Source organism: Suncus etruscus, chromosome 2, assembly GCF_024139225.1.
Source record: "Suncus etruscus isolate mSunEtr1 chromosome 2, mSunEtr1.pri.cur, whole genome shotgun sequence".
Classification (NCBI taxonomy): domain Eukaryota; kingdom Metazoa; phylum Chordata; class Mammalia; order Eulipotyphla; family Soricidae; genus Suncus; species Suncus etruscus.
This window is the reverse complement of record NC_064849.1, coordinates 15,277,590-15,399,223: the sequence shown is the minus strand read 5'-3', so window position 1 is coordinate 15,399,223 and position 121,634 is coordinate 15,277,590. Positions and strand designations below refer to the sequence as shown.

Sequence of the window (121,634 nt, the reverse complement as noted above, 5' to 3'; positions counted from 1 at the left end):
AAAGTATTTCAGTTTTGTGAGGTTAGTAACTAGCTCTTGCTAGTTACCCATTTCATGCCTCAATTCAGAAAACTTCTATACTTAGCTTACTGTTAGGAAGGAAATCAACCCAAATAACTTAAAAAGTCTTAATTGCTTTTCAACCAATTTTATGCACTTGCATTTTTGGCTCAGTTAAGCAGTTTATATTAACAAATATTTCCTATTATTAGGTATTTCCTAACTTTATCCTAACTTCTGCATGCAACATTTTTTGTTTGGTTCGGTTTTTAGTTCATACCCAGAGAGCCTGTGGGTAATGCCCAGTAGTGTTTCAGGATTATGTAGTGCTGGGGAATTGATTTGGAGTTCCTTCTGCAAAGTATGTCTTTTGAATCATTTTCCCACCCCTTAATTTTGTTTTATAGCTATTCTTCTTTTCCTCGATTGTCTTATTATTACAATAGAAGTATATAGAAAAGTTGAAAGACCTTAACTGCCAGTCTCTCTTTTCACTATCTAGAGTCTAACATTAACATTTTGTCATATTTGGTGGGGCATTTTGTTTTTGGTTTTGGTTTTTTTTGGGGGGGATCACACTTGGTGGCACTCAGGGGTGACTCCTGGCTCTGCGCTCAGAAATCACTGCTGGCAGGCTTGGGGGACCATATGGGATGCCGGGATTCTACACTGTCTGTCCTGGGTTGGCCTTGTGCAAGGCAAATGCCCTACCATTATCTCTCCGGACCCATTGGTGGGGCATTTCTATAAATTTTTCCTTCTATCCAGTCATATACTTATTATTTTTAAGCATCTTAGAGTAAATTGCATACATGAGCACATGTCTTCCTATATATTTCATTTTATTTTTAGTAATTTTTGTTTATTTATTTTAAAATAATATTTTATTGTTGCATATAAATGTTATTATAAAATAATATTTAAATAATAAATGTTTTAATATAAAATACTTATTTAAACACCATGATTACAAGCATGATTGTAGTTGGGTTTCAGTCATAAACAGAATACCGGGCCCGGAGAGATAGCACAGCGGCGTTTGCCTTGCAAGCAGCCGATCCAGGACCTACGGTGGTTGGTTCGAATCCCGGTGTCCCATATGGTCCCCTGTGCCTGCCAGGAGCTATTTCTGAGCAGACAGCCAGGAGTAATCCCTGCCCACCGCTGGGTGTGGCCCAAAAACCAAAAAAAATAACCAGAATACCACCCCCTTCACCTGTGCAACATTCCCACCACCAATGCCCCCCCACCCCTGCCTGTATTTGAGAAAGGCATTTTACTTATCTCATTCTTTAACATTTCATGCTAGTTGTTAGTGTAGTTATTTCCCTAACAGCATTCACCACTCTTTGTGGTGAGCTTCAAATTGTGAGCTGGTCCTTCCAGCCTTTCCAGCCCTTAACTCTATTGTCTCTGGGCCTTATTATAATAATGTCTTTAATTTTTCTTAAAGTCCATATGAGTGAGACTATTCTTTGTCTATCTCTTTCCCTCTGACTTATTTCACTCAGCATAATAGATTCCATGTACATCCACGTATAGGAAAATTTCATGACTTCATCACTCCTGATGGCTCCATAATATTCCATTCATCTGTTGAAGGGCATCTTGGTTGTTTCCAGAGTCTAGCTATTGTAAATAGCGCTGAAGTGAATATAGGTATGAGGAAGGAATTTTTGAATTGTATTTTTGTGTTTCAAGGGTATATTCCTAAAAGTGATATAGCTGAATCATATAGGAGTAATTTTTATTTAAAGAACTATGATTTCTTTACAAAGCTATTTATAGTTGATTTTTATTATTTTTATTTTTTTATTCTAGGCTACACACAGTTATATTCAAAAGTTACTTCTGGCTTTGCACTCAGGAATTATTTATGGACAGGCTTGGGGAAACATATAATGCTGGGGATTGAATCTGGGTCAACTATGTGCAAGGCAAGTGCCCTAGCAACTGTACTATTACTCCATCCCTAGTAGTTGAGTTTTAGGCATATAATATTCCATACCAATCCCACCAATAGAGTCAATTCCCATCACCAGTATTCCTGAACTCCATCATCCTCCATTCCCACCATTAACTCCTCAGTCCCTAGACCCTGCCTGCCACCTTGACAGGCTTGTTACAAAGTTCAGTAGTTATGCTCATGTTTTCAGTATTGTTAAGTATGTGCCTTGGATATACAAGTCTACCACCCTCCCATCACCAATATAACCAAAGACCCAGTCCCTGTCTCCCCATTACTTTCCTTTCTCATCATCTTCCTCCTTGATTTTTTTCTCTTTCTCTGATCCTTTTTCTCCCTAGATTTGGAGTCAAAGGTAGTCTAGGCATCCCCCATTACTATGTTACATTTTCTTATCCAGTCATTCTATATACCACAGATAAATGAGGTCATCTCATGTTTGGCTTTTTTCTTCTTTTTTCATTCAACATGATGTCTTCCAGTTCCAACCAGGTTGCAGCAAATTGCATGATTTTATTGTTCCTTGAAGCTGTCTAGTATTCCATCATATATATATATGCATCATATCTTCATAATCCATCTTTTGTCAGACATCTAGGTTGAATCCATATCTTATACTAGTGCAGCAATGAATAATGGTGTACATATGTCTTTTTAAATGAATGTTTGCAAGTCCCAGGGTTAGATACCCAAAAGTGAAATTGCTGAGTCATATGGCAGCTCAATTTTTTGTTTGTTTGTTTTGGGCCACACCCAGTGATGCTCTGAGGTTACTCCTGGCTAAGTGTTCAGAAATCGCTCCTGGCTTGGGGGACCATATGGGACACCCAGGGGATCGAACCGTGGTCTATCTTAGGCTAGCACCGGCAAGGCAGACACCTTACTGCTTGTGCAACCGCTCCAGTCCAAATGGCAGCTCAATTCTAAGTCTACTGAGGACTTTCCATTCCGTTTTCCACAAGGGTTAAACCAGACAACATTCTTACCAGCAGTGGATGAGAGTTCTTTTTCATCACACCCCTACCAGCACAGATTGTTCTCACTATTTTGATATGCACCATTCTCACTGGTGTGAGATATCTCGTTGTTTTGATTTGTAATTTTCTAATGATAGGTGATACTGAGGAATTTTTCATGAACCTATTGGTGATTTATTTATTTTCCTCTGAGAAGTGTCTGTGCATTTCCACTCCTGCCATTTTTGATAGGATTTTTAAATTTGGGGGGTTGTTGATCTTTGTGAGTACTTTATATATCCTGGATATTAAACCTTTATCTGAGTGTGATTCATTTAGCTGTGTTTTAGTTTTTGCCCATGTTTCTTTTACCATTTAGAAACTCTTTAATTTGATATAGACCCATTTGTTTATTTTTTATTTTGTTGACTTTGCCAGTGGTATCAAATCACTGAAGATGTCTTTAAAATCCAAATCTTGGCGTATTCTGCCTATATTTTTCTGTGTACTCTAGTGTCTGTTTGGATTTCTAGGTCTCTGATTCACTTTTTTTTTTTTTTTTTTTTGGTTTTTGAGTTACATCAGGTGATGCTCAAGGGTTAGTCCTGGCTATGTGCTCAGAAATTACTCCTGGCTTGGGGGACCATATAGGATGCCGGGGGATTAAACTGTGGTCAGTCCTAGGCTAGCATGAGCAAGGCAAATGCCCTACTGTTGTGCCACCACAGATATTGAGATATCTGTAATTGAGATATATGTCAAGCTTTAATTTATAACACATAGTTATCCAGTTTTCCCAGCACTATTAAAGATTTTTCTTTATTCCATTTCATGTTCTAAATTCCTTGATCAAAAATTAACTGTCCAGGACTGAAGAGATAGCACAGCAGTAGGGTGTTTGCCTTGCATGCAGCCAACCCAGGACAGATGGTGGTTTGAATCCCAGCATCTCATATGGTCCCCCAAGTCAGCCAGGAGCGATTTCTGAACACAAAGCCAGGAGTAACCCCTGAGTGCCGCCAGGTGTGATTTCCCCCCCCCCCCAAAAAAAAATTAACTGTCCATATATCTGGGGTTTTGTCCTTAGGTGTGTGATTCTGACATTGATAGAGACTCTTATCTTTATTCCAGTAAATGCACTTTTGATTACTATCGCTTTATAATTCAAATTAGGTAATGAGATACCTCTGCATTTCTTATTTTTCAGTATGGCTTTGTCTGGTTTCTTCTGATTCCATACAACTTTATTGTGACTTTTTTTAGGCCCTTGTAGAATGTCATCTGGGGATTGCAGTGAACCTATATAATAGCTTAGGTAGTATAGCCAATTTTAAAATGTTGATTTTTCCAATTTTTTAGTATATGTGCTGCCGAAGCGAGCACTAAAATGTTGATTTTTCAAACCCACGAACATTGAATATTCTTCCATTGCCTAAGGTCTTCTTCTATCTCTTTCTTTTCTTTTTTTTTTTTTTTTTTTGTGGTTTTTGGGTCACACCCGGCAGTGCTCAGGGGTTACTCCTGGCTCCATGCTCAGAAATTGCTCCTGGCAGGCACAGGGGACCATATGGGACGCTGGGATTCGAACCGATGACCTCGTGCATGAAAGGCAAACGCTTTACCTCCATGCTATCTCTCCAGCCCCATTCTATCTCTTTCTTAAGTGATTTAAAGTTAGCATGATATATATATTCTGTGTCTTTTGTTGAGTTGATTTTCAGATAATTGGTGGTTTGAATACTACCATAAATGGGATAGACTCCTTTGTAAAAAATCTGGAAACAACTCAAGTGCCCAAATACAGATGAGTGAATAAAGAAATTGTGGGACATCTACGCAATGGACAACTATTCTTCTATTAGGAAAAAATGTAATTTGTTTTACATGGATGGATATGGAGAGTATTATTGTTGAGTGAGTCAGAGGGAGAGGGACAGATTTATTGCACTCATCTGCAAGATATTAAAAAAAAAACATAGTATTGGGGCTGGGGCGGGGGCACAAGTGGTAAGGCATACACCTTGCCCACACTAGTCTAGGACGGACAGTGGTTCAATCCCCCAGTGTCCCATATGGTCCACCAAGCCAGGAGTGATTTCTGAGCGCATAGCTAGAAGTAACCACTGAGCGTCACTGGGTGTGGCCCCCAAAAATATCAGAAACAAAACAAAAAACATCCATAGTATGAAAATAATACACAAAGATGATAGAAGTCATGACTTGGAAGTGCTGTAAAGACAGTGAATTGTGTGGGGTTGAAGAGATAACATGAAGGTAAGGCATTTGCCTTCCATGCAGAAGGTTGGCAGTTCAAATCCTGGCATCCCTTATGGTTCCCTGAGCCTGCCAGGAGCAATTTCTGAGCCTAGAGCCAGGAGTAACTTCTGAGCACTGCCAGGTGTGACCCAAACCCCCTCCCCAAAAAAGAAGTTAAAGAAAAGACAGTGAATGGTTGAAAATGATCACTCTGGACAAGAACTGGGAATAGAAAGGAAGTAAAGATACATGCATAATACCCCTTTCGTATCAGTATTGCAAACCATTGCACCTAAAGGGAAAAGAATAAAATAGAGGGAGGGAAGAAAAGTATCTGTCATATAGGCAGGCTATTGGTGTTGGGGGAGGTGAGGAGAAGGGTAACGGAAAATTGTCAGCGGGAAATGAACACTAGTGACAGACATGTGTTTTAATACTGTATGACTGAAACTCAACTATCAACAACATTTAACTCTGTATCTCATGGTGATTTAATTTAAAATTTAATAAGAGAAGCCAGAGAGAGATAGCAGGGGAGATAAGGCATTTGCCTTGCATGCAGAAGGATGGTAGTTCGAATCCTGGTATCCCATATGGTCCCCTGTGCCTGCCAGGAGCGATTTCTGAGCATAGAGCCAGAAGTAACCCCTGAGCACTGCTGGGTGTGACCCAAAAACAAACAAAAATATTTTAATAATAATAGAAAAGAATAGCCAGTGTGTGATGTTGATATCATACATCACACATGAGAAAGAGGAGTAAGACATGGTACTTGTGATGACAGCTACAGGCCTAAGGACATGCCTGAGGATATGTTGGCTTTATCCTGAGCAGCATTCAGATGCCATGGTTGTTTCAAGGACCAGTCCACCCTCTTCCCACTGTGTGTGAGTTGGTGGGCTTTAACCATAACAAACCCAGTGCTTAACAACAAGCTTTTCTTTGCTCAGTTCTGGAGATTTGGCAGGGCAAGATCAAAGTGTTTCTAAGATAGGTCTCTGTCTTTTAGGATTAGTTCTTTGTGCAGAGAACCATGATACCAAAATGATCCATCATTTTTCAGCTTTCTCCCAATAATGTCAAATCCTCAGAACTGCAGCATAGAGCACAGATCTGTCTACTGTACCTCATGACCTGAGCACAGAAAGAAGTCCACGGAAACAGACACAAGTGTCTAGCCATAGGCGTTTTTTTTTTTTTTTAAATGCTGAAATTAAGCCTGTCTTATTCTGTTGGTCAGTACAACAGGGTTTGGATTCCTGACGCTGAAGAAGTTTGGAAGTCTGCTGAAATAGTAAAGAACTACAAAGTCGGTGACAGTATCCTGAGACTCCAGCTGGAAGATGGAACGGTGAGAGTTCTTGCTGGTCATAGCTACAATAATATACATATTTAGTGAGTGTTGGAGGATTTTTGTGGGGGAGCAGATGTTTTGTACAGGGCAGCCCCAAGGTAGGTATTTAAGGGATGGCCAGAATGGCCAGTTGTTCCAGGGATATACTAATGCACTTGCACCATTTCCACCTCTCATTTCCTTCAACCCCAGTCCATACCAAGACATAATGTGCCCTTCACCCACCAGGCTTCTATCTGTAATGAGGGTACAGATACCATTAGTATAACATGGTATACATGTAACATGGTATAACATGGTCAGTGCTGATATGGCAATGGAGAGGTGGCAAGCACAACTCAGTAGTTGCTCCTTTGACAGGCTGTTCTGATGAACAGTTCCTCTCTGCATCTCTATAGCTTTTCATTTCCAGTTTTAGGAATTCTGATTTTGATTTGCCATCTGTCATGAATTATTTTTACCCCCTTCTGGATTTTCCCCTTGGCTACAGACTGTCACTTACTTGTGGGCACACACAGGTGGTAAGGACAAGTGTGAGGACACATAGATAAGGTGTCCTCACATATTAAGAATTAACTATCTAAATGTAGAACCAGAGGATTCACAATCCAGATGTTATTTAAGGGCTATTCACATGCAGGAATTTCCAGAGCATGGAAATAATGTTCATGGAGACAGGACACAATATTTTCCACCAAACTGTCCTGCTTTAGAGACTCATTTAAGGAGAAGGGGGATGATTATAGCAGTTAGGAGAACATCCACTGGATTCAGATACTGCTTGGCTATTGGTGAAATCTATAACAGTGAGCCTCTTGGTTTCCTTGTATGTCTGGTGGCATTGGTGATAGATAACGTGACCTCAGAAGGTTGACGAAGCTCAAATGAGATGATCCACATGGGGATGAAAGCTCAAGAATAGCATTAAGAGAGCAGACATGCTGCTTCTACTTCCTCCCCTGCTGTTCCATCTGCATCTTCTGCACAGCTGGTCGAGTTCTCTGGGCACCATTGTAGTCCCAGTCAGGTGGCGCAGGTGGGGTCCCTGAAAGGGGATCCCTGGGCAGCAGCTGTAGCAGTGGTTTGCTGCTTTATAACTTCCACAAGATTTCACGTGGTACTAGTTTGGGCCCACAAGATTTCCTGTGATACTAGTTTTGGCTTGAATTACTGCCCAGGAGGGAGGGGAGAGACAGGGAAGGTGGAAAGCAGCCAGCTACTCCCTATTTTAACTCTCTGTCTAAAGCATGAAGGACAAAGCCTGCTTTGTGCATGAAAATGTTGCTTCTCTCTCATTCTCTCGCTCAGACATATACAATCTCTCTCTCTCTCTCTCTCTCTCTCTCTCTCTCTCTCTCTTTCTCTCTCTCTCTCTCTCTTTCACACACACACACAACAGTGGGATTAGCAAAGGAAGTAGATGACTAAACACAGAAAAACTCAGACAAGGAAAGTGAAGTTGTGTATAAGCACTCATTTCTTGATTTTTTTTTATTCTTACATTAAAAAATGTATATAGGTTTATAATCTGGCTGGGTGAGGTTCCTAGTATCCTAGTATTGGTGACAACACAGCAGGGCACTGCTCTAATGATTCACATCCAGCATCCTGGATTGTCCTGTCCGGAGCTACTTCCCCTGTGCAGTACTTGACCTCTCCGCCTAGCACCCACTCTAGTGTTGCTAGGAGACATCTCAACACAGGCTCAGGAACCAGCCAAAGCCAGCCAGACCCAATAACTGTGAAGCCTCTACAAACTTGCCTCTCCCTGACCCGTATTAGCATAGTCATGGTAATTAGCATAGCATGAGTTCTGGGTGCAGTCAGCACTATAGACTCTTGGGAAGAGGTGGCAGATACACTCTGTGACCTGGCCCAGACAAGCATCAAATAGAAGACAGAAGGGAGGGTAGAAGGGAAACAAGCATGCCAGGTGACCTGCCTCAAATCCTTTTATCATTCATAAAGTGACTTAAAGGGTGTGACTAGGTGGTAATAAGGTCCTCTGAAGTGTTTCCATTCAGAAGGCTCAGTTGTGTATGGTGTTGATAACCCAAGGCTTGCTGATGTTGTCTGCCTACTACTCAGCAGCTCTTCCAGAACCAGAGAAGTTCTGAAAAGTTTCTGAGCCCAGGATAGTTGATGTTGGAAAGAGGGGAACCAAAAGAGGGACTAAGCCTCCAGAACATTGGGAGCTACAGGCAGAAGACTATGCCCCCTCTAGGCCTCTCACAGAGACTGGTCCTTGAATGGTCCTGTATAGTCTTCATTAGACACTACCCACCACCAAGCACGTCAGCCTCAAGCAGAGCTTTGACAACATACATTGTTTTGCAGTGCTGGGATGAAATCTTGCAATTACATGAGACCGGCCCTCTCCCACTGAGCCACATCCCTGGTCCCAGGTCTTTGAGCTACGGAGGATCTCCGGTCTTGGTGTCTCATTAGTAGCAGAATTTTGTTTTTATATAATTTTTTTATTTAAAGAAAATATATCGCATAGTTGACATAGTTGATCATAATATATTTGTTTCCAGATAAGTGAAAGCAAAGTTATTGAAAAAATGGAAAGAAAAAAGAAAGAAAAATAAAGTACAGTAGCAAGCTCATTTGTGAAAATTATGTATCACCAATGAATACAGAAAATTCCTTGCTAGCTGTCCATTTTGTTAAATGGAGGCGTTCCTTTAGGGATGACAGCATCAAACAAATAAAGTTGTCCAGAAATTCAAAGTTATACTATTACAAATTTTAGGAGCATATGCTCAGCTGCAGGGCCTCCTGGAAGAAGGCCTGGTTTTAACATAGTGACTGCATTTGTGGGTATGGTTACAGTTGTCAGGCTTTCCCAGAAGAAAAAAGAGGGTACCCAAGAAAAGCCCTGGTGACAGCAGCCCAAAGACCAGTGTACCTGAAATGTGGTCAGATTGTTGTTCTCAAAGGGAATCATAGAGAATCAGTGATGAGGCAGGCCATTGGGGAAATAGTGATTGTGGGTGATGGAGGCAGCAAGCATGTCTTTGACAGGTTGGTGGCTTACCCACTTACTCCTTCCAAGATAGCCAGCATTTTGCTGCATGGGCCGGTGTAGCCATAATCCTTCATAGCTCGATTTACATCTTGTTCAAATAAAGAGTAAGTCTATGTAACTGGCTCTGTTTGAACATCAGAATCTTGTTTTGAAACAAACACCTCATGGTCTCAATCTTTACACCTGGCCTAAAGGAGTATTTGTTCCCCTGTACCAGGCCTTGGATCAGGAAACCTCTTTGGTTTCCCTGTCACCTCTCATTGAGGCACCTGAGTTTCTGACCTTCCCCAGCCCATCTTTACAAATGAGCACAACTCAAGAGCCAGCAAGTGGCTTGCCACTAGGCACAGCTAGAACCTTGGACCACTGGCATTCCTTTTTACTTGCCTAAGCATCAGCTACAAAGATTATTTTCTCATTGCTATGTACATTTTGTTTTCAGTTAGTCACCATCATGCCAATAAAGGGGTAGGTGTGAGGAAAAAAATCTAGGACAAAGAACAGTGGTTCAGCAAAAGTACCAAGGTGTTGTTATTTAGCCTACAACCAGTAATATTACTTATTCAATCTATCTCCCCACTTTTCCTTTTTATTCCTTGATGTAATCATGTGACTGAGTGTCTCATATGTGCTTAACCATGGTGTTTGCTGGGCATGAAGTATCTGTGGAGCCTACACAGGTTCTCCTAGGGATCTCTACCCACAGTGGTCCTTAGATAGTTTGTGGCGACCCTCCCTGGGCAGTGGAGTCACACCGCTGTGTGTACTGTTCAGACACTCCTGGTTTCCGTGTGGCTGAAAATGGCGTGTGTACTGGGGAATCAGAGATGGCAGAGCTGCTAGATTTCCAATAGCAAAGTGGCCAGGATTGATCCCAATCAAGTTCAGCGCATACTTTGGCACAGGAAATTAAGTTTACACTTCCAAAGCAGGAATGCCACATTGCTGAGCTATTCCCCAGATATTTTTCTTTCCAGAACTTCATTTCATCTCATCCACAGGAGCTGGAATATTCAGTTGATCCAAAAGCTCTGCCTCCTCTTCGGAATCCTGACATCCTTGTGGGCGAGAATGATCTCACAGCCCTTAGCTATCTCCATGAGCCTGCGGTGCTTCACAATCTCAGAGTCCGTTTTGCAGAATCCAAACTCATCTATACCTACAGTGGTAAGGATGGAAATTCTAGGAATGCCAAGATGACACTGGAACCTCATTTTCGCAGTCTGGGTTGTCCCAGTTAGGTGTTTCATTTTGCTTATATTAGAAATGTTGCCTTCCTGCAAAATGTGTTATTACACCCTAAGTGTTCGCCCACATTGTGTGAATGGTACAGATATTTGAGCCAGGATGTGGTTCATTAGTCAAGCATATGTGAGGCCACGAGTTTGATCCCTGGCACGTCCCACACACAGTCTAGTGTGATCTCAGCACTTCCTTTGGAATCCATGGTCCACCTCAACCAAGTGTGTGACCACCCCCACCAGATGTCATGAAAACAGCAATTAAAAAAGGAGAAAAATGGAAAGGGAAAAAAAATAAACACATATTCTTTAAAGAAACTTTTTGATCTTACAGAGTCTCAAAAAGAAATATCAGAAGAGGGAAAAGTATCAAGAGGAAACTGAGATTGGACTACAGAGAAAAACATACATAGATAGGGGCCAGAAAGATTGTACAGTGGGTAGAGCAGTTGCCTTGCACACAGCTCACCTAGTTCCATCCCCAGTACCCTATATAGCACCTGAGCACCACCAAGAATGTTCCCTGAGCACCAGCAGGTGTGGCTACCCCCAAATAACTATAGATAAAACTTGTGTTTGAATTGCTCATATTTTTCATATGTATTGCTAATTTTAAGCAATGATATTATCATTGTATTTACATAAGAATTGCAAGGTCTCAGACTGATAGATGGTACAATGGTTAGAGAATATACCTCGCATGTACTCCACCTAGGTTAGCTCTCCAGCACTATATGGTCCCACACACACTGCTGAATTTAGTCCTGGAGGTCCCTAGAATTGCTGGATTGGTCTGGGAAATCCCTCGCACTTCAGGTTCCAAGATCTTATGGATCTTACATTAAAATGCCTGCTTCGTGGCTGGGAATCACTAGTGGGGTCCCAGGACCCCCTGAGCAGTACGCATTAGCTCCCTCCAAATTTTTTTAATCTCTCAGATTAAAATATCTCCATCTGTCATCTCCTCTCATTTCAACCTTCAGTGTAGCCAGAAATGTAGGTGGGTGGGACAGGAACTGAGGCTCTGAGTGTCAAATGTCCTCCCCAAAGTCATACAAGGTTCACTTAGAAGTAGAACTCACAGAATCCTGGAGAAATGGGTCACTGTGTCTCACATCTCGCCTCAGGAATCATTTTGGTGGCCATGAATCCTTACAAACAGTTACCAATCTACGGAGACGCCATCATCCATGCCTATAGCGGGCAGAACATGGGAGACATGGACCCACACATATTTGCAGTGGCAGAAGAAGCCTACAAGCAGATGGCCAGGTAGTTTTCTATTACTATACCAATACTCCTATATTTTTGGGGTCCTCACAGTACATGATAGACCCATACCATAGTGATATTAAAACACTATCAGCAAGGTAAGTGATTCTTTTATGGCACATTCTCTGCCTTAAGGATTCTCTTGCTTCTCAGTTTGAGGTGTGGACTCTTGACTCCCCTCTGAAGAAAGCCATGTTCTCTCTTCAACATATAATACTTTATTTGTCTATTCACATATCACACACACTCTAACACACATCTTCTCACACACTCATGCACACTCTCTTACACACATTTTCTCATGCACACTTTTCATATCTATTTAAATAAAATTACTTATCAAAACAAAAAGTCTGTCAGGATTTGGGTAGATAGCTTGAAGGGCTGGAGTGCATTATATGATAGATCTTCAGGTTCAATCCCTATTATGGAAAAATTCTCAGGGCATTGCCAAGAAATAATAATTGTAATCATAGTAAAAAGCTTGTCAGGCTGGAGATAGTGGTATTTTGCCAAGAACTGTTGTACATAGCAACTGACTAGAAAATAACTGTCATAGTAATTGTCAACCGAGTTTCTTGGGGATTGTTCCTCTTAGACAGTTAATCTTTGATATCAAAGTAGCCAATGTTGTTTATGAACTGGTTGGAAAAATGTAGATTTATGCTTTATTGTGTGATGTTTATGTTCACCAATCCAATACTGCAGAATATAATGGTAGGGGAGTACAAGTTTTAATTTGAGAGCTGACACCACCTGTTTTTTTGCATAACCTTGTTGTATTCTTTTTTTTTTTAATTTTTATTGTGACCAAAGTGCATTACAAATCTTTCACTGCATCATTTATGGTACATAGTGACAATGAATGAGGGGCATTACCACCACCAATGCTGTCCTTCCTCCGCCCCTGTTCCCAGTATGTATCCCATAATCTCATATCTCCCTCCTCTACCCCACAGTATGCTAGTGCAACAGGTCTCCACTTTACAGCTTGTTGTAGATTGAGCATCTATTCCACCATCATTGGAGATAAAAAGGATAAGAAAAAGGGGAGAAAAAAATTTGGTGACAACTACCAAAAAAAAGAAAGAAGAGAGAGAGAAAAAAAGAAAAGAAAAATGGAAGAAAAAAGAATAAAAAGTAGACCCGGCAAATAAAAATAAAAATAAATCTCTAAATAATAACCACAAGAGTGAAAAAGAATGAGAAAAGTGGAAGAAGAAAAAAGAGAAGGAAAATAAAGTCAAAAACTAACAAATCAAAACAAAACAAGAAAATGTATGGGTGCTGGAGTGGTAGGGTTTGACATTCCCCCCATTTTTTTCTTTTTTTTTTTTTTTTGCATAGGCACAGTAAGCATTGGGGAAGTAAGGGAATTCTCGTGGCCTAAGAGATTCAGGGTTTCTCCATCCTTGAAGCATACCATCATGGGATCAACCCCTGGCTCCATATATACTCATTACCCCATGCCAAAGGCTTTTTTGTGATGCCAGGAAAGTTTCCTCTCAGTTGTGTGTGAGAAAATCAAGCTACTATAGCTAGCGATCTTGGTATTTGTGCAGGTTATAGGTCAGGGTCTAGAATAGAGTCTCTAGGTTCTAGAGGTTCCTATCCATCGTTGTTGTGGTATTCAATCTTCTGTAACACTTGCTCCCTGTTTTCGTTCAGTCCCTAAGCCGAAGTCTAGGATATTATGAATCCAAAGGTTCTGCTCAGTCTTTGTTGTCCAAGTTGGACCTCTGCAATAAGACATCTTGTTGCTGTTGTTGTTGTTGTTGTTGTTGTTTATGTGTCCTGGACTACAGCCTAGGGTAGGGTTTTCCTTATTAGTCCCAAGGTAGGCTCTGTTCAGTCACGGTTGTCAAAGTCAGTTTTCTGTTGTTGGTGCTCTTATTTTTCACAGTTCAAAGGATAATATCTCTTCTGATTCCCATTTAGTGTTAGGTGATGTGATAGGACAGCCTGGTCTTAAGTTTTCCTTTCCTCGTTGTCATATCAAAACTGGCACAAGTTGGTGCCAGAGTAGTGTTATAAATCTCCCAATGGAGCTTAGTTCCTGGTGGTGTTGCCCGGAGCTGTATTATTTCTACGTCGGGGATCTGGGGTTTCGGATTGGACTAACACTGTCCAATCTCCTGGGGACTGGTTGTATCCACATGACACATGTTCAGGATGGGAGGCACCCTTCTGCTATAAAACGTGAGTTCTTATCCCTAGAAGATAAGATCTTTTTTCTGTGTCTATGGTTTCCCCGCCTTTTTTTTTTTTTACTGTGCCCATACAAAAACGTATGGTGTAATACTGTGTTGCTGATGCTATTCTGGGTAAGGATGACAGGCTGCACACAGTCTCTGTCGTCTGGTTTTGTTCTGAGATTTTATCCCAGTCAAGGCTTTTTGTACCAAGCAGCACCAAAAATGGTAAGGATAGAGAAAAAATGTACATATTAAAATAGAACAAATAAATAAAACTGAGTTAAAAAGAAAAGGTATTCGAATAAAACAAGTGGTGGAGGAGGCTACTTGTATATTTAGGAATACACATCTTAAGATGCATTGTTGTACAGTTATTGAGTTTCCATAGGCAATATAAGACTCCCAATTAAGTCTTTTGATATATTCTTGTGGGGAATAAAAGCCAAGGTCCTTTTCGATTCATAGGCCTTGGAATTGAGTTTGAGAGATGCTTTGCTGCATTATGAGACCATATAGTGTCTTTGAGCTGGGAGTTTTGCTGAGGCCGATTCCTGTATCATGCACAATTTGGTGGGGATGAGAGGGGCCATCAAGCATGAGTCAGCAGGCATGCTGGTTGTAGTTCTTTGCCAAGGCATGAGAACAGGGACCCAGAGGGTGTCTTTCACTGAGGAGCTGGAAGGTGGTCTGTTGGGGTAGGAGGTCATCTTGGTGCCTACCGAGTTAGGAACTGAGGGTAAAGAGGGTTAAATTAGGGGAAGATAACAGATCAGGATTGAAAAATGAGGGGATAGAGGAAACACAGGGGTAGGGGAGAGGCAATACATGACAGGGGCTATATACTATACTATACTATATATATATATATATATATATATATATATATATATGAATTGTTTGTGATATCGGCTTGGAGTCAGTACGGAAAGTCATGTCCATTAAGACTGACTTTAAAGATCTATTTGAGTGTTATCATCCAAATCTTTGGTATTCCTTTTCCTTTCCTAGGAACCGTCTAGAAAAAAGAACATTTTTAGATAATGCTTAAAAAGTATATTTGCTGCGCGCAGGCGTATTAGTAAGAAAAGATACCGCTGCAGGGGGTCCAGTATGAATATGGAAGGAGTTTCCCTCCTCTCTCCTCCCCCCAGAGCCCAATTGCCAAACCTGGCCCTGAAGACCAGTTTGGCATGGGGGGGAATCTCAGTCTCCTGGACTAAGTGGTCAGCCCAGGAGGCCATTGGCCAGCTGTCTGCCCGATTCCCAGCCATACCCGTAGGAGACGAGCAGGAATCCTGGCATGTGGGATTGTCTGGGTCCAGCTGCAGCCTCCCTCTCCAGTATGAAAAAGCATGGGGGAGGAGTTTGCCTCCTCCCCATACCCCGAGAGCTCAGAGGCCAGACCTGGCCTTGAAAGCCAGCTTGACGTGGGGGGGCTCTCGGTCTCCAGGACTAAACTGGTCAGTCCTGAAGGCCTTTGGCCAGCTGTCTGTCCAGATTCCCAGCCATGCCAGTAGAAGAGGAGCAGTAATCCTGGCATGTGGGATCTTCTGGGTCCAGCTGCAGCCTTCCTCTCCAGTTTGAAAAACCTTGTTGTATTCTTATTTTTAGGGATCTTAAACTCCCCTGGAGTCACTATGCTCCTATATTCTTCCATGTCTTGGTACCTTCAGATTATTCTGGGCAGTAATCTGAAGTCCCAGGGTCATCTGCCCATGATCATCCACCAAGTCAAAGGCAAGGCTTAAAATTTAAAAATAAATATGTAATTTATCTGCCATTGATATTCTTGTTATATTTTAATCTCTTAATCTGTAAAGCTTGGGGAATTAAATCCTCATCTAGACGGGAATGTGGCACTGGCAAAAGGATGTTCTATTTATGACTGAAACTCAACTACAATCATCTCTGTACTCACGGTGTTTAAACAAAGACATTATTAAAAAAAAGTACAATGAAAAATTAAAAAAAAACAGATAGGTAAATTGTTTCACAGTGTACTGAGCATATTTCATAGTGATCTCCTGAGCCTAAATCCCCCTGTGTCATAGATCAAGATACCAAATTACCCTCATTCCAAAGCTAGAAAGCTGAAATATCTTATCAGAGCCTAATCTTGGACTAGCCAAGGATAAGACTTAGCTACAGAGCATTTGCCTTGCACTTGTAAGACCCTGAGTTTGATCCCCAGAGCCTTGAACTCAACCATAATTCAGGTTAACTCACAGTTCCTTTCAATGTCAGTGTTCTCATCTATCAGCTGGCTGCTCAGGGAACCTGGGTCCTCAGTTTTACTGCTTAGAATCAGGGATAAATCACTGTGTCTCAGAGAGGGGGGTAGAATGCACTTCTCAACCATTGAGTGTTGGATAGATGGTCCGTGTTCTGTATGGTGGGACCCTGAATAAAGCACTAGTAGACTGGTACCTTCCAGCTTCCTCCTCTCTGAATGTAGATCCCATCCTTCTCCCCAAGCTAGACCTTGGTCATCTTCTCCACATCACACCACATCCTACAGTGTAAGAGAAAGTGTTCAAAGGGTACATCTGCTCCTGACATTGGCCAGAATCTATTAAATGGCCCTGCTTGAGACCAGAATACTGGGATATAGAACAACATTGCTCTATAAATTTGGGCCTGAGTTCTCAAGAAGAAATTGAAAGAAAAATGTGAAACAGAGAATTACCAATTCGTCATCATTTAACTCAGACTGTGCAGTTAACTTGGGCTGTTTCTCCCTGTGACTTGCCCTGGTTCCCTACTGATCCCCAGAACATTCCCAAAACAAGAGCTCACTGGGAAGAACCTGACAGGTGAGGCAGCTCCTGGGGGCCAGCAGAGAGTGGTTTGGACTCTGGCAAGTCCCACAAGTGAGAGTCTATTTATTCCTGGCAGGACTGTCCATCTTACTGGATAGCAGGAGAGATCATAAGCAGGCCCTCGCTAGTCTTGCTGCTGCTGGCCCAAGTGTTGGGAATATCCCTGTGAGTCCTAGCCAAAGGCCACTGTGGGCTTTCTGTCCTGTCTGTTTTGAATCAGAAAATCTAATTCTCTGCCTGTGTTACCAGAAGGGCTACATGTTGTCTGCCCTGGGTCAAATCCTACACTATTACACAACACACACACATACACACACACACACACACACACACACACACACACACACACACACACACACACACTGAATGTACTCAGTTTTGGTTATTCAGGGTTTACTTCTGGTGGGGTTTATGGAACCATGTGTGACATTGGAAATCGAACCAGTCAAGTTCCTTACCCACTGTACTATCTTTCTGGCCCAAATCTTTCACTTTGCAGAGCCTGTTCTGTTCATCTATAAGATGAATTTTGGTGGGCCTGCAGTAAGGATAACTGTATTTACTGAGCAGCTGCCATCATAGGGTTCCATATGCTGAAGACATAGGCTGACATTACTGTGAAGTTCTCCCTTCATCTCATGACCTGAAGAGTTTAAGACCCTTCCTTAAAGATCTCTCCTTAACAACTGCTCTAGAGCACACTCCTAATATTAAATGACACTTCAGAGAGTGACTTCGACCTTTGTGAATTAAGCCACATTCAAATATGGATGACTGGTGGTACATGCTGGCATCAGCATGTTAAAAGATTTTCTGTTTGAAGAAAGGAGTTGGCCTGGGCTGAGACTGGGATCCTCTGAGGCCATTCTGAAGGCCAATCAGCAGCTAGGATTTGAGGAAAGTTTATAGCTAATAAGAATGGCTCACTGTGTCCTCAGTTAGGTTGTGTATGTAAAAATGTGGTTCATGGCACATATCTGTTCTCCCAGGGTATGTGGCTCTAAGCAGAGGATGCCTCTAAGTAAGCCCTGGGCACTACTTTTCCAGTGACCTGCTCTGGTAGATAGTCCCCAGGTGATATCACAATTCTTTGATGAAGGAATTAAGTCTGCCCTGTGTGTTCCCCACAGAGGAATCTTATGGGTTTTTGCCTGGCATCCTCTGGATTGTCCCCTTTATGGATATGATTTGTCCCCTTTTGATGTAATACATTATGTCAAGTATTTTTGTGCTGACTCCTCTAATTCCTCCTTTGATTTTTTGGCCCAAGATTAGTTTGGAAGACCCTCCACATAGGAACACAGAAGAACAAAACAATAATGTGTGTTCAGCATGACTATGACCATGCACAGACTGGAAATTCCCTGGCCTGTTTGAAACAGTCATATTTGAGTGATGAGACAAAGTACCCTTCTGACTGGCCCACAGTGCTCTCATAAATTGCCCTTTTACTAGAAAGAGATGAATGTCAGAAAACTCTTTTCCTCATTTTCCTTAGGAACAATAAAAACCAGTCAATTATTGTGAGTGGGGAATCAGGCGCTGGAAAGACAGTGTCTGCTCGCTACGCCATGAGGTACTTTGCCACCGTCAGCAAATCAAGTAGTAACACTCACGTGGAAGAGAAGGTTCTGGCATCGAACCCCATTACTGAGGTATGTACCTGGTTGGGGGAGTGTCAAGGGCAGGCCATAGGTTGTGACAATGGAGGGGAATATTTGTTAAGCATTGTGATTTGTAAGAAATATATATTTGGGGGCCTAAGCACTAGCACAGTGGTAGGGCATCTGCCTTGCACGCAGTTGATCCAGGACAGATCTCAGTTCGATCCTTAGCATCCCATAAGTCCCCTGAGCCAGGAATGATTTCTGAATGCATAGCTAGGAATAACCCCTGAGCATCACCAGATGTGGTCCAAAAAAAAAAAAACTAACATGTTGTAAATACATGTTGTCTAATACAGAATAACCTGGGCAGGAAGTACAGTTTTATGAACTCGACTGGGTTCTGCTACAGGGAGGGTGCTCCAAGGAGGAGAGAATTGGGACTCAGGAACAGAAGTCAGCCTGCTCAGTGTGGGAGTGATGGGAGAGGGAGTTTATTTTTTGGTGTAGTGGAAAGTTTGAAGTAGCAAGTGGTAATGAATAAGGATGGAAGTAAAGGTTGGATGAAAGATTGAACTTTCAGTTGAGCATCTAAAATATTTGAGCCACAGATGAGTTAAAGCACTTTCTATGATCTCTTTGAATCCTCCTAGGTCTATTTTTATCATAAAGAAATTACTTTAAAAAATAAAAGACATGCCCTGGAATTGCAGAGAGATAAAAGGCTCATGTAGTATCAGAACCAGTGTTTTAATGGATTTGGTTGGTTTTTTTGTTTGGGGGCTACACCTCATGCTGCTCAAAAACTACTCCCAGCCCTAGTGGGGACCCCATAGTACCAAAGATATCTCTAGCACTAGAATCTATGTTTGTTTTGGACATCCTTCATATTTTCCAGCAGTTTTGAATGGGATTGAGTGGCAGACTGAAGGTGTACTTCATTGCCGTGATTTCAGATTCTTTCTAATGCCCCTGCCTTCCCTTTGTGACTCTGACCTTTCCCCAGCTTAGAAGACTGCCATTCAAAAACTGCTCCTATGACGTTAATATTCCAAGCTCTCTAATGTTATGACTTACCAGATCCCTGTGTCCTGTAGGCTGTTGGAAATGCCAAGACCACCCGCAATGACAACAGTAGCCGGTTTGGAAAATACACAGAAATCAGTTTTGATGCAAGAAATCAAATCATAGGAGCCAACATGAGAACTTACCTGCTAGAGAAGTCCAGAGTTGTCTTTCAAGTAAGGATTAAGATATAAATGATATTTCTTTTTCTCCCTCAATTTTAAAGCATTCTTTTTTTTTTTTTTTTTTTTTTTTTTTTTTTGGTTTTTGGGCCACACCCGGCGGTGCTCAGGGGTGACTCCTGGCTGTCTGCTCAGAAATAGCTCCTGGCAGGCGCGGGGGACCATATGGGACACCGGGATTCGAACCAACCACCTTTGGTTCTGGATCGGCTGCTTGCAAGGCAAACGCCGCTGTGCTATCTCTCTGGGCCTAATTTTAAAGCATTCTTTACACATTAGATTACCCACAATGTGCATCTGAAATACAGTAGTTTATATCTTTCTAAAGGTTTTCCATCACTTACAATTTGGATGTGTTTTTCTGTTTGTTTTATTCTTTTTTTTTTTTTTTTTTTTTTTTTTGGTTTTTGGGCCACACCCGGTAACGCTCAGGGGTTACTCCTGGCTATGCGCTCAGAAGTTGCTCCTGGCTTGGGGGACCATGTGGGACACCGGGGGATCGAACCACGGTCTGTCCAAGGCTAGCGCAGGCAAGGCAGGCACCTTACCTCTAGCGCCACCGCCCGGCCCATGTTTTATTCTTTAACTTGGGTTCCATCCTAGTGGCTCTGTACTTGGATCCTGCAGAGTCAAATGTGTCTGTGCTCAGGAGGCCTATGCAGTGGCTGGGATCAGACTCAGGGCTTCTGATCTGATGGGCATGGCTTCCCTAAGAGCTTTCTCTCTGGCCTCTTTTATAATCTTGTTTTGTTTTTCCTTTTTGATAGGGGAGCCTTCTGCAGTGGTGCTATAGAGTCCTGGAACTACTCTTGACTGTTACTTGGCCTAGTTGGATAGGCCTGTTTATTCTCAGGGCCTTAGATACAGAAGGCTAGACAAGTGTTTTTGCCCACAAAACTGATCCCATGTGTCTTTTTCCTTAAAAAGAAAAGAATTGGTGGTGCAGAGCTCCAGGGCTCTGCACGAAATGTCTGGTGGGAGTCAGACCATGAATTTGGTATGTGGCATGACTTTTGACGATTCTAGTGACACCACATTTGCAATCCCACTGGTCTAATAAACCACGAAAGCTATGCAACCAAGTATATGTGAGCTCTGGTCATTAAAAAACAACAGTTGTCCGACAGGGAAGAGCCAAGAAAAGATTGGTCGAGCGTTATCAGTGAGGCTCTCTGAGAGAGAAGATTGGCTTTTAATTTGGAATACTTAGGATATTCTTAGTTTAAAAATCAAATTTAAAGCTGGAAATATAGTACAGTAGATAAAGCACTTGCTTTGCATACAGCCAATCTGGGTTCTATCCCTAGCATTTCAGTTGATTCCTGAGCACAGATCCAAGAGTAACACCTGAGAACCACTATGTATGTCACACACACACACACACACACACACACACACACGGGGAGGGAGGAAGAAATCAAGTATATCCTTCTAGGATATAAAAACTGAAGTTTATGGGACTGGAGAGATAGCATGGAGTAGAGCATTTGCCTTGCATGCAGACGGACAGTAGTTTGAATCCAGGCATCCCATATTGTCCCCCTGAGCCTGCCAGGAGTGATTTCTGAGCATAGAGTCAGAAGTAACCCCTGAGCGCTGCCAGGTGTGACTCCCCCCCCCCCAAAAAAAAAACAAAAAACAAACAAAACTGGAGAGATAGTTCATGGATTTCTCCTACAGCCTTTGTGTGTAGGAGGACTGAGTTGGGTCCTTGACACCACGTATTTCCCTGAGCACCCTGGACATAGCCCCCAGCACTATTTGGTGGCATCCTCAAAACAAAACAAAAAACCAAACAAAAGCCAAAAATAAGCAAAAATAAAAATACAACTAGAAAAAGTTGTTAGAATTTTCCTCTCAGAAAGGAAAAGGAACTGGAGCTGATGCATAACAAACTTGAGAATAATACTGTCTGGAAAAGTGAAATACTTTCTGTCAGTAAAATTGAGAAATTTGTCCTAGTCTGACCCAGAAGGAAAGTAACAGTAAAAGTCTTACAAGTTCATGGAGTTTGAACTACATTATTCTTATGTTATAGAATGTTTTCATGAAAAAATTTGCTTTGGGGTCTTTATTTGAAAGATGTCATTGGGCCTCCAGGTCTCCCTTCCTGAGAGAGGAAGGTCAATGTGGGAACAGAACACCAATTTTGTTTAATCATCGAAGTTATGGAAAACCTGGCATTTTCACTTTTAAAGGGTTGGTATAATTTAGGGATTTTTTTTTATTTTTACAGTCAGAAAATGAACGGAATTACCACATTTTCTATCAGCTTTGCGCATCTGCACAGCAACCGGAATTTAAACATCTTAAATTAGGTATGTGATGTAGGGCATGTGGACAAATCCTACTTCTATAGCAAAGATTTATGTTGTAGGTTAATTTATTCTTATGAAAATTCTTTCTTAAAGAAAATTATTCTCTCCAAAAGCCTTCCAGAACTTATTGCTGTATGTTCCCAAGCCTTTCTTTTAATCTCAAATTGTCACTTTTCTTACATGACATCACTCCTTATCTGCTGATATAGCACTGCTGTCATCATTTGAGCTTCCTTGATGACTCAAAGTCATCCTTACTTATAGTCATTAATGATTATATGCTAGGGTGGTTCACACATATCTCAGAGTTTTTCAGTACTAACCATATGCTCTCTGTGCACTCACATTTCTTTCCTATCTCTGGCTTTCAGACTGTTATGAGATAGAATTCTCAGAGTTGACTACTAGAATGTAGCAATTGTATGCCCACTGTTCTCTTGGAGAAGTAACTCACACTTGTGTAATCTAAATTTCATGTTTTCTCTGCCAAATAGAGTGTGAAAAGTCAACGAGTTCTACTTAGAGTCATTACCTTTATTTTCAAATATTAAATGTATAATGTGCCAGAAAGATAGGTAATGTACTTGCCTTGCACATTGCCTCACCAGATTTGATTCCCAGCATCCCCTGAGCCCACTGGGGACAATTCCTGAGCACAGACCCAGAGTAAACATGGAGAACCACTAAGTATGGTCCAAAGCAAAATAAATAAATGTATAATATAATAAATAAATAAAAGAAATAAATGTATAATATAAATAAAATGTATAGTGTAATAACTTATAAATATAAATGTATAAAATAAAATAAATAAATGTATAATATAATAATAAATAAATGTATAAAATATAAAAATAAATATATAATCAGGTTTATTAAATTAAGTATAGGTATAGTGTTCTAAGAATATGTGTATAAAATGCTTATAAAACTGTATGTTTTTATGTGTAAAATCCATGGTATATCAATAAATCTCAGTAATGCTGTATATATAGGATCATCGTCTGTGGAGTCAAGCAAGCTTACCTATTAGCTCTTTCTCAGTCATAAGCAGAGGGATCTTCAACAAGTTATTCAGCTTTTACGTCTATAATGTAAAATTTTTTTTTAAAACGAGTATGGTTTGTTTGTATTTGTGAGTATGTGTGTTTTTGGGGGATGTAGTCTTTTCAGGGATGGGGGCTGCTTGCCTTTAATGCTGCTTAAGAGCTATTTCTGCCTCTATGCTCAAACACAGAGTGACCCTTGGCAGAGCTCATCCTATATGATGCTGAGGATGTAACTGGACTTAGCTGTGTACAAGGCAGGTGCCTTAACCCCTTTATTATCCTCTGGACCTGGAAGAATATGTGTTAAGTGATTCATACAACACATTAAATGTAAATCTTCTTTCTTTTGGCAAAACATATTTCTCCATACTTCTGTGCCACAGACATAGCAATCATTTTTCATTTCAGGAAAAGCAGAAGAGTTTAATTATACAAGAATGGGTGGCAATACTCTTATCGAGGGTGTTGATGACAGAGCTGATATGATAGAGACACAAAAGACCTTCACGCTATTGGGTGAGTGAAATGCCTTACTCAAGATATTGACAAATACCTTTTTTTAAAAGAGAGGTGTTCTGGGAGCTGTATAGTGCTACATACCTAAAATTTATATAATGTATATATGATGGTATGGAAACATAATAAATATTCTACAAATAATGCAATTATAGCTATAAATGCCTCTCTAAAAAGTACTGGTACTTCAATAGAAATTTATTTCAAATTTTCATAAATTATGTTAATTTATAATATAATTTATGATTTTAATAATAGGAAATTGGGGGGATCCAGAATGATAGTAAAGCAGACAGAGCACTTACCTTGCACCTGGCCAACCCGTATTCAATCCCCTATATGATCCCCTGAACTTGCAAGGAGTAATTTCTAGGCACAAAGTCATAAGTAAGCCCTGAACACCAACAGGTATGCCCTCCCAAAATATAGCATGAGGTTTATGGAAATTGTCTAGATCATAATTATCTATTTTATATTGGAAATTTTTGTGCAAGTTTAAATTTTATATAATTCTAAAGTTAAATTTAAGGTACATTTTTAGCAAGTGACTCAGTATGTCAGGTGGAATCCTGAGACTATATACCACCAAGTTTGTTGTTTATTTATTGGGGATATTGCATTAGCTCAACAGTGCCTGTGGTACCACATGCAAAGCAAGCAATTTAACTCTGTGCTTTGACATCTTTTATTTAAAGCTATTGTCCCTTCCTGCCTATATGTCATTCTTTGGGCCCCATAATTTAAAACCTAATTGTCTGTCGCCATTTATTTGCTCCACTGTTTTCATGTCATAAGATTGAACTTGAGCTTTACGCATCAGTTTCCCCCATCTGGATGCTGGGAAATAATGAAAATAGTTTCGTTAATTATTTGTTGCTGTTCCTCCAAGTCTTAGGGCAGGGATCTCAAACTCATGGCCTGCGGGCCATACATTTTGTGGCCCACAGCCGGCCTTCAAATATCGCAGTATTCACGGTTATTCACTTACAGAATAATCGCAATAAAAATCACACTAGTAAGAAAAAAAATCACATTAAACATTCGCATACCCCGAGCAATTTTGTTCGGGGTATGTAAATGTTTAATGCGATTTTTTATTGTGAATATTCAGTAAGCGAATAATCGCAAATACTTTGCACCTAGCACAGACATCATTTCCGCTCCTCCTGCCCGTTGTCCCTTGCATTATCGGAGGCCTAAGGGAGAGAAGTTTATTACAGAATTAGCTTTTGTCATACCTTCATCATGACTTCATCAAAGCCTGAAGTGAAGACAAAGATTGATGACGAGCACAGACAATTTCAGGAAAAGTGGGAGACGCAGTATTTCTTTGTTGAGCACAGGGGCATCCCCACATGTCTTATTTGCTCAGAGAACGTTGCAGTGCACAAGGAATACAACTTGAAATGCCATTATTCAACTAAAATGCTGAAGAATGTGCAAAATATTAAGGAAATGAGAGAGCCAGGCGGGTTGCCATTCTTAAAGCATGTCTAATGAGGCAACAAGATCTCCTCAAGAAAGCAACCTAAGGGCCCGGAGAGATAGCACAGCGTTGTTTGCCTTGCAAGCAGCCGATCTAGGACCTAAGGTGGTTGGTTCAAATCTCGGTGTCCCATATGGTCCCCCGTGCCTGCCAGGAGCTATTTCTGAGCAGATAGCCAGGAGTAACCCCTGAGCACCGCCGGGTGTGGCCCAAAAACCAAAAAAAAAAAAAAAAAAGAAAGAAAGAAAGCAACCTAAGAGAATGTTGCATCAGTCGAAGCTACTTACATGGTTAGTGAGATGATTGCTAAGGCAGGGAAACCATTCACAGGAGAGTTTGTTTAAAAAAAATGCATGTTACAGGCTGCAAGTATATCTGTCTGGAAAAGAAAGGTCAGTTTAGCAAAATCAGCCTTTCTGACAACACTGTGGCAGAGCGCATTTCTGACATGTCAAGTGACATTTATCATCAACTGTGTGAGAAAGCTAAATGTTTTGATGCATACTCAGTTGCTCTTGACGAAGGCACAGATATAACAGACACTGTGCAGCTCACAATTTATATCCGTGGTGTTGATTGCAATTTTGAATTGACAGAGGAGCTGCTCACAATAATTCTAATGCATGGCCAGACCACCGCTAATGAAATATTTTGGCATCTGTGTGATGCCATTGAGAATGCAGGTTTGCCATGGAAGAGGTTTGTTGGAATAATAACTGATGGAGTGCCTCGATGACAGGGAGGAAAAATGGACTGGTGGCACTTGTTCCAAAAAAACTTGAAGAGGAGGGTGTAGAGAAGGCTATTGTTCTTCACTGCATTATCCATCAGCAGGCCCTTTGCAGTAAATGCCTGTCGTGTGACAATGTGATGATTGTTGTTGTGAAATGCATCAACCAAATCAGATCCAGGGGCTTAAAGCACAGGAGGTTCCGTGCTTTTTTAGAGGAAATGGAGTCAGAATATGGAGATGTGCTCTATTGCACCGAGGTACGTTGGCTCAGCAGGGGAAATGTCCTGAAAAGATTTTTTTGAGTTGAGAGAAGAAGTGAAAGACTTCATGGAGAAGGATGGGAATGCTGTTTCTGAGTTGAGTGATCACAAATGGCTCATGGACTTAGCTTTTCTTGTTGACATCACACATAAGCTGAATGTACTAAACAAGATGTTACAAGGCCCGGGGCAGCTTATCAGTGCTGCCTATGACAACGTGAGAGCATTCTCCACAAAACTTGTGTTATGGAAATCCCAGCTCTCTCAGACAAACCTTTGCCATTTCCCAGCATGCAAGGCACTTGTGGATGCAGGCAAACCATTCAGTGGTGAGAAATATGTTGATGCTATTTTTAAGCTACAGAAGGAATTTGATCACAGATTCGCAGACTTCAAAAAGCACAGAGCCACTTTCCAAATTTTGTGGACCCCTTTTCCTTTGATGTGCAAGATGCCCCTCCTGGGCTTCAAATGGAGCTCATTGACCTGAAATGCAACTCTGATCTCAAAGCCAAGTTCAGGGAGATTAGTGGAAAAGCAGACATGCATGGGCAATTTTTGAGAGAATTGCCCCCCCCGCCCCCCGCTTCCCTGAGCTTTCCCGAATGTTCAAGCACACCATGTGCCTTTTTGGGAGCACATATTTGTGTGAAAAGTTATTCTCCACATTGAACTTCAATAAGTCAAAGTACAGGTCTAGACTTAATGATGATCATCTTCAAACCATACTGAGGGTCTCAACTGCTTCCTCTCTAAAGCCAAATGTGGTTCAGATTTGTGAGAAGAAGCACTGTCAAGTCTCTGGCAGCAAGGAATAGGCAAAAGATGCCATGTTCAGAAGAACTGTTCATGATCTTCATTCAATGTTCTATTCATGTTCAGAAGAAATAATTAAAACTGTTATTAATGACATTTGAGGACTTTTTTTTGTGAAATCCCTTATGCGGCCCTGCCTCACCCCGACTTTGCCTCCTGCGGCCCCCAGGTAAATTGAGTTTGAGACCCCTGTCTTAGGGGCTTAAGATGGTAATTCATGACCCTCTCTTATAGCTAGGGCTTGGCTGAGCTAAACTGTGCCCTTCTCACTTAGGGACTAACACCCCTTTGGCAGGGACTGGCCACATTGGAGATTTCTTCTCCCATATATTCTGAGATCTACAGAACTACTGTTGGCCAGCAGCAGTGACAAAGTTTCCTCTTCCTTCTTTTCTCTTTCTTCCCCCTAGCCTCCTTTGTGTATGGACCTCCTCACAGCCTACTATTCCCGGGCTATGTCAGAGTTTCTGAAACTTACTTGACTCTCATCTCCCCCCACCACCACCATCCCCCAGGCTCATTCATTGTACCACCCTCTGGATTATCTGATGCCCTTCAGGAGACTGTATCTCCCACTATAGGAAAACACAGGGTTGAAAGCATTGTCCATTTAGCAATGCATATATATCCTTGTGGCTAGCTGCACCCAGAGCCAGTTCCAATAAGCCCAGATGCTCTGAGGGCTTTTAATGAACCATCTCATAAGAAATGCAACATCTGGGGTGGGAGCAGAAGGGCATTTGTCTCGCATGCAGAAGGACGGTGGTTGGAATCCGGGCATCCCATATGGTCCCCCGAGCCTGCCTGCTAGAGGCGATTTCTGAGCGTAGAGCAAGAAGTAGCCCCTGAGCACTGCCAGATGTGATTCCCCCCACCCAAAAAAAAATAAAGAAATGCAACATCTTGGGGCCAGAGTGGTGGCACAGTGGTAGGGCATTTGCCTAGCATGTGGCTGACATAGGACAGACCGCAGCGTCCCATATGGTCCCCCAAGCCAGGAGCAATTTCTGAGCACATAACCAGGAATAACCCCTGAGACTCATTGGGGTGAATCTTTGCAATGGTACCTTGTATTAACTGCTATGATAGGACACTTACATTCATTCCCGCTCTCTAAAATGGAAATAATGACTTGAACTAAGTCAGATAGTTGTAATATTGAATGAGCTGAGATATAGAGCATGTTAGTTACTGTGCCTGAGAGAGAGTTCTAGTTACTTTCTTGTCTTGTTCTTCTCCTGAGATGCCTGTTCCGAGGAAGAAGAGGGGATAAAATTTTATAAAAACAAGCAAACAAAAACCTTCTCTCTGTTCTGTAGACTTTTTCACTTGATCTTAGCCAAAAGGCCGAGAAGCGATATCTGTAGACTTTCTCATCTCATTTCTTTTCTGCTTCTTCCCTGGCCATGTAGATCTCAAGAGAGATCACCCAAGAACAATTCAACCTAACAGGAACCTCAAGTTCAAGCATTGACAATTGAACTCTAAGCCACCCATTCTTTTGCATGACTTTGGCACATTCCAGATCATTATTCAACTAAAGTTGCAATTTCTTTGGAGTTGTCACTCCGCTGTCATCAGTTCTAAAAGACGTGGAGCAGATATATGATTTACTTGTACAGCACAGAGTGTGGGAGTGCCAGCATAGATTCCCCAATTTGGTACTTTTAATCACTTCTTCTTATCACTCACCTGTCATTTCTCATGGGGGCAGCCCGGGAAGTTATTTCTGTCAGACGTACCTGGAGGTGTTCACTCCACAGGGAAAAGTAGCACATGCTCAGACTTGGATGGATCTGGAGGGTTTTGTAGGTTTGAAATATTTTTCAGCTTTGATTTTGATTTACTGTTTGAAAAAGACTCTCTAGGTGTCATGATGGAAGAGCGTGGCCTGGTGTTATTGGAATGTCCAGGTTTCCTAAGGAGCTGAGTGGGGGTAGCCAGGAGTGCTCTGATATGACAGTGGGCTCCATGGATGGAGCTGAGGAGGCACAGGACAGGGAGACTGAGGCACAGAGACCTTCCTCAGAGCTGGTTTGGTTTATGTTCCTTTTCAGACTATATTCCCTCCTGATGATTCTGTGATTTTATCCTGTCATAAATTTGTGATTATTTTTTGCCTGTATCAGTGATATTCTAGAAAATATGGGGTGTCTTCAGTTGAAGATAAAAGGCAAAGGATTGATCACTGAAAGGACTAGATCCAAAATACAGATTTGGGGGCACTCTGAACACTATTGAGAGCCAAAACATTGAGAGTGGGGGCCTCAGAAAGTTCCTACAGCCTGGGAAAAGGTTAGGGAAACTCATGCCAGACCAGAAGCAAAACAGTCTAAGGTGACTGCCCAGAAAGAGGTGGGTAATGACATTGCTGTACCTGTCTTTCCTACTCTCTGCTGTTCCCCAGTCACCCTTTGGTCTCTCAGCCAGAAGCCAAAGAGCAGAAGAGCCCCTTGTCTCACCCCACACCAGTCACCCCCATAGGGCAAAAAGCAGAGTGGTAGAGTGCAATGTTGTCTCTCCAGCCCTTGTGAGCAAAATATTAACAACAGCAACAAAACATCAGCAACCTCAAGCAGAGAGAAAGCAAATATAAATGAATGAACAAGGGTTGATTCTCTTAGAAATTTGACAGAAATGGCTACTGAGAGAGGAATTTAATTTTATTAATTTTTGTTGGAGCTTCTAAGTGGTACTCAGGAAGCCCAGGGGTTGCTCCTGAGATTCTTAGTCAGTTGGTAGAAGGTTTGACCTGAGGCCTGAAAAAGCAGCACTGTAGTACCAGGGATGACCCAAGGTCATCCAGCAGTGCTGGGGTGATGTGAGGGGGGAGTGTCCCAGGGCCACATCCTGTGGTGGTTTTTGTGGGACAAGGTAGTTCCAGGAATCAAATAAGTTGGCTACATAACAGCCATGTGCTGTTAACCCTATACTATCTCCCAGCCTCTCAGATTATTTTCATGTTTGAATTTCCCATTAGTAATGCTAGTGAGTTCATTCACATTGTGAGCCAAATTCTCCTGGGGTCCACTCCATGCTCTCCATTCCAGATCTGGGCACCGATGAAAAAATTTCAGACCCTTGTCTCCTATCTACTAGGTAAGAAGAGAAACTCTGCAGTTCCTAACAAGAGGGAATTTTTGTTTCCAGGTTTCCAGCAGAATTTCCAGATGGATGTGTTCCAGATCCTGGCAGCCATCCTCCATCTGGGCAATGTGCAGGTTACAGCCTTGAGCAGCGAGAGGTCCTCTGTCCGTGTAAGACTAAGATGCATGTCTGCTTCCTCATTTAAGGCTTCTGTGTTTGAAGGATCTGCAAAAGAACACCTCTGTGGTTCCCTGGCATTAATATTGGAAGGGAGGCCAGAGAACCAGTTTAGCAGGAACAAGGATTTCCACTGGCTGCCTCCATAGAATCAGGTTTCTTCCCCTCCAGGCAAGACTCCTTCTTTGTGACTGCTCTTAGCCAGCATTTTCTGAGCCACTCTGGGTTCTCTGTTACAAACCCTGGCAGAACCGTGAGCAAAGCCCTGCCAGAAGTCCTTTGAGATATGGGCCATAAAGGAGAGGAGATGGTAACACAGGCCCCGTCAGCTGGAAAGGAAAATGAAGGGCTAGAGCCATAGTCAATGAGCAGGGCTCTTGTTTTGCACATGACTGACCCAGGTTATTCCTGATTCTGCACTCAGAAATCTCTTTAGATACAATTTTCCAGAATTGGCAGAGGACACATCTAACTTAGTGTTCAGATTTATTATATTTAATAAATAATAAATGTTATTAATATTTATTAATATTAATAATATTTATATTATTTTAGTGTTCATACAATGTGGGTCTCATCCTGCTGGGTGACAAGGTCCCACTGTCCATGCTGGTGGGGAACAAATGGCAGCGGACTTTTCTTTCACTGTCAGCCAGTGGGGGAGCCCTCTTAGCTGGGTGTGTGTGACTTCTCACATATTCAGATTTACATATTCATGTGCATATTCACATTGTGCAGCCAGGAGACATCCTTTATGGCTGGGAAATGATTCTGGAATCTCTGAGACAAGTGTGTGAGGGCCAGACTTCAGCAGTTCCTGAAGTGCAGGAGAGCCTGCAAGAGTGTGTGCCCAGGACAGGGTCCTAAACACGCAGTATGGGGAAAGAGAGGGACCTTGAATTCTATCCTACAAGCATGGGTCAGTATGGAGTCACTCCTTCACAGAAGCTCCTGAGGAGGCTAAGTGCCCAACCCCACCCCACCCCACCCCGCCCAGCACTTGTGGGGCCTGGTTCTGATGCCCTGATGGGGATTGTCTTGTTTTCCAAGGAGGATGACAGCCACCTGCAGGTCTTCTGTGAGCTCCTGGGCCTGGAGACAGCCAGAGTCGCTCAGTGGTTATGCAATCGCAAAATTGTCACCACCTCGGAGACAGTAGTGAAACCCATGACCAGGCCCCAGGCCATGAATGCTAGGGATGCCCTAGCCAAGAAGATCTATGCTCACCTCTTTGACTTCATTGTGGAAAGGATTAACCAGGCCTTGCAGTTCTCAGGCAAGCAGCACACTTTTATTGGTGTTTTGGACATTTATGGGTAAGAGTCTCTTCAGTGAGTCTGTCCTTCCTCTCTTCAATGCCAATGTCTGTCATTTTCTTTTTTGATTTTTTTTTGTGTGTGTGTGTCTCACATGATAAGGAAGATTGGGCTTTATGTATGGAAGCTAAGTGCAGCCATTTATATTATTATTGTGTGTGGAAGGAAGGAAGGAAGGAAGGAAGGAAGGAAGGAAGGAAGGAAGGAAGGAAGGAAGGAAGGAAGGAAGGAAGGAAGGAAGGAAGGAAGGAAGGGAGGAAGGGAGGGAGGGAGGAGGGAGGAAGGGAGGGAAGGAGGGAAGGGAGGAGGAGGAAGGAGGGAGAGAGGGGAGGAGGAGGAAGGAGGGAGGGAGGAAGGGAGGGAGGAAAGGAGGGAGGAAGGAAGGAAGGAAGGAAGGAAGGGAGGGAGGGAGGGAAGGGGAGATGGAGGGAGGGAAGGAAGGAAGGGAGGGAGGGAGGAAAGGGGAGAGGGAGGAAGGAAGGAAGGGAGGGAGGAAGGCAGGGAGGGAAGAAGGGAGGGAAGAAGGGAGGGAGGGAGGGAGGGAAGAAGGGAGGGAAGAAGGGAGGGAGGGAGGGAAGAAGGGAGGGAGGGAGGGAGGGAGGAAGGCAAGAGGGAGGAAGGGAGGGAGGAAGGAAGGAAGGAAGGAAGGAAGGAAGGAAGGAAGGAAGGAAGGAAGGAAGGAAGGAAGGAAGGAAGGAAGGAAGGAAGGAAGGAAGGAAGGAAGGAAGGAAGGAAGGAAGGAAGGAAATATATTAAGGGTCAAAGTCCCCACACTGGAAAGCAACTATTCCTTCTTGGTCCTATGCTGCTTTTCGAAACCATTGATCCAACTCAAGCTTGAAGCTTGACTTCAGAATAATGACAGTCTGGTGGCTGGAGCAGTGGTGCAAGTGGTAGGGCATTTGCCTTGCATGCACTGACCTAGGATGGACTGCAGTTCAATTCCCTGGCATCCCATATGGTCCTCTCAGCCAGGATCGTTTACTGAGTGCATAGCCAGGAGAAACCCCTGAGCGTCACTGGATGTCTCTGAAAAACAAAAACAACATCAACAAAAAAAAAAAAGAAGAAGAAGAATGACAATTTGTGTTATTAGCAGCTAATCTCAAACTCAGGTCAGAGTGACAGCACAGCATGTAGGACACTTGTTTTGCATATGCAATAATAGTATAAATGACTGTACTTAGCTTCCATACAGCCAACCCTGTTTCGATCCTCAGGTCCCATAAGGTCCTCCAAGCCCTTCCAGTAGTGATCCCTGAGCACAGAGCCAAGAGTAACCCCTTAGCACCACCAGGCGTGGCCCCAAAACAATAACAACAAAACTCCAATTCTATATCTGCGGTCAACCCTAGTTTCTCAGTGGGGAAGGTTGGGTAATCCCTTGGAAAGCATCAGAACAGTCCTCTCCTCTACAGAAGGGACCTCTGAGGATTGGGAGTGTTCTCCTGAGGAGCCCACCTTGCCTTGACCAGTAGAGAGAAAGTAGCCCGGGAACCTTTCCCAGAACTGTTTCGATCAGGTGTCAAAGGAGGCTCTGTTTGCTTTGAGTCTAAGCTAACACACATGACCAATTCATAGTATATGTCAACAGCTGAATATGGCTGAGCCACCACTGGGAAAGTCTAGTGAATTATTTGCCTTGACTCAGTCTGAAAAAAATAAAAGACATTGAGCAACCAGGGAAACCAAGTCGGTTTTATTTTTTTAAACAGTGTAGTCCTACTTACTGTTGTTCATCATGGTAGAAATACATAATTGTTGTATTTGTTTCTGTTCTTTTCTGTTTTAAAAAATTCCTTAAGTTGCATCTTTTTAAAGTCCTTTAAGAATATACTAATGTAGTTATACAACAAATATTTTTGTGTCAGTTTGGGCGTGGTAGGTCACTAGAATAGGCTTATGGCCCTCGCCATTTGGGGACCTAGATGGTGGGAGGAGCCATCCTTGAGATTGAAAGCTCCCGTGAAGGATGGAAGCTAGGGGCTGGAAGTGAGATGAGAGGTGGGCATAAGAGGATGGACCGCTGGGAACCAATAGGAGTGCATGAGGAGTAGAGGGTACAGGGTTCAGATTCATGGGCCTTGGAAATCTCAGTGATGATAAGGAATTTGCTTTTTTGTATCCATGCAAGAGGTAATTGTAGTTCACAAAAGCTTGTCGTAGATTTAACATTTAAGTTCGAAAATTACATCCTTTGGCAATCACAAAAGTGACATTCTGCTGATTATGTAATCTCTGCTCCCCTTTTGTCTTGCGTTTTCCTTGCTGCTGCCTGAAAAGGCCATCTTATTTCTTTCACAACTGAGCTCTTTTCTAGCTCCATCCTCACTCATGAACAGCCAGCAGCTCTTGAGGGGACTTGAACTCAGTCTGGGCCAGAGGTAACGTAATCTCCAAGGAGGTAGTTCCGGTACTCCAAATGGTCAGTAGTGAAGCCATGGCTTTGAAGTTTCTGCTCAGCTGTAAATGTATGTGGAACTTGACTAGGAATAGTCTGAAGCAAGAAGTGAGAATCCTGCTGCTGTGTGTGTGGTCTGAGAGCCACAGAACCTCCCTAGACTTGCTTTTGCATCTATAATTCTTGTAAGGTTTCTCTTGCAGGCTAATTCTGAAGGTCAAATGAAAGCAATCAGGACCATAAGAATTATAAGCTGCACTCATAGGAAGTGTTTGGTATAGTTAATGCACTCCTGGCTTTCAAGTCATGAATCTGGATCTTCCCATGGGTTTGGACTTTATCTCTAAGTGTAAAATAAAAATATCCAGGAGTTGGTGAGACTGCCCCCAGGCACCGTGTTTCTAACCTTTCAGGCGAGGCATCTGATGAAGCAAGGGAGTGGTGGAGAAATAATGCAGCAAGTAGTTAGGACAGATTCATTGCGGCTGATGTACTTTTTTGCCTCATGGTCTCTCTCTCTCTCTCTCTTTCTCCCCACCCCATGTGCTTTCTCTGCCTCTCCCAATCCAGAACTGCTTTCTTTTTATTCTCCAGAACCAAATCCATCAGAGTGGAGGAAGGTCTGTAGATAAAAAGGTCCAGGTAGACTTTTACATACTAGAAGAAGAGATTTAGGGAAAAAGAAAGTTCAGGAAACACCTTTTTTAGGGCTCCTACTATCATCTTTAATCTAAGTACCCTTTCTTGAGAAAGGGTTGACAGACAGAAAATATACTCACTGATGTTTGAAATCATGCCTACGTCTGGTCCCACTAGGTTACAGAGCACAAGTTGTCCCTACTTTGAAATTTGGGACACCATGATTTACAAAGTTATTTCTGGCCATTTCAGACATACAATGTTCCAACACCAGTGCCACCACCAGTGTCTTCTTCCCTCTACCACCCAGCCTGCCTCCCTGAATGGCACCTTTTCAGGCTTGGTTCATGTCCTTTTCATTCCTATAATCTTGTGTCTAGGCTAATCTTGATAGCCCCTATTCCATTGTCATGTTATTCCACATACCCTAGATTAATGAGAAAATTTAGTATTTGTCCTTCTTCTAACTTATTTCACTTATTCCAGTCCAGTTGAAGCGAATTGCATTATTTCATTGCTCCTTGCAGTTGCACAGTATTCCATTGTGTATATGTCACATCTGCATTGTCCACTCTGTCATGGACACCTGGGTTAATTCCATATCTTAGATATTGTACTAAATGCAGCAATGAATAATGATGTGCATATGTCCTTTTGAATGAATTTTTTCACTTTGGTGGTGGACAGGGCCCTTTTGACACATCTTCCCAGGCCTGCACTGGTCAGTTCATCTCTACTGTCTGGACTGGCTTTCAAAAAGCCAGTGGAAAGACTGTCAAAGTTGTGTGGATTCCGCTCCTGTTCCACATCATCCAGGAGCTGTGAAGCAGACGGATCATGCCTGGAACCATCCCCCAAACTGAGCCAAACTGACTCAGAAAATTAGGGTTCCCAGGGAGCAGGTGGCTGGAGCTGTCAACAGCCTCTAGAACTGGAGGGTTTAAGAATCAAGCCTTTGGGGGCCGGAGAGATAGCATGGAGGTAAGGCATTTGCCTTTCATGCAGGAGGTCATCAGTTCAAATCCCGGCATCCCATATGGTCCCCCGTGCCTGCCAGGAGCAATTTCTGAGCCTGGAGCCAGGAATAACCCCTGAGCACTGCTGGATGTGACCCAAACACACACACACACACACACACACACACACACACACAAAAGAATCAAGCCTTTGACAGCTGGAGAAATAGCATTTGCCTTACATATGATCAACCTAGGTTCGATCCCCAGCATCCCAATATGGCCCCCTGATCCTGCCAGGAGTAATTTCTGAGGACTACTAAGTGTGGCCCAAAAAAACAAACAGAAGAATTAAACCTTTAGAGGTTGGATATTCAAGTAAGTCACAGGACCCCACTTGTTGGCCCTTGGTCTCTGTGACGACCACTCTCTTCTGACACTTTCATGTCACAGTGCCCTCACCCACAGTAAATTGAGCTGAGGTGCATAAATGTCAATCCCTAATGCACCCAGTGAGCTTTCCACAGAGCTCCAGAAGCACTCATCAAGACAAGTTGTGAAGAGCACTCCTGACTTTAGTTAAATACACCCCATTTTGTACAAGTATCGCCATTCCCTGGGAGCCCCCATTTCTGGTTTCTCTTTGAAAATGTCCCAGCTGACTCTCATACTTGGCCACAGGGAGCTGGGGATAGTCGTCCTTGCTCAATGCCCCTAGTGACCCCCGAGACACTGGCTGTAGAAACTATTGCTGGAGGTTTGAGCTTGGAGGCAGATCTGTCTTGACTTTATGGGGCACAGCTTTACTTCCTTTTCTCCAAGTACTATTAGAACCCCTGTGGGGAGGCCAAAGTGGGCTGTCTCTGCTGGCAATTGGCAAAGAGTATGCCAGAGTGGGTAGGGTCCCTGGCACAGTGGGGACACTCAAGTCACCTCAGGTTTGACCAGGAGGCATTTTGTCGTTGTTGGCTACAAGGAGGTAGGTATCAGGAGAAACACTAGGTAAAATTTTTTCTGAAAAGGTGGTGATAGGTCATATAAGTTTGGGGGCCTCTGGTGTGAGAAGCAGTACTGCTTTACCTGGGAAATCTCAGGGATTACAGGTTGGGGGTCCTTGGAGTGTGGCACTAGCTGTGAGATTTTAGGTGAGTTTAATAACTTTTCAGGGTCTTGCCGTCTTATCTGTAAAGTGCAAATGATGATGCCAAGGTGGCTGTGGTTAGGTGGTGGGAATGTCTGTGGTTGCAGCCAGGCCATCAGGCTATAACGTATCTATTGCAGTGCCTGTGTCCAGGTAAGTGTTTTGAAGGTTCCAGGTTCCTTTCAAGGGCAACTTAGAAAAGTCCTTTAGACACTTCTGAAATATAAGAACCAGAAAGTTAAAAAAAGCATTTCAAACTTAAAGAATACAACATTTTTTTTTTTTGGTTTTGGGGCCACACCCGGAGGTGCTCAGGGGTTACTCCTGGCTGTCTGCTCAGAAATAGCTCCTGGCAGGCACGGGGGACCATATGGGACACCGGGATTCGAACCAACCACCTTTGGTCCTGGATTGGCTGCTGGCAAGGCAAACGCCGCTGTGCTATCTCTCCGGGCCCAAGAATACAACATTTTAAGCTGTGATGTTTGTGAAACAAATATATATATATGTATATTTATATTATATATACTTAAATAATCATTTTAAACACATGGGCATGCCTTCCAAATTACATTTTAACTTGTCTAAACTCTATTTTAGTTTCGAAACCTTTGATGTGAACAGCTTTGAGCAGTTTTGCATCAATTATGCCAATGAAAAACTTCAACAGCAGTTTAACCTGGTAAGTCACATTTCTGCCTTTTTGAAACTCTTACCTTGTATGCACTTGAACTTGGAAACAGTCCAGCTGCTTCCTTCAAATCTGCCTACAGGAGCCAGACACCGAGTCATGGTGCCACCTAGTGACCATATTGCAAAATCGCGTCTTCTATCTGCCATTTTCTTTTTTTTTTTTTTCTTTTCTGTTTATATATATATATATATATATATATATATATATATATATATATATATATATATATATATATATAAATGCAAAGAAAGAGGACAAAGTAAAGTTACAGTGGGAAGATAATCACCCATAAACAGAATTCTCAGAATAAATCCCCTTGCTGACACCTTAATTTTGAACTTTCAGCCAAAGAACATTAAGAAAAATAAAACAATGGGGCCGGGCGGTGGCGCTGGAGGTAAGGTAAGCCTTACCTGCGCTAGCCTAGGAGACGGACCGCGGTTCGATCCCCCGGCGTCCCATATGGTCCCCCAAGCCAGGAGCGACTTCTGAGCGCATAGCCAGGAGTAACCCCTGAGCGTCACCGGGTGTGGCCCAAAAACAAAAACAAAAACAAAAACAAAAACAAAAAAAAAAAAAAAAAAGAAAAATAAAACAAAACCCATGCACAATTACTTTGTCCCTCAAGTCCCCAGATTGTAGTACATTATAACATTTCTTAGCAGTACACAAAGCAATCTAAATCCACAAAATTTATGTAACTCCTTTAACATTGAAGGCATAGTATTTTTAACAGTTCCATGCACATGAATATTAGTTTAAGTTAACCTCAATAGTTTAAGTGGTTTTTTTTTAAAGTGGTTTTTTTAAGGATTAGAGTCAAAGGAGCGCACAGCTAAAATGGTGTTAGAGTGGCAATTGTTGTTTGCATAGGCCCAGTTAAATATGGGGGGCATGGAAAGGAAAAGCTTTGACATAAATACAAGGAGACCTTACCCCTGAAGTTTTCTGGCATAAGACCAAGGTATACTAGGTTGTCCAATCCAAGTCATTGTCTGTAGTGCCAATACACTTTTATTTCCATCTGCCATTTTCTTAACCCTCCATTAAATTTATTTCCTTCCATCCATGACCTAGTCATAGACAAATCCTTTATGCAGCCTCACCACACGATTTTATTTTTATGGCTTGGTATTCTTTCAGACCTCTTATTCTTGTTCCTTCTGTGCTCTCTGCTGTAGCCCACACACCCCATACTTTACCTGCCACATTCTTGGTGACACACAAAGCTGAAAATGATGAATAGACCAGGTAGGATGACCACTGTTAGGAACTCAGTGGCTTGTCTATAGGTGGGATGGGACTTTGTCATGAAAATAAATCCCAGACCTGCCTTTTCCAGATGTTGACCACTAAGTGTGTTTTAATATTCTTGTCTATATTTTGTGTTTGCTTCTTAATTTCCAGCATGTCTTTAAACTGGAACAAGAGGAATACATGAAGGAAAACATCCCTTGGACTTTGATAGATTTTTACGACAACCAATCAGTTATTGACCTGATTGAAGCAAAAATGGGCATTTTGGAATTACTGGATGAAGAATGTTTGGTAACAATTTTTTGGTGCTAAAACTATTTTATTTTTTTAATAATTAAATCTTTAATTGAATCACCATAGTTACAAAATTGCTGGTTGAGTTGCAGAAATACAATGTCCAACTCCCTCACCAATGTACATTTTTATCATCAGTGTCACAGTTTTCATCTTGCCCTTCCCACCCATTTTTCTTCTCTCTCTCTTTTTCTCTTTCTCTCTCTCTCCTCTCCCTTTTTCTTTAAGAAACTGTGGTTTCCAATATTGTTACTGAAGGGGTACATGATTCATATCACTTTTAACTTTTTTTCAGAACCCAATTCTTGTGCAAAGTGAGTTTTTTCCAACTATCATTGTCATAATAGTCCCTTCTCTGCCCTAACTTCACTCCTCCACAATTGTAACGAGCTTTCTACCATGGACTGGTCCTCCTGGCCTTCATCTTTATTATCTTTGGATATTATTACCATATTACCATTTTTATAAATATCCCACAAATGAGTGAGATCATTCTATGCCTATCCCTCTCCCTCTGACTCAATTCAATCAGCATAATACTCTCCATATCCATTCACGTATAAGTAAATTTTATGACTTCATTTTTTCAAACAGCTGTATAATATTCCATTATGTATTCCATTATGTAGTATTCCATAGTATTCTATTATGTAGATGTACCACAATTTCTTTAGTCACTCATCTGTTCTTGGACTTGGGTTGTCTCCAGATTCTGGCTATTTTTTTAATATAACTACTTTATTTAAGCACTGTGGTTACAAAGTTGTTCATGGCTGAGTTTCAGTCATATGTCTAACACCCTTCACCAGTGCACATTTTCTGCCACCAATGTCTCCGTTTACCTCCTACCCACCCTCCCCCTCATGCCTCTGGGATAGGCATTTTACCTCTAGAAGCTTCTGGACTCACCCCACACAGATAGTCCACAGTTGGGTGACAAGTGTCCAGGGAAATGGTAGAAGGCATGTGGATACTGCAAGGGTGTGAGATTCTGAATGGAAGTGAATGCCATTGAGAGTGTTACAGTCACCCATGGCAAACATGGGCTTGCATCTAGCCTTGTTCCAGGAAGATGATTACTTAGTATCTAAACTCAAGAAAAGCTATTTCTGGGGATTGGAGAGATAGTATAGTGGGTGGGACACTTCGCTTTGATTTGGCCAATCCTGGTTCAATTTTCAGCATCCCATATCATTCCCCATGGGAAGGAGTGATTCCTGAGTACAGAGACAGAAGTAACTCCTGAGTATCACCACGTGTAGCCCCAATAGAAAATGAAGAGCAACTTTTGTAATAGGAGATGGTAGTTTAAGTGCCAGTCTCCTTTCCTCTAAATTGAGAATAAAAGCCCTGCATCTGTGCAGTATTTTTGGCCCTGATATTCTGCACTTAGTGGGGAAGAAATAAAATTTTCACCATTTTTAATGTTGAAATTTTTTAATTTAAGAAAAATTAAGTTATTCATGCACAGCTGGGAGAGCATTTGCTTTACATATGGGAAACCTAGGTTCAATCTCCAGCATCCCACATGTTCCTCCAAGCCTGCCAGGAGTGATTTCTGAGTGCAGAGCCAGGAGTAGCCCCTGAGGGCCACTAGGTGTGGTCCAAAACCCAAAAACCTAAATAAATAATCATTTTAAAATCATTTGACTACTTCTTTTTTGTTTCTACAATTTTGTTCTTCTTCTTTTTTTTTTTGTTTTGTTTTTGTTTTTGTTTTTTGGGCCACACCCAGCGGTGCTCAGGGGTTACTCCTGGCTGTCTGCTCAGAAATAGCTCCTGGCAGGCACGGGGGACCATATGGGACACCGAGATTTGAACCAACCACCTTTGGTCCTGGATCGGCTGCTTTCAAGGCAAACGGAACTGTGCTATCCATCCGGGCCCTCATTTTGTTCTTCTAAAAGGACCTTGATATCTTTGTTTGCCACTCTGAATTCTAAGATCCAGGGCAGATTTAAGCCTGAGCATTTTATCTTAAAAAAAGGTCTATACCACTAAGTAATAAACTAGACACAGAAGGGACCATGCATTCTAGCAGCCCCTGGGGGGGAGAGTGGAGGATATGGGAGGTAGGATGGGAGCGGTTGTGGGAGGACAATTCGGTGGTGGGAATTCCCCTGATTTAATGTAAATATGTACCTGGAATATTACTGTGAATGATATGTAAGCTACTATAATTAAAATAAAAATTATATATAAAAAACGTCTATAGGTCTAGAGCAGCGCCCAGATTCCATTTCTCTTGGCTTCCCAGAATCTGCTTTTTCTCATCTCTAGAAATCTTATCTGTCTCTTCTTTTCATTTCCAGCTGCCACATGGAACTGATGAGAACTGGATTCAGAAACTGTATAATAATTTTGTCAACAAGAACCCTTTGTTTGTAAAGCCCAGAATGTCAAATATGTCTTTTATCATCCAGCACTTTGCTGACAAGGTATGTGAGGTGGGAACAGGACTATTGTTAGAAGGAGTGGGCAGTGGGTAACTGGAACCTGCCCAGATTTCAGTTTCTTGAGGTGTGTTGATTTGATGAAGGATGTACATTAACAATTCTTCATTTATTTCTATCACAAAAGACTTGGCCTTACTTTGTATAGCTATTGGCCATTCCTAAGAACATTCAGAGATATTCCTACCTCTGTATTTCTAACCAAAGGTCCACCATATGCAAGGCAAGTCCCTTAACCCCTTGGACTCCCTTTTCAGGCCCAGTGCTTTAAAGATAAATGTGCTGTTAATAATTCTGATTGGATTTATTGTGAATTTACTCATTTTTTATTAGTTTTCTCTGTAAAATTCTGGTCATCATTTCCTTTGAAGTGCAAAAGCCTCTTAGTTCAATATACTCCCATGTGTTTAACTTTGCTTCCACTTGCTTGGTTTGTGGCATTTCATCCTAAAGATGCCTTTAGTTTCAATGCCATGGAGAGTTCTGCCTATGTTTTTCTCTGTGTACCTTATGGTCAGTATCAAGATCTTTAAACCATTTTGATTTGACTTTTGTGCATGGTGTCAGTAAGATGTCTTAGTTCTTTTTTTCTTCTTCCTTTTTTCCCCAATACAACTTGAAGAGATTTTTGCACAGTTATCCAAATATTATCAAATATTAACTGACCATATATACACATGAAGGTCTACCTCATGATACTCAGTTTTAGTCCATTGATGTGAGGGTCTGTCTTTATTCTACAATGTTTTGGAAGTATTACCATTTCCTGTGTCTTCTTTTATTTATTGAAACAGTGTTTTATAATTTTTATAATTTTATAATTTTCTTTATATAGGTCTTTCACCTCTTTAGTTAAGTTGATTCCAAGGTACTTGATATTCTGAGGTACATTTGTAAATGGGAATTTTTTTTCTCCATGTCCCCCTATTCACAATACAGACCAGGCAAAGGGCCTGGGCTGAAGTGTATTTGGGGTACATTTACTGTACCTCCTCTTTCTTCACAGTCAGTATAAAGAACACAGCCTGTGGTAAGCATTGGGAGGCGTTAATTTTTTTCTTTTATATATATATATAAATGGGAATTTTTAAAAATTCTCTTATTATTTGTGTATAGAAAAGCCATGGACTTTTGTGTGCTAATTTTGTACCCTGCCACTTAAAAAATCTATTGTTTCTAGAAGCTTCTTTTGTACAGTATTTAGGATTTTCTAAATATAGTGTCATGCCAAATGCAAATAATGAGAGCTTCACGTCTTCCTTTCCTATCTATGTCCCTGATATATTTTATTTGCCTAATTGCTCAAGCAAGTACTTCCAGTACTATGTTGAATAGAAGCAGCAATAGTGGGCAGCTTTGTCTTGAACCTGATTATAAAGGGAAGACTAAGTTTTTCCTCATTGAGTTTAATGCTTCCCACATTCTAGTGGTAAATGTCTTTGACTACAGTGAGAGAAGTTCCTTCAATTCTCATTTTGTTAAGCATTTTTATCACAAATGGGTGTTGAATTTTAACAAATTCTTTTTCTGCATCTATTGATATGGTCATATGATTTTTATCTTTCTTTTTATTGAAATGGTGTATTATGGTATTTATGTTACTTATGTTAAACTTACATATGTTTAACCATCCTTATATGCCTGGACTGAATCCTATTTCATCATAGTGTATGGTCTTTTGGATGAATTGTCAGAGTCTATTTCTAGCGTCTCGATTATATTTTCATCTGTGATCATTAAAGATATAGGTCTGTAATTCTCTTTTTGTGGTGTTTCTGTCTGCTTTTGATATCAGAGTGATGTTTCCTTCATTGAAACTGTTTGGGAGGGTTTGTCTCTTCAGTTTCCTGGAAAAGCTTGAAAAGTATTAGCAGTGGGTCCTTTTTAAAAGTCTGGAAGAATGCACTAGTACATCCACCTGGACCCAGGCTTTTGTTTGAGGGTAATTTTTGATTGACATGTTGATTTCTTAAAAAGTGATATGTCTGTTCAGTTGTACCACATCTTCTTGATACCTTCTTGAGAAGCTACAGAAGTCCAAGAATTCATCCACTTCTTCTAGGTCCTCTTGTTTTGCAAAAAATTTCTCAATGTAATCTCTGATAATAGTTCAAATTTCTGCAGCATCCATTGTGATGTTCCCCTTTCATTTATGATTCAGTTATTAGGGTTTTCTCTCAGTGAGACATGCTAGTTTGTTTATTTTTCCAAAGAACCACTTTTGGTTTCATTGAACAGTTGAATCATTTATGTCTTCTTCCAATTCATTCATTTCTGAATTTTGTTATTTTTTTCCTCCCGCCTGCTTGGTGCTTCTTTTGTTGGTAATTTTCCAGTTTCTTAAGTTGTTCAGTCAAGTTATTTATGTGGGCCCATCTATTCATTTAACTTGAGGCTTCTTCCATCTCCTATTTTTGTCTGGAGGTTTTCTGCATTTCATCTTCGAGCTCATAATTATTTCCTCAACAGCTGTAATCTGCTGGTAAGGTTTTCCAGAAGTTTTTTATTTCATCTACCATGTTTGTCAGTTCTGTCATTTCTGTTTGCATTTTTGTCATTTCTGCTACCATATCCTCTTGTTTTTTATTGGCAGTACATTCCATTGTTTCTTTGAGCTCATTGAACATCATTTAACATTTCCACTATGAAATCCTTTTCAGAGAGATTTTTATAGGGAATTAGCACTGATTATATCTTCAGGGTTACAATCTTTATAGTGGTTTTTTTGTGTTGTTTACTTTTGTAGTCTGTAGGTGCAAACTTTTATATATATCACTGTCAGAATCTTCCCTACTGCCATGGCAGTCTCTCAGGAGAGCTTGATGGGGATGAGAGATTATCTTGCAGCCATATTAGCCAGGTTGGGAAGCCACACCTCTGGGAGCAGACTCTGACCTGTCAAGTTCTGTGAGTCCATTTGTTCAGGAAGATTGAGTCCTATCACCAGTTTACATGCTACACCAATCCCTGTCCCTCAGACTCTCCCTGTTAGGGAGTTTTGTGACAACCTTCTGTAGAAGTTTGAAGTATTTGTGAGGTTATCTTGCCTTAACGTAGCCCCTATAATTCTTCTTTTAAAGTTGGTTTCAAGTCTATAAAGTTCCCAAGCTGTTGTTTAGCTATGAGGTTGTGTATCTCTCCTTCAAATCTTAATAGGAATCTGGCTGGGTAAAGTATTGTTGGTGAGACATTTATTTATTGATTTATTTTTATTCTATTCCCCATTGCCTTTAGGCCTAGATGATTATATTAGAAAGGTCTGCTGAAATTTTAAGAATACTCCTTTGCATGTAACTTTCTTCTTTTATCTTTCAGTATTTGATCTCTATCTGTGTTTTCATCATTCTTATTAGGGTATTTTTTTATTAGGGTATGTTTTATAATATTTTATTTGGGTCTTTTTTTAGCTGACAGCTTTGGGCCTCTTATATCTAGGTACATATACTCTCCATCTCTTAAAACATGTCAGCAATGATGTCTTTGACTGTTGCTTCTTCATCAGGGTTTCCTAAAGAAAGTATTTTTGTGTGAACCCAAAAAACACAAATCAGGATTTTCCTCCAGCCTGTGACCTCAGTGGCAAAGGAAGCCCTAAACCAAACCATCCTATATTCACTGTACACATTGCAGGAATGGTGGGTCAACTGTGGCCAGAGGTATTGCAGAGGGGGTAGTGGCTAATGAGAGATCAGGTCCTGGACAGCTCAACTCTTCCCATCAGATGTTGTTCCCAGCCATATGGTGAGTAGCTGGTCATCATACCAGACATTGAGTCACTGTTGAGAGATTGGTGTGATAACCTCCTTGTTAATCTTTTATTACAAATAAAAAAATAACACTGGCTGCTTACCTACTTTTTCTTTGAGTTGGTTGGTTCTTTTGTTGCTGTTTTTTCCTTCTTGGAAATAGTTTCTTTCTTTGCATAGGTAGAATATAAGTGTGAAGGCTTCCTTGAGAAGAACAGAGATACTGTCTACGACACATTGGTTGAAATCCTGAGAACAAGCAAGGTTGGTAAAGTGTAGAAGGGCAGTTACTCTTCTTTATTGGGTGATTCACTTGTAAGTAGATGTGCATTAAGGAAAAAAATCATGTCTGTAGCTCACTGAGATGCAATAATGTTTTATAATGGAGATTGAAACACACTCCTGCACATCAGATCCACTGCCTGCAGAAACAGGTGTCTTATATAGATATAGATTGCAAAGGTCACCATATAATATGGCAGTCAGAGATATCTCTCATATTGGAAGGCACAGATAGGAGTCCTGCCTCCATGAGAGCCTGTCTTCTAGGGAGAGCTCCATCTCTCTCAATTCTTCCAGTTTCTTTTTTTGTTTTGGGGCCACACCTGGCAGTGCTCTTATCTCAGGAATTATTCCTGGCAGACTCAGAGGACCATATAGAATGCCGGCGATTAAACACGGCTTAGCCATACATATATAAGGCAAGTGCCCTACCCACTGTGCTATGGCTCCAGCCCCAACCCTACCAGCTTCTGTTCTCCATGTCACAGGAAGATGAGAGACCTGCAGGTGGAAGACCCAGCAGATTGGGAGCCCCCAGGGATGAGATAACTTTTCTCCATGTGTGAACCCCTCAAATCAGCACCTCTGTGTCATGACAGGTCTCACCAAATAAGAATGACTTCTGGCTCTTTCCTTCCCTCTTAAAAGTTGTTGGAATTTTAGGAAAAGAAATTTATAATCTAAACCCTCATTTTGTGAAAATTGAATATGTAAATTTTTTACTTTTGGGGGAGCACACCCTGCAGTGCTCAGGGGCTACTCTTGGCTCTCCACTGAGGGATTACTTCTGGTATGCTCGGAGGACCAGATGAGGTGTCGGGGATTGAGCCCAAGTTGGCCACATAAAGGCAAATGCCCTACTTTCTGTAAGATTACTCCAGCTCTCCCCTCTCCATTTGTTTATTTATGGTGGAAGTATGGGACAAATTTAGCTGAGCTCAAGGATTACTTCTGGCTCTATACACAGGGATTACTTCTGAAAGTGTAGGTAGAACCATACGGGGTACCAAGTCAAGCCCAAAACAGCCACATGCATGGCAATTACCCTTAATCTTTGTACTACTGCTTCAGTCCCTTGTATTGTTGTTCTTTTATTTCATCTATGATTTCTTAAATTTATTCGTTTTTTAATTCATTCATTTTTGTTTGGCATGTTTTGTTTTTAATCTTAATCTAAGCATGTAAAAGGGCCGGAACAATGAGTAACAGGATGAGGTTGGATCTGAAGGGATGAGAATGTGCCTTAGGAAATTCAAAATAGAGAAGTAGCATGAACCAAGGCACAGAGGTGAGGATATTAAATGCTTCTATTTTCTGAGAGTTTGAGTGACACTTTCCTTATTATTTCCCTGTGAAAGAATCCCTCATGTGTCTTGAAGGAGGACTGTCACCTTGTTGGACTACGATTTTGCTCTAGAAACCAACAGATGTTGTTATCTGACTGTGCACTGGTGCAGACAGAGTGGCCTATAACCACAGACTTGGCTTGGAGCAGCAGAAGCCCATGATTGTACACTCTCAGAATTTGAAACCCTCTGTTTCTTCCAGTTTCATCTCTGTGCAAAGTTCTTTCAAGAACCTCTGGTTTCTTCTTCCCCTTTCGGTCCAGTGATCACAGTTAAATCTGCGAAGCAAATCATCAAGCCAAGCAAGCACTTCCGGAGCACAGTGGGAAGCAAGGTACCGAGAAAGGGTTTGAGGGTGAAGCATCCAGGACACCAACCAGGAATCTCCCAGTCCTGGGAATGAGGCACTTCCAGGTCCTGAGTAGAGTCTGAGCTTCTTCCCATGGAATCTGAATCCATTTGCAAAGATAAGCCACCTTAGTTGATTGTTGTCATAACTCAGCCTTCAAAGTCACACCACCTGAGCAAAGTACAATTTTGCTCAAGAATATATTTACTAAGTAAACTTCCCTCCTGCTGCAAACAGTCATGGGTTGAAATATTTCATCATAGATATTCATGCATGAAGCTCACTTTCCTTCTTGGGTAACTTGCCAATGTTGGGTCTTGTTTTCACCTGGATCTAACTCACCTATCTCAGCTATGTTTGTGCTCTGACCCTGTTTCCAGTTCCGCAGCTCCCTCTACTTACTCATGGAGACTCTTAATGCCACCACACCCCACTATGTCCGCTGCATCAAGCCAAATGATGAGAAACTACCTTTTGAGTAAGTGTCCTGCAACACCAAAAGGGGACAACACAGAGTATCCCCTTCTGTCATGATATTGGAGGATATATTTGCAATTATCTGGAACTACTGTTACTAAGATTTGGGGGCCTTTGGGAGGAGGGCCCACAATCCCATACTGCTCAGGGCTGACTCTTGGCTCTGCAGTCAGGGATCACTTCTGGCAGACTTCCAGTGACATTCTGCAGTGCTGAGAATCAAACCTGGCTTGATTGCATGCAAGGCAACCTATACTGTCTTCCAGCTCATTTCTAGGGTTTAAATGTCAAAACTGCCCTGCTCTTTTTATGTAATGTCAGCAGAAACCCTCTGGTTAAGCCAGAGGAAAAGGCAAAAGAACTGCTGATTCTGCTCAGTGTTGCTTTTGAAATGGTTCACAGAGTAACTATTTTCATTGGACATTCAGCAGACATTTATTAACCAATAGCTGGCTGCCCAGGAAATACAGTACTGTCCTGGAGACTGCCACACAGTTAATGGGCATGTTTGTCAGTGTTGATGGCATCAGATGCTCTAATCTTGTCTTTAAGGTTTGACTCCCAGAGAATTGTCCAGCAGCTGCGGGCATGTGGCGTCTTAGAGACAATTCGCATTAGTGCACAGAGTTATCCTTCCAGGTCTGTTGTGAATTCTTGGGGGCCAGGGGAGGAGGAGTGGGGATTTCCATCCTCAGATCTGTGCTCAGATCCAAGCAACTGACCATTGCCATATCTGGTGAGTGTCTTTCTAACCACCCCCCCAGGTTTTCCTGACCGTACTGTGGGGAGACAGAAAGAGGTGATAAATGGGCATTGTTTCCCCACACTCATCACTACTCATTGTGAGTGGGGTTCTCAGAGTTTCTAGAAAAAAAGGTTAGAGAAGCATAGGGAACCAGTCTGAGAGCAGAGCAATAACCAGCATAGCCAAGAGAACAGACAGATGTCCTCCCATGGACTGTAGGGGGTATATCCCAGGTCAAGGTAGCATCTCCAGACAGAATCCAGCCTGGCCCTAGCCCAGCATTGTGGCATATGAGGCCAGTCCTCAGATCTCTCATGCTGCCTTTCTGTCACACCGCTTTGATATAGCCTTGACTTTGCAGGTGGACCTACATTGAGTTCTATAGTCGCTATGGCATCCTCATGACCAAGCAGGAGCTTGCATTCAATGACAAGAAGGAAGTGTGCAAAGTAGTTTTACACAGACTCATCCAGGTCAGTTCCTTATCTGCCAGTATGGACTCTTGCCCAGGTGTCTGTCTCTCAAACCTGTGTCTTCATCACTTTTATTTTGCTTTTGCTTTGAGGTCATGCCCAATATTGCTCATGTCTTACTCCTGCATCTGCTTCATTCTTCTATGGGACTCAGAGAACCTTATGGGGTGCCAGGGATTGAACCTGAGCCAGCAATGTGCCTATGCCCTATATTATCTCTCTAGTCCCATAATCTGTCTCTGGAACTTAACTGTTGTCACGCACGTCTGAAAAGAGAAAAAAGAAGCAACTGAACACACTATTTGATAACAATTCTGAGCAATTATTAACAAGCAAATTATTGTTTGTGAGAAGAATGACATCCAAGGAAATTCTCAAGATGTCTGGAGGTTCTAAAAGAAACTCAAATATTAGGGGCTGGAGAGATAGCATGGAGGTAGGGTGTTTGCCTTGCATGCAGAAGAACAGTGGTTTGAATCCCAGCGTCCCATATGGTCCACCAAGCCTGCCAGGAGCGATTTCTGAGCATAGAGCCAGAAGTAACCCCTGAGCACTGCCAGGTGTAAACCAAAAACAAAATAAAAAAAAAGTAATTCAAATATTAATCCAACCACCTTCAACATCATCCTGTCTTGTCTTATTTTCCTACAACCTAGAAAGCTTTCCCTAGGCTTAATTTATGTCTCACCATCAACCAACATATGCACTAACCTACATGTTCAATGACCAACATAAATAGGAACCAACATACACACTAACCTTCTTATACACTAAGCAACATAAATATGAACCAATGGACATACTAACCTACTTAACACACTAAACAACATATGCATTAACATATGTGCACACTAGCCTATATCCACACTAACCAACATGCATAAACCTACACACATACACACTAAACTACATACCTACACAGTAATCTGCACATATTATACACAATGCTTAGACAAAGCACTCAGAACAGATTTCAATTATTGCTGGAGTTTTGTATTTGGTAGCTACACCCAACAGTGCTCAGAAATGTCTCCTGGTACTGTGCTCAGCTATCACTCCTGGTGGGATCATAAGGGGTGGCAGGATTAAACCCAAGGTAGTCATCTGCAAGGCAAATATCTTACTCGTTGTCCTATTTTTCTGGCATCTTATAATTCATACAATTTATACAAGTATTTATAGACATTTATAACTTTTAAATTATGTATTATGATGATGGAAAAGAGGTAGAGAAGGAGATGGAGATGTGAAGAGAATCCAGATATAAGCAGAAAAAAAAACCTCCAGGTTCCTTTACTTTTCTCTCAAAACAAATACAAGATATTAAAAGTTCCCCACCAAGCCAGCTGAGATTCCCCAGGAATGTATGCAGATGGACACCTCAACCTCACATCTATTTCTTCCTTCAAAGTAGCTGTAAACAAGTAACATGGAATATTTTCTACACCATGATCAGATCACTCTACCTCATGCTGAAGGCAGATATGTTCCAAATACCAGTGTTTGCAGACCTTTTTTGAGTCTTTAAACCCCTTTTACAGATACTAATAAATATATGAGTGGTTTTATTTATATCAACTCTCTCTTCCAGGATTCTAATCAGTACCAGTTTGGCAAAACCAAGATTTTCTTTAGAGCAGGACAAGTGGCTTATTTAGAGAAACTTCGATTGGATAAGCTGAGGCAAGGTTGTGTTTTGATCCAAAAGCACATCCGGGGCTGGCTCCAGAGGAAGAAATTCCTTCGGGAGAGGGATGCAGCTCTGACCCTCCAGCGGTACTTCCGGGGTCAGCAGACCGTGAGGTGGGTTGGAGTCATGAACACTTCTAGTGGGAGGGCAAGAGCCTGGGGGGAGTAGTGTGTCTCTCTGGGGCAGGTAGTCCTGTGGTCCTCACATGATAGAGGCCACAGCCAAGACCCTGGTGTGTGGATGGAGAGGTTCAAAAGTCCTGATAAGACCAGCAGAGGGACCATCCCCTAGTCTGTGGGATCTGAAAATACCTAAATTTAGGCACCTAGTAAAGGCCCTCAATAAAGACACCAGAAATAACCACTGATCAATCTGTCAGCAGGCCATTAGTCTATGGGGGTGAAGGGGGACTGCGGAAGCATGTGGAATGAGAGCAAATCATGCCTGAAAGGAATCTGTGGCAAGTATTGCGAGCAAACCAGTCATAGACCCTTATGGCTTGGTGAGTGTGGCAGTTCCAGAAAGAATGGTGAATGGAAGACTTCAGGCAGATTCTCTTTATGTGATTATTTCAAGCATTTCTAGGCCATCATGCTTTCCAGGTCAATCCCTTGGTCCAAAATGCCTTTTCTTTTTTTTTTTTTTTTTTTTTTTTGGTTTTTGGTTTTTGGGTCACACCCAGCAGTGCTCAGGGATTATTCCTGGCTCCATGCTCAGAAATTGCTCCTGGCAGGCACGGGGGACCATATGGGACGCCGGGATTCGAACTGATGACCTTCTGCATGAAAGGCAAAATGCCTTACCTCCATGCTATCTCTCCGGCCCCCAAAATGCCTTTTCTTAGGAACAAAACAAAATACTTTTGTGTGGCTGGAGAGATACTACATCAGGTAGGACCTTTGCTTTGCATGTAGCCAACCCAGGTTTAATTCCCATCATCCTATATGATCCCTACCAAGCCCTGCCAAAAGTAATCCCTGAATATAGAGCCAGGTATAAGATCTGAGGACCATCAGATGTGACCCAAAAACAAACCAAAATGATGCAACTTCTTTCAGTAAGGGCCAGCTCACATTCCTTCCCCAAGCAGAATATGTAAGTGTACAGAACTATTTAGTGGTTATTTTATTTTTTTCTCTTCTCCAACCTAGCCCTTACAACTTACAAGCCTGTGTGGCCTGCCACGTGGTTGTAAAAACCCTTGAGACAGATGGGTTGTAAAAACCCTGGAGACAGACTTTTGGAGACATAAATCTTTACCTCAAGTTCTTTAGACAGGTCAGCACACTGTCTTCTGTAATGGCCAAGAACTTAGGTTTGGAGGCAAGGATCTCTCACAATCATTCACTCTGCTGTGATGAATGAAGCAGCCAGGGGCAGTATGTAAGTCATAGGTAGCACTTGACAGAAAAGTCCGACAAAGAGGAGGTTACAGACTGGATTTAGGCCCTGATGGAGGTTTGCCAACCTTTGACTTAGCCTCCAGCAACATTTGCCTATGAAGGCATGAATGAATAGATGAATGAGCAACACCAAAGTCAGGTGTGGTTGAGTCCTAGATGATCTCTCGGCCTGAATACAAAGATTATGAAAGTTTTCCAGGTACTCCTTCCTGCAGTAGGGTCAGGCTCAGAAAAGGTTAGGCAGCAGGAAGGGTCAGTGAGAATGGAGAAAGCATGAGAATAAGCCACTTACATTGTTGAATTCATAGACATGCAAACACTTTCACACTCCTTAGTGAGAAACATGCCACACAGCTGTGACAAGTAGATATGACTGTCCTACAAGTAACATTTGCTCCACTTTCTTTTCAACCCAAGGAAAGCTGTTACTGCAGCGGCCTTGAAAGAAGCCTGGGCGGCCATAATCATCCAGAAACACTGTCGTGGGTACCTGGTCCGCAATCTGTATCAGTTGATTCGAGTGGCCACTATCACCATCCAGGCTTACACCCGAGGGTTCCTGGCAAGGAGGAGGTACAGAAAGGTGCGACTACCACCATGTTCCATTAAGGACTTCAGTTTCCCAGGGCAAATGTTGTTTAATTATCATCTTCGTCAGAGATTTTCTGCAGAGACCTTCTTGTAAAGCAGGGAGTTCTGGCCTGAGACATTCTCTTGGTAGATGTGTGCTGCAGGATTTGATTTTTGACTCAGATGTCTAAGAATAATAAGGGATATGTAAGTTGAGTAAAAAAAATAATAAGAGGGGCCGAAGAGATAGCACAGAAGTAGGGCATTTGCCTTGCATGTGGCTGACCCAGGATGAACCCAGCATCCCATATAGTCCCCTGTGCCTGCCAGAAGCGACTTCTGAGCACAAACCCAGGAGTAACCTCTGAGCACTGCCAGATGTAACCCAACCTCCCCACCCCCCCAAATAAGAATACTCTATACATAGTTGTATCTTTCAATATTGACCAAGCTGATAGAGTACCATTGTAGCTCCAGTTAGCATTTCACAAAAATCTTTTTTTCCAAGATGCTGGAAGAGCACAAAGCTGTGATTCTTCAGAAGTATGCGAGGGCCTGGCTGGCCCGGCGAAGGTTTCAGAGTATCCGGCGGTTTGTGCTCAACATTCAGCTAACCTACAGGGTCCAGCGTTTACAGAAAAAGTTAGAAGATCAGGTAGGTGTGCATCCGTGCATCTTTTTAGTTATGTATTTGATCTTCTTAAATACCAAAGCTAAGAAGCTATGTTTTATAAGAGCTAGCTGAGATGAAGCTGATATTGCGACGATGCTTATTTATTTTAGTAGTATCTTATTTGGGGGCCACACTGGCTGTGTTCCAGGGTTATTCAAAGCTTCGTGCTCAGGGATCAATTCTGGAATACACGGTACATATGTAACATAAGGGACAATACATAGTACCAGGGATCAAACCAGGGTTGGTTGAATGCAGGCAAGTGCCTGAACCTCTATTCTTTCTCTCTAATCCTTTGGACAGCATTTGTATCAATACCAATGAAATTATCATGCCCATATTAAGAGAAAAATTAATTGCAACTTGGAAAACTTTGCACTATTTTCTTAGCATTTCTAGAACATTTTCATCCTGGCCCTGAATTAAATGGCTGTTTAAGACCGTCAATTGAATAAAACAGAGAGGCTTTTTATAACTCATATAAGTTTTCTATGTTGAAAATGAGTGTTTTGATTAAAAATTCTGAAATTAATGTCTATGTTTTTGCTGAGAAAAATAATGTTTCCAAGACCAGCCATTAGGGATGTCTCAGATATGAAACCAGTACATCAGTGTTTATATTTCAATCAAAAGAAAGACTTTGTTCATACTTTTTAAAAATTTTGTTTGTCTTGGGGCCACACCCAGCAATGCTCAGGGGTTTACTTCTGGCTCTGTATTCAAGGATCACTCTTTCCATGGTTCAGAGAACCATATGGGATGCTGGGAGTTGAACCTGTGTTGGTTACATGGAAGGCAAGCATTCTGCTCACTATTCTATCTCTCTGACCCCTCTTTATATATATTTTAATGTAGTTAGCAGCACACAGACCAGTTAATCCTAAATTGTAGTGCATCTTTTATACTTTTTCTAATAGCTTTATTTTGTTCTGTCTATAGCTATACTATTAAGATATATACCTACTTTAAGGAATTCAAATAGTTTACAAGGACAACTGAACTGCTCTGAGCAATGCCAAGTATAACAAAAATTATTTTTACTAATTTTTACTGAGACCAATGTGAATTACAAGTCTTTCACAGTTATATTTAAGGTACATAAGTGACAACAAAAATATTTTTGAACAACAAAAAGATGCTTTTTTGCATGCCATACCCTGTTCCTTTAATACTGTGTGACTTAGAGGAGCTGTCATTTTTTTCCTCTTCTCCTCGGTTCTTATGGGTTAGCTGCAGCCCTGCTTAGTATGGAATGACTCCTTACACCATTCCTGCTAGTAGGGGGAAAGCCACATGCTTCCAGCCATTGGGAGAGGCTATTGGCTATAGACTAAACAGTGTCCACAACTATGATACTTACTTCTGGGGGCCAGAGAGATAGTATAGTAGGTAAGGCACACAATTGACTCAAATGAGGTCCCTGGCATGTCTAGGGTTTTCTAAGCCCTATTAGAAATGATCCTGAGAATCACCAGGTGTAGCCCAACCCACTGAATCCTCTCCAGACTCCCCATCCCTACCAACTTCCCCCATTTATGTTCTGAGAAGCAAATAAAACAGATATTTGTTTTGGATAAACTCATAAATATCTGGTCTTTTTTTGTTTTGGTTTGTTTTTTTGCCTTTAGAATAGAGAGAACCATGGGCTGCTGGAGAAGCTGACCAGCCTGGCTGCTCTTCGGGCTAGTGATATAGAGAAGATTCAGAAACTGGAATCAGAACTTGACAGAGCAACTACCCAGAAGCATAATTATGAGGAGAAGGGGAAGAAGTTCAAGGCTACCATGGAAGAGGTCAGATGTTGCTTTGTGACTATGGATGACGAGATAAAATTGCAACGTTTTCTCCCATATCAGACTTCTGTTGAGGAAGTCAGATTTATTATTGGCTTATGTCTCCAAAAAGAGCCTTGCTATTTTAGGAGATGAGAGGACAAAGTGGACCTTGTCTGGGGGAAGGGGAATAATTTGCACATGCGACCAAAGGTTTAGTCTTCTTTTTAAGTTGTGTAGAGACAGACCTAAAAAAGAGCCAGAAAAAGCACTTCCTGAATGGCTCCACTGTCCTGTGGCTTACCCACAGGGTGGTGTCAGAGAGCTTCTTCCTCAGGACAGCAGGGCAAAGCTTGAGGCAAGTTTTCATTTCAGTGCCTAGTTCTGAAGGGACTGTAGTAGACAGAAAGCAGACGTCTCTTCTTTTTTTTTTTTTTTTGGTTTTGGGGCCACACCCAATAATGATCAGGTGTTACTCCTGGCTATGCACTCAGAAATCACTCCTGGCTTAGGGGACCATATGGGACACCAGGAGATAGAACTGAGGTCCATCCTAGGTCAGCACGTGCAAGGCAAATGCCCTACTGCTGCGCCACCACTCGGGCCCCAGATGTCTCTATTTTTAAATCCCATCTTTGTTTTTGTCTGGCTGGGCTTTCTTGGATGAGTCCCTTTCCTTCTCTGAACTTTTGTTTCTTTATATGTAACATAGAAATAACAAAAGGACTCCAATAGAGTTATTGTCAGGGTAAAATTACCATATGTAATAATTTGGTCAAATTCCTCTTGTGTCCTGCACAAGCAGGAATTTATGTTTTTTAAAAGATCTTTATTTAACATCTGTTCTTCTGAACCAACCAAACACCCCCCCCCCAATCCCTTTCACCTAGGGTGGTAAAACCGTGCAATCCCAGGTCATCCATCCTTTGACATCCCTATGGCGAGCTCAGTGCTTGGCTGCTGACATTGCTGGTTCCCAGTTGTCAGCACCAAAAAGCAAACACTTTCTCAAAAGAAAGGGAAATAATTAGAACTAAATCTCATAATTGCACTTACTGAGTCATAACCCTTTTCAAGTATGAATCCACTTTGTAAGATAAATCATTTATATTCTACTGAGTCTATAAATATCTTGGCTCTCAAGAGCATTAAGGAAAAAAGAGGAGTTTCCTCAACTTCAGGAAGACCAGTTCTTTCTCCTTGATTTCAGTTGTTGCTGTTCCAGATTGGGAACAATGTCTGTGGTCGTGGGGCCCTGGCATAAGAAAGAAAATATTTTGTTTTTTTGTCATCTTTAGGGAATAAAACTAAAGAAGGGAACTGGTTACTTTTAGGTGGTAATCCTCAGCTATATTCACTAATCTTGCAGTATTCTTTCATATGGCAAGTGAGAAGACTCTATTTCTGACCCAACTTTAAATTATTAGTAGTCATGTGACTTGTGTTAGCCTATATATGGCAAAGTTAAAGGCAAATGAGGAATCCTAATTGAAACTTTAAAAACTGCAGATCACTCACCATGTTTACATGTGCCTAAAAATAAGATGAGGATATTAGGGTATTATCAGCCCAGGTTCTTGAGAAGGAAGATATAGAATATATTCTTTTATTGTCTAACTTGGGTACCTAGCATTATCAAGAAATAGACTTTTTGTTATTAAAAAAAAAAGAAAATGTGTTGTCTTACAGTGGGTTCAAGAAGACACATCAAATTAAAAAGCTGATTTTAAAACGTTGGCTTTTTACCAAGTTAGTAATGGCAACAAAACTTGAACTGGCATTTTCAAAAGTAGGTTTTGTTTCTCCCCACTCTCCTCTTGTCTTTGTAAGAAATTGGCCAAACTGCAGAAGCATAATTCAGAACTAGAAAGCCAAAAGGAGCAGGTCCAGCTGATGCTTCAAGAGAAGACTGAAGAGCTAAAAGGTAAAGCCAAAGGGACCCAAAACCCACATTCATGAGTTCACGTCTCCAGTTCTTTGGAAAATAAGAAGTGGGAGGGAACTGAGTTCTGATCCTAACTGGGAATCTCTGGAGTAGAGTAACAAATAGGGTAACAGAAAAAAAAATATGCTTCAAGAAAACTTCAGTTGGAGTTAAGATTGGTTTTTTTTGTTTGTTTGTTTGTTTTTTTAAGATTCAAAATTTACTCATAGAGGAGCCATTCACTCTTGGCTGGCATGAGGCCAATTCAGATTCTATTCCAGACACTAAATAAAATCTCTGAGTCCTACTAGGAGTGGTCCTTGAACTCAGCCATTATTGATCTCTAAGTACCACTGGGTGGTGTGTTGAGTGTGGACCAAAACAAACTAGCAAACACAAACCAGCTCATTCAAACCCAAACCATAGAACTGGGCTCCTTCTGTCCCTCACTGGCATTTCTTTGGGCATCCATGCCCACATCAGCAGTACAGAGTTAGAGGAGGAGGGTGTGTATTGTGGGGAACGGACTAGGCTTGGTGCTCCTTCTTGCCATCTTGCTAGATTCTCAGGCTTGGTCTTCAGGCGCTTGCTACCTCCACATCAGACCTAGAGAGATAGATTCAGGGCAAACAGATAATGGTTGTGGTGATTGAGGTCATCAGGTCAGGGACCACCGTGCTCTTTTCGTTGCTATCTTTTCTGTAGCTCTGTTTACTATTTCGAGTTTAGCGAATGATAGATGGGTGTAATTGAAGTAATGGTGGCTATTCCCTAGTAGCTGGTCCAGGGGTCTCCATCATCTGATGCACTGGTGCTGGTGTAGCTAATGGTGTAAGAAAAGCCCTTAAGAAAAGTACTATGACATTGTTTATTTTTTATATATTATTTTATCTTCATTTATTATTATTATTTTTATTTACCTATCTATTTTTGGTCAATTTCTCTGTTTGGGTGTGATTATTGAAGTTGTTGTCCCCAGTTATACTTGTTCTTTCTCTTCCTTTCTGTTCTTTCTTTATATGCTATGCCATGTTTCTTATATCAAGACCATGGCGTTTTTGTTTTTGTTTTGTTTTGTTTTGTGTTTTTGTTTCTGTTTTTGTTTTTGTTTTGTTTTTGTTTTTGTTTTGTTTTGTTTTGGTGCTTATCATTATTGTTGGAGTCCTCACTGGATATTTGACACTTCTTTTTGTACAGGTGGAATGTTTCACCTTTTTTCTCTCCTTCGTCTCTCAAACCGATGATGAGAGCCTCTAGAAGAATTCCGCTTATTTTCGGCGTATTAGACTTTTACCCCAGTTTATTACTTTTCTCTCCTTCAAACAAAACCACATAACTTGAACTAGCTAGTCCTGCCCCCCAGTTAGAGGGGGAAATAAGGGAGACACCAGGACTGAACAGATGCAAGACTACTAAGTAGTAGGCTAGATACAGAGGAGACCACATATTCTAGCAACCCTGGGGATGAGGGAAGAGGATATGGGAGGTAGGACAAAACCGGAGGTGTAGGCAGGACAATTTGGTGATGGGAATCCCCCCTGATTTTATGTAAATATGTACCTAAAATATTATTGTCAACAATATGTAAGCCACTATGATCAAAATAAAAATTATATTTAAAAAGAAAAAAGAAAAGTACTATGTCAGAGGATTTGGGAACTACTTACCCTACGCAACCTTGGCAGATCTAAAATCTGACTGAAAATCCTGGGCAAGCAACAAAATTATTCCAGTGTTCCCTCTATTCTACACCAGGACCAATACAACATTCTTTAAAAGTGCAATGTTGGGGTGCAAAAATGAATATAGCAGGTAAGATGTCCACCTTGCACACACTGATACAGATTTGATCCCCAGCATCCCATGTGGTCCCCCAAGCACCTCTAGGAGTGATTCCTGAGTGCAGAGCCAGGAATAACACCTGAGCACTGCTGGATATGGTTCAAAAGCAAAAGCTAACAAGCAAAAAGTACAGATGTCCTGATACCCAGGACATGAACATGGATCAGTCTCTATCCAGCCCCTATCTCGCAAGTCTGAGGCAAGGATTATACCATTAGTACCATGTCATGTGCTAACAGCTTATTTCAGTCTTCAGTGCCACATTGACAAATAGGTTGCTCCTGACACACTGCAGCCAAGTATGTATTAACACTGTCACTGAAGTGTATGGAAAATAAGTTTATGAGTTCCACAACCAAGAGTGTGTACCACTGGTCACACAACACTTCTTCAGATGCAGACACTGGGGGAGGAATGTTGACACTGGTGGTGATATTGATGTTGAAATATTATATGTCTAAAGCCCAACTATCAATGACTTTATGAATCATGGTTCCTTAGTTTGATAAAAAAATTTAAGGGTAATAAAGGATGGTTTTGAAAACACCTCTGCTGCCACCACATCCATGTCCACATCCCTCTTAATACACAAACACTATTTCCTGATGTAAAAACCTTAGGTTTATTGCCAACCAGAGGTTTGCCAGTGCCCCAGGGGGTTCTGAGCCAGAATGTCCAACTTGCTGTTTTGATGACAAAATTAGGATACAAGGGCCACCCAAGTAATGGGAGACACTATTCACCCAATACCCATCAGATAAGGGGCTAACATCTAAGATATACAAGATTCTAACAGAACTTAACAAGAAAAAATATATAAACCCACCAAAAAGTGGATGAACAGACACTTCCTCAAAGAAGAAATACAGATGGCAAAAAGGTATATACAAAATGAGCCACATCACTAATCATTAGGAAGAGGCAAATCAAAACAATGAGATACTATTTCACGCCACAGAGACTGGCACACATCACAAAGAATAAAAACAATCAGTGCTGGTGGGGAAGTAGGAGAAAGGTACTCTCCTTTCCTGCTGATGGGAATGCCATCTAGTCCAGAAAACACAATGGATAGACCTCAAAAAATTGTAAAATTGAGCTCCCATATGACGCAACAATACCACTTGTAGGGATAGAACCTAGGAACACAAAAACACAATACAAAAATGCCCTCTGCCTGCCTATGTTCATTGCAGTTCTATTTACAATAGTCAGAATCTAGAAACAACCCAGATGCCCAACAACAGATGAATGGCTATAGAGACTGTGGTACATATATACAATAGTATATTATGCAAGAAAAATGAAGTCATGAAAATTTCCTCTATATAGATGGACATGGAAACTATTATGCTGAGTGAGTGAAATGAGTCAGAAGGAGAGATATCAGCCCCGAATAAATAGTAGCAGTCATCTGTGGGATTTAAGAAAAATAAAAGATATTATGGTAATAATACCCAGAGACAATAGGGATGAGATTTGAAAGTATCAGCCCATGATATGAAGCTTACCACAAAGAGCGGTGAGTGCAGTTAGAGAAGCAACTACACTAACGACTATGAGTACAATGTTAGTGAGTGAGTGAATGAAATAGAATGCCTGTCTCGAAGACAGGCAGGGGGGTAGTGGAGGATGGAGATAGGGGCATTGGTGGCAGGAAGGTTGCACTGGTGAAGGGAGGTATACTTTTTTATTACTGAAACTCAACTGCAAACATGTTTGTAATAAAGGTGCCTAAATAAAGACATTAATTTTAAAAAAAGAACATACATGATGAACCTCACTTTATGGAAATCTGATACTAATGAATTAGACCAAGTTTTTTTTTTATTTTGATCATAGTGGCTTACATATCTTTCACAGTAGTATTTTAGGTACATATTAACATTGAATCAGGGGAATACCCATCACCAAATTTGTCCTCCCCACTTCCCCGTTCCCTTTCTGCAACCCATATCCCCCATCATGACCCCCCGGGCTGCTAGAGTAGGTGGTCCCCTTTTTGTCTAGCTTACTATCAGTGATCATACATCTGTTTGGTCCTGGAGCCTTCCCTTGTTTCTCCCTCTATTTGAGAGGCTAAGCTAGATAAATCGAGTTATGTGGTTTTGTTTGAGGAAAAGAAAAGCAATAGAATGGGGTAAAGAATAAGAAAAAAAATTAAAATATGCTGAAAATGGGCAGAGTCCTTCTAGTGGCTATCAACCTCAGTTTGAGAGAGGACATGAAAAAGATAATTTAAATACCATAACAATACAAAAATAAATGTCAAATTAAACATTCAGTGATCCCTACAGCAATAAAGAGAAGCACCACACAATAGTCTCAGTTCTGAAATCAAATCATGCCAGAGTGCAAAAAGAGAAAGATAAGATAAAATAATATAATATAAAATAAAAGGGAGACATCAACTTCAATATCTACACCAAAATAAGGACGTCAAAAAAATCAATAAATATATATATGGAAAAAATGATTATTTTGTGCTTTTTTTTTTCTTTTTCTCCCTGCATAGGCACAGTAACTATTGGGGATATTATAGAGGGAATTCCCTTGGCCTAGGAGATACAGGGTTACTCCATCCCTGAAGTATACTGTCATGGGATTAACTATGGACTCCTTGCATGATCATTTACTCTCCCCTCGGTGCTTTTGTGATGTATGGAAGACTTCTGCTTCATCATGGATGGTAAAATCAGACCTCTGTATCTAGAGATCTTGGTGACTGTGCAGCTCAAGGAATGGAGCTTATGACAAAGGCTTTCTTTGTGGTTCTAGCAGTTCTGCTTCTTCAGTGTCGTTTTAATTTATCTTCTGTTGTTGGTGTTCTTGGTCATTATGTTGCTCCTAGAATGGAGCCTGGGATAGTCTTTCGTTATGTCTCTGGAAGACCTGTTCACTTGCGGTTGTCTCAGTCAGACCTCTGGAATTGGAGATCTTGTTTGTTGAACAGATTGTAGACTAAAAGCTAGGTTAGAGCTTTTTGTTGTTGTTGTTGGTGGTGGTGGTGGTGGTGGTTCTGGGATGTGTACTGTCTAGTCCTGGTTGTAACAACCAGTCATCTGTATATAGCAATCTTGGTTTTTGCACAGATCAAAGGGTGACATGTCTTCTGATTTTGTCTTATTGTTGGCTGATGAGGAAGGATAACTTGCTCTTAGATCTAGTTGTTCCCATTTTCTCGTTGTCAGGTTATCAATTTAGAACTGGCATATGTTGGCGTCAGAGCAGTATTATGAATGCCCTGGAGGGGATTTGGTTCCTGGAGCTGTTGTGGAGACCTCTGTTGTTTCTATGTCTGGGGTCCAGGAGTCAAGGCTAGGCAGTCAGTGCCTATTTCCCTGGAGTCTAGGTTGGTTCCACATGACATACATTCAGGGTGAGAGATGTCCCTGTGTTGTAAAAAAGTATAAGTTCTTATCCCTAGTAGATTTTACACATAAAATTTCCCCTATTTTTAATATGCCTTTGCAGGAAGAAGTGGTGCTAAATTATATTGCTGGTGGATTTGGGGGTGGAGAGAGAAGAAAACAGACCCATGACAAAAACTAAAAATATATATGCTCAGACATATCTAAAGAAAAAAGAGTTTCTTAAAAGAAAAAAAAAGATTAAATAAAAGACATAATTAAAGGAATAATGAGGGGCTGGGAGGGATAGTATGGAGGCAAGGCGTCTGTCCTTCCTGCAGAAGGATGGTGGCTCACATCCTGGCATCCCACATGGTCCCCCATGCCCACCAGAGGCAACCTCCAAGCACAGAGCCAGGAGCACCCTCCGAGTGCTGCCAGCTGTGACCCAAAAGAAGCAAAAAACAAATTAAATCAAAAAAACAAAAACTAGAACAAAACAAACAAATAAATAAAATAAAAAACGAACAAGGGGGGGAAAAGAAAAAAAAAAGAAAAAGGGAGAAAGTAATACAGGAGATTACTTTACATTTAGGGAGAAACAGTATAAGAGGTAGTGCTATATAGGTCTATACTTATGATGCTAGTATACAAAGTATTTTTTTGCCATAATTGTATATTGAAAGACTATTGGAGAATAGTTTACAGGTTCATTTGTTTAAAAGAAATTTGTAAAAAAGGAAATGTTTATATCATTGTCTATGAATAGTTCATCTGGGGGTCCCTGCACAGTAAGCACAGCACTTTGTGGAATGATTTAGTTCTCACATCCCAGAGTAATATATTAATAAATCAGTTAATCAAACTTCAGTTTCCCCTACCCTCTTTAAGACCCCGACTGGGAAACACTCTCATTGCATAAGTCCGTGCAACCTCAACCCAGCTGCCAGTGGTCCAAATTCAGTGGAGTGAATTGAAAATGAAAATACATTAGTCAAGTATGCTGGCTTCTCAAAGGACTCTGATGGTTGAACTGAGGTCACCTGAGGGAATAGAGTTTAAAAGGGGAGCATGGCTATTAGCTCTGTGGCAGTAGGTGTTTAGAATAGTACTGGGATTGTACCCCCAAAACTTAAAATATTTTAAACCACTGTGTCCTCAAAGAAACTGCTGAATCTGCCGAATCTCAGTTAATGCATAAACATTTTCCTTAATATTTTCTTACCAACTCATGATTTTCAGAAGTCATCATTTAGATTCAGCAATAGTATGTTAGACTATTTTGTTGTTGGGGTTTTCTGTTTGTGTTTTGTTTTATTCTTTTTTTAATAAATATTTATTTAAGCACCATGATTACAAGCATGCTTGTAGTTGGGTTTCAATTATAAACAGAACACCACCATTACCAGTGCAATATTCCCACCACCAATGCCCCCCCACATCCCTGCCTCTATTCGAGACAGGTATTCTACTTCTCTTATTCTTTTAACATTGTCATGTTAGTTGTTAGTGTAGTTATTTCCCTAACAGAGTTCACTACTTTTTGTGGTGAGCTTCAAATTGTGAGCCAGTCCTTCCAGCTCTTAATTCTATTGTCTCTGGACCTTATTACAGTAATGTCTTTCATTTTTCTTAAAACCCATAGATGAGTGAGATTATTCTGTGTCTATCTCTCTCCCTCTGACTTATTTCACTCAACATAGTAGATTCCATGTACATCCACGTATAGGAAAATTTCATGACTTCATCTCTCCTAATGGCTGCATAATATTCCATTGTGTATATGTATCACAGTTTCTTTAGCCATTCATTCGTTGAAGGCCATCTTGTTTGTTTCCAGAGTCTGGCTATTGTAAATAGCGCTGCAATGAATATAACGGTGAGGAAGGCATTTTTTGAATTGTATTTTTGTGTTCCTAGGGTATATCCCTAGCAGTGGAATAGCTGGATCATACGGGAGTCCAATTTCCAGTTTTTTGAGGAATCTCCATATTGTTTTCCATAAAGGCTGGACTAGACGGCATTCCCACCAGCAGTGAATAAGAGTTTCTTTCTCTCCACATCTCTGCCAGCACTGATTGTTCTTGTTCTTTGTTATGTGTGCTAGTCTCTGTGGTGTGAGATGGTACCTCATTGTAGTTTTGATTTGTATCTCCCTAATGATTAGTGACATGGAGCATTTTTTCATGTGTCTTTTGGCCATTTGTATTTCTTCTTTGACAAAGTATTTGTTCATTTCTTCTCCCCATTTTTTGATGGGGTTATATGTTTTTTTCTTATTAAGTTCTGTCAGTATCTATTGGAATAAAGACGGATTCTCAGATCAGTGGAATAGACTTGAGTATTTAGAGAATATTCCCCAGACATACAATCAACTAATCTTTGATAAAGGAGCAAGAAACCCAAAATGGAGCAAGAAAAGCCTCTTTAACAACTGCTGTTGGCACAACTCAGACCCCTATCTAACACCTTGCACAAAGATCAACTCCAAATGGATTAAAGACCTTGATACAAGGCCTGATACCATAAGGTATATAGAACACATAGGTAAAACACTATATGACATTGAAACTTCAAGGGGGAAACAGCACTCTCCAAACAAGTGGAAACAGAGGTAAACAGATGGGACTATATTAAGCTGAGAAGCTTTTGCACCACAAAGGAAATAATGCCTAAGATACAAAAGCCACCTACAGAATGGGAGAAACTATTCACCCAATACCCATCAGACAAAGGGCTAATATCTGTTTGTGTTTTGAACCAAGTAATTCAAAGGTTGGTTGTTTTCTCATCTTTGCACTGCCCTCTGGGGGCAGGACTGAAGTCATGGAGGGGGGAATTGACTAAGTGCAGACAGGTCCCAGGACTCCAAGAGGCCCTTCTGTAACTTGGCCCTATTTTGGAAGGACACTGTTTTGTATTGGCATGTTGGGAAGGTGGAATTATCATAGCCAAAGAATATACTGAACCTACTGATTATTCTGATTATACTGATTATTCCTACTTCTCAAGTATGTTCTTAATCTGTTGCTCTTCCACATGATAGGCATTGCTGTCATTTGTAAAAGACAAGTTAAAATGCAGCAGAGTTCTTTCAGCTTCTATTTTCTCTTTCTTATTTTTAATTACCTTTGTATTTTTGTTGTTGTCAGCTTCCATTTCTTCTTGGAGATATTTATCAATATCTGGAGACACTTTTGGTTGTCATAACTGGACTGAGGTCTGATTGGTTTGTGCGGAATAGTAACCAGGGATGCTCTACACTCCACCCTACACTCAACCTCTCTTTCCCCACAACAAAGAACTATACAGATTCAACTACCAATATGGCTGAAGACAAGAAATCTCACCTTAAACCAATCATTCTTCTTCCCAAGGGTTTCTGTTTACTCTTAGGACTAATACTGTGTCCAGATCAATATACCTATTTTTTAAATGCTACCCAGATACATAAGTGTTTGAAATAGAGCATGATAAATTTGGAGTGATTATTATTCCCAACCGTCTCATATACAAAGGATTACAGCTCTTGCTGTAAGATATCTTGTCTGATCTTGCATTGTCCATTTCTTATATATGACATGGAAAATTAAGGGCCTCATTTGCAAACATGTCTCAAAGAACGTTTTCTTTTTTCACAGAAAAAATGGATGACCTTACCAAGCAGCTCTTTGAAGATGTGCAAAAAGAAGAACGACAACGAATGTATGAAATGTGGTTTTCCTTCAAACTGTGCCTTCCTTCTGTTCTTTCTTTGACATTTGCTTCCCTTAAGGAAAAGAGGATAGGGATATTTTGGAGAAGTAAGAAGCTGAGATTTGTTCACATCCAGTCCTGCTATTGCTGCTTTCACATAACTTGAAGTGCCACTTTAAACTCTAAATTTATGCACCACATAACTTTAAGCTGGTGCTATAGGTGGGGCTTGGGAGTTTCTTTTTTTATTTTTTGGGGGGCAATATACTAGCAGTATTCAGGGGTTATTCTTGGTACTGTATTCTGGGGTGCTTAGGGCACTATATGGGATGCCAGGGATCAAACCCAAGTTGGTCACATGCAGGGCAAGAACTTTACCTGCTGTGATACCTCCGCTGCCACCCAGTCCCTTTTCTTATCTGAGTATGAGATAGTTGGTTGAGCTCCATAAATTCTTTCCTAAGCAGTTCACTGAAAAGCCTCCAAGTAGTAAATAGGGAGTTAGAAAGAGGTGGAAAATTTTTGGAATGCTTCCTAATAGGCTTCTATATGGATAGAATGGCAGAATATACAGTTAACCCATGAAACTAGTTATCAAACATGCTTAGGTCTGGGTGACAATTCAGGATGCCTTAAAATTTTTTCAAAAAGCAGGACCAGGGGACTGGAGTGATAGTATAGAGGGACGGTGGTTCGAATCCCAACATTTCGTATGGTCCCCCAAGACTGCCAGGAGGAGTGATTTCTGAACATAGAGCCAGGAGAAACCCCTGAGCGCTGCTGGGTGTGACCCAAAAACCAAAAAAAATAAAAATAAAAAAAAAAGCAGGACCAGAGCAATAGTACAGGTTAGAGGTATTGCCTTGTATGTGGCTGATGCCAATTTGATCTCCAGTACTCCTTATGGCTCCCCTAGCATGCCAGGAGTAATATCTGAGTGCAGAGCCAGGAGTAACCCTTGAGCACCACTGGATGTGGCCTCCAAAAAGTTCAGGATCACTCTAGGATAGAGCATTGCATCACTTGAGCATTGCTGAGCATAATACACACACACACACACACACACACACACACACACACACACACACACACACACACCCCAAGAGCTAGGGGTGAGAGTGTCATAAGAGAGCTCTAGGAATTAACAAATACCTAAAGGATTTTATAGTTCACCTTTGGCTTTAAAATATGGATATTTGACTCTTTACCTTGAAAAACTTATTTTTTATTTTTTAAATGTTAGTGAGCTATTTTTTTGTTGTTGTTGTTTATTTGGGAAACCACATCTGACTCAGAGGAACATGCATTGCCAAGGATTGAACCTGGGCTTCCAGCATGCAAAGTACATTACTAGCCTTGAAGCAGTCTCTCTCTCTCTCTCTCTCTCTCTCTCTCTCTCTCTCTCTCTCTCTCTCTCTCTCGCTCTCGCTCTCGCTTTCTCTCTCTCTCTCGCTCTCGCTCTCTCTTTCTCTCTCTCTCTCTCGCTCTCATTCTCTCACTCCTCCCTTTCTCTCTTTGTCTCTGTCTCTCTGTCTCTGTCTCCCTCCAGTTGCTTATGGAAGTGGTGTTCAGTTCTTGGCATCTCACTGTATACTGTATGTGAGCCACTTGTGTCTGATCATTTTAGCAGGAGGTATAGAGACCCGACTGAGACTGGCTCTTAAAGCTCTTTGCAGTGCTGTCATTCAGCTGCTCCCCAGTCTTCTGACTGGGAGGTTTTGACTCTTGTCAAAACCCTGGAGAAGAGCAAAAATGTTCATAGTCTGGGGCTGAGTTCTCAACCCGTTAGGCTGTGTAGCACTAAGATTTCCATAAACTTTATGGTTGCACTTTCTTCAATGATATTTTACTGGTCTCTTAGAGGTTCTATTTTTGAAAAGCTTAAAAATAAGCTTAAGAGGTTGCTGATATATAAAATAAAGCCAACATCCATGAGGAATGTGACTCTCTTTCTTCGGGCTTACCTATTATTTTCCATGTCACCCCAAGGACCTGGGTACAGGTGTATTAGGGGTAGGTTTACTGTACCTCCTCTTTTTAGAGTCGGTGTAAAGAACACAGTCTGTGGTAAGCACCTTTGTGCAATAGAAATAAGGTTTTTTTAATCTTTTTGGGGAGGGGGGCACACTTACAGCGTTCAGGGTTTATTACTGGCTCTGCACTAAAAAATTGCTCCTGGAAGGCTCTGGGGACCATATGGAATGCTGGGGATTGAAATGGGTCCATCCCGAGTCAGCAGACTGCAAAGCAGACACCCTACTGCCATGCTATCACTCTGGCCCCTAGAAAGAAGTCTTTTTTTTTTTTTTTTTTTTTTTGTGGTTTTTGGGTCACACCCGGCAGTGCTCAGGGATTATTCCTGGCTCCAGGCTCAGAAATTGTTCCTGGCAGGCACGGGGGACCATATGGGACGCCGGGATTCGAACCGATGACCTCCTGCATGAAAGGCAAACGCCTTACCTCCATGCTATCTCTCCGGCCCTAGAAAGAAGTCTTAAACTGAGTTGCTAACCTAGCACTAAATGACAATTTAATTAATAAGTGTAGCATTCCTTGAATTGCTTCTGTTCTAACTGCACCCCTTCAGTTATTTTTATGGTCACTCTTCCATATTTAATTGACCAAATATTCCTCCAAGAATTGGTTTTCCATGACTTAAAGCTATCTAAGTTTCTTGTTAAGTCATTCTAAACTATTTAGGAGTGGACACTTTGATCCCCTCAAATGGTTATATTAACTTGCTTAGGACCAAGTCAAATTCCTCCAGAATCCTCTGAATTGGTCAGAGACACAGTCTTGGTAGACTGGGCCAATATCTTCCAGATGAAGTAATACCTCCAGGAACTGCTGAGAGCCAAAGTAACTTTGGTAACATAGTACCTCAACCACCATTTGTGACTTAAAGTTTAGCCTCCTTATCCTAGGTTTCTTGTATGTGATCTCAGATTATGTATGATCAGAGGGTGGAAGAACTTTACTAGTTTATGGGGACAGGAAGCAGTTTGCTAAAAATCAGGCAAAGTTTATCAAAACTGTGGGGCCAGAGAGATAGCATGGAGGTAGGACATTTGCCTTGCATGCAGAAGGATGGTGGTTTGAATCCTGGCATCCCACATGGCCTCCAGGAGCAATTTCTGAGCATAGAGTCAGAAGTAACCACTGAGTGCTGCCAGGTGTGATCCAAAAAGAAAAAAATATCAGGATTTTGTTGAGGATCTTTGCATAGGATTCAATGCCTCATTAAGAAGATCATCTACTACGATTAAGTAGGTTTCACCCCAGGAATGCAAGGATGGTTTAACATCTGTAAATCTATCAACATAATATACAACATCAACAACAAGAAAAATAAAAAAATCACATGATCATATTAATAGACGCAGAAAAAGCATTTGATAAGGTCCAACACCCATTCTTGATCAAAATTCTCAGCAAGATGAGAATAAAAGAAACCTTTCTCAATATAGTTAAGGCCGTCTACCACAAACCAGTGGCAAATATTGTCCTCAAAGGAGAAAAACAAAAAGCCTTCCCTCTAAATTCTGGCACAAGACAAAGCTGTCCTCTTTCAGCACTCCTATTTAACATAGCACTGGAAGTACTTGCTATAGCGATTAGGCAAGAAAAAGATATCAAGGGAATCCAGATAGGAAAGGAAGAAGTCAAGCTCTCGCTGTTTGCAGATGACATGATACTCTACTTAGAAAACTCTAAAGACTCTACCAAAAAGCTTCTAGAAACAATAGACTCATATAACAAGGTGGCAGGCTACAAAATTAACACACAAAAATCAATGGCCTTTCTATACACCAATAGTAATAAGGAAGAAATGGACATCAAGAAAACAACCCCATTCACAATAGTGCCACACAAACTCAAATATCTTGGAATCAACTTGACTAAAAATGTGAAGGACCTATACAAAGAAAACTATAAAACTCTGCTCCAAGAAATAAGAGAGGACACGTGGAAATGGAAACACATACCCTGCTCATGGATTGGCAGAATTAACATAATCAAAATGGCAATACTTCCCAAAGCATTGTACAGATTTAATGCGATCCCTCTAAAGATACCCATGACATTTTTCAAAGAAGTGGATCAGGCACTTTTGAAATTTATTTGGAACAATAAACACCCTCAAATAGCTAAAGCAATCATTGGGAAAAAGAATATGGGAGAAATTACTTTCCCCAACTTTAAACTTTACTACTAAGCGATAGTTATCAAAACAGCATGGTATTGGAATAAAGATAGGCCCTCAGATCAGTGGAATAGGCTTGAATACTCAGAGAATGTTCCCCAGACATACAATCACCTAATTTTTGATAAAGGAGCAAGAAATTCTAAATGGAGCAAAGAAAGCCTCTTCAACAAGTGGTGTTGGCACAACTGGCTAGCCACTTGCAAAAAATTGAACTTAGACCCCCTGCTAACATCATGTATGAAGGTAAAATCCAAATGGATTAAAGACCTTGATTCAGATCCAAAACCATAAGATATATAGAACAACACGTAGGTAAAACACTCCAGGACATTGAGACTACAGGCATCTTCAAGGAGGAAACTGCACTCTCCAAGCAAGTGAAAGCAGAGATTAACAGATGGGAATATATTAAGCTGAGAAGCTTCTGCACCTCAAAGGAAATAGCACCCAGGATACAAGAGCCACCCACTGAGAAACTATTCACCCAATACCCATCAGATAAGGGGCTAATCTCCAAAATATACAAGGCACTGACAGAAATTTACAAGAAAGAAACATCTAATCCTAGCAAAAAATGGGGAGAAGAAATGGACAGACACTTTGACAAAGAAAAAATACAAATGGCCAAAAGACACATGAAAAAATGCTCCATATCACTAATCTTCAGGGAGATACAAATCAAAACAACTATGAGGTACCACCTCACACCACAGAGATTGGCACACATCACAAAGAATGAGAACAAGCAGTGTTGGCGGGGATGTGGAGAGAAAGGAACTCTTATCCACTGCTGGGAGAATGCCGTCTAGTTCAACCTTTATGGAAAGCAATATGGAGATTCCTCCAAAAACTGGAAATCGAGCTCCCATATGACCCAGCTATACCACTCCTAGGAATATACCCTAGGAACACAAAAATACAATACAAAAATCCTTTCCTTATACCTATATTTATTGCAGCACTATTTACCATAGCAAGACTCTGGAAACAACCAAGATACCCTTCAACAGATGAATGGCTAAAGAAACTATGGTACATATACTCAATGGAATATTATGCAGCTGTTAGGAGAGATGAAGTCATGAAATTTTCCTATACATGGATGTACATGGAATCTATTATAGTGAGTGAAATAAGTCAGAGAGAGAGAGAAAGATGCAGAATAGTCTCACTCATCTATGGGTTTTAAGAAAATGAAAGACATTCTTGCAATAATAATTTTCAGACGCAAAAGAGAGGAGGGCTGGAAGTTCCAGCTCACCTCAGGAAGCTCACCACAAAGAGTGATGAGTTTAGTTAGAGAAATAACTACATTTTGAACTGTCCTAATAATGAGAATGTATGAGGGAAATGGAAAGCCTGTCTAGAGTACAGGCGGGGGGTTGGGTGGGGAGGAGGGAGATATGGGACATTGGTGATGGGAATGTTGCACTGGTGATGGGTGGTGTTCTTTACATGACTAAAACCCAAACACAATCACGTATGTAATCAAGATGTTTAAATAAAATATATTAAAAATCAATAGAATGGGGTAAAAATAAATAAATAAATAAATTTAAAAAATCAAATAAACTAAAAAAAGAAAATAATGATGAGTTTTTATTCCATTAATTTGTTAAATGTAAATATTTTTATTTCCTAATGTTAAAATATTCTTATTTCTGAGAATAGACTCTGACTCTGTGAATAAATCTTAATGTACTACCAAAAAAAATCTATCAAAACCATCAAAGTCAATTTTAATGAACTGTCTCTTGTTTTCCAGTCTCTCTTACTATTTTCAAAGTGGTATTCTAATTTGGGTAAAGAATTTTGCAACTATTCTAAATGGATTCTTTCCTTCTTTTGCTGCCTAGGCTTCTGGAAAAAAGTTTTGAGCTGAAATCGCAAGATTATCAGAACAACATTCAATCATTGAAAGACAAAATCAATGCTCTTAAGGTTGAGAAAATGAACTTGGAGCATCAGTTGGAGGAAGAGCGTATCACCTCAGTCAGCCTGAAAGGAGATGTGGCAAGACTGAGCAAACAGGCACAGGTAGAAGCCAAGTTTCCCTTTTACTGACCTTATCTGAACCTGCCTCATAATTTTACATTTATATAGGATCAGGAATTGAAAACCTCTGTATTAAAGGACAGAGATCAAAAGGACCCAGATTTCTCTTGTTAGTTGCTTAAAAATCCACCATACAAGGCCAGAGAGATATAGAGGATAGATAGATAGATAGATAGATAGATAGATAGATAGATAGATAGATAGATAGATAGATAGATAGATAGATAGATAGATAGATAGAGTATAGAGATATAGAGTATAGTGGGTAAGACTCTTGCATTGCATATGGCCAACCTGGGTTCAATCCCCATATTCCATATGATCTCCAGAGCCTTCCTTGGAATGATTTCTTAGCACAAAGCCAGGAATAAGTCCTGAGCACATCCAGGTGTGGCCCAAAAATACCCTCCAAAAATTACTGGATAATTTGACCCTTTAAAAACAAACAACAACACCACCAACAACAAAATGTGTCCCTACACTTTCCAATACAAAATATCTCAGTATAGATTGGAAAATCTTGCACTTTGTAGAATATTTATGATTATTACAATTATATGGTTTTGGTTGGAGGGTAATGAGACCTTATTCTCATCAGTGTCCAGGTACTCAGTGTCCAGGTACTCCGTGGTCATTCCTTGTCTAATCTTTGAAAAAACACATTTAGGCACTCACACTTACTCACTGACAAGGATTGGGCTGTGTTGGCAATATGTAATTTTGATTCCTTCTCCCACCTCCAATAGAAATAGGGCCTTAATATCAAGGAGGGGTTAATTGCCTCCATACAGTTCCTCTAGCCAAACCTGTGATCATTATTTAAACTGCTCTTACATGGTAAAGAAGGCAGAAGACAGCCTCTTTCCTTCGACCTGAACCTATAGCAGGCCCCACGGAGCCTACTCCGAGACTCCTTGCACTCATTTATGTTCTTCTGTATTCCACGTTATATCTACAGTGTCCTAAATTCTCCATTCAGGAAGGTGATAACTTTTATTCTCATCTTTTCATCCAAAATTCGTATGTGCAAGAGAAACTTTCCTCTGTGACTTTATATCTCTCATATCTTCCTCCACCCCCAACTCTAGCTTGTAGTATTTTGTTTTGCATAAAGTAGGGAGGCTAATTCTATTGAATCAACCAAGATATAGAAAGAAACAACAGTGTTTTGAGAAAGATAACTATACTTTGAGGTAAAGCTGTATGGGCAGTGAAGGGGCTTTAGTGAGAGTCTAGAACCCAATTTAACTAACAAGCATATGATATTGTGATATTACCCCCTTTTGCATTACTCCTAACTGCTATTTTTTCTTTCATCTGCTTCTGATTCAGACAATATCTGAATTCGAAAAAGAGATAGAGCTACTTCAGGAACAGAAGATTGATTTGGAGAAACATGTACAAAACCAAAAACGGGAAATGAGAGGTAACAAGATGCACTGAATCCTTAGGTCACACAGATTGGAAATATCATTGGTATCACCTTAATGGCGAGTTTGGTAGATATGATGGTTGGTTAATTAGATATATAGTAGATTGAGTATCTGGCTTGCTGTAGTGGCTTTGAGTTTGTTGGATGGTTAGATGAATAATAAGTTAGTTTGCTTAGTGGCTTAGCAGGATACTCGGTGTGAGTTTGAAAAAGCATGGTTCGCCAAAAGAAATGGGAGGAGATAAATCATTCTGAGATTATTTTAGTAACAGAAATAAAACTTTATGCATTTCTGCATTTTATTTTCAGAAAAGATGTCAGAAGTCACAAAACAACTTCTTGAAAGCTATGATATTGAAGATGTAAGAAGCAGGTAATCATTTTTGCATCACCAAACCTCAATAAGCATTTAATGTATGAGAGAGGTGTTAACTGTCTTATCCTCTATTTCCCAGGCTTTCTGTGGAAGATTTGGAACATTTAAATGAAGATGGAGAAATTTGGTTTGCTTATGAAGGACTAAAGAAAGCAACACGGTTAGAAATTCCCCATAAGATTCTTCTTGACTTTTCAAAGATAGTGGACTCTTGGAAATCCAAAAGTTTTAATAATATAAAGAAATTTTATATATGATGTGATTATCATTAGAGTTATTTCTTAGAGAATTAGTTTAATAATGGAGAACAATATCCTTATGGAACTTATTGCTAAATAATAAAATCTAAAAGCTTATAGATAAAAATTGATTATACCAGATTACTGTAGATATGTTTTAAAATTTTTTAATTTGTTATACTTTTTATTTTTAAATATTTAGGTTTTAGGAGTATAATGTTTACATAAAACTTGGACAGAAAATATAGTTTTCTCATACTGCTCATATGAAGAACCCTCACTGATCTCTCCCATTGGGGTAGCCCATCTGTTTGTATTTGGAGAACTTTCATTAATGCATCATTATCTTCCAGAACCAAAGCTTCTATAAATTATTATCATTGTTATATTAACATGATAGTATTTAAATGACTTAAAGTATAATTTTAATTTTAATAATTTCTAAAAGTTTCCTGCTCTTGTCTATATTTTAACACTATACATGCTCTTTACAAACTGGGAAGAGTTTATCATTTCATTAACTGTAACTCTATCTACAAAAGTGAATTTGATGGCCTTAGAAAGTGATTCTAATTCTGGATTTCACAACTTCACAGTTACTACTTACTCAGTCATGGTACAATAAAGATAACACAGCTAATTTCTTTCTTTTGGAGGCGAGCGGTTGTGTCTGGCCAATAGCCAGTGATGCTCAGCTGCTACTCTTGGTTCTAAGCTCAGGGGTCACTTTTAGTGGTGCTCAGAGGACCATCTGTGATACCAGGGATTGAAGTGCCCTGCTCACTGAACTGTCTTTGCCTACCTACAGTTAATTTTCTGACTCTCCTTTTCATAGCGTTCTAGAGAGCCATTTCCAGTCCCAGAAGGATTGCTATGAAAAGGAGATCGAAGCACTGAACTTTAAAGTGGTGCATCTAAGTCAAGAAATAAACCACCTCCAGAAATTATTTAGAGAAGAGAATGACATCAATGAAAGTATTCGTCATGAAGTGACCAGGCTAACATCAGAAAACCTGGTAGGGTCTCAGCAATGGGCCTGGTGTTGGTCTATTCTAGAGCTATTGTTCGTTAATGGAGTAAAATTAAGTTTCTTGGAAGTAAAAGAATGAATATTAATTTTCAAAGGGATGAAATAACTGGCCTAGAAGATAAAATAATAAAATTGCCCCATATTTGATAGTGTTTGTTACCACAAAAATGATCCAGATTCTGTGGCCTAGACTCTGTGTGTGTTCTGAAATTGTGCCCAGTCCATATATATTCTGTGATGGGGGGGGGGGGGGTATTTGTAGAGTGCATGTATTGACATCTGTGTGTGGTGTGTGTTTATGTGTGTGTGTACATCTAGCTCAATCCAGATTTGTGTGTGCATTTGTGTATTTGTGAGTGTGTGTAAGTCTAGCCCAATCAGATCAATCCCTCTACTTAAGTTTTTATCTCACCTTTTCAAGGACTTCCCTCTTCTTTAACTGATATACATTCTTTATGCTTAATTTGCCTTTTACTTTATTCTAACTCATGCATACTGGTTTAGAGAAATGCTTTAGAAATCACCTTACTTAGGAAAAAAAACACACTTTTCTGAATCCTCTGTCACCATCATCTCATTTCTTTTGTTGGAATTGATTAAACTTCTCATTGGTTTATAATTTCTTTACTAACTTCCTAATTTCTCTTCAGCCACTCCATTCTGCTCTAACCTTTACCAGTAACTGAAGCTACCTATGCCAGGCCAAGCACAAAAAGGTTGATTTTTCATCCTCATTCTCATTTTAGTCTCTAGGCAACATTTGATCAAGATAATCACTTCTTCTCTATCCTTATTGTTCTATTTACTTTCAGAACACCACAATTCAGCTTAGTGTCTTCTCACCTCTCTGGCTGCTCTTTCTCAGCTTCCTTACTGTCCCCTTGTCTTCTGCCTAACCTGAAGATAACAGGAGTCTCAGGTCTCTGTTCTTTGCTAGGTAAACCTTTGATAGTTACAATAAGGAGTTGGCCATAAGAGCCAATTGAACCAACAAGTAATCTTTGTGTGAACTTCAGAGACCCAGGGAGTTTTTATGAATCTGAACCACTGAAAAATGTCTTAGCTAATTGAGGGTGATGGTAGAGGACAGAGTTCATTTAAAGACAAATACAACCACAAAGGGTTTTGAAGCACACCCTTAAATGCCTCTAAGCTTCCACTCATAGGCTATGCAGTCGGAGTTCAAAGGTGCAGCAAGGAGCAGGACTGTTAGTACAGCAAGGAGGGCATTTCCCTGGCATGTGGCTAACACAGGTTTGATCCCCAGCATCACATATGGTTTTCTGAGCCCACCAGGAATTATTCCTATGTGTAGAGCCAGAGCACTGCTAACTGTGGATAAAAAAAAAAAAGGTGCAACAAGACCCTTAGAGATGATTTTTCAGTTTCTAGATGAGTTCCTCAGGTGAGTGCTAAGTAAGTCAGCTGCAGTTTCCACCTTCTGCCCCTTCCTCAGCTCAGCCTCTGTCTGCTCTTTCACCACACTTCCTTCCTCCCAGGGGCTCAGTGAGTGGTGTTGGAAGTGTGACTTTTTGAGAACTATGCCCTCTGAGCTTACTAGGTAGTTTTTGTGATTATTAAAGGCATATGGGGGGACTAGAGAGATAGTACAATGCATAGGCTCTTGAGTTATACAGGACCAACCTGAATTCAATCTACAGCATTTCATATGGTCCCTGAGCACCTCCAGGAGTGAAGTGCCAGGAGTAAGCCCTGAGTACAGCTGGTGTGGCCTAAAAAATTACAAAAACTAAAATAAATAAATGATCTTAAGAGGAAAGTCCACAAATATAGAGTCAAAAAATAAAAATAAAACAAAGGAGCCATGAAATCCTGCCATTATAAATTTTGTACATTATTGTGTCTAATATAAAAGTTTTTTCTGAAAACTGAATTGTATTATTAGCATTTTATCAGAGTAGCTCTGATATTTTAAAGTGCCTAGAGGAACAATTTTGTATTCAAAACTTTCTCATTTTTCTCTAAAGATGATCCCAAACTTTAAGCAGCAAATTTCAGAACTAGAGAAACAAAAGCAAGATCTTGAAATTCGCCTGAATAAACAAAATGAAAATGTGAAAGGTAAGTAAGGCTGCTGAATACATTGACCTACTTTTAGAAAAAAAAGTTTCTTAGCACCCAGAAAAATGAGGTGAGGACTTAGTCTCTCTCTCTCTCTCTCTCTCTCTCTCTCTCTCTCTCTCTCTCTCTCTCTCTCTCCCTCTCTCTCTTTCTCTCTCTTTCTCTTTCTCTCTCTCTTTCTCTCTTTCGCTCTCTCTCTCTCTCTCTCTCTCTTCCTTCTACCCTCCTCTCTCTTACATCCTGCTTGTGGGATGCTAGAGAAATGGAAAACTTGGCATGCCCGAGGTCTTTATGATGATGGCAGCTTTCTGTAAGCACCATTAATTATTTCCAGTTAGATAAGAATGTGGATTAATATTCCAATTTTTAAAGAAAAGCCAGATCCAGATTTGGGGGGGGGGGTCACACTCGGCAGTGCTCAGGGGTTACTCCTGGCTCTATGCTCAGAAATCGCTCCTGACAGGCTCAAGGGACCATTATGGGATGCCAGGATTCAAACCGCTGTCCTTCTGCATGCAAGGCAAACCCCTTACCTCCATGCTATCTCTCCAGCCACCAGATCCAGATTTTTATGTTAAGTAACACATTTGAAAATAATGGCTTTTAAAAAATTTTAACCTTATTCTAGCCAAACAAAATCTACTCTCTGGCTAAACACAGAGATCCTAGGGACCTCTGATCATGGAAAATAGAGCTGAAAGTAAATCAGAGTACAATGATCTCTCCTAGAAAGTACTGACAGTTATTCTTATTATAGAAAATCTAGAAGAATTGTCTCATCGGTTGAGTCAAGAAAAGGAAAGAACACCGAGAATGTAAGTATTACATGCATATCCTTCATCATCTTCTCATGGAATGCTGATTCTTCCTGAAATTCTAGGAGACAACTGAGATAAAGTATTGAGTCAAAAAAAGCCAAGAATTAATTGAGATATATTAGTTATCATTCTTCAAGTGGGGAGAAGAGAAATATATTTGTGTTTACACAAACACACACACACACATACACACACACACACACACACACACACACACACAACTCCTCTCTAGGACAATGTTCAAGAAATCCAACCTCCAGGGATAGTGACTGAATGGAATTTTGCAGAGGACAAAATACTGACCTCAGACTGGAGAAATAGTACAGTGCTTGCCTTACATGCAGCAAACTCAGGCTCTTCCGTAGCATCCTATTGTATATGTAATTATTTTAGGGGCTCTCGCTTCTGGCGCCAAGCGCCAATCGGGCGCCAGTCGGGCGCAACCCACTCCGGGAACAGTGCCAGGTGGGGAGTTTGACTGGGGCTGTACACCTGTCAAACGGTAATGCAGGAGTCCTAAGGTGAGCTCAGGGAGGACAGAAACCTCCCGTGGAGCGGAAGGGCAAAAGCTCGCTTGATTTTGATTTTCAGTACGAATACAGACCGTGAAAGCGGGGCTTCACGATCCTTCTGACCTTTGGGGTTTTAAGCAGGAGGTGTCAGAAAAATTACCGATCAGGGTAGGGTCAGTAGCATAATAATCACCTAAAATATTTACATACACAACAGCATCCCATATGGTCCCATAAGCCAACAGAAGTAATTCCTGAGTGCAGAGCCAAGAGTAACCCCTGAACACTACTAGGTGTGGCCCCCCAAAAAGAAAGACACTAAACCCACTGTATTTCTCTTATGTCCTTAAAATGTTACAGCATGCATGCTAAGTAGCTGTCCCCCCAGAAAAAAAAAACTGTAAAGAAAAAATATTGTGTAAGAAAAAGCATTTTGTCATAGCAGGTTATTTAGGATAAGATTTAAAGTCCATAGAGAGGTTTCCTTTATCATTCCCTCAAATTTCTATCCTGCCCATCACTTATGGAGCTCTGTGAGGAAAATGTTCGCTTTTGCTACCAGTACCACAAGATACTTATTTTTATTTATTTTTTGTTTGGGGGCCACACCCAGCAGAGGCCAAGGATTAGTTCTGACTCAAAGCTTACAGATACCTCCTGGAAGGGCTTAGGGCACCATATGTGGTGCCAGGAATCAAACCTGGGCTGGCCATAGACAAAGGAATCACTTTATCTGCTATACTATTTCTCTATCCGCAAGACACTTAATTTTAAGAGTATTGGACAGGAATTTTATGTGCCAGAGGGCATTTTTACTTATGTGATTTTATCATTTGCATTGGGGGAAAATGAGGAGCCACAAAAGAAAGAAATTTTGATAGTCTCTTTACTGTCCTCTCTGTTGTTGACTTTATTTTTAATCATCTGCTTCCCTATATCTTAAAAAAAGAAGAATCTACTGACACCACTTCTTGCCATTTATCCCCAAACACAAACACATGAATTCACAAGGAACAACTGTGATTATCCCTGCACTTAGTATACTAGCCAAAATATGAAAACAACTCAAATGCCCAACTATGGAGGAATGGGTCAATAAGTTGTAGTGTTTATGCAGTCGTAAGGAAAAACAGAAGTATGCAATTTTCAGCAACATGGTGGAACAAGAAGATATGCTGAAAGGAGTCGGTGAGAAGAAAAGGGATGATACAGAATTATCCCTCTCATGGGTGAGTTAAAGATACATAGCAAGGGAACAACAAATGGCCAAAGGCAACACAATAGAACTGATCCACACAATTGATCTGCAGGAGGGAATAGGAGTTCAAAGAAAGGGACAGTAAGATACCTGAGGGAAGGAAGTTGGTACATTGGTGAGGGATGTGGTGTTGGAACTACATGCTTGAGAAACCATCGTTAATAGTGTTATAAATCACAGAACTCCAATCAATTTTTTTTGTGTGGTTTTTGGGTCACACCCGGCAGTGCTCAGGGGTTATTCCTGGCTCCAGCCTCAGAAATTGCTCCTGGCAGGCACAGGGGACTATATGGGACACCGGGATCTGAACCGATGACCTCCTGCATGAAAGGCAAACGCCTTACCTCCATGCTATCTCTCCGGCCCCCAATCAATTTTTTTTAAATAATAAAATAAGATATCTCAAGCTGGAGCAATAGCACAGCAGGTAGGGTGTTTGCCTTGCATGTGACCAACCCAGATTCAATCCTCAATATCCCATTTGGTTCTCGGGCATTTCCAGGAGTAATTCCTGAGCACAGAGTCAGGTGTAATGCCTGAGCATCACTGGGAGTGACCCAAAAGACAAAACTAAATTTAAAAAAATTTTTTGGTTTTGTTTTTGGGCCACACCCTGTGATGCTCAGGGGTTAGTTACTCCTAGCTATGTATTCAGAAATCGCCCCTGCCTTGGGGGACGATATAGCCAGACTGATAGCACAGTGGGTAGGGCATTTGTCTGGCAAAAGGGTTCTATCCTCAGCATCCCATATGGTTCCCTGAGCCTGCCAGGAGTAATTTCTGGACACAGATTGAGAAGTAACCTCTGAGCACCATGGGTGTGGCCATAAAACCAAAAAATATATTTTAAAAAATAAGAAATATGTTCCTGGGTCCAGAGAGATAGTATAGCTGATAAGGTACTTGTGTTACATGTAGTTGACCTGGTTTTGATCCCTGGCATCCCTTATGGTCCCCTAAGTATTACCAGGAGTGATTTCTGAGTGCAGAGCCAGGAGTAAACCCTAAGCACCACCATGTATGGCTGGGGGAAAAAAGGTATATCTTCCCCAAACTATTTACAAAAGATAAAATCATTGTGTTTTTGACTCTTGAGCATGACTAGGAGCAGGAAACTATGAGTACACAGAACAAGAATCTCTGCTCAGGTTAAGGAAACTATAGCAGTCCATGAGCATCTTCCTGTCATTTTGTCTCCCCTTTAAGGTTTCTTTTCTCCCATCTAAAGGACTCTCTTGTTCAAGTAATATCCATACCTCAATTGGTCAAAGAATCTTCCATCTTTGGAAATATCAGTAGTGGCTCCATGATTGCGAAACTACAACCTGTTGTGTATGTGAACATTTTTATGGGATTATTATGTTACTGACCCTACCCTGATCGGTGATTGTGCCCTATCCTAGGGTGTGACCTGGCATTCTGCTCCCACCCTAGAGTGGTACCTGATTCTGCTCCTACCATTGGGTGGTACCTGATTCTGGGGCATAAAAGCAAGGGTCTGTGGAAGGTGAGGGACTTTTTTCCTGGGGCCTATTCTTAGGCCTTTTGGCTTCGGCCTCTTCACGGAATAAAGAGCTGTTTTCTTCGGAAGCCTGACTGCCTGTTGGCTTTCTTCCCGCCGCATTCACTTCAGAACTGCTGGCTGAACAGGGTAACAGATGTGTGGTCTGAGCTGGAAGAGAAAGGCCTCATCCTCATCCCTCCTTCAGTCAACCTCATCAGGGGCTGATTTGCAACAACAACCAACATTTCTTTTCTTTTCTCAGGACCACAGAACCCCAGAATGAAATCCACACCGAAGAGAAAGAAAAACTAGTGGGGAAGATTCAAGAAATGCAAGCAGCCAGCCAACACTTGGAAGCACATGAAATGGAAAGTGAAGTCCAGAACAGTTTCCAGCAGGAAGCATCTCGACTCACTATGGAAAACCGGGTGAGAAGTCTCCTGACCAGTGGGTGGGATGAATCTGTAGTGTTAAAGAAAGGGCAGCTTGATCACATAATTTTTCTTTCACACAAGCCTTTCTAGACCAAATATCATCTTCCATCAGAGCATCTTTTCTTGTTTTAAGACAATAAGTCTAAAACTACAGCCCACTATTGGGGGCTTTTGGGGCTTATAGAGACAGCACTAGGTCAATAATCAAATAAAGCATTGGAGTATTGGAAGGACAGCTAGGAAGAGAGATAAGACAATGAGCCCCTCTGTATGCTAAGGTTATAGACCCCATTGGTGAACAAACTCAGAGTAAATGTATCCCATCACAGGCTTGTATTTTCTTTTCTTTTTTAAATAATATTTTATTTAAACACCTTGATTATAGACATGATTGTGGTTGGGTTTCTGTCATGTAAAGAACACCCCCCATCACCAGTACAACATTCCCATCACCAATGTCCCAAATCTCCCTCCTCCCCACCCCACCCCTACCTGTACTCTAGAAGGCTTTCTATTTCCCTCATACATTCTCATTGTTAGGATAGTTCTCAATGTAGCTATTTCTCTAACTTAACTCATCACTCTTTGTGGTGAGCTTCATGAGGTGAGCTAGAACTTCCAGACCTCCTCTCTTTTGTCTCTGAAAATTATTGCAAGAATGTCTTCAATTTTTATTAAAACCCATAGATGAGTGAGACCATTCTGCATCTTTCCCTCTCCCTCTGACTTATTTCACTCAGCATAATAGATTGTATATTCTTATGAGGGTAGAAAAAATTTAAGCACTTCTTCCCTTTATTTTCAAAGACTTTTGTAACTTCTTTTTGAAATATTGAAATATTTTTTTATATTTTTAGTCAAACTGTTCTGTATATAACCATGATAGTAAATAGGAAGCTTTTGTATCTAACATCTTTATCAAATTGTTAATGCCTTTGTCATAATGAAATGTGGTAGCACAGTGGTAGGGCATTTGCCTTGCATGTGGCTAACCTAGGATGGACACGGGTTTGATCCCTGGCATCCCATATGGTCCCCTGAGCCAGGAACGATTTTTTGAGTACAGAGCTAGGAGTAACCCCTGAGCACCACGAGTGTGGCAAAAAAAAATTTTTATCTCTATAAAATTTCCTGGAAATTCCTTTTTGTTATGGGGTGGAGGAGGTGCAGACACTAGTACCTTTTTGTGCTGCTCAGAGGATCATGTGGTGCTGGAAATCAACCTGGGACCAGCCGCATGCAGCCAAGGTCTTCACCTCTATGTTCTCTAGCCTCTTCCCCAGCGATCCCCTTAAAAATTTTCCTAGTGTTTGAAACCAACAAGATTGAGAAGCACTGAAGCAGTAGATGGGACATTTTCCCAGAGCTAGACAAACTCAGGCTACTTCCTAATCCAGCCTCATCAAGGACAGTGACTGGGAGAAAATTCCCCAAGGTTCTCCAGTGGCCAGCCTGGAAATAAATACCCATAGACCCCACTACACAGTTGTTAGCATCAGCCTTCCCACATTCTTTTTTTGTTTGTTTGTTTTGTTTTGTTTTTTTTGGGGGGGTCACACCTGGCAGCGCTCAGGGGTTACTCCTGGTTCTATGCTCAGCAATCACTTCTGGCAGGCTCAGGGGACCATATGGGATGCTGGGATTCGAACCACTGTCCTTTTGCATGCAAGGCAAAAGCCTTACCTCCATGCTATCTCTCTGTCCCCAGCCCTCCCACATTCTATCTCACAAGAAAGTCACAATAATGTCAATGTATGTCTTGCAATGTCAGGATTTAACTTAAAAGAGTAATTATATTTAAAAAGGGAATCAGAGGAGTTCACATTAAGAGAAAAGTGATAAATTCTTGTCAGGGGTTCTAGCTGACACCGTCTGTTTGGAGAAGGGAATGACTTTCTCCAAGAATAGACACCTCTATTCTAGACCAGACCAGATACTGTCTGCTACATGTGTGTCCTCTCTTGCAACTATGCCCTTGAATCATTGAGTCAATGGTCAGTGGTCCAGGTCCAGTGTTGCATGTCTTGTTCCTTATGGACCTTCACTCCCCTGCTCTAAGTGTGGTTTAGATATGGAATGCTCTGAGATTTGTGTGAATTTTTTGACACTCTTGAAGCAGTGATGTGCCACTCTGTTGCTCCACCATGGAGCCCCCATGTGTTCTCAGGGCCTGTCTCTTCTACATTGCACTGAGCCAGGGGCATTGAGGATGGCCCTGTTCAACCCAACAAACTGTTAGTAGTTTTCTGTGTCTGTCTTCCACTTCCTTCAGCTCATCCAGCTGAGCTCAAAAGGACCTTTTACATAGCTAGGTCTGCAATGATTGCTTCTGTTCAGAACACTTTATCTTAACATTGTTCTCCAAGTCAGGGGTTATCATCGGGGGCTATGTACTCCCCCAGTGAACTTGCAAGATATTCTAAGTGGCTATAGATGCAAATCACATAAATGGGGGCCAGCACATAAAACTAGGGAGCACGGGAAAGATAGAGGGGAGAGAGCACAGAATGGAAACAAGGGGTCGGGGGCATGGTTAGGAAAAGTTTTACAAACACTGATGTAAATAACACAGTATAACAACCATTATGCATAGCATGTAAATTGCATTAGGTACATAAGTTATATAAATAAAAATAAAGTGCAAAGAAAGGGAGAGTTTTTTTTTAATTTTCTGGAATATTCTGGGATATGATGCTTGAGCATTCTTGGATTTTTGCTATACTCAAGGATCCCCCAAAACAATACTCTATGGATATTGAGATATTCTTGAATAATGACTATTCCTAGTGTTATAAGTGAACAGATGAATATATATAGCCAAAATTTCATTTCTGTATGTTAGATGTAGATTTGCTCATAAATGAGACCACCATATTGATTTCTTAGATAACAAATGACTACAAATTCATGGGCCTAAAAAAAATGCTGTTGTGATTGCCAAGAAATTCCAATTCAAGTGTTGGCAGGAATTATATTCTTCCATAGTCTCTTGAAGAGAATCTCTCCTTGCCTTTCCCAGTTTCTAATGACTCCCAGCATTCTTGCACTATATAATCCATCACAACACTCACTTTAAGTTGTCTTTTAAAAAAAAATTTAAAAATTGTTAATTTAAGCACTGTGGTTACAGATGTTCATAGTTGGGTTTCAGTCTTTCACCAGTGCAACTATCCCACTACCAATGTCACCCATTTCCCTCCTTCTCTACCTCCTGCCTGTCTAAGGGACAGGCATTCTACTTCTCTCTCACTATCATTGTCATAGTAGGTGTCTGCTGTGTCTTCACACAGCCTCCTTTTGTGTGTCTCTGTGCTCTTCTCTGGCTCTTATATAAACAGCCTTATTGGGAGTAGGACTATAAAACCCAAATGATTCACATTGTAGGTGTCCAAATGGAAATCAATTTCAAGAGTGTTTATTTAACTCACTATATAGTCCATTGAGTAAAAGAAAAATCTATATTAATAACTATTCCTAATATAATGATCACTCACATCCAAGTTAAAATTAGATATAGGACAGGAGATACAATAATTAAAGCATATGCCTTGCACGCACCTAAACCAAGTTCAATTTCTGGAACCACGTAGTCTGCTAAGTATCACCTGAAGGTCCCCAATAAATTCCCACAAATTCATGTGTGGTCTGGGTAGACTCAGCATCACTGGGCCCAAGCATCATCATAGCTTCAGGCCCTTGCATTGAATGAACTTTTCAGTCAACCAAGAATTCTCTGTGGGGGGATGTAAGACTCCTAAATTTTTCTATGGAGGATGCCTAATTTATATATCATTATTATTTCAGTTTTGAACCACAATCAACAATATACCAGGGCTACTGCTGCCTCAGGGGTCACTCCTGGCACCACTTGTGGGACCATATGGTGCTAGGCCTTAAAACAGGAGTCCGCCACACATAAGTCAAATGTCTTGCCCCTGTATTATCTCTTTGGCCCTAGATGCTACTTTGACTTTACAAGTAACAAAAGTTGTATTGGGCTGGGGAGAACATCTTGAAATTGAATCTGTCATTCATGGTTTCTAGTAATATAAATTGATGTAAATTTACTCGGGGGTCATTTGGAAGCAAATATCACATTTCCTTTGAATCAGTGAAACTTCTAAGATTCTAGTTTAAATGGTCAGATATGTGAATGAAACATTGTTTTCCAGAGTGTTTAATGTGATGTCATTAGTTATAGCAAAAAAATACCACCAAAATGAATACTTAACTGGGTATTAACTTGGGAAAATACTTACAATATAGTTAGAGAAAATAGATGAATTGTCCTGATGAAGTAATGAGTAAAGACTGCACAACTGACTATACTAAAGCCCATTGAATTATACAATGATAATTATATAATAATTGTACATGAATTATAAGTCATTTTGTTACTTAAAATAACCTAAGATTTTTCTAAACAAATGCCTTTTTTTGTTTGTAGGATCTTGAAGAAGAGTTAGACATGAAGGACAGAGTGATTAAAAAGCTACAAAATCAGGTCAAGACTCTAACCAAGACAATTGAAAAAGGTAACTGAAAATTTCCTCACTTTGCTAAGGTCAACACACATTGAACTATTTATTTCCTGATGTTGTTCAAAGTCTTTGAAACACAAAGGAATTATGGCAAAGACCTATCTGATGTCTGGTTAAAATAAGGACATTTCCAATGCCTTCCTGTTGGAGTGACAACTATTTATTAGGATTTCTAAAATGTAAACTTCCTTGGGGGTGATTTGGAAGCAAATCTCCAATTTCACTATTTTTTCTTTTTCTCTTTCTGCATCTTTTTTGCTTTTCTACAACTCAACTATAGAATAGAATACTTTTTGCTTCCCTTATTAATTTTCATTTAACAAGTAATAAACCCTAATCTATAGCAACTTAGAACATGTAACAGCACTGTTTCTGAGAGTCAAAAATCCAAGAGTGGATGAGCTGGGTGATTCTGGTTGACATGCAATTAGAGCAACATCAGAGAAGCAGTTATTCAAAGGCTCTGCTGGGTCTCTAGTATAAGCTTTCAATTTCTTCATCTCACTGTTGACAGGAAACAATAAATATTCCAGGTGATATTAGCTTCCACAATTCTACAAACAAAGTATCTGGGCACAAATTACTACTTTTGTATGATGCTCCCCATTAGGTATTTCCTTTTATTTATTTAAATATAATAATAATAATTTAATAATATACATTTCTTTTTATTTAGTATTTATTTGTTGTACTTACAGGTTCAGATGCAATTTACCAATCTTAACATAAAGAACACATATCTTTCTTAAAAATAACTGTGTTTTACTTTGTGATATAATTGACACAGATTTTTATGTCTTCAATGGAACAGGGCTTATAAATTAATAGGATAAAATCTCAGATGGTAGTAGAAGTGCATAGTTAACTCAAGCTACCTTCCTCTTCACCCACCAAAACCTACTCACTTTTCTTAGCTCAACTTGGAATCCTCTAAGAATTTTCAAACTATTCTGGTCCTTTCTCTATATGAATTTTTTTTGCTCCTGTCGTGATTGCCAACAACTGCCATAACATAGTTGTCTAAACTCAGTGACTTAATATCATACAAGTTCATTATTTTGAAGTTCTGAATATCAGAAATCGATACTGGATTTTATTGATCAGTGTTGATCAGTAAGATCCAGATGTCAGAAGGACTTTCATTCCTTCTGGAGACTGTTCCTAGTTCTGGAAGCTGTCCACATTCCTTAGACTGTGGGTCCTTCCTTCCTCCTCAAATTTAGTGCATGGCACCTTAAAATTCATTCTAACTCTCAACCCTCTCATTCATCCTCACATGTTTTCTCAGAATGAACATGAACCTTTGGGACCTTGAAACTATAATTAAGGATCTTAAGACTGGGAAAACATCCTAAATTATACAGATGAACCAAATGTAATAACAAGGAAGTTTATAAGAGAGAGGCAGGAGTTTCTGAATGAGAAAAGATTATGTGAAAACATAAACAGAAGTAAAGAAGAAGCTAGAACGATGATAGCTGAGACACAGTGATGTGGACACAGGCCAGCCTATGTGGACAATCGCTAAAATTAGAAAAAGCAAAGAATAGATTCTCCCCTAATGCTTCCAGATAGAACACAGCCTTGCTGACACTTTAGCCCTATACAATTTAGTTTAGTCTTATGACCTTCAGAACTTTAAGGTAAAAAAATTTTAAGGGGTTGTTTCTTTGTACACTTGCCTCATATAATAATTTTTGTTTGTTTGGGGGCCACACCCAGCAGGATTCAGAGGCTACTCCTGGCTCTGCACTTAGAAATCACCCTGGCAGGCTAGGGGGACCATATGGGATGCTGGGGATAGAACCCGGGTTAGCTACATGCAAGGAAAATGCCCTACGTGCTGTGCTATTGCTCTAGCCCCCTCATATGATATTTGATGTTTTAATTATCACATAAGATTTGTATTATTTGGGGAATAGAGAGTCAGTTGTGCCTCAATATCAAAGATACAGAGGTTAAGACACTTGCTTTGCATATGTTCAATCTGGGTCCATTCCCATTGCCAGGAATAACCCCTGAGCACCACTGTATACCCTGGGTGTGCCTCCCAAAGTAAAGAGAAATGAATGCAGCTCTTTAGTATCATAAAGCTCAGTATTTTATGTACCCAATGTTTTGTTTCTCTTTCTTCCATACTGTACTATTGCTATCTTACAACAAGAGAAACATAACCTTCCCATTCCTACTGTGCCAGATACATACCACACTCTTTATTTTGGGGAGGAGAGGCATAGCTGGTGGTGCTTAGTGGTGCTATTCTTGGTTCTGCACTCAGGAATTATGCCTGGCAGTCTCAGGGGACCATATGGGATATTAGGGATCAAACCTGAATCAGCCACGTTTAAGGCAAATCTTTTACTCTCTGTACTCTCCCTGACCCAGTACCAGTTTCTCTTTAAATATTGCTTTCTCAATTCCTTCCATCCCCTCTTCCTTCCTCTTCTTCCAACCTTATTTAATTCCTCCCCTCTTTTCTTCCTTGCTTGCTTGTTTCCTTTCTTGTTCAGAAATCAAACCCAGGGCCTCACACACATAAGCATGTACTTACATGCTACTGCCGAGCCATACCCCCATCTCATAAGGATTCTTTCAAAGATAACTCTGTCTTTTCAGCAGCAGTTATATTCATTAATATAGTCCTAGATAAAAAGTTCTTAGGATTTAATAAAGTTTTAACGAATCCAAAATCCAGGAGTTCAAATACAAACCAACCAGAATCAGGTTCAGGTTCATAAAACCAGGCTGATACATGTAATGAAATAGCCTGTGGAAGCTGTTTTCCTCTATTTAACTAATTATTTGCTTCTATTTACAGCCAGTAATATGCATGTGCCATCAGAAGACAAGGAGTACATGGGAATGCTGGAATACAAGAGAGATGATGAGGCCAAGATTGTTCAAAATCTCATTCTCGGTAGTGAGACCTACTCTGAATTTTGCAATATTTTGATCACTTGACCACCTGTCATTGTTACAGTTCTAGGCAGGGTCAATCTCTTGTCTTCCTTCATTGTTTCTTCTCTTTTGTCTGTGTTTGTTTATTTTGGAGTCATAACCAGCAATACTCAGGTGTTATTCCTGGCTCTGCATTCAGAAATCACTCTTGCAGTGCTGTGGGGACTATATGGGATGCTGGGTATCAAACCCAGTTCAGCCACATGCACTTACTAGTACCCTACCCACTATACTATTGTTCCAGCCTCATTGCTTCTTATTAAACTCAAACTTCCAGGACATCAGTGCTGTTGACCAGATAATTCTTTGTGGGGACTTTGTGGGTACTGAATGGCACCCTTAGCTTCTATTCTAAAGATGCCAGTAGCAACCCCTCCTCATAGCAGTAAAAAATATTTATGGCTAGGGCCAAAGAAATAGTACAGGGTTTAGGGCACTTGCCTTGCATGTGGCCAACCCAGATTTGATCCCCAACATTCCATATTGTTCCTTGAACTCCACCAAAAGTGAGTGCCAAACAGAGCAAGTAAGCCCTGAGCACTGCCAGGTATGGCCCCATATAAAAAGTTTCTGATTGAGATAATATTTCATCTTCATCATAGAGGCAACAGTGGGAAGGCATGGAACTAGGGTCCCAGCTATATCCAATGTGCCCTGCTAGCCAAGTTCCTTTCTCAGAAGTATTGCCCAAGGCCAAGAACAAGATTCAGTGGCTTGGAGAACTTGCTTTGAAGACTCGAGTCAAAACTCCAAAGCCTACATGCCTCAAGAACAGCCTGAGCTCTTCCAATTGGAATTTTCTAGGAGAAAGTTCCTGTCAGATGATTCAGGGGGTCAAAGGGCATGCCAGGCAAGTGTAGGGCTATGAGCTTGAGCCCTGGTCCAGTAATGTCATATGGGCCATGCTCTGGAATTCCTGGGAGTGAAACAGAAAACACTGTCCTGACTTCTTCCTGGTTTAATCATCAGGGCAGCATAGAAGACAACCCAGGCACCCAAGCAATAATAAAGTGAGTGTGCTTTGCACACCGCTGACCCAAGTTCAGCCCTGACATCCATATGATCTCCCAAGAACTTCTAGGAGTAATCCTTGAGCAGAAAGCCAACAGTAACCTCTGAGTACCACCAGATGTGATCTAACCCCTACCCCTCACACACACACACACACACACACACACACACACACACACACACACACACACACACACACATACACACACACACACACTCGACCTAGCTTTGTGGCCCAGGAGTTGTGTCATAAGTTCATAAGCTGTGTCATAAGATTCTTGGCTCTGTTTGACTTCTATGGGGCAGTTTCTTCAATGGAAGCATGATAGGAACTTTCCAGGTATAGCTAGTTCTAGGAGACTCCCAGTCAGAGGTCTCAAATTTGTGGCAGGCCGTTTGGGGCCCTCTGTACAACATTTTGAGGCCCTGCCCTAGAGGAATCTTTTGTTTTATTTTGTTTTAGTTGTTCGGGTCACACCCCCAATGTTCAAGGCTTACTACTGACTTTGCACTCAAAGAGCACCTCGACTTTGCCTCCTGCGGCCCCTAGGTAAATTGAGTTTGAGACCCCTGTTTATGGGTGGGCAGTCTTCAAAGAAACCTTTTTTAGTGTGACGTTTTAGTAACTTTTTAGTAACTTTTAGTTACTGCTGTCCTGCTGAAAAATGTGTGGTTTTCCAGATGGTGTGAAAAACCATGTTTAGCCACAAAATTTGAAAGCAGAAACACAGCATGCAGCCCCACTTCCTATTCCTGTTCACCTCCAGACCACCATCCCCCAAACACACTTACACTCCACACTTTCCTTTCCACCCTGACTGAGACACAGCTATGAGACCTATTCCTTCCTCTGTCCCAGCTGACTATGAGGTTTTCCTTAATCTTTATTTGTCCTGTGAAGTCTCCCTTCCCCCTTGCTCCTCTCTTGATCTCCCTGCCTGTCTCTCTTCCTCAGTGGGATGCGCTGCTGCTCTGGTTTCCTACCGAGATCAAATCTCATCTTCATGGCAGGGCTGCAGAAACACTTCATGGAACAGAGGCTGGAGACTTGAAATCCAAAATCCCTGCAGCAGGGAAAACAAATTCTGTCTCTCATTTAGTCTTTTTTTTTTAACAAGAAGAAAAGATTTTTATAAGCTGGGTATCAGGTAGAATCTGTCTATTTTTACCAAGATAAGAACTAGACTAAATCTTTCAAAACCAAGAATCATCCCTCTGTGTCTGTGCAGTAGAGCAGCTAAAGAAAAACAGACTATCTTTACAGCATGCAGAGAACTGAATTCTGGCTCGATCTCACTCTTTCTGCTCCAGACATGAAGCCCCGAGGTGTGGTGGTGAACATGATCCCTGGGCTACCAGCTCACATCCTCTTCATGTGTGTACGCTATGCAGACTTTGTAAATGACGGCAACATGCTCAAGTCCCTGATGAACAGCATCATTAATGGCATCAAGCAAGTGGTTAAGGTAGGAGCCACTTTTACATGGGCTCTTTTGGTATTTTTATGCTGCTCTGGGAATCCCTTTGGGGATGGGTAGTGTCCCTATTGTGCATCTCTGTCACCACCAGTCTTTGCTTAGTCATCCATGATTCCTTAAACCAATCTGAAGCCAATCAATAAAACCAAGCCTTCTGTTTAGGAAAGGACAAATGAGGTCAGGGATCCCCAAGGGTGGAGATGGACCAATAAACTTCAACCTTAGACACTGTAGCCCAACAGGCACCACCCCACCAGTCCATGACCTGTGGGTAAGATTCCCAACTGCAAGGGGTGGATGCTCTGGCCAAATAACCACTGGATGGTGAAGCCCAGAGAAGACTAAAATTTACCCATCATTCTATAAATTTTAACATTTATATTTTAATTAAACTCAAATAATTAATTCTCCCTTCTAAAACCACCTTACAAGCTTTTATTCTTGCCCAGAAATAAAGATAAGTTACATGTTAGTAAATTAGAGACCTATTTTTTTTCACATATCTCCTTAAAAAGCGGTGCTTGATGTTGAGATATATTTTAAATTTTCTTTTTTTTTTTTATAAAATCTTTAGTTTAGCACCATAATTACAAACATGATTGTAGTTGGGTTTCAGTCATAAACAGAACACCCACTTTCACCAATGCAACATTCCCACCACCAATACCTTCTTCCTATTTTAAATTTTCAGTGAAGGAAGTCCTCTCTCATTTTTAATAAAATATATGTTTTACTACTGAAAGATGAATATTCATGGTGTGATTTACTGCTAAATAATTGATGTTTAAATATAATTTAATTAAATGTGGGGTTTTGGGGGGACGTGGGGGGTTCCCAAGCAAACCTGGGAAGTCATTCCTGGTCTACTTAGCCAACAGGCTCAATGCCTATGCCTTGTTATGGAATTGATCCCAGGACCTCCACATGCCACTAGACATTCACTCCAACTCTGATATCTCTCCCTGGCCATTTAAATACTATTGTAAGTACTCTAGGAAGAGAATTAAAAACTGTGAGTTGAGGGCTAATGAGCTTGTACAGTGGGTAAGGTTTTGCATTTGTCTCACTCAGTTTTATTACCTGGCACTTCAAATGGTCTCCTAAGCAAGCCAAGAGTGATCCCTGAGTTCGGAACCAAGAATAAGTTCTGAGCATAAGTGAGTGTGGCAAATTAAAAGTAAAAAAAAAAAAATGTGCTGAGCTCATGAGCAGTTAAAGCAATTCTTTCTTCTACTTGCTCTTTTCCCAAAATAGACTGTACTGAGAATTCATTATTCATCAAAAGTTAGGATTAGCAAACTAGCATCTATTCAATATGGAGAACTTCGGAATTACAGTCTTGACAGGAGCTCCCAGAGCATTTTTGTAAGAACCCTACAAAGTAATGATTTTCTGTTTTATAACTTCATAAATTTTGGACACACTTGCAATGTGTTTGCCCTGTCTTACTGCTCTTAAATTGCATGAGGTGTGTAAATTCGTTTCTTATTTGCCTTTTCTGTCTTGGACTCTCCAGTTTCCTGTCCTATTGTGCCCAGGATGGCTCCCTGGTCCCTGTACATAATCATTTAAACAATCCTCTTGAACCCCTTTAGCGACTGTGCCTCTTAGTGGTCTCCACCAATTCTCTCACTCATTCTTTCACTCGTTGTTGTAGTATAAATGGAATGAGTATAAGTTTTCAGCTTTAAAGATGAATAAGATCTGAGGCTTTACCATAAAAAGAAAATATAGTGAGATAGCTGATAACAACCTATTTTATTGTATAAATTTGTTAAAAGAGTATAAGTACTCTCACAAAAATGTGTAAGTTAAGGTCTATATAAATTAAATGGGGGTAATCCTTCCATAATTTGATATGCATAAACATATGCTTTAAGTTTCTACCCTTTTATTCCTCAGCTAATGCCTCAATGAAATTTATTTTTTAATTAATTTTACTTAGATACTATACTTTTAAAGTTGTTTACAAAAACTGGATTTTATTTGGTTTTGTTTTGGGGTCATACCTGGCAGTGCTTAGGGGTCACTCCTCATTCTACATTCAGGGAATCACCTCTTGTTGGGTCTATATGAAGTGCTAAAAATTGAACCTGGATTGTCCCCATGCTAGACATGTGCTCTGGGGCTGGCAAGGGGGCGCTAGAGGTAAGGTGTCTGCCTTGCAAGCACTTGCCAAGGAAAGGACCACGGTTTGATCCCCGGCGTCCCATATGGTCCCCCCAAGCCAGGGGCAATTTCTGAGTGGTAGCCAGGAATAACCCCTGAGCATCAAATGGGTGTGGCCTGAAAAAAAAAAGACATGTGCTCTACCTATAGCACCATCTTTCCAGCCCCAATAACTGAATTTTAAAACAAGAAAATAGAAATAAGTATAATAAAAGCTTTAGTGAGTAAAAGAATTCATTAACTAGTGAGATAAACTATTCCTGACTGAGAGGCACTCATCAATTATTTAGTGCATATTTGTCTTCTCTTGTTTTAGGATCATTTGGAAGACTTTGAGATGCTGTCCTTTTGGCTTTCCAATTCTTGTCATTTTCTCAACTGCCTGAAGCAGTACAGTGGAGAGGAGGTAGGGATGCTTCCCTGCTCTGGGTTCTGTGCTGACTGTGAATCTTCAACAGACCCATCTAATTCAGAGTTTCTGGGGGAATGGAACTGATCCACCTGTTCAAGGAGAACTCCACTCCAGTAGATTGGTCTGTATATGTGCTGTGTTTTAAAACTATAAAACTCACATATATCACAATAGATTTATTTACATAGTTTGTTTGTGTTTGGAGATGTCTCCATTTTTTCCCATAAACTTTCCTTGGGAGCTCTTCACCACTAGACAATGGCTCTAGGCATTGTCATTTGGTGGTACAATGACATCTACTTAGAGAAAATAAATGCTTTCCCCCCCAAATATCCCCCAAAGAACTCAATCAATAAAAAACAAACCTTAGATTTCAAAATATAGGATATTAAAAATATTGTAGTATCACTTTAACAGATAGTATTTTCACTGTCATTTTATAACATTTATATGCTCAAAATTACTTTCAGGAATTCATGAAGCATAATAGTCCCCTTCAGAATAAGAATTGCTTGAACAATTTTGACCTTTCAGAATACAGACAAATTCTTAGTGACGTGGCTATACGAATCTATCATCAGTTCATTATGGTAATGGAAGACAATATTCAACCAATAATAGGTAAGAAAAGAATTGATGACCAAAATTATTTAACAGTTGTTTTTATATTTTTTTGCAATTTCCGTCTCTCCTAAAAGTGCAGTTTTTTTAAATAAAGTTATAATTGAATCACTGGATACAGATACATAGTTGTTGATGATTGGTTTTCAGCTATACAATGTCCAACATCCATCTATTCACCAATGCACATTTCCCACCACCAGTGTACCCAGTTCCCCTCCCTCACTCCCTCTTGCTGGATGCCTATATAGAAGACATTTTTCTTCTCTCTCTTTTTCTCTCACTCTCCCACTTTCACTCTCTCTTCCTTTTATTTCTGTTTAGACACTATGGTTTGCCATATTGCTACTGAAGGCACATCATGTATATTACTTTACTTCCTTTTATTTTTTTAAATTATCTTTACTTCCTTTTTAGCACCCAGTTTATACCCAGAGTGATTGCTTCCACCCATCATTGTCCTAGTGGTATCTTCTCTCCCCTAAGTTCTTTCCCCTATTCTTTGTGGTGAGCTTCCTACCATGGACCAGCCCTCCTGGCCTCATCTCTATTGATTTTCGGTACTATTACCATGCTACTTTTTTTTTTTAATATTCTACAAATGAGTGTGATTATTCTATGTCTATTCCTCTTCTTCTTGCTCACTTTGCTCAGCATAATACTCTCCAGATATGGATGGATACATCCATTTTTTCTAACAACTATATAATATTTTATTGTGTAGATGCACCACAATTTCTTTATCCACTCATCTGTTTGGGGGCACTTAGGTTGTTTCCAGAGCTATTATGAGTAATGGAGTGAAGATACCTTTTCTGCATTGTGTTTTTTGGGTGCTCAGGGTCAGTTCTAGGAGCAGTATGACTGGTTCATATGAGAATTCAATTTCTATTTTCTTGAAGAATATTCATATTTTTTTCCAAAAAGGCTGTACTAGTCTACATTGCCAGAAGTAATGGATGAGAGTTCCTTTCTCTGCACATCTGCATCAGCACCAGTTGTTTTGTTCTTTTTGATGTGTTCCAGTCTCTGTGGTATGAGAGGATATTTCATTGTTGTTTTGTTTGCATGACCCTGATAATTACGCAGAACTTTTAGGGGGAGGGTTTTGGGCCACAAGTGGTGGTATTCAGGCGTTATTCCTGGTTTTGCACTCAGAAATCACTCCCAGCAAGCTTAGGGGCCATATGTGATGCTAGAGATTGAACTCAGGTTGGCCATGTGCAGGCAAACACCCTATCCTCTGTAGTATCATGCTGGCTCCCTGATGTGTAAAGTTTTTTATGTGCCTTTTGGCCATCTGTATTCCTTCCTTGAGGAAGTTTCTGTTTATCTTTTCTCCCCATTTTTGATACGGTTAGTTTTTATTTTTCTTGTTAAGTTCTACCAGTGTCTTAGATATCAATTCCTTATCAGATGAGTATTTGATGAATAGTTCATCCCAGTTTATAGCTATATTTGTATCCTGATCACCATTTTCTTTGAGATGCAGAACCTTTTGTGTTTAATATAGTCCCATTTGTTTATATTTACTTCCATTTGCTTGTTGTGTTTCATCCTTGAAGATGCCTTTAGCCTCAATGTCATGGAGAGTTCTGCCTATGTTATTCTCCATATACTTTATGATTTCAGTTCTGATATTAAGATCTTGAATGCATTTTCTATTTTTATTTTGTGTACAACTTTAAAAGAGGTCCAAGGTCATTTTTTTTTCATGTAGACAAACCAGTTTTTCCAATAGCACTTTCTGAAGAGACTTTCCTTGCTCCACTTCATATTACTTGCTCCAATATCAAAGATTAATTGATCATCTACCTGAGGATTTGGGTCAGGAAATTAAAATCTATTCCATTGATCTGAGAGTCTGTCTTATTCTAGTATCATGCAATTTTAACTACTGCCACTTTATGTTACAGTTTAAAGTTGGGGAAGATAATGGGTCCGATTCTCTTCTTCCCAAGGATCACCTTAGCTATTCATGGAAGTTTGCTGGTCCACATAAATTACAGAAGTATTTGATCTATTTCTTTGAAACATACCATGGGTATTCATATAAGGAGTGCATTAAATCTGTACAATGCTTTAAGAAGTATTGTCATTTAATGTTAGTCCTCCCAATCCATGAGCATGGAATGTGTTTTCATTTCCTTGCATCCTCTTTTATTTCTTGCAACAGTGTTTTGTTGTTTCCTTTGTATAGGTCTTTCATGTGTTTAGTTCAGATGATTCCAAGGTATTTCATTTTCTAAGGCACAATTTTGAAAATGGGATTGTTTTTTAAATATTTCTTTCTTCTCTTTATTTATGTATAGAAAATCCATAGATTATTGTATATTGATTTTGTAGCCTGCTACTTTATCATATAAATCTATTGTTTCTAGAAGTTTTCTTTAAAGTCTTTTGGATCTTCTAAATATAGAAACATATCATCCACAATAGTCAGAGTTTGTCTTCATCCTTTCCATCTGGAAGCCTTTAATAACTTCTTTTTGCTAATTGCTATGGCAAGTACTTCCAATGCTATATTGAATAGAAGTTATGAGTGGGCAATCTTATCTTGTGCCAGATATTAGAATAAACTCTTTTATCTTTTCCCCCATTATATGAAGTATAAGGTCTTATATTAAGTATAAGGTCTGCTGTGGAGTCATAGTTAATGGCTTTGACGATATTAGGGAAAATTCCTTCAATCTAGTTGAGAGTTTTTATCATAAATGTGTTTGGATCTTGTGAAATGCTTCCATTTCAGAGAGGTTATATAGGGGGTTACTACTAATTGGATCTTCAGGATTGCAGTATTCACCTACAAGGTGTAGTTGGGTTTTGTGCTGCCTTACCACAGTTCCTTTTGTAGCCTCAAGGTGCTTCTTTTCTATGTCACTGTCAGTCTTACCCATTGCCAGGTGTGTATCAGGGGAATTTATGTGAGGGATTTTCTTTTGGCAGTGAAAGCTTTAGCCCATTCAGGAGGACGCACATCTAAGTGTGAGTAAGCCGAACTTCATTCTTTTTTTTTTCTTCTTCAAACTTCATTCTTTTGTATAATTCAGGGCATAACCACCGATCCACTGTACCACCACCCACAGTTATCTCTCTTAGTTAACAAGGAGAGATTACATGGAAATCTGTCAATATGGGATGTGTATTACAAAGAAAATAATTTTTAAAACTAAAAACAGCGGCCGGAGAGATAGCACAGTGACAAGGCATTTGCCTTGCGTGCAGAAGGATGGTGGTTCAAATCCTGGCATCCCATATGGCCCCCGAGCCTGCCAGGAGTGATTTCTGAGCATAGAGCCAGGAGTGACCCCTGAGCACTGCTGGGTGTGACCCAAAAACCATTAAAAAATTTTTAAAGTAGCATGAATTTTTATTCCTTTGAATTATTGGATTGCTTAAAGTAATTATACTTACAGAAATTGTTCATAATTTTCTTTCTGCAAAGATGATTCATTTTGAAGGAAAAGACAAGAGAATTTTCTACTGCTAATCCTAGTTTGATCTAAATATTTTTTAAATCTTGACATCCCACTCAAATGCTTGTATGCTTTTTTAAAACCTATTAAATCTAAGGGCTTTCAATGGCTCCAGGCCATGTGCTGTCCTGCTGTACTGTTCTTTTTTAGCCATTGAGAAATGCTCCAAGCTTTGGAGAGGTACCAAACTCTCAATCCATCCCTTACACCTCAGTGACCCCCATCCTTCATTCTCCAGATTTCTCCTTCAAAACTGCTCCCACTACTGACTTTTGAAGAAAGACAAGTCCCCCCTTCTGAACCCCCTTCCTAAGGCAGATATGGGAGCTAATTGAATATCATCTGAATATTGCCATGGCATGTGCACATAGCTCTTCTACTTTTCACTGCAGTGCCAGGCATGCTGGAGTATGAAAGTCTGCAGGGAATATCTGGTCGGAAACCCACCGGCTTCCGGAAACGGTCATCCAGCATCGATGACACAGACAGCTACACCATGACCTCCATTCTGCAGCAGCTGAGCTACTTCTACAGCACCATGTGCCAAAATGGCTTGGACCCCGAGCTTGTGCGGCAGGCAATAAAGCAGCTCTTCTACCTCATTGGGGCAGTCACCCTCAACAGCCTCTTCCTGCGCAAAGACATGTGCTCCTGCAGAAAGGGCATGCAGATACGGTAAACCCCACAGGCTGCCACTCACCAGGGTCCTATTGGGAAGCAGTGCTTAAAGTCTCAGGCCGGGGCCAGAGCTATAGAACAACGGGTAGGGCGCTTGCCTTGCATGTGCTTGACATGAGTTCGGTCACCGGCATCCTGCATGGCCCCCTGAGCATGCCAGGAAGGCGTCCTGAGCAAAGCTAGGAATAGCCCCTGAGCATCGCTGGGTGTGGTTAAAAAAGACAATAAATAAATAAATAAATAAATAAATAAATAAATAGTCTCAGGCCACTCTTCCGCTCCTCTGTGCACATGGGCAGGATGGTCCTGCACCCCTATGGCATGTGGGCAGACTGATGCATAGCTCCTGCTAAAATCTGCCTGACTACCCACCTAGCAGAGAGGGATGAAACCAGAACCTGTGGCAATTTTCAATTCTAGCTTTCAATTCAATGACTACTTAGTGTCAGAATAGCAACTCTGGCCTGTTAGAGAATCCAGGAAACAAAATTCTGGGGAGGAGGGAGATTTGGGACATTGGTGATGGGAATGTCGGTCGCAGTGGTGAAGGGGGGTGTCTTTACATGACTGAAACCCAACTACAGTCATGTTTGTAATCAAGGTGTTTAAATAAAGATATTAATAAAAAAAATTCTGAAGCTTAGAAGAGCTAAAGAAACCAAGGCAGGGGCTGGAGTGATAGGACATCTGATAGGTGCTTGCCTTGTATGTGACTGCCCAGGTTCAATCCTGAGTAAGTACCCCAATAGTTCCCAAAAGCACCAACAGAAGTGATCCCTGAGCACTACTAGATGTGCTCCTCTTCAGAGAGAGAGAGAGAGAGAGAGAGAGAGAGAGAGAGAGAGAGAGAGAGAGAGAGAGAGAGAGAGAGAGAGAGGAAGAGAGGAAGAGAGGGAATGAAATCAAGGCAAACATGATTAGGTCACAAGTAAGTGGTGGGGAAAAAGATTTCAGAAAAGGGAGTTTATTGTTATCATCAAATTAAAGAAGTATGGATGCTGGAGAGATAGTACAGCAGTCAGGGTACTTGCCTTGCACACAGCTGACCCAGGTGTGAACCCTCGTACCCCATATAATCCCCAGTCCACAGGAAGTGATCCTTGAGTAAGCCCCGAGTGTGGCCCCTTCCAAAGAAATCCCCCCAAATTAAAGAAGCTTGTCTGAGAGCTGGATGGAGTCATTTTTTTCACCCGTCCCCCATGGAGTAATTTTTAAAAATAAATAAATAGGGGTTAGAGAGATAGCACAGTGGTAGGACATTTGCCTTGCACACAGCCGATTCAGGACAGACGGTGGTTCGAATCCCAGCATCCCATATGGTCCCCCGAGCCTGCCAGGAGCAATTTTGAGCCCAGAGCCAGGAGTAACCCCTGAGCACCACCGGGTGTGGCCCAATAACCCGCTCAAAAAAAAAAAAAATCCCAAGCACTTTAAGACCAGACCAATAGCACAACAGGTGCTTTGCTTGCATTTGACCTGGGTTCAAGCCCTGGCATCCCATATGGTCCTCTGAACCTAACCAGGAGTGATTCCTGAATACAAAGCCAGGAGTAACCCATGAGCACCACCAGATGTGGCTCCAAATTCCCCAAAATAAAATGAAAACAAAATATCACATGGGTGTTTGCCTTGAACAAGTTTCAGATATTTTTGAAAAGTTGAATATTTTTAATATTTTAATTACAAAATAGTAAAATAATAATGCTTTCTCAGATTCACATACACATACCCCAGTTTATAGCTGTCATAAACCCTTGTTCTATACCTCTATAGTATCAGGGCTTGTGAGCCTATGAGCTGATCATCTGACCCATATTAGATTGCACAATTGCACTAAGTGGTTAGTGGTTGTAAGGTTCTCAATGCACTCCAGCCATCTCTTGGGACACTCTGTGCTGAATGGCATCTCCCCGCACTCACCAATGCTCTAAAGGAATCACCCACTATTCTCTACTTCTCTGTCTTTTCACTCCAGGTGCAACATCAGCTACTTAGAAGAATGGCTTAAAGAAAAGAATTTGCACAACAGCTTGGCCAAAGATACACTAGAACCACTGTCTCAGGCGGCCTGGTTGCTGCAGGTGAAGAAGACCACAGACAGTGATGCTGCAGAGATTTATGAGCGTTGCACTGCCCTATCTTCCGTGCAGGTGAACAGACATTTCCTGACCTGTCGGGACAGCTGGTTTTGCATCTCCAGCTGAGCAAACATTAGGGTGCTCATGTCTTGGTGCTCATTGGGAAGCATTCTTATTGCCTGTGACCTGTCCTTTGATTTGATTCATATTTATTAAATTCTATCTGACTTACAGCCACCACTAGAATCATCCATCCACATGGGTATGTGGTGAGGGAGTGGCAGGGAGGCTGAAGGAGGATTCTCTTCCTTCATCTGTATGAAATTTATCTTTGTCATCTTCTTGGCAGTTCTTACCTTGTTTTCTCTTGACTTGGAAATATATAACTCCGGCCTCCTAGAGCAAAAGAACTAACTACATATGATATGAGTTCTCAAAATTTCAGTATATATTTTATAATTTTTAAATGGTAGGCACTGTGACTTAGAATCCTGTTATTAATAGGGTTTCACAAAGATAATATTCCTGCACCACACCCTACACCGAGTATCTGCATCTTCCAGTGGGCCCCGCTGGATTCCCTCCGTAGTCCTCAATTTTTAAACGCCATAATCTTTATTTCTTTTGTTTGTTTGTTTTGGGCCCAGCAGTGTTCAGGGCTCACTCCAGGCTCTGCACTTATGACTTACTTCTGTAAGTGCTTGGGAAATAATATGGGATGCTGGGGATCAAACCCAGGCCAGGTGCATGCAAAGCAAGTATTTTACATATTGTACTAACTCTCCAGCTCCCCTGAATCTGTATGTCATAAAAGGAGTTGCTCTTTTTTCCCATGGTTAGTTAATACAATCTTATGTCGCATTTGTAGATCATAAAGATCCTTAATTTATACACACCTATAGATGACTTCGAGAAGAGAGTTACACCATCTTTTGTTCGCAAAGTACAGGTAAGTTCTAAAGGGTGTGCTTTTTAGTCTTAACTCCTTTGCATGAATAAGAAAATAACCATTAACATGATAGAAACTCAGGATGAAGGTAGAGTCTGGAACCTAACTCAAAAACACCAGGTAATTCCCCCCAGGTTTAAGGATTCCATTCAGTTCTCATAGGAAGGGAATGAAAACATCAAGAGCACAATGTGTACGCTCCTTTAGCAAATCTTAGTGCGCTGCAATTGAGCTGAATGGGAACATTCCCACTTATTGTAATCCCTAAAATGTCTTGTAAGCTTGTGAGGACTCTTCCAGAGGCCTCAGCAGCCTTGGTTTTTTTTTCCACACACACATATATGTGAGGCAGGCACTTCTTCATGTTCTTTAAAATAATATTACAACAGGTTATGCAGGAATAAATGCATGATTCCATTAGTATTGTAAATGAGACATGAAGAGGCATAAACAAAAACTAATACCTCATCTCACTAGCTTTTTTGTTTTGGAAAATAGAAATACTGGGGCCGGCAAGGTGGCACTAGAGGTAAGGTGTCTGCCTTGCAAGCGCTAGCCAAGGAAAGATGGAGACCTCGGTTCGATCCCCTGGTGTCCCATATGGTCCTCCCAAGCCAGGGGCAATTTCTGAGTGCTTAGCCAGGAGTAACCCCTGAGCATCAAATGGGTGTGGCCCGAAAAACCAAAAAAAAAAAAAAAAAAGATAGAGATACTACATGATAGCCTGTCTATTCGTGCTTTTTGAATAAGTTACTAAATGTTTTAAGTTATACTGTTTTATTACTGTGGCCCGTTTTTATTTATATCCCACAAATGAATTCAATCATTCTACGTCTATCCCTGGTAAATATCAATATTTAGTCACACACATAAAAACCCTCTGAGGTCTCAATAATTTGGAGAAGTGTAATGGCCACACATGCCGTATTTCCACTCAAGGAAAGCAGATCTGGAGCAAAGCTCACCGCAAGAAATAATCCAAACAAAGCTCAGACTTAAATACAAGTGTTCAAGTAGCGACTCAGTCTCTCAATCCTAGAAAGTGAGCTGTCTGCCAGACTGCAGTTTTTACTAAGTACAGAGACCACGCCTGGGTAGGGGAGGGAGGACAGGTCTATCCTGAGCCAGTCCCAGCCAGGTTTGCTTGATACATGCTAAGTAGGAAAATCTCTGTTTTGGGTAAAACCAAGTTGTAAACAGATACAAAGAAACCAGGGATGAGCTTTGTTTTGGGTGGAAACAAGTTGTACCTTGTAAACCAACAGGGGAATATAAAAGGTGCATGAGACCTGAAAGTTTGCAAAGTGCCATGAAAACAGATAATAGAGAATATATCAGTCAGTCCCTTGCTGAGAAATTGGTTTCTGCAATGAAACAGTGAGAAACTACACATATGAGCTGGTGTTTATGAGAGGAGAAAGCTATCTACAGCAGCTAAGACACTTGCCTTCCATGTGGCTGACCTGTATTCAATCCCAAGCATTGAAGCACCACTTGAGCATTGCCAGATGTGGTCCAAAAACTTTAAAAAAATATTTTTTGAAGGAGTTGATCTGGAAGTCAGGGGTAGATCACTTGTTATATTCATCTTATTATATTCATTGTACCTCACAATAGCCAGAATTTGGGAATAACCTAAGTGCCTGAGAGTAGACGAGTAGATAAAGCAAGTATGGTACATCTATACAATGGAATACTACACAGATGTTAGGAAAAAATGAAGTCATGAAATTTGCTTATAGGTGGATGGAGGTGGAGGGTGTTATGCTGAGCAAAATAGTGAGGGGAGAGGGATAGACATAGAATGCTCGAATTCATTTGTGGAATATAAATAAAAATGGGCCACAAGGACCGTTCCATGACAGGAAGCTTGCCACAAAAAGTGATGAGTACAGTTAGGATAGAGAAGGGTACACTATGACAATGATAATTGAAAATTATGATGATCACTCTGGACAAGAACTGGATGCTGAAAGGAGATAAAGTGATATGCATGGTACCCCTTCAATAACAATATCACATTATCTAAGAGAGGAAAAAGAGAGACAAACAGACAAACAGACAGAAGAAAAAAAATATCTGCCATAGAAGCAGGCAAGGGAGAGTGCAGAGAAGAAAGCGGGAGGAAAACCGGGGACATTGGTGGCAGTAAATGTGCACTGGTGACGCGTGTTATACGTTGTATGGCAACTAAAACTCAATTATAAACAACTTTTTAACTGTCTCACCGTGATTCAATTAAAGAATTATTTTTTAAAAAGCCCTTTGTGTTGTATTCCACAATTTTGAAAGGATACAACACAACAGAATGTAAAGGTTTCTCATTGATTTTTTTTCCTCTGGTTCTCATTTCAGGCTCTCCTTAATAGCCGGGAGGACTCATTACAGTTGATGTTGGACACCAAATACCTTTTCCAAGTCACCTTTCCTTTCACCCCTTCTCCTCATGCACTGGAAATGATCCAAATCCCTATTAGTTTCAAACTGGGCTTTCTCAATAGACTGTAACAGGAAAAAATATAACAAAGATACCTTTTCCCTCCAAAGCTAATTGAAGTAGGTATAATTAGGTGTGGGTTTTTTTTTTTCCACTGGACCGGCAATATTTTGGAATGATATTAGTAGAAAAAATTGGAGTTCTACCAAGCAGGCCACATCTTTTCTTGTTCATGGTGCTGGTGCCACTGATGTCATTTATAAGAACATGCACTTTAGCTTTGGTTGGAAAGGTTCTGTCCAACTATGACATCTCATCTGAATTCCTTGAACACTTCCATTTTCATGCCTATGGTCAAGTTGAAGAGATAACATAGGAAGTAAGGCACTTGCCTTCAGCCAACTCTGATTTGATTCCTGGCACCACATACAACCCCTGAGCATTGCCAGGTGTAACCCAACATTCCCTTCCAAAACAAAACAATAGACAAAAACATGGTCTATCTACATCTACCTTAAGACAGGGCCCCAAAAGAGATAACAGTATCACCCAATGTTTTAAGGTTTATGTGAGAGCTAAGTATCTAGTATAGAGCCACAAGTGAATGTCAGTAGCCAGAGAGAGTATGGCAGGTACTGTGTTTGCCTTGCACACAGCCAACCCAAATTCAGTCTCCAGCATTCATACGATCTACTGAGCACCTTGAGGAGTGGTTCCTGAGCACAGAGTCAGGAGTAATCCCCGAGCACCATATGGTATAGCCCCAAAAGGAAACAACAATAAAAAGTGCATTTCAGTGCTGAATGAGTTGATCCTGTATCTGCCACAGGCTGACATCTCCCTGGCCCAGGGGACCATATGGGATGCCAGAAATCAAACCTGTGTCTGTCCTGTGTCAGCCACATTCAAGGCAAACACCCTATGACTGTGCTACTGCTCCAGCCCTCTCAGTGACTTTTTAATAAAAGCACTCTTGTACTCCAAAAAAAATCAGACTCCTGTAATTTTGTTTGTTTTGGGGCTACAACTAGCAATGCTCAGGGGTTACTGCTGACTCTGCACTCAGGAGTCACTTCTGGCAATGTCAGCAAGGTCAAGCATCAAATCTGGGTCCACCACCTAAAAGGTAAATGCCCCTTCCACTGCACTATGGTTCCAACGCCAACCCCTGTAAAAATACAACCCCTATATTTTTAAGATATAGGGGTTATTATATTAAGATATAATATTCAAGCTAACATGAATTGCGAAATACTTATATGTATTTTAAACTAATACATTATTTAGGCTTAAAGTATGAAGGATAGGGGCTGGAGAGATAGCATGAAGGTAGGGCATTTGCCTTGCATGCAGAAGTATGGTGGTTGGAATTCTGGCATCCCATATGGTCCCCCGAGCCTGCCAGGAGCGATTTCTGAGTGTAGAGCCAGGAATAACCCCTGAGCCTTGCTGGGTGTGACCGAAAAAAAACAAACAAAAAAATGAAGGATATTGACACTTTGATGGTAGGGTGTGGAAGAAATCTATTCCTAAAACATGCTTTTGTAAGATTTTGTTCCCTCAATAAAGAATAAAGGAAAAGAAACTTAATTTAAGGGGATGGGATGATAGTACAGTGGGTAGGACACTTGCCTTGAATCCACAGACCCAGGTTCAACCCGTACCTTCCAAGCTCACCAGGAGTATTCCCTGAGCAGAACCAGGAGTATTGGTTACTCCATGCGTACTGGCTATTCTCTAAACATAACCAGGTGTAGTACATATACCCACAAGCCAAACAACACAAAACAAAATTTTTTAATTAAATAAACAAAAATAAATTTTAAGTAAAAAATGTTAAACTAAATAACCTCTCTATTTCCTCTAAAAAACATTCTTTTAATTTATATTTGCCATGGTTTTTCATTGTTTTATATCTTTTGTACCATAGCAGAAAGTTAAGATTGAAAGAGTAACTTATTTTTCTCTATCTTATCAGCACTCCAATAAACCTGTTTCCCAAGTTTTATGAGAACTGTTCTTATCTTATAGACTTTCTCATTACTTCCTTTCATTATACTAAGATCCTTTGTTAAAGCACTTCTACCCTGGCCTATGGGTTCAGTGTTCTTCTCAAGCAGGGATCCCCAAACTACAACCGTAGGTCACAAATGGCCCACTGAGAACATTTTTCTGAACCACCAGATATTTTTGATGCTGCTGCCCTTTCTGCTTAGTAGCCAACTTGTCCTGAACCATGCTGCAAATGTATGGGATGTGTGCCACACTCTCTGACTCCCCTCCTTCTCTTTGTCTCTCGACTCCTCTCAGTCTCAGACAGGGGTCCTCAAACTGTGGCCACCGATAGCAGGCCCATAGTTCCCACTAAAATATTCGTAAGATTGTTGATTTTCTTTGGTTTTGGGACCACATTTGGCAACACTCAGGGGTTACTCCTGGCTCTGCAATCAGAAATCACTCCTGGGGCCTGGAGAGATAGCACAGGGCGTTTGCCTTGCAAGCAGCCAATCCAGGACCAAAGGTGGTTGGTTCGAATCCCAGTGTCCCATATGGTCCCCCGTGCCTGCCAGGAGCTATTTCTGAGCAGACAGCCAGGAGTAACCCCTGCCGGGTGTGGCCCAAAAACCAAAAAAAAAAAAAAGAAAAGAAAAGAAAAGAAATCACTCCTGGCAGATTCAAGGGACCATATGGGCTGCCAGGGATCAAACCAGGGTCGGTCCTGGGTTGGGTACATGCAAGGCAAATGCCCTACCGCTGTGCCCTACCCTATCACTCCAGCCCTAATATTGTTGATTTAACTTGTTCTTCATTTTAAAGAGTATATTTGTTCTCGTTTGCCTGTTTTGTTTTTACTTCAAAATGGCGCAGTGGTAGGGCATTTGCCTTGCACGCGGCTGATCCAGGACAGACTTCAGTTTGATCCCCAGTGTCCCATATGGTCCCCCAAGCCAGGAGCAATTTCTGAGCGCATAGCCAGGAGTAACCCCTGAGTGTCATTGGGTGTGGCCCAAAAATAAAAAGAAAAAAATATGTGCAGTGTGCATAGGAATTTGTTCAGGTTTTCTTTTAACTATAGTCCAGCCCTTCAATGGTCTGAGGAACAATGAACTGGTCTCCTGTTTAAAAAGTTTGAGGACCCCTGTTGTAAAATGCCTCACGAACCCCAGTTGACCCTCTATTTTAGACAGTGTCAGGCAATAGCTATGAGTGATCAGAACAGATATATACATAGCATAAGGATGAAAATTAATCCATGAGTCTGAAGCAACATCACCCTAACTGCTAAGGAATTGTGTCTTTCATGTTTTAATTTTATTTCATTTGCTTCTTTTAAATTCACTGTATGTAAAGAAATGGGAAAATGTAGAATCTTGTACTATTTTAAATGAGACATTCGCAAATAAATTGCTGGACTACTCTCAAGTGAAGAAGTCTTGTATCTTTCTTAAAAGGTCCTACTTAAAGATGCTAGACTTCAGAGTAGCTCTTAAAACATGTGAAGAATTGGACAAGGGAGATAAAATTCTTGGTCTACTTTGTGTGCATTTGTGTGTGTTTGTTTTATTTGGAAGGTCAAAGAAAGGGATGAGAGGGAGAGAAAGAGAGAGTAACATGCTTGAGAGAGAATATAGGGAGCCAGAGAAATAGCACAGCAGTAGAATGTTTGCCTTGCATGCAGCTAATACAGGACAGATGATGGTTTGAATCCCAGCATCCCATATGGTCCTCTGTGCCTGCCAGGAGCGATTTCTGACACAGAGCCAGAAGTAACCCCTGAGTGCTGCCAGGTGTGACCCAAAATACAAAAACAAAAATGAGAGAATGTGGGCTTCTCCAAAGGTAAAGAGCCCCAGTACACAACCCAGCGTAAAAGCAGGAAAATCCTCAACACAAGAGGAAAGATGTCAGACACATGTGCAGCCATGTGCATGGGCTGAAGGAGCACATGTGAGCAGGCTCCTTCAATGGTGGAGAAAACCCCAATGCACATCTCAGTGTGAAAGTACAAAAGCATGAAAGTACACATCTTCAGAGGGGAGATGCGGGCAATGTATTCAGGCACCTTGGGCACGAGGTAGCAGCACCAACACATGGGTCCAGGAAGCACATATGCACTTGGTCTAACTTAGTGCATGTGTGCCCAAAATGAGTCTGAGTTGGAGCCTGCACTGCTTAGCCTGCTACACATTAATAGGTCTGGCCTGGTGACTCTGTGGCTCCTAGGCTGCCATCAGAAAGCAAGTTGCCTGAGAGCTGGCTGGCTCTGCATCCTGAACCTCACCTGTGACTTTCTCTGTGCTGCCTACAACTCTGAGATTCATCTTGAGAAATGGAGAGACTGACTGGAAAAATCCTCTTGGAAATGGCACCCTTTGGGTTTTTTGTTTTGCTTTTGTTTAGAATTTTAGAGCCACACCCACCGGTGTTCAGGGCTTACTCCTGGCTCTGCATTCAAGAATTACTCCTGGTGCAGTTCAGAGAATGATAATGGTTTCTGAGATCAAATCCAGGTCAGCCATGTGCAAGGCAAGAGTCCACCCAAACTGTACTATCATGCCAGCCCAAAGGAAGTGGCACAGTTTGGAGAGGGGGGGATAGTTTCCTTGGTCTTGACAAGGAATAGATATTGTTGGGAACAGGACAGAAAGGAGCCTCTGAGGCTGAGTGGTTTCTGCATGAAAAAGGGGTTTAGGAACACACACACAAACACACACACACACACACACAAATGCACTAATACACACACATAAAGTAATCAATTCTATGAAGTTGAAAATGAGAAGGTGAGGGATGAGAACTGTGAGGAAAAAGGAGGTCCAGATTTAGTTATAGGTAAAAGTCAGGGTTACTCAGTTCCTATGTGTGAATTCACGGGGTTCTAATTAGTTGACCCCACTAACTAAAGAAAGCCACAAATTAGCCCAAAAATCATCAGCAGGGTTTTTGGATCAGAGTAGATTACACATGGCAGGGAGGAGCAGAACTGCTGTACTGCCGAGATAAGAAGATTATCTTTGTTTCAGTCTCCTCTCAGATTTCTAACTGCTATTCCAACTTTCTGTTGGCTGTGGCGTGAGATCTCTGTGGACGGTAAGTCTGATTTAACTTTTAAATTAGGAAACTCAGACTTTCTGAAATGCTCCAAGGAGTCTAGAGGTCTAGGAACCAAGGTGTTAATTCTGTTCTCATGAGCAGTGGTAGTGAGTAACCTGGGAATTCTCATTTTTCTACAAATCACGTGCAGCTACTTTCAAATCAGATGGTATTTTGTTTCCAAAACGTACTTAGTATTGGTGTCTGGAGTGGAAATGAAGGATTTTGAAGATCATTTCATTGAACTTTAAAGCGCTCATCTAAGTGAGACTTTAAATGTGAAACTAGTCTTCAGCATAAAGATGATACAATAGAAAGATATTTTGGGGGGGGGTCAAACCCATCAGCGCTCAGGGTTCCTCCTGGTTCTGCACTCAGAAATTCCTCCTGGCAGTCTTGGGGACCCTATGGGCTGCCCAGAATCAAATCTAGATTAGTTGGGTGCAAGGCAAATGCCCTACTGCTGTACTATTGCCCTGACCTTTTTGTTCGTTTGTTTTTGTTTGGGGGGCACACCCGGCAGTCTTCAGGGGCTACTCCTGGCTTTGCACTCAGAAATTGCTCCTGGTAGGTTCAGGAGACTATGCGAGATGTCAGGATTGAACCTAGATCAGTCCCAGGTCGGCTGAATGCAATGCCCTACCAATGTGCTATTGCTTCAGCCCCAGAAGTTTCTTTTTTTTGTTTGTCTGTTTGTTTTTTGTTTTTTTGGGGGGGGTTTGTTTGTTTGTTTGTTTTGGTTTTTTGTTTTTGGGCCACACCCGGCGGAACTCAAGGGTTACTCCTGGCTATCTGCTCAGAAATTGCTCCTGGCAGGCACGGGGGACCATATGGGACACTGGGATTCGAACCAACCACCTTTGGTCCTGGATCGGCTGCTTGCAAGGCAAACGCTGCTGTGCTATCTCTCCGGGCCCTCCCCAGAAGATTCTTAACATCTTAGACTGTGAACAAATTTGTGAGGTATATCCACCATATCAGCCCTTTGTTCTTTTTTATTACAAAAATAATATTCATTCATCTTATGGACACATATTGATACATTGACATGTATTTTGGTTTTTCCAGTTTGGGGCTATTATGAATGAAACTGTTAGGATATATTCAATGATGTATAAGGCCAAAAACTATTAAATAAAAAGAAAATTTCAAAATTGCATATGGCATATGACAAATTTGTTGATACAGAGCATGTTGATAATTGATTTCTCTTTTTTATGTTCTATTGTTTCAGTTATTTATGACTGCTTTTTACTGTTATTTGAAAAAAATTCTGTCTGGAAAGGAAAACACTGTCTTTAGATTTGGAATACTGACAATGTTTTCTATTTCTCATTTGTGTGTGTGTCTGAGAAGAAAGAGAGAGAAAGACAGAGAGAGACAGAGACAGAGATAGAGACAGAGACAGAGAGAAGAGAGGGAGAGAGAAGAGAGAGAGAAAAAGAAAGAGAGAGAAAGAGATCCGCACTGGTAATGGTTACTGCTTATTCCTGACTTTGCAATTGTAGACCAGTCCTGCCATGCTTAGGGGACATATAGAGTAAGGACTGAATTCAGGTTGGCTTATGCAAGGCAAGCAACCTGCCCACTGAACTATCACTCTGGCACCTACTTCTCATTTTCTGGTCCCCATGACTCAGAGTCATTCTCTTATTACATTTCCATTGGTTTCTCTGCTCCCTCTTGCCTGCTGCTGGGATAGCTGCTGTTTTGCCCAGTGCTCCTTTTTTCTTTCCTGGCATAAAGTCTGTCTTGATTTAGTTGTGGTTCCTGCGGTCCTTTCTCTCTCTAACCTATTTCAGGAAGCACAAATGCTGGCATAATCGGCTTCTATGATGACATTGCGCACTCACTAAGAAGCTTTAAATACGCCTCCTTAATGCTGTTATTTGGCGTCCTGGGCCTAGCCATGTGACTCCCCACCTTGGCAAATTTAGTAAGGGGAAACATTATTGGCTCCCAATCTAGGTCTGGCTCTGGTGAGTGGCATTTTGGGGGGTTTGGAGTCATATTCAGGGTACTCTGTGCTCAGGAGTTATCGCAGTATAGCTAGAAGACTGTAAGTGGTTCTGGGAAATAGAACCAGGGTTTGCTACATGCAAGGCAAATACCTTAGTCCCCTGTACTATCCACAACCCAGCATTCTTTAGTGTTTAATTTTTTTTGTTTGGGGGCCACACCCAATGGTGCTCAGTGCTTTCTCCTGGCTCTGTGCATAGGGATAACTCCAGGTGGGGCTATGGGGACCACAAGGGTTACAGGGATCAAATGGAGGTTAGCCTCATGCAAGGCAAACACCTTAACCCCTACCCTTTTTTCAGGCCAGCATTCTTTAGTGTACTTGTGGCAATAGAGCAGCTAGACTGTGTCTCTCTGGTAAGGCTCACTGAATGCCACCACAAAAAGTTGGGTTTTGTTGCTGACTTTGAACACTAGGATCCCCCATCTGCATTTTCTTGGCAGTAACAGGAACAACCAACCAGCTTCCCTCCCAGGATACTTTAAAAGATCCCATATGGTGAATGCTCCATGGTTCAAGAGTTGGTTCCCTCTGATCTTGTATCCTTAAAGGGCTTCCTTCAATTCCACTGTTACTTAGAAGTCTCAGAAACTATAACAACTGACCCTTTACTTAAGAGTTTGTCCAACTCCTAGGAGCTGGAGTGATAGCACAGTGGTAGAGTGTTTGCCTTGCACGCGGCCAAATTAGGATGGACCTTGGTTCAATCCTCCAGCGTCCCATATGATCCCCCAAGCCAGGAACAATTTCTGAACGCATAGCCAGGAGTAAATCATGAGCATCACAGGGTGTGGCCCAAAAAGAAAAAAATAAATAAATAAATAAAGAGTTTGTCCAACTCCTGTACTCTCCAGCATCATGGTGATTGATCTCTATCTGGTAGACGGTCCCCTATAAAAATCCCCCCAATTGGGGCCTGTGAGGTGGCGCTAGAGGTAAGGTGTCTGCCTTGCAAGTGCTAGCCAAGGAAGGACTGCAGTTCAATTCCCCTGGCATCCCATATGGTCCCTCAAGCCAGGGGCAATTTCTGTGCACTTAACCAGGAGTAACCACTGAGCACCAAAAAAAAAAAAAATCCCCCAATTGCAACCTTCACCCCACCGCTAACACATCCCTCTCAAACTTGGCTCTTTTATTTCTTTGAACCCTGACACTGCCCACTTTTTTTGCCGGGGTGGAGTGAGGAGGGCACATCCAGCAGTGCTCAGGGTTTACTCCTGACTCTACATTCAGGAATCACTCCTGACAAACTCAGGGAACCATATGGGAAACTGCTGATCGAGCCCAGTCAGCCATGTGGAAAGCAAGCATCCTATCCCCCGCACTATTGCTCTAATACCAAGTTTTTGGTTTTTGATGGTTTTTATTGTTTTTGGTTTTTTCTGAGGAAGGGACACGCTCAGTGACAGTCAGGGGTTACTCTTGGGTATGTGCTCAGAAATCACTCTTGGCTTGGGGGACCATATTGAATGCTGGGGCTCAAACCCAGGTCCATCCCAGATCAGCTACATGCAAGGCAAATGCCCTACCACTGTGCTATTGCTCCGGCCCCTGGTTTTTATTGTTGTTGCTGCTGCTGCTGCTGTTGTTTGGAGGTCACACCTGGCAGTGCTCAAGAATTAATTCTAGCTCGGTGCTCAGGGAACATTCCTGGTGGTGCTCAAGGGATTATATGGAGTATCAGGAATTGAACCTGGGTGGGCTACATGCAAGGCAAACACCCTACGTGCTGTACAATCGATCCTGAGCCTGTTCATCTTTTGAAACCCTATTTGAATTAGCTTACCTTAACCTCCTTGATCTCCATTCCCAAGAGTGCCACTGCTGTCCCTGGGTTCCAACGGAGACCTGTGAAACGCTATAGAATTGCTCTCCTCACTCTTACCTATTACCCTATCCACTGTGCTGTGGCAGTTCAGGTCTTCATTATATCTTCTTTGAATTGTGGCCATAGATTCCCGTTTACTTTGTCCACATACTCAGCCTTATTCTTCGTCCCTTCCTTCCTGCTGTCACAGCTATGAGGGCCATGCATGGACCAGGTAGTAAAACGATCTATAGAGCATTTACTCTATTTCAGCCTTGAGCTAAGTGCTTTATGCATTAACTTTCAAATTTCCCCTGAAATCCTATAATGGCAGGTTTTAAGAGTTTCAGTTGATAGATTATCAAATGGAGACACTGGTTTCAATCATCACAAGCACATTTAGCTCTAGATCAGATCTTTTGGTGGTTAATTGGTTGATTTTTGTTCTTGATTTGTGTGTGTGTGTGTGTGTTACTGAAGCAAGATGTGAAGGAAGAGAAAGTATAGGAAATAAATATTCAAGAATGAAAACAGACTTCTCCAGATAGGAAAAGCAAAAATAGAGACATAAAGACAAACAAATGAGATACAAAAGAGAACACAGACTTGAAGGAGTCCCTAGATGGTTTTCTTGGGGTTTTCTGTTTATTTGTTTGTTTGTTTGCCTCTATGGTTTTGAACCTATGATGTAGTTAGCTCCTAATTCAAGATCCATCTCACAGAAAACAGGGGAGATGAACAGTACTGCAAAAACACAAGGAAATTTATTACCAGCATTCTGGGGTCACCCCTTGTCAGGCAATGACCCCCAGCAAATTTCCAAACATCTTTTACAGATTTACAGAGGTTGCAAATCATCACAGTTGACACAGGGGTCCTCAAACTTTTTAAACAGGGGGCCAGTTCACTGTCCTTCAGACTGTTGGAGGGCCATATTATAGTAAAAACAAAAATTATGAACAAATTTCTATGCACACTGCATATATCTTATTTAGAAGTGAAGAAACAAAATGGGAATAAATACAATATGTGGCCCACAGGCCATAGTTTGAAGACCCCTGATAATAGCATCAAACAAATGAGAAGGTTAACTGTAACACAGAAGTCAAGCATAGAAACCAAAGCATCATAGCACTATACCTGTGCTATGGCAGTGAAGACACACTGCCAATCTTCCTCAGGAAAAAGCTCTCTAATGCAATTCAGGTGTTTTAAGGAGAAATGGCTTAGGACTCCCACTAAGTTTGGTAACAGCACATAAAACACAACTCTGAGTTATTTTTTCTACTGTCCTGTTCAGTCTAAGTTCTCCCTGATAAAGTTCTGGCCTCCATTTTCCACTTTCCTAGTCAGACTAGCAATAGTACATACAACATTTAATTTCTTCTGACCAGTCTATTATGACCAGTAAGTACACTTTCATATGGGTTATGAAAGAGGAGTGGGGTTTAAGTTAAGTCACTAGAATGCATTTAATTCAATCAGCTATAGAAAAATAGCTTTTACTCCACCTTCACATTGAATCTTGCCAGATGGCCAAATAAATATGGCTTATTCCTTTGCATTAACACAGCAAGACTGGACAAATCTCTGTTTGGGGCATCTTATTATTTACAAAGAATTTCTTGGGATTGGTCAAGGACAGAGCAGGTGGTTTATCGATAAAGGCATTGACACTTACCTGTCACATCAGGGTTCCCCAGGCAGAGCTAATGTAAAGATGAGGTCAGGTCAACATGATGAGTCCAAGTTGGCCCTGGGCCTCTCCTGGTAGAAGGAAGTCTGTCCCATCCATCTCCAGGGTTGGGAGAGATTCTAACCTCCAGAACTTTTCTTGATGCTGAGAGCAGGGCCCACACTGTGACCATGATAGTTGGAAATGATCACTCTGGACAAAAACTGGGTGCTAAAAGGAGAAAAAGAATATGCATGATACCCCTTTATTAATAATATTGCAAATCACAGTGTCTAAAAGGAAAGAGAGAAGTAAAATGTCTGCTCTATCTGCAGATAGGGGAAGGTAGACAGGAATCTGGGGGAACTGGTGTCGAAAATATGAAGAGACGATAGTTGGACATTGTATGGCTGAAACTCAACTATGAACAACTTTGTAACTGTATCTCATGGTGATTCAATTAAGAAATTTATTTTTTTTTTTTTTGGGCCCAGAGAGATAGCACAGCGGCGTTTGCCTTGCAAGCAGCCGATCCAGGACCAAAGGTGGTTGGTTCGAATCCCGGTGTCCCATATAGTCCCCCGTGCCTGCCAGGAGCTATTTCTGAGCAGACAGCCAGGAGTAACCCCTGAGCACTGCCGGGTGTGGCCCAAACCCCCCCCCCAAAAAAATTTATTTTTTGAAAATAATAATTGGGATAAGCCAAATGCAATCTCTCAACTAGACCTTACATTTCTGACTGTCTCTCTCCAGAGGTAAGAAAAGGAACTTTGGTGTGTGTTTTTGATCCTTGTTTTGCCTCCAGTTTATACTCTATTGCAACCATGAATTCCATGTTCAGGCACCAGGAATAAATCCTGTGCTACAAAGACCAATCCTGTTCATATCTGCAAGTTGCCAAAACGACCTTAAAAAAAAAAAATATTAGCTGTTACTTTTTTTTTGTTTTATTGTCTTTTGAGGCCACACCTAGTAATGCTCAGTGATTACTCCTGGCTCTGCATTCAAGAATTAATCCTGAGGCCAGAGAGATAGCACAGCTGTAGGTAGGGCTACCTACCTTGCATGCTGCAGACTCGGGAGTGACCCAGTTTGATTCCCAGCATCCCATATGATCCCCCAGCCTGCCAGGAATGATTTCTGAATGCAGAGCCAGGAATGACCCCTGAATGCACCAGAGTGCCGCTGGGTGTGGCTCAAAAGTCAATCAATCAATAAATTAATTAAATTAAAAAAAAAAGAAATAATCCTGAAATGCTAAGGGACTATATGGGATGCAGGGATCAAACTTGAGTAGGCCCCATACAAGACAAGTGCCCTATTCTCTCTACTCTGCTCCTGTTTCCTTTATTTAAAAAAAAAAATCACTGATTTAAGGATATGCACAGAAACCAATATCTTTAACTACAGAAACCAGACACCAACAACAGTGTTTGGGCGAAAAAATTTTACTGGAACCACAGAGAATGACTCAGGAGTTGGACAACCTAGTATGCCCATAGTTAGTCTTATGCCAGAAAACTTCAGGTAAGGTTTTCTTGTATTTAGGCCAAGACTTTTCCTTTCCATTCCCCCCATATTTTGCTGGGCCTCTGCAAACAACAATTGTCACTCACAACATTTTTACTGTATTTCTTTAACTCTTACCTTTAAAAAAAAGAAAGAAGAGCTTACTAAACCTTCTGTAGTGCTTTAATGAGTTCATTGGTGATTCAATAATTTTCAAAAATATACTTGCTGCTGAACTTTTACTTTTTTCCTTTCTCTTCCATCTCTTTAGTTTTTCTTTCTATTTTCTATTTTTTAATAACTTTGCTTTTGGTCATCTTAAAACAAATGTATTATGATCAGTTATGTCAACTATGTGATGCATTTTCTTTAAATAAATTTAATAAAAAATTATTGATTTAGATAATCAAAGGTTACCAGGTAACTGTATATTATTTATCACACAAGTTAAAGTTCTGGAAAACTACCATAACGAAAGAAAGATAAAGTTTTGGTGTTTGTTTTCTTTAAGTAAAACAGGTTTTTATTTAGAAATCCAGAGGAAAAAATGAGAGTGGGGTGGGAGAGAGAGAGGAAGAAAGAGGGAGAGGGGGGGCAGGAAAAAAAGGGAGAGAGAGTGAGAGAGAGAGAGAGAGAGAGAGAGAGAGAGAGAGAGAAGAGAGAGAGAGAAAGGCGGAGACTTAAGAGTATGTTGAGCCAGCGCTATAACATAGTGGGTAGGGTGTTTTCCTTGCATATGGCTGACCTGGGTTGAATCCCTGACATCCTATATGATCCCCTGAGCTTGCCAGGAGTAACCCCTGGGCTCTTCTGGATGTATCCCAAAAACCAAAGAGAGAGAGAGAGAGAGAGAGAGAGAGAGAGAGAGAGAGAGAGAGAGAGAGAGAGAGAGAGAGAAAGAGATGTCTTCTCCAAAGATGGAGAGCCACAGTACACAGGACAGTGTGAAAGTATTAAAATATACACCCTGGGGGCCAGAGCGATGGCACAGTGGTAGGACGTTTGTCTTGCACTCAGCTAACCTAGGACAGACTGCGGTTCGATTCCCCCAGCTTCCCATATGATCCCCCAAGCCAGGAGCAATTTCTGAGCGCATAGCCAGGAGTAAACCCCTGAGCATCACCGTGTGTGGCCCAAAACCCAGAAAACCAAAATAAATAAATAAACAAAAATAAAATAAAATATACATCCTAAGAGGGGTGATGCACATGACATTTGCTCAGACACCATGTGCATGCGCTGACACATATGCGCAGCGCCGACAAATGGAACCAGGGAGCACATGTGCTGAAAGAGAAGATCCTAACAAGTTATTTCTGTTGCCATGTCTATGACATTCTTTTTTTCTTTTTCAGCTTCATCTAGGGTAAAAGATGTGTGATCAGACCTTTCTAGTTAATGTGTTTGGTTCCTGTGACAAATGTTTCAAACAAAGAGCTCTGAGACCAGTTTTCAAGAAATCTCAACAGCTCAACTACTGTTCAACATGTGCAGAAATTGTAAGTGCCACTTAAATATTTTTTTAGTCACCTATTTTAAAACAACGCCTAATGAGGGTCATGTACTAGTTGAGTCCCAATAGAATATGTTTACATAAACATTTTTTTGTTTTTGTTTTTGGGCCACACCCGGCGGTGCTCAGGGTTACTCCAGGCTGTCTGCTCAGAAATAGCTCCTGGCAGGCACGGGGGACCATATGGGACACCGGGATTCGAACCAACCACCTTTGGTCCTGGATTGGCTGTTTGCAAGGCAAACGCCACTGTGCTATCTCTCCGGGCCCTACATAAACATTTTTAAGAGCATGCAGGAGAGAGCAGTGTTTGTGTGGGTGTGATTATCTGGGTACAAATCCTCTCTATTTCCTAGCTAATAAATCTCTTCTCTCCTAGGATAGCTGTTTTCTCACTTGTAGAGAAGTAGAGATAATGGCATCTCATAGGTTTTTGTTTGGTTTGTTTTGTTTTTGTCTGGGGGCTATGCATAGCAGCAGTAACTACAAGGGCTCTCTCCAGACTGCACTCAGGGATCACTCCTGGAAGGGCTCTGAAGACCTTTAGGGATGCGCCAAGGATCAAATTCAGGTCAACTTCATGTATAGCAAATGCCCAGTCTGTTGTATTATAGCTCCATACCCTCTCTCTCCTAGGGGTTTTTGTTTTGTTTTGTATTTTTAATAATTTTTATTGAAAGCACTGTCATTACAAAGTTATTCATAGTTAAGTTTTAGAGATAAAATGTTTTAACAACAATCCCATCACAAGTGTCAACCTCCCTTCACCAGTGTTCCTAGATTCCATCCCATACCTTCCCTCACTCTAGCCTGCCATCTTAACAGACACCTTTTTAAGTTTGGTTGTTAAAATTTGGGTCTCATGAATTCATTAGAGTTGACTCCGTGGCTTGGATATTTAATTCTGTTCTTCCTTAACACCATCAATGCACCTGAGTCCCCTTGTCCCATGTCCCCTGTTATTTTACATCTGTCTTTTTTCTCCTCCACTCAATTTTTCTCCTCCTCACTAGACTCTAGAGCAGGGGTCTCACACTCAATTGACCTGGGGGCCACAGGAGGCAAAGTCAGGGTGATCCTTTAGTGCATAGTCAGTAGTAAGCCTTGAACATTGGGGGGGTGTGACCCAAACAACTAAAACAAAACAAAACAAAAAAAGATTCCTCTAGGGCAGGGCCATAAAATGTTGTACAGAGGGCCATGAGTTTGAGACCCCTGCTCTAGAGTGTACTAGATAATCACCATTTAAACAACTGCATTCCTTCATGAAATTATACTAAGTACCACATTTAAGTGATGATAATCCTGTATCCTTTCATCTAGTTTGATTCATTGAACATGATATCTTCCAAGTTCCAGCCAGTTGCAGTGAATTGCATGATTGCATCATTCCTTACAGCTATGTAGTATTCCATTGTGTGTATGTGTGTGTGTATATATATATACCACATATTCACAATACACTCACTTGTAGTTGTTTAACTAGGTTGATTCCAACTCTTAGCTATTGTACTGAGTACTTGGATGAATAGCAATGTACATACATCCTTTAAAAAGTTTCTTTTCCATCCTGGGGATAGAACCCAAAAGTGAAATTGCTGGATCATATGACAGCTTGAATTCTGAGTTTACTGGGAACCCTCCATACTGTTTTCTATAGAGGTTGGACCAGGCAGCCTTCCCACCAAAAATAGATGAAAGTTCCTTTTTCACAACATCTGCACTCTGCATTCAGGAATCACTCTGGCCGGCTCAGGAGATTCAAGTGTGGTTCTAGGAATCAAACTTAGGCAGCAGCTCCCAAAGCAAGTGCCCTCCCAGCTATCTTTTTTTCTTTTTGGTGTTTGGTCCACACCCAGCTGTGTTCAGGGGTAACTCCTGGCTCTGATCTCAGAAATTATTCCTGGCAGCTCAGGAGACCATTTGGGATGCTGGGGATCAAACCCAGGTTGGCCGCATGTCAGGCAAATGCCCTTACTATTATGCCATCCCTCCAGTCCTCCCAGCTACCTTTTGTTTGTTTGTTTTTTTCCAGCTACCTTTTATTCAGATGCTTGAGATGTGTACTTGCAACCTTCAGCAGGCCCTTTTCCATGAATGCAGCTGCATTTCTGCACAAATGGAACAAATCTCAACTTCCCTGATTTCTAGTTCTCTCACTCAGAAGCCCACACCAAAGTACAGGAAAGTGTGTGGCATACTTTATTCTGTCCATTAAAGCAATGTGACCGCAGCTTAGAGAAGATAGGTGCTCTGGGCAATAAAAAAAAAAAGTCTGTAATTGGTGGTTTATTTCAAAGAACCTCCAGAGCAGGACACACACAGGTGGAATTGTCCCTTAGCCTTCTTAGACCTGCAGACCCTGGACCCTGGTCCCGCCTGGCCAATCTGAGGCCCCTAAAAAAGATTCTGTTTTGCAGCACAAGATGTCCCTGGTGCAAAGTGTTCACCAGGACTTGTGAAAATGACTCAAATGTTTCGAGCAGCGAATGCATAGCTCTGAACGTCCTCTAAGCCACTCACTCCCCAGGGGGCACCTAGAAGGTAGAAGATGTTATTCTCGGTTTACCTAAGAGTCCTAGGAGTTAAGGCGCTGGCCTGGCACCAGGCTGCTCTATTACATGGACATAAGGTCCCCGAGCCCCTCAGGAGTGATCCCTAAAACAGAGCCAAGTGTGCATCACCACCACGACCACCAAAACAGACACTGAAGCAAGTCCTAGACCCAGAGATGTCAAATAAGTCAGCGCAAGGCACTCAGCGGCGCCAGGGGCGGGGCCTCGAGGGAGCCGGGGCGGGGCCAGGGCGGGGCCGCGCTGGAGAGCGAAGCGGGAGCGGGGCCAGGGCGGAACGGCGCTAGCGAGAGAGACGAGGGCAGGACCAAGGCGGGGCCGCGTAAGAGAGGCGGCAAAGGGGGCGTGGCCAGTGCGGGATCAGCACTGGGGAAACGCGGAGAGGGCGGGGCTAAGGCGGGGCCGTGAAAGAGGGGTGGCAAAGGGGGCGGGGCCTCGCTGGAGCGACAGCGGAGGGGCGGGGGCGGGGCCAGGGAAGAGCCCTCTGAGGAGACAGCGGTGGGGCGGAGCCAGGGCGGCGCCGCGAAAGAGAAAGGGAAAAGGGGCGTGGCCAGTGAGGGGCCGCACTGGAGAGGGCGGGGCTACTCTGGAAAGAAAGGGTTGGGGCGGGGCCAGGGTGTGACGGCGCTAGAGAGACAGAGAGGCCAAGGAAGAGTCTGCTGAGACAGCGGTGAGGCGGGGCCTCCAATGTCAGGGGTGGGGTCGGGGCGGGACTTCGCTGGAGAGACCGCGGTGTGGGCGGGGCCTCATGGAGAGACGGCGTTAGGGCGGAGCTAGAGATAGCGTGTGGGCGGAGCCTCCAAAGTCAGGGGCGGG

At 41.2% G+C, this 121,634-nt stretch overlaps 1 protein-coding gene and 1 non-coding gene across 2 annotated transcripts; one reads left to right on the top strand and one right to left on the bottom strand.

Annotated features, from left to right (window-relative positions):
- The first annotated feature begins 11,933 nt into the window (after positions 1-11,933).
- Positions 11,934-104,828, top strand: MYO5C (myosin VC). The gene is made up of 38 exons (XM_049769289.1): positions 11,934-12,076; positions 18,589-18,745; positions 19,792-19,935; positions 22,178-22,259; positions 23,717-23,824; positions 30,270-30,376; positions 31,434-31,699; positions 37,437-37,518; positions 38,938-39,078; positions 41,394-41,519; positions 45,461-45,544; positions 47,111-47,242; positions 47,638-47,735; positions 48,287-48,373; positions 48,841-48,952; positions 50,544-50,755; positions 52,463-52,628; positions 53,124-53,270; positions 54,917-55,081; positions 56,891-56,984; positions 65,818-65,881; positions 71,936-72,116; positions 73,467-73,560; positions 73,876-73,939; positions 74,022-74,102; positions 75,017-75,197; positions 77,200-77,293; positions 78,051-78,108; positions 81,648-81,813; positions 86,267-86,354; positions 89,179-89,277; positions 91,641-91,795; positions 94,293-94,382; positions 94,859-95,009; positions 98,878-99,160; positions 101,139-101,313; positions 102,110-102,190; positions 104,546-104,828. Exons 1-38 carry the CDS (start codon positions 11,949-11,951, stop codon positions 104,696-104,698), a joined length of 4,896 nt encoding a protein of 1,631 aa, XP_049625246.1. The 5' UTR covers positions 11,934-11,948; the 3' UTR covers positions 104,699-104,828.
- On the bottom strand, positions 42,449-42,581 carry LOC126002522 (small nucleolar RNA SNORA51). The gene has a single exon (XR_007493212.1). It is a non-coding gene; the product is annotated as a small nucleolar RNA SNORA51 (small nucleolar RNA).
- Positions 104,829-121,634: the final 16,806 nt, after the last annotated feature.

Excerpts from the sequence above, each read along its gene's own strand:
- MYO5C (XM_049769289.1), top strand. The coding sequence starts at position 11,949 with ATGAATCCTTACAAACAGTTACCAATCTACGGAGACGCCATCATCCAT. Across the intron at positions 50,756-52,462 it reads CGGGGTCAGCAGACCGTGAG|GAAAGCTGTTACTGCAGCGG; the intron begins GTGGGTTGGAGT and ends TTTCAACCCAAG. Across the intron at positions 94,383-94,858 it reads AGCAGTACAGTGGAGAGGAG|GAATTCATGAAGCATAATAG; the intron begins GTAGGGATGCTT and ends AATTACTTTCAG.